The 144,179-nt window shown below is 40.8% G+C and overlaps 3 protein-coding genes across 5 annotated transcripts; 2 read left to right on the top strand and 1 right to left on the bottom strand.

The window, feature by feature from the left end:
* Positions 1–38,282: 38,282 nt before the first annotated feature.
* On the top strand, positions 38,283–143,571 carry CXADR (CXADR Ig-like cell adhesion molecule). 3 transcript variants are annotated; one of them, XM_050782175.1, is made up of 8 exons: positions 38,283–38,618; positions 71,052–71,218; positions 76,097–76,301; positions 83,309–83,464; positions 85,362–85,484; positions 86,015–86,153; positions 89,803–89,986; positions 143,183–143,571. In XM_050782175.1, exons 1-8 carry the CDS (start codon positions 38,576–38,578, stop codon positions 143,255–143,257), a joined length of 1,092 nt encoding a protein of 363 aa, XP_050638132.1. In that variant the 5' UTR covers positions 38,283–38,575; the 3' UTR covers positions 143,258–143,571. The 3 variants fall into 3 exon arrangements, with proteins under 3 accessions (XP_050638132.1, XP_050638133.1, XP_050638131.1); XM_050782176.1 differs by lacking the exon at positions 143,183–143,571 and adding an exon at positions 116,484–117,255; XM_050782174.1 differs by lacking the exon at positions 143,183–143,571 and having other exon boundaries at positions 89,803–94,187.
* Positions 116,998–136,637, bottom strand: BTG3 (BTG anti-proliferation factor 3). The gene is made up of 5 exons (XM_050782178.1): positions 136,391–136,637; positions 132,643–132,825; positions 128,171–128,308; positions 121,937–122,144; positions 116,998–117,679 (listed from the first exon to the last, which is right to left on the bottom strand). The coding sequence occupies exons 2-5, from the start codon at positions 132,813–132,815 to the stop codon at positions 117,440–117,442; spliced, it is 759 nt and encodes a 252-aa protein (XP_050638135.1). The 5' UTR covers positions 132,816–132,825; positions 136,391–136,637; the 3' UTR covers positions 116,998–117,439.
* LOC126949624 (basic proline-rich protein-like) lies at positions 135,368–137,785 on the top strand. The gene has a single exon (XM_050782180.1). It carries the CDS (start codon positions 135,889–135,891, stop codon positions 136,456–136,458), a length of 570 nt encoding a protein of 189 aa, XP_050638137.1. The 5' UTR covers positions 135,368–135,888; the 3' UTR covers positions 136,459–137,785.
* Positions 143,572–144,179: the final 608 nt, after the last annotated feature.

Raw genomic sequence — 144,179 nt, 5'->3', positions numbered from 1 at the left:
GACTTGGTGCCCTCCAGATGGTAATGAATGAATTCTCATTCTGTTAGTTCATGGAAGCTGGTTGGTTAAAGGAGTCTGGCACTTCCTCCTCTCTTGCTCTCTCTCTCTCTCTCTCTCTCTCTCTCGCCATGTGATACATCAACTCCCTCTTCAGCTTCCACGATGATTGTAAGCTTCCTGAGGCCGTTACCAGAAGCAGATGCCAGCATCATGCTTACTGTACAGCCTGCAGAACCGTGCGCCAAAATAAACCTCTTGCCTTTATAAATTACCCAGTCTCAGGCATTCCTTTATAGTGATGGAAACAGACTAATACACCCACTTTCAAAGGACACAGGTAAAGTCCCTCTTAGAGAATGGTGCCTCACAAATCACACCTAACGTACATTCAGAATTTCATTAATTCCTCCTAAGACTTTGTCCTATAGACCTACTTCCGTGTCTGCACACATAGAAATATGAACAAAGATAAGTGTTGCAGCCATACAGCATATATACATAAATGGAAACAAATGTCTGCAGAGAACAGGGTAACTAAATCCTGATACTTTTTAAAACAACTGAATAAATATGTTCTGATATGAAAATTTTTCAATACCAATAAGTGAAAAAAGCAGGTGTTAGAAAGTATCTCTAATATGCTCCAAGATACGTGTATGTGTGAGTGTTTTAAAATATGTATACATATCTGTTTATATGCCTAAAACAATTATGGAAATATATACTATATATATTTAAAATTGCACATGGACATAAAATGGACAAAGTAAAAATCAACTACATGTCTAATATTTAGGAATTAAAATGATATCCCAAAACCTCCTGTTGGTTTTACTTATTTTAAACAATATTTAGTACGGCAAAATACCAACAAAAAAATTTGACTAATCTATAAAAATGTGTTGTAAGAAGAATGTAAAGGTAAAAAAGGTATTAGACATTAATGACAATTTTCTTTCACTAAACCTGTACCCAGGTTGTCTTTTCCGAATTCCTACTTACATGTCAGAACTGGAGGGGCTACGGAGTTACTTGGTTATTTAAGTATCATCCATTACCCTGTCATGTTCACAAGGGCAGAGGAAAAAAAGCACTTCTTTTCCAAGTGCCTCAGACTTGTGAGAATTGAAAGTTATAAAGTGCTATTTAATATTGTTTATATATATTTTCCCTTTAGTTTAACCAAATACTGGGAGATATCTAGGGCCCTGTATTACAGAATAGAAGAAAGTATTTTAACGATTGTTTTATACTATAAGATAGCTTAACAAAAACATGAGCTGAGAAAATCTCTCAGATAAAATGATCAAATAACATAATGATATTCTGAAAACAAGTAAAATATTGCAGTCCTAAAGAAAATAAAATGAGGACCAAAACAATATTAGTACAAAACTTTTCAATTGATGGTAAATAAGAAGATAGTCATGGCCGAGCACGGTGGCTCAAGCCTGTAATCCCAGCACTTTGGGAGGCCAAGACGGGCAGATCACGAGGTCAGGAGATCGAGACCATCCTGGCTAACACGGTGAAACTCCGTTTCTACTAAAAAATACAAAAAACTAGCCGGGCGTGGTGGCAGCGCCTGTAGTCCCAGCTACTCGGGAGGCTGAGGCAGGAGAATGGCAGGAACCCGGGAGGCGGAGCTTGCAGTGAGCCGAGATCGCGCCACTGCACTCCAGCCTGGGCGACAGAACGAGACTCTGTCTCAAAAAAAAAAAAAAAAAAAGAAGATAGTCATAATGAAAAAGGTAAAGATTAAAGGAATTCAATATGAAAAGAATCTAAGTATAACTGATGTTCTTGAAGGAAACTCAACAAATGTAAAGAAAGTTTTATTCAAAGATACAATTCAAGAAATACCCCTGAAATGAGCCAAAAACTGAATCTGCAGAACAAAATATCACCTCGAAGAAAATTTGATTTCGAACATTCAACTCACAGACAAGCTAATGAGGTTCAAGAATAAAGACTTTTTTTCTCGGCATCTAGATTTTATAGATAAACTGCCACCAAAGGGAGAAAACTTTGGCCTAATGTGACTTCTCCTGGCAATACTCAATGCCAGAAGGAAACAAGGGCAATGGTAGCCAAAGTCTAAAATGACCTTCAATGATTCCTGCCTCCTGGTGTTTATATCCTTGTGTAGTCATCTTCCTCATTTTAACAGGATTGGTCTGTGTGACCAATTGATCCCGTGGAAGTGATGGTATGTCACACCCAGGACTATGTTATAAAAGACACTGTAGGCCAAGTGCAGTGGCTCATGCCTGTAATCCCAGCACTTTGGGAGGCTGAAGCGGGCAGATCACCTAGGGTCAGGAGTTCGAGACCTGATCAACATGGAGAAACCCTGTCTGTACTAAAAAAATACAAAAAATTAGCAGGGCATGGTGGCACATGCCTATAATCCCAGCTACTCGGGAGGCTGAGACAGGAGAATCGCTTGAACCTGGGAGGCAGAGGTTGCGGTGAGCCGAGATGGCGCCATTGCCTTCCAGCGTGGGCAACAAGAGTGAAACTCCATCTCAAAAAAAAAAAAAAAAAAAAAAAAAGACACTGTAGCCTCTGTCCTGGTTCACTTCATTCTCCCCAGGACCAGTCACCCTGGCGTAACCCAGCTGCTCTGCAAAGGTCAACATGATAAGGAACTGAAATATTTCACAAACAGCCAACGAGAAACCAACTTGCAACAACTACCACATGAGTGAGCCATCTTGGAAGTGGAAGTTCTAGTTCTGGTCGGCCCTTGACATGACTACAGCTGTAGCCCACAGCTTGAATGCAGTATCATGAGAGATCCTGAGGCAGACCTTGAAGCTGAGCTGCTGCCAGATTCCTGACCCTCCGCATATCATAATAAAGATTTGTTGTGTTAAGAGGCTAAAATTTCCAGTAATTTGTTTCATAGCAATGGATAACTAAAACAATCCTCTAAAAGGGAAATAGCATGTGGCCCCAAAATATTAAACATATACACTGTGATCCAGGAATAACATATTCAGACGAGTTGTTATTCAAGAGCAGAAGTGTGTATTTTCATAAATACAAAATGTTAGGCGCCAGGCGCGGTGGCTCACGCCTGTAATCCCAGCACCTTGGGAGGCCGAGGTAGGTGGATCACCTGAGGTCAGGAGTTCAACACCAGCCTGGCCAGTGTAGCGAAACCCCATCTCTACTAAAAATATAAAATTAGCTGGGAGTGGTGGCAGGTGCCTGTAATCCTAGCAATTTGGGAGGCCAAGGCAGGAGGATTGCTTGAGCCTGGGAAGTCAAGCCTGCAATGAGACATAATTGTGGTACCGCACTCCAGTGTGCAACAGACTAAGACCCTGTGTCTAAAAGGAAAAAACAAAGAATTACTTGTTGAGGAAGACCAGCTGATTAAGAGATTAATCAAAGTGAAGCATTCAGAAACAGAAATTATAGTAAAAAAACTGGCAGTGAGCATTGACTCTTTTAAATTGGAGAAATGACACTAAGTTCCTATGGAAATTTATTAAAATTTCTAGTTTGTATCGATAGAGTAGAAAATAAAAGTTAAAAATTATACAATATACAAATAATAATAATGTGAATAACAAAGTTAAGAGGAATTACAGGAATGCTAAGGTCTTCGATCTTTTTCTAGAAGATTGTTAATTAACAGGTAAACTGCAAAGATTTTATTAAATAAACACACTGACTCCAATTCTTCTATATGTTCCACAAATTCATTGTTAAGATAAATCTTTTAGGAAATACTATCTCTTTTGGTAAAGAAATATGCTCTGATATTTTTTTCCTACCTCACCTACCATTGACTTGAGAAAATATGCTCTGATTTTGAATTTCAAATTCAAATGAATTTCTTCCATTTCACTTGTTTCTTTTCTATTGTATTTTTTTTTTTTTTTTTTTGGATACGGAGTTTCATTCTTGTTGCCCAGGCTGGAGTGCAATGGCGTGATCTCAGCTCACCACAACCTCTGCCTCCCAGGTTCAAGTGATTCTCCTGCCTCAGCCTCCTGAGTAGCTGGGACTATAGGCGCATGCTGACATGCCTGGCTAATTTTGTATTTTTAGTAGAGACAGGGTTTCTCCATGTTGGCCAGGCTGGTCTCGAACTCCCGACCTCAGGTGATCCGCCCACTTCAGCCTCCCAAAGTGCTGGGATTACAGGTGTGAACCACCATACCTGGCCATATTGTAAATTTAAATTATAATTGTATGTAGAAATAGAATGTATATTATGAATCCATTTATAGAGAAGTTATTTATTTATTTATTTATTTTTTGAGAGAGGGTCTCATTCTGCGGCCAAGGCTGGAGTATAGTGGCACAATCATGGCTCACTACAGCCTTGAACTCCTGGGCTCAAGGGATCCTCCTGCCTCAGCCTCCCTAGTAGCTAGGACTACAGATGAGCACCACTACACCAGGCTAATTTTTAAATTTTCTGTAGCGATAGGGTCACGCTATATCACCCAGGCTGGTCTCAAACTCCTAGGCTCAAGTGATCCTCCCATCTCGGCCTCCCAAAGTGCTGGAATTACAGGCATGGACCACCTTGCATGGACTCATGTCAGCTAACAGTCCATCATATGGAGTCATTTATTTAATTATTTCCCCCTTGCTACATAGTTAATTTTTTTCTAAAATTCATTTTTATAGAAATTCAGAGAACATCCTTGTACATACATTTGTCTGCATATCCATGTTTGATTATTTCCTCAGAATAGATTCCAAAATGTTGATTTACTAGATCAATGAGCATGAATATGTTTAAAATAGTATAAAAAGCAGTTTAAAATAATAATATAGTTATAAGTAACATTTATTGAGCACTTACTCTAGTACCAGATATTTCACAAAGAACTTTACCTACATTATCTCTTTTAATGATCACGTAAACCTAAGATGCTACTGTCATTTTACAAATGAGAAAATCTAGGCTGAGAAAGTATCATTTCCTGAAGTCACACAATTAATAAATGTCAGAGGCAGCATCGGAAGCAAGGCCAGACCCTAGGGCCTAATTTAATCCTCAAAAGTGAAAGTTTCACAATAAGATTGTTTGGGTTTGCACCTCACCTCCATTTACTAGCTGTGAAACTCGATACAAAATACTTAGTATCTTTGGCTTTGGTTTTCTCTAAACTGAAGAAAATAATAGTATCTTTCCCTAGAGTAAGAATTAAATGAAATAATGCCAGGCTCGGTGGTTCATGCCTGTAATCCCAGCACTTCGGGACGCCGAGGTAGGTGGATCACAAGGTCAGGAGTTCAAGACTGGCCTGGCCAACATGGTGAAACTCCGTCTCTACTAAAAATACAAAAATTAGTTGGGTATGGCGGCGCACACCTGTAATCCCTGCTACTCGGGAGACTGAGGCAGGAGAATGGCATGAACCCAGGAGGTGGAGTTTGCAGTGAGCCGAGATTGTGCCACTGCACTCCAGCCTGGGCAACAGAGCGAGACTCCGTCTCAAAAAAAAGAAAAAAAAAAAGGATTAAATGAAATAATTTAAATAAAACAGTAGTGACAACACGAAAGAAGAACTCATTATAAATTAGCTACCCAATTGCTACCCTTATTTTTTTTTTTTTTTTTTTTTTTGAGACGGAGTCTTGCTTTGTCGCCCAGGCTGGAGTGCAGTGGCCGGATCTCAGCTCACTGCAAGCTCCGCCTCCCGGGTTCACGCCATTCTCCGGCCTCAGCCTCCCGAGTAGCTGGGACTACAGGCGCCCGCCACCTCGCCCGGCTAGTTTTTTGTATTTCTTAATAGAGACGGGGTTTCACCGTGTTAGCCAGGATGGTTTCGATCTCCTGACCTTGTGATCCGCCCGTCTCGGCCTCCCAAAGTGCTGGGATTACAGGCTTGAGCCACCGCGCCCGGCCGCTACCCTTATTACTTACAATGCTCTGAATATACCTTGCATATTTTCCATAAACCCTTCCCAAATTACATTCCTACCAGGAGTATTGTTGACAGATTTATGTAGGTGTGGCTTACAGTGGGTTCCAAGAATGCTAAGAAAAATAATGCACCAAAATGTGACCTATGTATAATCCACTTCCTGTTGTTTGTATATCATACATGCCTCCTTACAGGTGTTATTTGAATTGGCCCCCACTAAGCTTCCTTTTCATTCTTTTCTATAGTATTCATTTTAGAAAGAGGAATGTAAATAAGTGAAGTGGGGGATTAAAAGAGTATTTTTGGTAAATCAAGCTCTTAAAATTAATTCAATTTAAAAGTTCTGGTTGATGAGGGCAAAGCTGATATTGTTTGAAATTAAAGAGATTATTTCCTCATTATCCTATTTTTTCACTATGCATACAACAAACTAGAGGAAGAGAAAGGGAGAAAAACAGGGTACCATCCTCTGTTTGCTGTTTCAAAAACATAGATGTTTAATTTATAAATGTTATTATTTATAGCAATTAATTTTTATCATCCTCATTGATCCTCATTGCAATTAAACACAAATTTCATTGTTGCCTTTACGATTTTCTGATAATTTGTGATCTATAGACAGTAAAGAAATTGGAATTAAAAAATAAAATGTGGCTGGGTGTGGTGGTTAATGCCTGTGATTCTAGCACTTTGGGAGGGCGAGGCAGGAGGATTGCTTGAGCCCAGGAATTTGAGAGCAGCCTGGGAGATATAGTGAGACCTTGTCTCAAAAAAACAAAATAAATACATAAATAATAAAATGTAATTATATTCAAAGTGTACAAAATTTGATGATGAATGTGTACAAAGTATACAAAATTTGATTATTACTTTCATCAAAAAATGGAAATTAATGGAACATGAAAAATCAAAACATGAACAATTTTTATATTTTTAAAAAATGTTATTTTTTGAAAACTACAAACGAGAATTAAGGAATATCACAATTTCAAATCAAAATTATTATTATTATTATTGTTATTATTATTAGAGACGGAGTTTCCTTCTTGTTGCCCAAGCTGGAGTGCAATGGCATGATCTCAGCTCACTGTAACCCCTGCCACCCGGGTTCAAGTGATTCTCCTGCCTCAGCCTCCCGACTAGCTGGAATTACAGGAATGAGCCACCACGCCCGGCTAATTTTGTATTTTTAGTAGAGACGGGGTTTCTCCATGTTGGTCAGGCTGGTTTCGAACTCCCAACCTCAGGTGATCCACCCACCTCGGCCTCCCAAAGTGCTAGGATTACAGGCGTGAGCCACCATGCCCAGCCCAAAATTATTTTTAAGTGCTGAAATTTTATTTCAATTTTTGAACTTAAGTATATTTTATATTAATATTTGAAACTAAAATCAGCATAATTCTAGCATTCAGTGTCCATCTAGTTGCCAGAATAAAGACTCCTTCTCCCATTTCAGTATGCTCAGACTATATGAACATTTATGAGTAAGAGGAATTATTCAGCTTTATGTAGTGCTGTTCCAAACACTCTGTCATTCTTGAGTTCCTTCAGAGGTACTCCTAACTGGGAACATGAAAACAAGCCAGAAAATGGAAGGTCCTCATTACCTGGAAAATGATGATTCCATTAAGCAAGATCTACTGCATTCATGCTATCTATCTGAGTGCAAAGATTTGACCCTTTGTGCTTTCTTTTTACCTAGGCACTCCTGGACTGAAGAGCCTCTCTGTGCTTCAAGGCAGTGAATTTGTCTGACATTGGCAGCAGCATATCCTTAAACCTCCATATTTGGTCATGATGGCTTTTGGTTTCAAGAACATCTGCAGGACATGTGGACAATCCATCATTTCCCTGGGGTATCAATGATGTTAGCCTCGGGAGTGATCATTTAGGGTGACAGGTCATTCTGCAACTGCTTGGTCATTAGAATGACAAAGTTGTCCGTGTGTTTTGGTCTTGTTTTTTTTTTTTTTTTTTTTTTTTTTTTTTTTTTTTTTTTGAGATGAGTCTCACTCTGTTGCCCAGGCTAGAGTGCAGTGGTGTGGTCTCAGCTCACTGCAACCTCCGCCTCTCAGGTTAAAGTAATTCTCCCACCTCAGCCTCCTGAGTAGCTGGGATTACAGACATGGGCCACCATGCCTGGCTAATTTTTGTATTTTTAGTAGAGATGGGGTTTCACCATGTTGACCAGGCTGGTCTTGAACTCCTGACCTCAAGTGATCTGCCTGCCTCAGCCTTCTAAAGTGCTGGGATTACAGGCGTGAGCCAACGTGGCTGGCCTATGTGTTCTTTAATACACTTATTTGGTGGCTGTTTCAGTAATATGTGTGGCGCTTTCCAGTGTGGGATTCACAGCAGTGGTCTCACTGGCCTGGGTCTAAGAGCGGAAGTGAGTATTGCTCCGTAAGCATTGTGGAGAAGTAAGTATTGCTTCTGTCTTCAAAGTCTTTATCCGGAGAATCAAAGTAGAGATTGCCATCATTAGGGTTGCTGGTGCAGAGCCCTTTAAAATCACAGTAGATCCTCAAGCACATGCATCCCCTGAGAGGCAAGAATCCTAAGTGAGAGTTGTAAGGGTCCAGCCCTTCCAGTCACAATAATAGTAACTCAAGAAGCAGGGGCTGGGCATGGTGGCTCACACCTGTAATCCCAGCACTTTGGGAGGCCAAGGCAGGTGGACCATGAGGTCAGGAGTTCGATACCAGCCTGTCCAACATGGTGAAAACCCGTCTCTACTAAAAATACAAAAATTAGCTGGGTGTGGTGGCACACACCTGTAATCCCAGCTACTTGGGAGGCTGAGGCAGAAGAATCGTTTGAACCCGGGAGGCGGAGGTTGCAGTGAGCCGAGATTGTGCCACTGCACTCCAGCCTGGGCGGCAGAGCCAGACTCCGTCTCTAAATAAATAAATAAATAAATAAATAAATAAATAAATAAAAGCAGGGGGCCCAGGGTGGCTGGTGTAGTAGAGACTGCAGGGCCAACTCCTCCAGCTCTGCAGAGCTCCTCAGGGCTCTGATTTAGAGGTCAGAGCCAGCCCTTGGCTCCCACATCTTATTTTGGGTACTGTGCTGCATTATTCGCATCTGGGCCTTTGTTGGGATCACCTGGTCCAGATCTACGAATCTACCAGAAAGCAAACCTTGGGGAACAAGCTTGGGGAGCAAGAAAGAAGTATTCATCTCTCCCTTCCCAGAAGACCATGGACTCCTAATGTAAATGCTCTCAACATCTCAGCTCAGGAGCTGACTTTAAACAAAACGCCTCTTCTCACCTTTCTCCTAGTCATCACTCAAGCTTTCTCAGTGCAAAAAAGGCACAATGATCTGGTCGGGGTGATTTTCCATCTCCACTCATACAGGCAGGCACTGGCAACATCTTTTGCAGAAAAAGAGAGAAAAAAAAAATCGTGTGATCCCTGGTGACAGATAATCCCATTAGGCAGGTGAATAAAAGCTTAATATTTATATAATTGGAATTCAGTGGACCCTTTCAAACAGTGCTGAGATATTATCACAGTAATTTGAGTCACTAGGAATTTAATACCTTTATCTAGTTGGTGTTCTGGGGGAATACGTGTCTCTATTGTTTGTCAAGGGTATTTCATTGTTAGTTCAGTGGTTATGCGGTTATTCTTTCCTTCCTTCCTTCCTTCTCTCTCTCTCTCTTTCTTTTTTTGAGATGGAGTCTTACTCTGTTACCCAGAATGGAGTGCAGTAGTGTGATCTTAGCTCACTGCAGTCTCTGTGTCCTGGGTTCAAGCAATTCTCCTGTCTCAGCCTCCTAGGTAGCTGGGACTAAAGGCATGTGCCACCACACCTGGCTAATTTTTGTATTTTTGGTAGAGATGGCGTTTCATCATGTTGGCCAGGCTGGTCTCGAACTCCTGATCTCAGTTGATCTGCCTGCCTCGGCCTCCGAAAGTGCTGGGATTATAGGCGTGAGCCACTGTGCCTAGCCTATTAGCAGTTATTCTTAATTAATCCTTAAATTATGTGTTGAATGCTTCTCAAGAGCCTGGATTTCACCGCAGAGAGGCAAATATAACATGTACATCTGTAAAGATTAGTATAACATTTCTTAATCTTTTTAGACAGAGAAGATAAAAAGAGTCACCACTATAATCCCTGCTCTTTGGGAGGCCGAGGCAGGAGAATCACTTGAGGCCAGGAATTCAAGACCAGCCTGGGCAACATAGTGAGACACCATCTCAACCAAAAGAACAAAAAGAAAAAACAATGAGGCCGGGTGCCGTGGCTCAAGCCTGTAATCTCAGCACTTTGGGAGGCGGAGGCGGGCGGATCACGAGGTCAGGAGATCCAGACCATTCTGGCTAACCCGGTAAAACCCCGTCTCTACTAAAAAATACAAAAAACTAGCCAGGCAAGGTGGCGGCGCCTGTAGTCCCAGCTACTGGGGAGGCTGGAGGCAGGAGAATGGTGGGAACCCGGGAGGCGGAGCTTGCAGTGAGCTGAGATCCGGCCACTGCACTCCAGCCTGGGCGTCAGAGCGAGACTCCGCCTCAAAAAGAAAGAAAGAAAGAAAGAAAAAACAATTAGCCAGGGAAGGTGATGCATGCCTGTAGTCTCAGCTACTCAAAGGGCGAGGTGAGAGAATTGCTTCAGCTGAGATAGTTGAGGCTGCAGTGAGCTATGATTGCACCACTGCACTCCAGCCTGGGTGACAGAGTGCAACCCTGTCTCTAAAAAAAAAAGTATATATATATATATGTATAGACACACACACACACACACGCACGTATGTGTATATATACACGTACGTATATATGTATATATGTGTGTGTATATATGGGAAATGTTTACTGCCTAGGATATGAACTTTATGCAATCACACAATAGAAAATTTTTAAATTATTTTTATTACCTATACTGTTTATTTTTGCTGATTACAAAATTAGTTAGTACTCATTACAGAAAACTTGGAAAATATAAAAAAGAACAAGGAGAAACTAAAAAGCACTTATATTTCTTCATCCAGACCTATTCGTATTCTGATGTAGGACCTACCAGTCTTTTTGCAGTATGTCTCTCTGTATAGATAATTCATTTCAAAAACTGGAATTTTAGCATATGTTTAGTTTTACAGTTTGATGTCTTCACTTAACATAATACAATTTTTGTCACTTATTCAATAGTCTTCTGTGGTATCTTTTTGTTTTTTTTAGATGCAGAGTCTGATTATGTTGCCCAGGCTGGAGTGCAATGACTAGTCCCAGGTGCAATCATAGTGCATACAGCTTCAGACTCCTGTGTTCAAGTGACCCTCCTGCCTTAGCCTCCTGAGTAGCTGGGAGTACAGTTGTGCACCACTGCAGTGGGCCATGGTGTCTTTTAACGGCTGAAGAAGATCATACCATTACAGCTATACACTCTGTTTGTCTTTAGAAAAAAATTTTCCCCAATGTTTTTTTTTTTAACCAACCAATCAAGCAGCAGTGAATCTGTTTAAACAAAATCTATTTAAGTTATTCCTTGTGTTTTACTATTATTTACTTGAAGCACATTTCTAGAAGTAGAATGTTTGGGTAAAAGTGCCTATACGGGTTGCAAGCCCCTGGTAACCACTGCAAACTACACACAGCCACCTCCTTCCCACTCTTCACTGTCACCCCACATTCACGCTAAGCAACTAGTTTATACTCCCACCAGAAATGCATATAAAATGCTGTCCCTGCACCATCCATTATAGGGAAGCATATGTTTTTTTCAGTATGGACAGTTTATTTAATTACTAGAGAAGGGTTTTTATTTTCATACATTTAATTTCCTCTTGTATACCTTACCCATTTTTGTTTGTTTGTTTGTTTTGTTTTTTGAGACGGCATCTCTCTCTGTCACTCAGGCTGGAGTGCAGTGGCATAATCTCAGCTCACTGCAACCTCTGCCTCCCAGATTCAAGTGATTCTCCTGTCTCAGCCTCCTGAGTAGCTGGGATTACAGGTGCGCACCACCACGCCTAGCTAATTTTTGTATTTTAGTAGAGATGGGGTTTCAGCCTGAACACGGTGGCTCATGCCTATAATCCCACCACTTTGGGAGGCCAAGGCAGGTAGATCACTTGAGGTCAGGAGTTCAAGACCAGTCTGATCCACATGAAACCCCATCTCTACAAACAATACAAAATTAGCCGGGCATGGTAGTGCATGCTTATAATCCCAGCTACTTAAGTGGGAGGCAGAAGAATCACTTGAACCCGGGAAGTGGAGGTTGCAGTGATCTGAGATCGGGCCACTGCACTCCAGGCTGGACAACAAGAGCGAAACTCCATCTCAAAAAATAAATAAATAAATAAAAATAAAAATAAAAGAGATGGGGTTTCACCATGTTGGCCAGGATGGTCTGGAACTCCTGACCTCAGGTGATCCGCCCGCCTCAGCCTCTCAAAGTGCTGGGATTACAGGCATGAGCCACCGTGCCAGGTCCCCATTCTTGAGCTGTAATATTCAAGTTTCTTAATGAGTTTTTACTTTGAAAAATAAAGATTAAGGTAATTATCCTATGTCATTTATTTGCAAATATTTTTCTACTTTGTCATTTTTTCCTTTGTAATTGTGTTTGGCGCGTTTTGACATACAGATGTTTTAAATTGTTTGTGCTGTTAAACTTGTCAATCATTTCCTTTATGTTTTCTTCCTTCTGTTTTGTGTAATTACGCAGGAAAGTTCACTTGCGGAAAATTTATCCACGCTTATGATTTGTGTACATTTCCACAAGTATGTTATGTTTCGATGAAGTTTACCAAAAATAGTAAAGGTTTTTTCTGGCTGTGTGTGTGTGTGTGTGTGTAACCATTTGTCCTTTCTTTTTGACCTATAGGCATTCCTGCCCTACAGAGTCCTCCCCTGCACTTGGAAGCAACATATTTTTCTGACATTGGCAGCAGCATACACTCAAACCTTCACATTTGGTCATATAAATATGATCAAATGTCAAATACACACACACATACAGATTCTTCTAGTTATTCTATTACTTCATTTTTTAAGTTCTTTTTAAGTTCTTTAATCCATTTGGTTATGCTGTTGTAACATGAACCAAATAAATTTATTTTTCCCAACTGTCAACTAATTTTAGCAAAATCATTTGTCTTTCAATAAGGATAGATTACTAGCTCTTTTTACCCCCCTAATTTTAGTGTTATTTGCAAAACAAATGAGAAAGATTGGTCTTTTGGCTCTTCTCTCTTCTTAACTTCTACGACTTAGAATCATAGATATTAGAAAATCACCGATGGTGATTTAAAACCATAAAGAGGAGAAAACACTGATGTAAATATACTAATCAAGCATTTTACCTAACTAGTCCAGAAAGACTTGAATAACCAACCTACCAACGGTAATTGTTTTCATACTAGTAAAGCCCAAGATATTGAAAAAGATAAAAATGGAGGTAGAGAAGCTATTTCTTCCAGACTTCTAAGATACATAGTCTAGGGAAGAAATTATCAGAACCAAATTTAGCCACATTAGCGGCAGAACAGTTCCTTATCTTATGGATGGGTTCCTTCTCCTACCTCTGGTAGTGGGATAACTATTTGGCCCCATGGTTCCTGTGCATCCATAAATCCTTCCACTGGCTACTAATATTGACACGGAAGCTCTTCAGACTCTGGGGTTTAGCACAGGAACAAACAGGAGGTAATGCTACTCACTGTCACGGAGCCACTGTTCTTTCTGCTGCTTCTCCGTGTCTCCTAATTGGAGGAGCATACATTGCTGTCATCTAGCCTAGCATTCTGTGACCTGTTACCATCCTCCTGACCACCTACTGCCTCCTGGAGTAGCAGCTAAGGATCCTGCAAATGTATGGAGGCACTTAGGCTTCCTCAGAACTATGAGAGTCACTCCTAAATGATAACCAGAGGCACTTGGTTAACTCTTTGGTCCCCAGAAAATAGGTGTTCATAAAAATCTGTGTACTCCCAGGAATTTTGGATACCAATGTATGAACAGTCCTTAACATTGTTGATTAAACAACCCGCATTTATTGTTAGGGGCAGAGGTCAGTAATGAATTCTACTTTGCATTTACTACTGGGGAGAGACTGCCATTATCAACCAACACTACTTGCTGTCTCTTTAATCTCAGCACATTTGTCAAAACTCCAGCATGCCTGACTCTGTACCTCTGCTGGGTCTCATTTTGAATAAAGGAAGTCAGAAGTGAAAAAATGAAAACCACCTTCCATGTCAATACTGATCATTCAAATGTAGCCATGCTATTTGACTATATTACACACTAGGGATCTTGGAATGAATTTCATTTTCTACTAAATCGATTAAATTAAGGCCTGGTGATTTACTCCAGGAGCACAAAAAACTTGCTTGTTCCCTCATATCTATAATAGTGTCCATCACATATTTGTTGTGAAAAACAGAGTAACTACATAAATATTTATTTTTTAAACAGGCAATGCATGCATATACAAATTCAAAAGATAGAAAAGGATATACAGTGAAAATTTAGTTCTCGTCTCCTCATCTTCCAGCCACACAACTCTCTTCCTCAGAAGCAATCACTGTTATGTTTCTTTCTATATCTTTCCAGAAAAAAACATACACATTTTAATATACATACACACAAACACATACTTCACACACATTGTGTTATATGATAAACAGTTTTGTATCTTGCTTTTTTCCCATTTAACAAGATGTTCTTGATGTATCATTTCACAAAGAGAAAAATGTTAACATTTCATAAAAAGCTGCCTCAATGAAGGACATTTTGTATTTTTTGCCTAGTCAATATGAAAACCTAGTTATTGATAAAACTATTTCTACCTTCTAATGAGAATTTTAAAAACTATAAACACGATTTAAAAAAAATTTTTTTTTTTAAGACAGAGGCTCGCTTAAAAAAATTTTTGAGTTTCCAAAAATAAAGGAATGAGGATTAATCCAGAAACTCCACATCTTCCTGGATGAGAGGGTACCCTATCATTCAAAAATTCCTCTAGAGTATCGTAGGTTTCAGATGGATTCAAGCAGAATATTTTTTCAAAGATCAATAAGCGGCACGCTTAGAAGAGAAACAGCCTCTCTCCATCTAAGACTGCGAATATTAAAAGCCACATGTAGAAAGCACCTGCCTAACATACAGCCAAACCAAATAAAAGCAGAGCCAAAGGAGCTGAGTCATGATGTGATCCTTTGAACCTCTGGATTCAGCTAGGCCTGAAGCAGGGCCGGGACTAGGGTGAAGTAAGTGAGGCATTAATTTAAGGGGCAAATTTTAAAGGGATGCAGAGAAACCTCAGTAATAAAAGAAAATGTAATATTTTCTTTTTTATAATAAAAATATTTTAATTCTTTAATTCAATAAAATATATTATTCCCTCTTATTTGTCAGAACATGAACATAGAAGATATTTCCAATAATACTTTTAAGAATCAAAATTAATGCCCAAAAAAATCCACGAGGAAAAAAATACTATTATTTATTTATTTTATTTTAATTTTTTTTAGACAGAGTCCTGCGTCTCTGTCACCCAGGCTGGAGTGCAGTGGTGCGATTTTGGCACACTGTAACCTCCGCTGCCTGGGTTCAAGTGATTCTCATGCCTCAGACTCCAGAGTAGCTGGGATTACAGGCATGCGCCACCATGCCCGGCTAATTTTTCTGTATTTTTAGTAGAGACAGGGTTTTGCCATGTTGACCAGGCTGGTCTTGAACTCCTGACCTCAGGTGATCTGCCTGCCTCAGCCTCCCAAAGTGCTAGGATTACAGGCGTGAACCACCATGCCTGGCCCAAAAGTACTAATTTAAAAAATACATGTTATTATTATTTTTTTAAGTTCCGGGGCACATGCACAGGTTTGTTACATAGGTAAATGTGTGCCATGGTGGTTTTCTGCACCTAATAACTCATCACCTAGGTATTAAGCCCAGGATGCATTACCTCTTTTCCCTAATGTTCTCTCCCAAAACTCACCCTCCCTTGACAAGCCCCAGTGTGTGTGGTTCTCCTCCCTGTATCCATGTGTTCTCATTGTTCAGCTCCCACTTATAAGTGAGAACATGCAGTGTTTGGTTTTCTCTTTCTGTGTTACTTTGCTGAGGAGGAGGCTTCCAGCTTTGCCCACATTCCTGCGAAGGACATGATCTCGTTCCTTTTTATGGCTGCATAGTATTCCATGATGCGTATGTACCACATTTTCCTTATCCAGTCTATCATTGATGGGCATTTGGGTTGGTTCCAAGTCTTTGCTATTGTGAATAGTGCTGCAATGAATATATGCACGCATGTATCTTTATAATTGAATGATTTATATTCCTTTGGGTATATACTCAGTAATGGGATTGCTGGGTCAAATGGTAAAATACTAATTTTTTTTTTTTTTTGGAGATGGAGTCTCGCCCAGGCTGTGCAATGCGCAATATCAGCTCACTGCAACCTCTGCCTCCTGGGTTCAAGCAGTTCTGCTGCCTCGGCCTCCCAAGTAGCTGGGAGGCTGCCACCACGCCCGGCTAAGTTTTTCTATTTTTAGTAGAGATGGGATTTCACTGTGTTGGCCAGGCTGGTCTTGAACTCCTGACCTCGTGATCCGCCCACCTTGGCCTCCCAAAGTGCTGGGATTACAGGCATGAGCCACCATGCCCGGCTAATTTTTAAATGAAAACAGGATCTTAGTCTGCACTTGCATGAGTTTACCTTACTTGGCTTCCCTCTAATCCCAGCTCTGAGACATTTTGGTTATTCCATGAGCAGATAATTTCTATACCTTTTTTTTTTTTTTACTCAGGTTAATTTTAGCTGAGTTTCTGTCATTTGAAATTGAGAAAGCCCTGCGTAAAGTATCATTTCCCAATGCTACTGTAAGCATGACATCATTTCATACATGTGTAGTTCTTAGGAAAGGCTTGGTGCATGTATACATGCAGAGTATTGTGGCTGTTGTTACTGCAATTTCATTTCACCTCCTCTACCTCCTAAAATACTCCAAACTCCTACCAAAATTGATTGCAGATATGCAAAATTGTAAAAGCACCTTGTCTGCGCAGACCCCGTGGGACGACCCCAGGCGTCGTGTTCTGTATCCCCTATGCGTGGGTACTGAGATTAAGCTTCTCATGGGCTGCTCATGGCCGGTGGCCAAGTGTGGCAGAGAAACAAAGGCAGACCCATTTTTTACCTGGTGACTTTGGCTTGAGGACTCCCCGTCAACCTGCATGGCAGTCTAAGACTCTTCCTACTCACTCTTCCTTCCTCCCCTCTCTCCTTCCCAGGGATGAGATCAGTGTTGCGTCTGAAGCTCTCTCAACCCTCCTTTTTTCCGCTCAATTTTCCTTCACAAGTGTTTTCTCCAAGAAATTTCTCACACTTCAAATCCTATCTTGACATCAGTTTCTAGAAAGTCCTGAACTAAAATGTGTTCATAGTCTCTCTTTCTATTCCGGTGTGTACACTTCTTCCTAAATAATTCAGAACTATCCAACTTGTTACACACACACAAGCACACACACACGCTCATGTTCCTAACCAAAGGCTAAAACTCCTTGGCCACCAGGTCGGCCTTAGGGACTTGGTGCTGGTACTCAGGGGAAGTCAGGCTGTGGTTAAAACAGACTTACCAGGAACCACAAGCACTGGCAGATTATCAAGAAGTTGAATCACGGACAGTTACAAGGAGCTGAATCATGGACAGTTATTCCTCCTGATTCCTGTGTGGGCGTGGTTTGTGTGTGTGTGTGTGTGTGTGTTTTACTGTAATTTATTTAATCAGTCAAGAAATATAAACAATTTCAAGTATTTTCTAGCTTAATTTTCTGAAACACCTAGATTCCTCGAACCCTCAAATTAGGACTTCTGGTGCATAAGCCATAGCTCCTATTTCCCACTGCTCACCTCTGGTGACTCAGGCACCACATGGGAACAACTAGGCCAAACACTTTGCCACCACTGATATTCCTTTAAGAGAGTGAGGAATTCTCCTTCAAGAGAGTTAGGAATTCTCCTTCAAGAGAGTGAGGAATTCTCCTTCACTTATTCACCACTAATTGATCTCCAAGAGGATTAGCAGGTCCTCTTGAGAAACAAAAACAGAATTCTTTTTTTTTGAGACGGAGTCTCGCTGTGTGGCCCAGGCTGGAGTGCAGTGGCAAGATCTCAGCTCACTGCAAGCTCCGCCTCCCGGGTTCCCGCCATTCTCCTGCCTCAGCCTCCCGAGTAGCTGGGACTACAGGCGCCCGCAACCACGCCCGGCTAGTTTTTTATATTTTTAGTAGAGACGGGGTTTCACCATGTTAGCCAGGATGGTCTCGATCTCCTGACCTTGTGATCCACCCGCCTCGGCCTCCCAAAGTGCTGGGATTACAGGCTTGAGCCACCGCACCGGTGGTTTTATGATATCTCCCTTAGCCAGCTCCTGATTTAAAAAAGGTTTTACGTAAGCAGTTGAACCAGACTCCTGCCTGTCTAGCCCATGAGGTTATACCAGGACCCAGGGACCTGGTACCCTAATCCTCACCAGTGGGTCATTAGGTGTTAAGATACAGACAAGCCACAAACAATGTCCAGGAATTCCTGAGCCACCAGATAGAGAACATTTGCATGCTGCAACAGGCAAGGCATATGCCAGCCCAGAAATCTTACCAATAAACCAAAAAGACTCCTGCTTTACCTGGGCAGGTACAGTGGACTGTATTTACCGGTTTTATGATGCTGCCTTTGTCCCAAGGTCGTGATGACATCATAGCACTTGCAGGTATTGTTTCAATAATGGTTCATTTTACTAGGTACTGAGAATCTTCCTCCCATGGCCATCCACACTTCTATGCTACAAGCTGATAACTGTTATTGCTTCTAGAGAAAGTCTAGGTGACTGGCAGTCAGGCATAAGAAAAAATTTTTTCCTTTTTTTTTTTCTTTAAGTAGAGACAGGGTTTTGCCAAGTTGCCTTGACTGGTCTGGAATTCCTGGCCTCAAGTGATTCACCTGCCTTGGCCTCCCAAAGTGCTGGGATTACAGGCATCAGCCACTGTGCTCAGCTACAATTTTTTACTTTTAAATCCTTTTACATCTACTGAAGTTGGAGCTACATAATTGCATCACCTACTCAAAAAAGAAATAAACTAAAATAACACAGAAGTTGTGCTATTCCTACAGAAATTTTAGATGGCCTTACCAGTATCAAAGCAGGGTTCACAATTTACACAATTTGGAAAGATACTATTCTTCAGTCTCTAGGTCTTTCTCTGGCACAAAACTTTTCCAGTGATATTTTAGTTTTCTACCACCTGCCACACGAACGAACACCTGGGTCTCTCTCCTTCACACCTCTGGGTCCTGCTAAAAACATCATCCATTCTTCCATCAAAAACAGTGTTTCAATATAACCATGGAGTCTATCATCTGAATCTCATAATACCTTCTGTCCAAGGTTGATAATTTCCTGGCTGGCCCCAAACACCCTGTACTCACCTTCTATATTAGCTGGTTTTTGCATTGCTATAAAGACAGACCTGAGGCTGGGTAATTTATAAAGAAAAGTGGTTTACTTTGGCTTATGGCTCTGCAGGCTATTCAGGAAGCATGGTGCCAGCAGGTATGTCAGGTGAGGGCCCCAGGAAGCTTACAATTATGGCCAGAGGTGAAGGCACACCACATGGTGAGAGAGGGAGAAAGAGAGAGAGGAGGAACCAGGCTCCTTTAAACAACCAGCTCTCACTTGAACTGAGTGAGAACTCACTTATCACCAAGGGAAGGGTGTTAAGCCATTCATGAGGGATCTTCCCCGAGGATCAAATCACCTCCCACCAGGCCCCACCTTCAACACAGACGATTACATCTCAACATGAACATGAGATTTGGAGGAGACAGACATCCAAACCATATCACCTTCTAATATGCTAAGACAAAGTAAAATTTTTCCATAGATCAGCATAAATCCTCAAAGACACAGACTCTTCGTCACTTCAGGTGGAAATCCCAGTAAATTGAACACAAAATCATGTACACATAAGCATTTATAGCCTGGGTGCGGTGGCTCATGGCTGTAATCCCAGCACTTTGGGGGGCTGAGGTGGGCAGATCACTTGGGCCCAGGAGTTTGAGACCAGCCTGGGAAACAGGGCGAAACCTCATTTCTACAAAAAATACAAAAATTAGTTGGGTATGGTGGCGTGTGCCTATAGTCCTGGCTACTCAGGAGGCTGAAGTGGGAGGATCACCTGAGACCAGGAGGTCAAGGCTGTAGTGAGCCAAAATCATGCCACTGCACTCCAGCCCAGGTAACAGAGTGAGACTCTGTCTCAAAAAAAACAAAACAAGACAACAACAATAGCAACAACAACGTATGTGCACTTACTTTTCCTAGTGAGAAGATTCTCAGCTTTATCATTTTTTTCCAATCAATGGCTGCCTAAGGATCTTTAACTTTAATCAAATTCTCCAAGTGATTGATAGCCACCAAAAAAAACTTAACCATATAGCAGATTCCATGCAGCAGTGCCTGGTCCATATCCATTCTGCTTTTACTGTGTCCATATTTCCTGTGGGCAAGCACCAATGACTGACTGCCTGAGGACTTTCTTTAGCTGCAGGAGTGCACTAGACCCCTAAGAGACAGATGGAGAAAATTTGGGACTTAATACCTCCAGGAAAAGCCTTCAACCATTGACAGACGGAAGTTGGTGAATAAACACCCCAGCTCCTCACCCCTCAGATGGGACAACGCCAAGACCTACTCTATATAATCTTTCAGGATCTCCCATTGGGATTGACCCCAATATCCACAGGATCAACCTGCCATCAGCATACCCTCTATTGGCTTTTTTCCTGGTTGTTTTACTTCCCTATCCTCCTACTTGTGCTTGAGATCACCTTCTACTCTGCACCCAAATCTGTACCTTAGGGTCACCTTCTGGGGAAAGTTCTCAGCCCAAGTTAAATGACTATCCTATTGGTTCTCTTATAGATTATCCATTCTGGCTATCAATTGGTTCATCTGTATTCAATCAATACTAAATTCACAATATCTGCTAAGTGAGACCAGTTTTATATCCATCTTTGGAAATCTACCTGTATTTCACTGATCCCTTCTTTAATGGTAAATCAGACCCTACTTTGTATTTAAACTCACTATACTCTGCACCAAACTAGAGGTAGCTTATAAAGAAAATACATTACTCTTCCTACCATTTTAGGTTTTTGTGCCCAGCGTAGTTTCTTTAAAAAAATTTCAGGAGCTCTTCGAGGCCTTGGGGGAAAATAAAATGAATGAAAAAGGAGCTGACCTGGGTCTCATGGAGGCTAAACGTTTCACTAACTCTGTTTTGTTGAAGATTACAAACTGATTTGGTTTATTTGTTTTTTGTTTGTTTGTTTTGGTTTGAGAGCTTTCCTTCTTTCTCCCTTTATTTGGCACTCATCCTTCTTAAAAGACTATTTGGGTTTTCGGAGCTGGACTCTGGGGACCGCAGGCATGTTGTTTAGCAGATGGATTTCTGCAGTTCTACAGACCAAACCTAATTATCCATTTTGAGTTGTCATCTGAGTTTCTGTTTGAGTTGCCAATGTTTGTCCATTGGATTTTTCTCCTGTCCATTAAGCAATTTTCTCGCATGATAGAGCAACTACACCAAAAGAATTTCAGGAAACCAGAAGCCATGTGTTGAGACCCATAGGGGAGACTCTGAGATTATTCACACAAAGTCCATTTCTCTCCTTAGGCAAGGAAGCAGGAAATATATAATACTAGAATAAGGAACTCAAAAAAGATGTGGCCTAACACATCTACAAGACACAGTCTGGAAAATTCCTATCATGTTAACAGTCCAACATATGCGCTGAATACATTTCTACTCGGTCAAGCCAGAGAATATTTAATCTCCATCTGAATAACATAAAAACGAAAATGCTATAAATTGCAACTACCTAAATATTTTTTGAATCAATACAAATCAAATATGTTTAAGTGTTCTTTTCTCATTTTTCTTAAGTTTCTACAAAGGGTCAACTGCCACCCGCACCCAGCATCTCCTGCCATGTCTGAAGTTTGGGTGACTCACTGACCCCACAGAAATCAGTCTCTCTTTAGCGATACCTCCTATATTCCTTCCTTTTCTTCATTGCTTAGCAATAGCACTGCCAGGGAAATGGAAACAAACAAAAAAGGACAAAATCAACCACCGTTTATGTTTATAAAGTTTTCATGAAAGCGAAATCATAATGCCTAATGGTAACAAGAATGCTTTTTAATAATGAGAGACTTCATAAGCCTTTCAAGTCCTTTAAAAAATGATATATAATAGTTGTACCTATTTTGGGGGTACATGTGATATTTTGATACATGTATACTATGTGAAATGATCAAATTAGGGTAATTAGGGTATCCATCACCTCAAATATATATCTTCTCTTTGTGTTGGGAACATAACAATTCTTCTAGCTATTTTGAAATATATAATAAATTATGGTTAACTATAATTTCCCTATTCTATTATTGGATACTACAACTTATTCCATCTAACTGTATCTGTCAAGTGTTTTTGAATAAGAAACATTTAACTGACTTTTTTTTTTTTTTTTTTTTTGAGACGGAGTCTCGCTCTGCCGCCCAGGCTGGAGTGCAATGGCCGGATCTCAGCTCACTGCAAGCTCCGCCTCCCAGGTTCACGCCATTCTCCTGCCTCAGCCTCCCAAGTAGCTGGGACTACAGGCACCCGCTACCACGCCCGGCTAGTTTTTTGTATTTTTTAGTAGAGACGGGGTTTCACCGTGTTAGCCAGGATGGTCTCGATCTCCTGACCTCGTGATCCGCCCGTCTCGGCCTCCCAAAGTGCTGGGATTACAGGCTTGAGCCACCGCGCCCGGCTGACTTTTTTTTTTTTTTTTAAAGAGATGAGGTCTTGCTGTGTTGCACAGGATGAACTTGAACTGCACTCCTAGGCTCAAGGAATCCTTCTGTCTCAGACTCCCTAGTAGCTGGGACATAAGGCACATATCTTTGAGCTTGGCTTAACTGACTTTTAAAGCTATAAAAGTAGGGATAGGTAAGATCACCTGAACAACATGTCCATTTGCATAATAGTAGAGTTTCTCCTTTATCAGAAATGTGCAATTTTCCTTGTCCTTTAGCGTTTGAGTTGTGAGTTGAGATAATGTTTTTGCTACCAGCAATCCTACATTAAATCAACATACCTACCAACGGCTGTCCTAACAGGGAGTCATCTAGTATCCAAAGAACCACTTTTCCCTGCCCACTGCTATTGCTCCTGGATACCCACTCCACTTCACCTTCCTTCTCTTCTTCATTCCTGATTAGTAGAATGTGTGGCTGGTATCTTCCCAAACTCATTAATAAGGTCACCAAGGCTGCTGGGGATCTGTGGTTCCCAGGCATCCTATTCTTGCTGAATTACCACTCCTGCTGTTCATTCACTCCAACTTTCCACTACATTACTCTCAGCCTCTACCTAAGCTAGATACTTATCCTTTCCTGAAACATCTGCCAATTCTCTCTCTCACTTTGCAACACGAAAATGTAGCTCTGTCTCCCTAAAACTGCAAACAGTATTAGTTTAACACCAAAGAATCTGCACTTTGCCCTTAAACCATCTATGCTCCTTTGTTAGGAAGGAGAATAAGGTTTCACTCCTAATTCTTGTCTGAGCAAGGAAAGATGCTTTACTGGAGTACTGACTTGGCCCGGTGAGTCCAAGTCCCCCTGGAAACATTCTTATAAATATTTCACCACGCTCTATCAAGAACACTGGAGGCTAAATGGGTGTTTGGAGGCTTCCTTGGTAAATTAACTACATTCATTTACAGCATAGCTGCTATGAGAAGATGCACTTAGTTTTATGTCCAAATAAAAAAAACAAACAAATTCCTCAAAGGAGTACAATCTAGGTTCCAAAATCTAGATCTCCAGCCAGGTCGGCTCTTTCTGGCATCTTCACATGGATGTCCCTCAGGCACTGAAAACCCAACATTTGTACTCCACTAAACCTGCTTGTCCACTATCCCTATTAAATTAGTAGCACCTTTTTACATTGATTGCCAAACCTAGAAACCTGAAACAGCTTTGTTTCTTGTTCCGCACTGCCCATATCCAGCTGGGCTCAAATTTTGCTAGTCATCCCTCCAAAATATTTCCTAAGCCTCTCAGATCACTGTAACAACCTGAGTTCAGACCCCACCAGTTTTTACTGTGACTATGAAAACAACTTCAATAATTTCCCTTTTGTTTTTTCTGCTCTCTTCAGATCCATCCTTGGCACTGCCTCTAGAGTTTTCTTTCCAAAACACAGATAGGATTATGATAGGCCCCTGTTTAAAAGGAAAGAAAAACAAACAGAAAAAGCAAACTTTAGATTGTTCTCTGCTAAATCAAAAAGCCTGACTTCAGAAGAGGGATTCTTGCTCATTCTGTCACATTTGAGCACCTGGGCAGTACAAGGATTTGCGGGCAGCCTGGCAGCAATTCTCCAGGAGTCTCAGATGTGAGCCCTTCAATAAGGCCAGGAAATAGACAGTAGAGCTGTCAGTCTTCATTCAAATGAAGCCTATGCATTCAGTCTTCTCTCTCTTCAGGTGCCCTAGAAAAATCTTTAGTGAGTACCCCCTCACCCGGAGCCAAAAAGATGCATGGAGAGGAGTCTGCCTCTTGGATTCAAGTGGGGACTGTTGCTACAGAAATAATCCCTTGGCTTTCCTGTCCAATCTCAGATTTCCAATAACCAGAGTCAAATTTTGTATTAATTGTGGTAGATCCCCTTAATCACAGTTTTTCTGAGCTCTCCTCTCTCACTGCCTTCCTAATTTGTCTCTTATCTTACTCAAGTTTTAATTACTATATTTTAAGTTGCTAAGGCATTCTATGCTGTTCAAGCAGTTTTTAGAATAATAATTTAGAATGCCAATCATTTTCTCCCTAATTATAATTCTGAGTTGAAGTTGCAGAATTTGGGTGCAAATTTTTAAAGAACACTCAGCTGGGCGCGGTGGCTCACGCCTGTAATCCCAACACTTTGAGAGGCCGAGGCTGGCAGATCACAGGTCAGGAGTTCAAGACCAGCCTGGCCAATGTGGTGAAACCCCTTCTCTACTAAAAATACAAAAATTAGCCACGCATGGTGGCAGGTGCCTGTAATCCCAGCTACTCAGGAGGCTGAGGCAGGAGAATGGTGTGAACCCAGGAAGCAGAGGTTGCAGTCAGCTGGGATTGTGCCACTGCACTCCAGCCTGGGCAACAGAGCGAGACTCCATCTTGAAAAAAAAAAAAAAAAGAAGCCCAGCATGGTGGCTCATGCCTGTAATCCCAGCACTTTGGGAGGCCGAGGCAGGCGGATCACGAGGTCAAGAGATCGAGACCATCCTGGCTAACACGGTGAAACCCCATCTCTACTAAAAATACAAGAAATTAGCCGGGCGTGGTGGTGGGCGCCTGTAGCTCCAGCTACTCGGGAGGCTGAGGCAGGAGAATGGTGTGAACCCGGGTGGCAGAGAAGGAAGGAAGGAAGGAAGGAAGGAAGGAAGGAAGGAAGGAAGGAAGGAAGGAAGGAAGGAAGGGAGGGAGGGAGGGAGGGAGGGAGGGAGGGAAGGGAGGGAGGGAGGGAGGGAGAAAGGAAGGAAGGAAGGAAGGAAGGAAGGAAGGAAGGAAGGAAGGAAGGAAGGAAGGAGGGAGGGAAGGAAGGAAAGAAATAAAGAACACTTTTGGCCGGGCATGGTGGCTCATGCTTGTAATCTCAACACTGTGGGAGGCCGAGGTGGGAGAGGATCACTTGAGGCCAGCAGTTCAAGACCAGCCTGGGCAACAAAGCAAGTCCCTTTCTCTCTCTTTCTGTTCTTTTAAAGAAAGAACACTTTTTCTAAAATCTAAATGTATTCAGTCAACAAATATGTTTGAGCCTATATTTAGCACCAAACACTAAACTAGATGCTGGAGCTACAACAGTAAGGAAAAACCCACATGCTCCCTGCCCTCCCAGAGCCTACAGTTGGGTGAGTGGGATAGGCACGAATCAAACAATCAAACAAATAACACATTCAAGTTTGAACCTGCAACTGTAGAAAGTGCTCTCAAGGGGAGGTGCCCGGTGCTTTGAGAAATATAATGCAAATTATTATTATTTTTATATTTTGAAATGAAAGGTCTCACATATTTATTACTGGACCCAGTCAACCAGCACGTTCATAATAGATTCAGAGAGAAAAAAAAATATTCCCAATAAAACATGACCAACTCTCCAGATAGTGGTGACATTTTCAGCTTGACATGGCAACATGGTCATGACCTTGAGACAGCATAAATACGTGTGCCGTCTCAGTGCAATTCCTTACAGACCCAGCTTGGTTCTTCTCCAATGTCTCCTTTTGGAGTTGTCCCTGATTTTATTTCCAATTTTCATCCGAATCTACTGGGGAATGGGATAATTTTGCTTTTGTTTCTTTGCCAGGAATCGCTTAATCCTGAAAGTTGTGAGAAACCGTGGCGAGAAGTGGAGTCAAGCACACACCACGATGGCGAAGAAAGGAAGAGAGAGTTATAATACAAATTAAATCAAATGTAATCAGAGGGGTCACGTAGGAAAGGATGCTTGATCTGAAATAATAAGGATGACTAGGAGATACCCGCTTGAGAAGGTCAAGTATTCCAGGCAAAGGGAACAGCATCTGCAAAGGAAACAGTCACAGTGAGGACGGGGACATTGAGATGAACTTAGAGAGGCAGGTAAATGTAAACCCTTCAAAGTTAAGTATTATCTTTATCATAAATGCAACTGAAGTCCTTGAATCAATACCTTCATGAGGAGGAAATGAGGGTGCACTCGTTTCGTTCTAATCAAAGGAAGGGGGACTTATTCTGAATTCCATCTCTGATTCCCAAAATATCTGGTTAGTCCTTTAATGTTTCCATGACTCTAGTTTCCCTACTTATAACAAGTTTACCTCAATGCTTGTCACCTCTGGTTTTATAAAAGTATTTTAAGGAACAATGAGTCATAATTGCTGAGTTCTTTGAACTCCGTGGATGAAAAGATGTTATACTGCCTATAAACATAAAGCATTGTTATTACGTATCAGACAAAAAGCTGTCCCCAGCCAACAAGAAACCAGGAAAATATAAAGTATATGAGGTGCCATACACTTCCGTAATATTTAAATTTATGACCTGGGTATAAATTAAATGGGTTTAACATTGGGTGAAGCCCAGCATCTTTGATCTATAATGCCCACAGCACTATGCAAACATTGAGCCATCTAATCTCAAAATGCCCTGTGGGTGTGTATGTCACAAACACCAGCCATTATAATTCTTTCTTTGAATTTTTTTCCTAAAGCACACCACCAGAGTTAGTGTAAAATCTCAGAAAAAGAATACAAATTAGTCGTTATTCTGTTAGTCTTCTTTTCATTCAAACACGCAACCAGAAGCATCTCTACACCAAAATACAAACATGATCACAAAGATAAGGAAAAGCTTAAATAACACAAGCAATAGATTTTTATTCCTAGGTAAACGTCTTATCTTTTTCTTATTTTTAGTACAGGGCAGGTTTGGTACTTTGTGAAATGTTTTGGCCTAAGAAGAAAGGTAGAGAAAAAGGACTAGAGATGAGGATACTATAAGAATGGGAACTTTGGCAAAATAAGTGAAATGGAAACAGGGATGAGATGAAAATTTATATAGGTTCATTCCTCTTTTTTTTTAGTTTTGAGATGGAATCTTGCTCTGTTGCCCAGGCTGGAGCGCAGTGGTACGATTTTGGCTCACTGCAACTTCTACCTCCCGGGTTCAAGCAATTCTCCTGCCTCAGCCTACTGAGAAACTGGGATTACAGATGCACGCCACCATCCCGGCTAATTTTTGTATTTTTAGTACAGACGGGGTTTCACCATGTCGGCCAGGCTGGTCTCAAACTCCTGACCTCAGGTGATTCACCCACCTCAACCTCCCAAAGTGCTGGAATTACAGGAGTGAGCCACCGTGCCCAGTAGTTCACTCTTTTCTTTCCTTTCACCAATACAGCTTAAGTAGAGATGAAGGGAGGGTGAGACACTCAAAACCCAGGGCCAACTTATCCAGGGCCCATGAAAATGTTTTAATTTCTTTTAAAATGAGAAGAAATAATGATATGATCCAGCTTGAATTAAATTTGTCTTTATACCAACACTGTTGTAAAAACAATTATTATTAATTGTAATGGTGGGAGGGGTTCACAAAGATAAGAGTACTTAAGGCCCTTGAAAGTCAGAATGTGGCCTTGGAAATGCCCTATCTCAGATATTTTGAGGAAAACTTGCTGAGGACATCCTTGACAATTTATTTATTCTACCCTGACACTACAGAATTCCACAAAAGCAACTGAATACAATATTAATGAAGTAATTCAACAAACTGAATGGAGCAAGCTTAGTAAAATCAGAACCTGGGCCAGGCGCGGTGGCTCACACCTGTAATCCCAGCACTTCGGGAGGCTTAGGTGGGCGGATTGCCTGAGCTCAGGAGTTCCAGACCAGCCTGGCCAACATGGTGAAACCCCGTCTCTACTAAAATACAAAATATCAGCTGGACATGGCAGCAGGTGCCTGTAAGCCCAGCTACTTGGGAGGCTGAGGCATGAGAATTGCTTGAACCTGGGAGGCGGAGGTTGTAGTGAGATAAGATCATGCCACTGCAATCCAGCTTGGGTGACAAAGTGAAACTCTGTCTCAAATAAATAAATAAACAAGCAAACAAACCAACCAACCAACCCTGGGGGATTATCAGTAAAGGAAACTGTGGTTTGACTTCTCCATACAGCTGATGTACACTGCATGGGGTGTATTCCCCTACTTACAAGGCTATTGAAGAGAGTCATGAACCTCATCTAAGAATTGGTAACTACAGGCCGGGTGTGGTGGCTCATGCATGTAATCCCAGCACTTTGGAAGGCTGAGGTGGGCGGATCATCTGAGGTCAGGAGTTCAAGACCAGCCTGGCCAACATGGTAAGACCCCATCTCTACTAAAAATACAAAAATTTAGCCGGGTGTAGTGGTGTAGCTACTCAGGAGGCTGAGGTGGGAGAATTGCTTGAACCTGGGAGACAGACGTTGCAATGAGCCAAGATAGCACCACTGCACTCCAGCCTGGGCAACAAAGCGAGACTCCATCTAAAAAAAAAAAAAAAAGAAAAAAGAATTGGTAACTACAAGTCCTTCCTCATGAACAACATAATCTATAACGTAGCACTAATAGGGTATTTTAAACATTTTCCTGGAATAAGAGTGTCCCTAGGATCCTGTCTGGAGCTAATACAAATCCCCTCTCAAGAAAAACACTTAAGGCTGGGTGTGGTGGCTCACGCCTGTAATCCCAGCACTTTGGGAGGCCGAGGTGGGTGGATCACCTGAGGTCAGGAGTTGGAGACCAGCCTGGCTAATATGGTGAAATCCCATCTCTACTAAAAACACAAAAATTAGGCAGGTATGGTGGTCACCTGTAATCGCAGCTACTTGGGAGGCTGAGGCTGAAGAATTGCTTGAACCTGGAAAGTGGAGGTTGCAGTGAGCCAAGACTGCAGTGTTGCACTCCAGCCTGGGCTACAAGAGAGAAACTGTGCCTGGGAACAAAAAAAAAAGACCCTCTTGGTGTAATCAAGTTGCCAAAACAATACAAAAAGATCTTCAGTAATTTGTAAAGGGCACACTTCTTGAAGAAGGAACTATCCCATAAGTGGTTTGATATGCAAGTAGAAATGGTGAACAAAGACATGTAGACAAATGTAACTGAACATTGGCTCTATTGAGGAATAAACTCTGGTTTTTTTTTATCTTGCCTAAATTCTCATCTAAGGGGTCTGGGGAGTCATGGCCTAGAAATCATAAATTCTCAGCAGATGGGTTTTATTTAACCCTATATATAGTGACTTACTTTCCAACCTGACTCTGGCATAACATTCAGAGGCGAGGAAGAAAATCAAAATATTTTACCCCAAAACATGTTTCTTTGCCATATCTTGAAAGCTGTCCTTTGTGGGGGAAAATTTGCATCTGTAAAGAATTTCTATTAACATAGCTAGATCTTCTTCTTCTAGACCCTCCCAATCCTGAAGAGATTAACTGGCCCAGGGCGGTGGTCACGCCTTTAATCCCAGCACTTTGGGAGGTCGAGGCCAGCGGATCACAAGGTCAAGAGACTGAGACCATCCTGGACAACACGGTGAAACCCCGTCTCTACTAGAAATAAAAAAAAATTAGCCGGGCGTGGTGGCGGCGCCTGTAGTCCCAGCTACAGGAGAGGCTGAGGCAGGAGAATCACTTGAACCCGGGAGGCACAGCTTGCAGTGAGCCGAGATCGCGCCACTGCACTCCAGTCTGGGCGACAGAGCGAGACTCCGTCTCAAAAAAAAAAAAAAAGGCCGGGTGCAGTGGCTCACGCCTGTAATCCCAGCCCTTTGGGTGGCTGAGGTGGGTGGATCACGAGGTCAGGAGATCGAGACCATCCTGGCTAACACGGTGAAACCCCGTCTCTACTAAAAATACAAAAAATTAGCCAGGCGTGGTGGCGGCGCTTATAGTCCCAGCTACTGGGGAGGCTGAGGCAGGAGAATGAGGTGAACCCGGGAGGCGGAGCTTGCAGTGAGCTGAGATCCGGCCACTGCACTCCAGTCTGGGCGACAGAGCGAGACTCCGTCTCAAAAAAAAAAAAAAAAAAGAAAGAAAGAAAAGAAAATTAACTAAAAGTCTATTTTTTTTTTGAGACGGAGTCTCGCTCTGTCGCCAGGCTGGAGTGCAGTGGGCGGCAACCTTTGCCTCCAGTTCAAGCGATTCTCCTGCCTCAGCCTCCCGAGTAGCTGGGATTATAGGCACCTGCCACCATGCCCCGCTAATTTTTGTAGTTTTAGTACAGATGGGGTTTCACCATGTTGGCCAGGCTGGTCTCAAACTCCTGACCTCAGGTGATCCACCCCCCTCGGCCTCCCAAAGTGCTGGGATTACAGGTGTGAACCACCACACCCGGCCTAAGTCTAGCACCTTTTAAAGATCTGGATAGGAAACATTTGTTATCTATGGTCTCTAAGGGCACCCGCTATAAAACTTCAAAAGAACCTTGGTCTCCACAATCTCTTACCTTAACCTGAACATTTCCTTTCTATGATCTCAGGTCTTTAGATAAACTCAACCAATTGTCAACCAGAAAATGTTTAAATTTTCCTAGCGCCTGGAACCCTGCCTGGCTTTGAGTTGCCCCGCCTTTCTAGACCAAACCAATGTATTTCTTAAATGTATTTGATGTCTCCTAAAATGTATAAAACCAGGCTGTGCTCCGACCACCTTGGGAACATGTTCTCAGGACCTCCTGAGGGCTGTGTTATGGGCCATGGTCACTCATATTTTGCTCAGAATAAATCTCTTCAAATATTTTACAGAGTTTGACTATTATCATCAACTATTAAAAAAAGGGTCAATGTATAATTTAGAAGGTGGAAAGGACAGAAACATTGGATTACACTATAAATTAGGAGAGGGATATGATAGGAGTTAAAACAGTCTAAGATATATGTATTATTCAGGAAAATAATAAAAATGTTCATTTTCTTTAGACTTTTAAATTTAAATGTCCATGGGGCATTTCATCCCAATTGAGAGCAGACTTCTGAAAAATAATGAAGAATTAAACACACGCATTTACCGTGAATCCTCCTGAAACCCTTATTAAAATCACATTAATCGAATTTAAAAGGTTTTTTTAAAAAACCTGAAGGCAGAAAGACAAATATAACAGGGTAGAAGACAATATCAACATTTTGGGAACTGGAAAGCAGATAGATGAGAGATACTGACTGAACACATTCCAGACAGCTGAATTCTAAACCAGCAGTAGTCAAAGTGAGCCTTCCAAGAATTTCAGGATTTGATGGTATCAGGATATCTGAGAGTGAAGCGAAGGTGGGGCTAAAAACAAGGGAGATTGGTTTAAGTTAGTTTAAAAAGAAGTTAAGCGCCCAGGCACGGTGGTTCATGCCGGTAATCCCAGCACTTTGGGAGGCCAAGGCGGGAGGATCACGAGGTCAAGTGATCGAGACCATCCTTGCCAATACGTTGAAACCCCTGTCTCTACTATAAATACAAAAATTAGCTGGGCGAGGTGGCGTGCAGTTGTAGTCCCAGCTATTCGGGAGGCTGAAGCAGGAGAATCGCTTGAACCCGGGAGGTGGAGGTTGCAGTGAGCTGAGATTGCACTATTGTACTCCAGTCTGGCAACAGAGCCAGACTCCATCTCAAAAAAAAAAAAAAAAAGAAGAAGAAGTTAAGCCTAGACAGGAGGATTGCTTGAGGCTTGAGCCCAGGAGTTTGAGACTAGCCTGGGCAACATGGCAAGACCTCATCTCTATAAAAAATTAAAAAGTTAGCCAGGTGTGGTAGGTGCCTGTAGTCCCCAGGTATCAGGAAGGCTGAGGTGGGAGGATCCCTTGAGCCCAGAAGGTTGAAGCTGCAGCGAGCTATGTTTGACCCACTGCACTCCAGCTTGGGCGACAGAGCAAGATCTTGTCTCAAAAAAAAAAAAGAAAAAAGAAAAAAACTTCAAGACTGAGATCCCATCTTTACCTCTTGTTTACTCTGGCATAAGACTATATGCTTTTTCTGTGGAGTGAGGAAAAAGAGGGTCTTTGGAAGAAGGAACATAAAGGAGGTCTAGAGTGTGAATACTGTACTGTACACACAGGGATTAAAAAAAAGTTCATTTACTAAAGTTGATGCCCCCAGTTCTCTTCCAGCCATCCTCCCAGAAAGCTGACCACCCTGTGTTTACACTGAGTGCTAAAGATTACCAGTCCTTTCTAAAAGTAATTTTATTGGCATTCCCAATTTGACTCAACCTGAGACCACAATAAAAAAGCATCAACTACAGGCACAGAACGTTCAGTATACTTCCTTTTATTTCCCTGCCCCATTTTAACCTTTGAGCAGAAAACCAGGAATTATCAGAAATCGGAGGAAAGAAACCAAACCAGTATGAAGAGACCAAAACAAAGAGAAGGAAGCAACTGAAAAAAATATTATTCTTGAATAAGGACATTTTATTGTATATTTTTAGAGACAGAGTCTCTCTGTGGCCCAGTCTGGAGTGCCGTGGTGTCTTGCACTGTAACCAGGGCTCAAGCAATCCTCCTGCCTCTAATTCCCAAAGCACTGGATTACAGGTGTGACCCACTACACCTAGCCTTTGGTTAATATGTTAAAAGCCCATTAATAAAATCCTCAATGTTGGTCTGTATTATATAAATGTTATCGCTTTTATGTATTTATTTGGAATCTGCATTATTAGGAATCTAAAAAAAAAATTTTTTGATGGGATACAGTAACTCACGCCTATTATCCCAGTATTTTGGGTGACTGAGGCAGGAGGGTCCCTTGAGGCCAATAATTGAAGACCATCTTGGGAAACACAGTGAGGCCTCTGTCTTGAAAAAAAAAAAAAAAAAAAAGGATTTGACTGGCTAAGGGTTGATTTATTTATTTTGGGATGGGGTCTCACTTTGTCACCCAGGCTGGGGTGCAGTGGTGCAATCTCAGCTCACTGCAGCCTCGACCTATCAGGCTCAAGGGATCCTCCCACCTCAGCCCTACAAGTAGCTGGGACTACAGGCTCGTGCCACTCTGCCTGGCTAATTTTGTATTTTTTGTAGTGATGGGTTTTCAGCATGTTGCCAAGGCTTGTCTAGAACTCCTGAGTTCAAATGATCCATCCGCCTCGGTCTCCCAAAGTGGGATTACAGGGGAAATCCATCGCACCTGGCCTGACTTATAATGTACATGGCATAAAATTAAAAGTGGCCAGGAGCAGTGGCTCATGCCTGTATTCCCAGCACTTTGGGAGGCCGAGGCGGGCGGATCACGAGGTCAGGAGATCGAGACCACCCTGGCTAACACGGTGAAACTCCGTCTTTATTAAAAATACAAAAACAAAATTAGCCAGGCGTGGTGGCAGGTGACTGTGGTCCCAGCTACTCGGGAGGCTGAGGCGGGAGGATGGCGTGAACCTGGGAGGTGGAGCTTGCAGTGAGCCAAGATCTCTCCACTTCACTCCAGCCTGAGCAACAGAGCAAGACTCCATCTCAAAAAAAAGTGTATGTATTTATGCATTCATTGCTTGGGGGTAAATAGATAACTTCTGGATGGTATTAATCCATAAAGCCCACGTTCCTGGTAATGTAAATAGAACACATTGGAAATAAATTTTCATTTCTTTCTTTCTTTTTTTTTTTTTTGAGACAGAGTTTCACTCTTGTTGCCCAGGCCGGAGTGCAATGGCGAGATCTCCACTCACCGCAACCTCCGCCTCCCAGGTTAAATGATTCTCCTGCCTCAGCCTTCTGAGTAGCTGGGATTACAGGTATGCGCCACCACCCTGGCTAATTTTGTATTTGTAGTAGAGATGGGGGTTTCTCCACGTTGGTCAGGCTGGTCTCAAACTCCCGACCTCAGGTGATCCCCCCGCCTCAGCCTCCCAAAGTGCTGGGATTACAGGCATGAGCCACTGCGACCGGCGAAATCTTCATTTCTTAAGAACGGCATTATCATTTCTCAGAAAACATAAAAATTAGAAGTTTCACATGTAATAGAAAGTTTCTTGGACTGGCGCAGTGGCTCATGCCTTTAATCCTAGCACTTTGGGAGGCCAAGGCGGGCAAATCACTTGAAGTCTGGGGTTTGAGACCAGTCTGGCCAACATGATGAAACCCCCATCTGTACTAAAAATACAAAAAGTAGCCGGGTGTGGTGGTGCATGCCTGTAGCCCCAGCTACTCAGGAGGCTGAGGCAGGAGAATCGCTTTAACCCGGGAGGCAGAAGTTGCAGTGAGCCAAGATCATGCCACTGCACTCCAGCCTGGGTGACAGATTGAGACTCCATCAGAAAGAAAAGAAAGAAAAGAAAAGAAAGAGAGAAAGAAAGAAAAAGTTGGTTTCCTAATTCACATGTCTTCATATTTCAAGCTGAGAAGAGGTGAAAATTCCTTAAGTATAAATTAACCTTTGAATATGATTGTAGGATTTTAATGATCTATGGGTGTGTTAATAGATCCATTAGTGCGGAGACATTTTTGTAAGGATGGATGCTTTATTAACCACAGTTATTTGTGTATCTGTAATTACAGCCTTCTTGATGGAGCAGGGATCATCACCTTTAAGCTGGTTTAGAGGCTATATAATGTGGAGTGCTTGGTGCTTTACTAAGGGCATTTCATTTAATGGCTGTGTACTATTTCTTAGCTTGGTTTGAAGACAAAAAATAATAATTTATATGTTCCAGAATAAATGAGATTATCTTATTATATAGCTTCCAGAAGACATAATTTCCAAGTTGACAATAGCCACAAATGCATTTTAAGGTGTCTTTAATATATTTCATATAACTGCATAATTTTAGCTAGTTTATGAAATGATTTAGTCACAAACCAAAGTTCTAAAAGTGACTTCATGTAACGTTTTAAAAAACAATAGTTCCCCAAATAAGATAGACTGCTTCTTTCAAGATTATTTAAATCTTAGAATGGTACATTTAAAAAAATCTGTGTTCAGTAATTTAAAGAAGCAGGAAAAAATTGAGCTTGTAAAACTCACATTTTAAAAAACACATTCTGGGATGGGCACGGTGGCTCACGCCTGTAATCCCAGCACTTTGGGAGGCCAAGGGCGGATCACATGAGGTCAGAAGATCGAGACCATCCTGGCCAACATGGTGAAACCCTGTCTCTACTAAAAATACATAAATTAGCCAGGCGTGGTGGAGCGCACTTGTAGTCCCTGCTACTCAGGAGGCTGAGGCAGGAGAATCACCTCAGGAGGCGGAGGTTGCAGTGGGCCGAGATCACGCCACTGTACTCCAGCCTGGGCGACAGAGCGAGATTCTGTTGCCCCCTCCCAAAAAAGCACATTCTGAAAAGATATATTTAAGGTGTAATGATTTGTTATTGCACAGATATTTAAATTTTATTAACATATTGCCATAGAAAATAAACATTCAATTCAACTTGAGAAATACTTGAGAACCTACTATGTGCTTTCAGGAGTGATGAAGACAAAAAAATGTGCTTTTTCAGACTTCTAGAAGTATTTAGAACAAGAAAAGTGATTAATAGGTATGCAAATGCCTAACATAGAAGGAGGCAAAAGCTAAGAATTAGAAGAAAAAGTACCAGGAAAGGGATTAAGATAAAAATCATTTTGGGTAGTTGTTGTTCCTCTTCTTCCTCCTCCTTTCTCCTCCCTCCCTCTTCTCCCTTCTCCTCGTCCTCCCCCCTCCTCCCCCTCCCCCTCCTAAATCCTTTTGGGTAATTTCTCCTTCTCTTCCTCCTCCTTTCTTCTTTCTTCTTCCTTCTCCTTCTTGGATCACGGCTCTCTGCAACCTCCGTCTCCTGGGCTCACTTTACTAGCTCCACTTACTGAGATCCTGCTTAGGGGGTTCCTGCACATAGTAAGTGGAAGCTAATAAAACTAATATTGGATAATATTTGTCTGCCTAACTCAGCTTCCGGAGTAGCTGGGACTACCACATCCGGCTCATTTTTTATTTTTAGTAGAGACAGGGGTCTTGCCATGTGGCCCAGGATGGTCTCTAACGCCTGGGCTCAGGCGATCGTCCACCTTTACCTCCCAAAGTGCTGGGAGTTCGAGACCAGCCTGGTCAATATGGTGAACCCCCCCCCCCCCGACACTAAAAATACAAAAATTAGTCGGGCGTGGTGGCGCGCGCCTGTAGTCCCAGGTATTCGGGAAGCTGAAGCAGAAGAACCGCTTGAACCTGGGAGGCGGAAGTTGCAGTGAGCCGAGATGGCGCCACTGCACTCCGACCTGGGCGACGGAGCGAGGACTCTATCTCAAAAAAAAAAAAAAAAAAAAAAAAAAGAAAGAAAGAAAAGTTCTCGTAGAACAGTGTTAAACAGATGAACAACTTCAATACTTGCTCTTCTCTGCTTGATTTCATTTAGTGTGGTGAGTAAAAATTTAAATTCCAAATATTTACACGCAATTATATCCAGTAGAATTCCTGTTTGCTCAAATAGGAAGTCCCTAGCCGTTACTCATGTTGTCTTACGTCTGTATTGAACTCTTACTAGGTTGCAAAAGCTTAGGCAGAACTTTACAATCAGATGGTACAGATTTTGCAAAGCCACTTCCTCTTACTACCACTGGTCATCTGTCATTTATTAGGCTGCCATAAAGCAGGATTCCCCTCAAATCAAGTTAAATTAGAATCACTGATAAGGCTCAGGCACTAGTATTTTTAAAAAGTCCTCCAAGTAATTTTAATGTGCAGCCAGAATTGCAACTCACCAGGCTAAATTGTAGTTGCGCAATTTTGGTCTTCCTGATACCTGATTTCTTTGCTCTTTCTCTTTTCTGGTTCAATGTATAATAAGAATTTTCCAGTATTAGTTTTATTAGCTTCCACTTACTAAATTCTGCTTACGGGGGTTCCTGCTTAGTCTAGACAGTAAGCAGGAACTTACAGACGATGTAAGCTTATAGACCACATAAGCAGGAACCCTGTAAGCAAGAACTCAGTAAGTGTAAGCTAATTAAAACTATGTGCCAGGCAGGGTGCCAAGCATTTTCTGGGCATTATCTCACTTAACTTTCGTAGCAACCCCGAAGTAGGTGCCATTTCTATGAAACCTGCCCAATTACTGCCCCACTCCGCGGTACAAGCTCTTACCCACCGCTTCTTCAATACACTCCTGTTATGGAACTGTCGGGGCACTCCAAAGTCTCTATGTAGTTATAAATAAACGTTATCTGGAAGAGCAGCCTAGAACTTTCAAGATCTCCAATTCACACTCCAACTGAAGCCTTTAACTACCCCTACTGAGCCCCACTTTCAAAGCTCACTCACTAATATTGGATAATATTTGTCTGCCTACCTCAGCCTCCGGAGTAGCTGGGACTACAGCGTCGTTACTAGCCAGCTTCAGGGCTAGAACAGCCTTTATGTGCAAGTGGAAAAAACCTCAGGTATTTCCCAAATCGGTAGCTGCAGAGGGGCTCTATCCTTACTGGAGATGGAGAAAAGCCCTCTCGCGCCTTTTATGTCAGCCCACGCGACTCGTTAAGAGAGCGAAGGCCAGGGACTGCCCAGGTCGCATCCCGAGAGCCTGAGGTCAGAGTCCCTGCCCCTGGGGCAAACCGCGAGGGGTGGGACGGGTGGGTGTAAGCGGGGCGGAGGGTAGGAGCCGCCCTAGAGGCCGTCCCTCCCAGTGCCCTGTGCCTCGCCTTAAAGGAGGGCGCCAACGCAATTTCAGTATCTGGGAGACGGGCTGCCCCACCCCCGCGCGCAAAACCCTGATTTAGCTTAAGGGATGAAGGCGGGGACCCCTGCGCAGGCTTGCGGTGTGGGAGACGGCCGCCCGAGCCCTCCGACGCCGCGCTCCTGGAGGCCGAGAGTTCCGCGCAGGGAGGGTCTCGGGGGCCGAGGAGTGCCGCGCCCGGTTGCCAAGGCAACCCCACGCGGCTGCAGAAGCCGGCGCTCGCAGCAGGGCCAGGGCCGCTGCCGGAAGTGACGCGAGTTCACCTGCCGAGCGGGGGCGGGGAGGAGGGGCGGAGGGTGCAGAGGTGCCGCCGCCGCCGCGAGCCAGTCGGGAGCGCGCGAGGCGCGGGGAGCCTGGGACCCAGAGCGAGAGCCGCCTACCTGCAGCCGCCGCCCACGGCACGGCAGCCACCATGGCGCTCCTGCTGCGCTTCTTGCTCCTCTGCGGAATCGTGGGTGAGTGGGGGCCATGGGGTCCTCAGCACCCGCCCAGCCCGGGGGCGCTCGCTGCCCGCGGCCACCCAGGAACAATGGGGCATGGGGGAGGGGGCGGGCGCGATTTGGGGACGCTACTGCAGGGGCTGCGGGGCGGGCAGAATTGCACAGGGGCGCTTTTGCGGGGCCAGGCGCACCAGCCTGGCCGGGTGGAGCCGTACCGGAGGGAGCCGCGCAGGGCGCGCGGAGTGCCCGGGGACCGAGCCCCCGGCGGGGGGTGGTGGCGGAGGGGCTCGGGCGCGGCGTGTTGGGTGCGCCTCGCAGCTCTCCAGTAGCATTTTCTGCCCCGGTGCGGGCTTGCCTTTCTTTGCTCTCGCCGTCTCCCTTGTCAGCCTTCGTGTCGGTTCCGTCCAGCGTTACCCGATTTCAAAAGCCTTGGGCAACGAGTTTTCAGGTGTCGAATCGCCCAGGCGGGGAGGCTGAATTGCAAACGCCATTATTCAATGGACATGGAGCTGCCCCGTGCCTCGGATCGGCCAGGCTATCTCTAGGAAAGAGGCGCTGAGCGAACTCCAGCCTGGACGTTCTTAGTCTCCTGGAAGCAGCTCGCCCAGGCAGGAGCTGCTAACCAGACGCACATTGTGAAGTAGACCGTGGGAAATCAAAAGTGGGTTCCTGCAAAAATGTAGCATTGGTTTCTGTAGTCCTTGGGCAAAGTGCAAAGAATTCAGTGACCTCGCTTTTGAGTTTGTAATGTGTCGGTTCGTTTTGGAGATAAGACGGGCTGAGTTGTACAGGGTAATTGCTAGAGGCTTAGCCAAGTACGTTGGTCGACTGCTCCTTTCTCTGGGAGGGGGGAAAAAGGCGTGTAAAAAATGCGTGGACCATTAGGAGGCATAATCATTTTGACACTTCAAAAAACGCATGTTTCCATGTCAGTGTTTTAACCAACTGATCTTGCTTGTCAAGCTAAGCGTTTTATAACCAAATAATTCATTTTTAAAAATCCGTAGGTGGGATCCCAGGAGGCGCACTTAGTATAGCCTCTGGAAAGGTAATTTTGTTGTTGTTGTTAGGTGCTCTGAAGCAGGATAGAGTGGCCCTTTCTGTTGGGATGGCTCTCTGCTTCCTGTTGAAATGTTAATTCCATTGTTGGATGCCACAGCTGTGAGCATTACTCATGGGATGAACATTCTATTAACAAGTCTAATCTTCGATCTGAGCCTATAGCACTACCTCCACCTTTTTGATTAATACCATTTAGACTTGGCTGGCTGAAATGTCTAAAGTAACTCTTCCGGAGAAGATGAAGGGTCATAGAACCAGTTTGCAGGTACATTCCCACCATTTTTTTTTTTTTTTTTTTGGTCAAGGCCGAACCTGAAGTTGAAGTTGAGAACACAGTGTGTTCTCTGAGAAAAAAAAACAAAAAACGTTCTAGACCACATCTAAAGCAGAAAAGTGGAAGAACATAAATTATGTGGAGGAACTTTTTTTTTTTTTTAAGATGGAGTTTCGCTCTTGTTGCCCAGGCTAGAGTGCAATGGCACGGTTTTGGCTCACCACAACCTCCGCCTCCCGGGTTTAAGCGATTCTCCTGCTTCAGCCTACTGAGTAGCTGGGATTACAGGCGAGCGCCACCACGCCCCGCTAATTTTTGTATTTTTCGTAAGAGACCGTGTTGGTCAGGCTGGTTTCGAACTCCCGACCTCAGGTGATCCACCTGCCTCAGCCTCCCAAAGTGCTGGCAGGGATTAGTTGTTGTTGTTGTTGTTGTTGTTTTAACGGGAATATTTAGCTATTTGGATTTTTTTTTTTTTTTGAATTCTTTTGTTTTTTGGAATGCCTCACTTTGATAGGCACAATTCTAAGAAATAATATTTTGATGCATAGAGTCTTTGTGCTCATAAGGTATACATGGGGACAGTGAGCATTTACTCGAAGGGCCATTATCTTCAGCTAAACAAGGCAAGTATTTTTATTCCAATTTTTCAGTTTAAGAAACGGCTAAGGCCAGGCACGGTGCTTGTAATCCCAGCAATTTGGGAGGTTGAGAGGGGAGGATCATTTGAGTTTAGGAGTTTGAGACCAGCCTGGGCAACATGGCGAGACCCCCTTTCTACAAAAAATACAACAAAACAAAACTCAAAAAAGAACTAACTAGGTGCAGTGATTCTTGTCATAGTCCCAGCTACTCGGGAGGTTGAGATGGGAGGATTGCCTGAGCCTGGGAGGTTGAAGCTGCAGTGAGCCACGATCATGACACTGCACTCGAGCCTAGGCGACAGAGTGAGACCCTGTCTCAAAAAAAAAAAAAAAAAAAAGAAAGAAAGAAACAGGTCAGACTAATTGATGTATGGCTTTATTTCTTCAAATATTTCTGACCATTTAGAAATGCATTGGTATGGGCTGGGCGCAGTGGCTCACGCCTGTAATCCCAGCACTTTGGGAGGCCGAGGTGGGTGGATCACGAGATCAGGAGATCGAGACCATCCTGGCTAACACGGTGAAACCCCGTCTCTACTAAAAATACAAAAAATTAACCGGCCGTGGTGGCGGGCGCCTGTAGTCCCAGCTACTCGAGAGACTGAGGCAGGAAAATGGCGTGAACCTGGGAGGTGGAGCTTGCAGGGATCCGAGATCGCACCACTGCATTCTATCTTGGGCAGCAGAGCTAGACTCCGTCTCAAAAAAAAAAAAAAAAAAGGAAATGCATTGTTATGAACTCAAGTTTACTGTTAACATGATTGACTCCTACATTAGCAAAACAAGGAAAAGGCTCATATTCAAATTATGCCATCAGTGATAGATATTCCTCCAGCTCTGAAAGAGTTTCGTGGTATACTCTGGCTGCAGATGGGACTCCTTTTGATGTATTTTTATTGGCTGCCTACTAGTGAGTCATATTACTAGTAATTCTGTAGTAGTAGCAGTAGTAAGCAGAGGCAGTAGCAGTAGTAGTAAAATTAAACCCTTGATCAGTTTTGCCTTGAATCTGTGCTCTCATCACACTAGGCTCTTCTGCCTCTACAGCAGCCACTTGCTCTTACTACCACTGGTCATCTGTCATTTACTAAGAACCTACTGTTGGTTTGACTGTGTGCCAAATACTGAAGGCTTTTATTTTTAGCTCTTTAATGTCATAGTCTTAGTTTGAATACTTTGAGGCATCGTGAGGACCCTAGGATTCTTCAGGGCTTGGATTGACATTGTAAACTAATGTGGCCTAGGGACCTGCAGCATCAGCATTACTCAGGGGTCTTGTCAAAGTTTGGGGTTGTGTTCTTCAGCTGCCAACATGAATGGAACTAAAAAAGTCTGGTCTCCCAACCCCTTGTTAGCTATTTGATGGTGGCCAAGCCTCACTGTGTGTCTGTTGCCTTATGTGTCAAGAATGGGGATCCTGGGGCAGGTGATGGGGGTTGGAGGTGGGAGGGTTGGGTAGATGTTGGTCAAGGGATACAAAATTAAATCCATTGTCCAACATGGTGACTATAGTTAATAACAATGTATTATATTTTTGAAAATTGCTGTGAGTGAATTTTAAGTGTTCTCACCACAAAAAGTATGTGAGGTAATGCATATGTTAATTCCCTTGATTTAGCCATTTCACAAGGCACACATCTTTCAAAATAATGTTATATGTAGATATACATATATAATTTTTGTCAATGAAAAATAGGAAAAAAAAAAAAAAACCCAGGCCGGGCGTGATGGCTCAAGCCTGTAATCCCAGCACTTTGGGAGGCTGAGACGGGCGGATCATGAGGTCAGGAGATCGAGACCATCCTGGCTAACACGGTGAAACCCCGTCTCTACTAAAAAATACAAAAAACTAGCCGGGCGAGGTGGCGGGCGCCTGTAGTCCCAGCTACTCAGGAGGCTGAGGCAGGAGAATGGTGGGAACCCGGGAGGCGGAGCTTGCAGTGAGCTGAGATCCAGCCACTGCACTCCAGTCTAGGCCACAGAGCTAGACTCCATCTCAAAAAAAACCAAAAAAACAAAAAAGCAGAAAAATACCAAATAGGGGCTCTTATCTGAGAGTTGTTGAGGAGTAAAGTGAGATGCTTATCGTTTTGTTTTATCTGTAGCCTTTGCTTTACATTAAAAAAGAGAAAAGATAAGATGTGATCTTTATCCTCTCCATATGCCCCTCTTCATCTTTTCATTCCTGCGATTATACCACCATCAGAGGAGAAGATGCCTCTCCTCCAAGGCAAGCCTCCTACATTGGCTCCTCATCCTGTCTGTTGTGGGGTCTCCGTCGATTACCAACTTAACTCACTGCACACGATCAGAGGACAGGACCATTGCCTGTATTCATGGTTGCAGTCCCTGCATGGTCTTGTGGCTCCTGGCAGACAGCTAGTGTTGAGCATGTCCTTTTTGCATGACTAAAAGTTTTCAACTCCTTTGCCACTAAGCCTGTGTGTATGATAGAGCTCTCTTCAGTTCATCACTCTCTCCCTTCTCAACTAATAAAGATGGTCCTTAGAGTGATTATTCCACTAGTCATGTCTGAGTCAGTTTTTAATCTAAAGAAGCTGAGTTTCTGCTTTATCTTTGACCTCATTCTATTTTTCCTCCTGTTTCAGTTGCCAAAGGTTACAGTAATGCATGTGCCAAACTGATTTATCTCTTTGGAGCTCCTTGACACCTATTTTGGTTCTTTCCCATCCTGTTGACCTGCCCTTTACTACCTTCTAAAATAGGTGCCTTAAATGTCAGCCTTCCTTATGGTTTAGCCCATAGACAATCTTGATCTTAAACCTGGGTGACCTCTTGTATCCATCATGGTAATCTCCCAAGTATTGATAGTAAATTAAAAATATTTTCAGCTCCCAGCCTGACCAACATGGTGAAACCCTGTCTGTACTAAAAATACAAAAATTAAAAAATTAGCCAGGCATGGTAATATGCGTCTGTAATCCCAACTACTCAGGAGGCTGAAGCAGGAGAATTGCTTGAACCTGGGAGGCTGGGGTTTCGGTGAGCTGAGATCCTGCCACTACACTCCAGCCTGGGTGACAGAGCAAGACTCCATCTTAAAATAAATAAATAAATGAATATATGTATACGCATGCACATATATAATATATTATATATTTATTGTATATTATATATTACATGTATTATTTTATATATTATATATAACATATAATGTTATATATAATGTATATATTATATGTAATATGCTATATATTACATATATTATGTTTTATATATAATACATAATTATATATAATATAATTGTAAAAATATATATGTGTATTATATCATATCTAGTATGTATAATATAATTATAAAATATGTGTGTATTATATTATATATAGTATATATTGTATCATATATAGTATATATTTAATATAATATTTAGTATATATTTATATATATATAATATATACATATTTGCACCTCAGCCCACCTCTCCTTTGAATCCTGGGCCACTATTTCCAACTGCCTAACTATTCAACTTCCATTTGAATACCTGACACTCTTCACTCTCCAAATACACTCACCTGTTAATTAAGTGATACTTAAGGTACTGATACTACTGTGCAAAGCCGTGTGCTAGGTGCCCCTACAATAGAATATGACATTGCAAGTTGCAAAAGCCTTGATAGAATTTTTCAATCAGATAGTACAGCTTTTGCAAAGACAGAGATCTGAAGGGTGTGATATGTCTTGGGAGTTGAGTAGTTCAGTCCGTGTAAAACATCTAACCAATGCTTCTCAAACTTTGTGCATCTGAATGATTCTTACAGGGAAGTCTAGGTGGGGCTTGTGAGTTTGCATTTTAACAAGTTTTACCTGATGTCACTGCTTACCACATTTTGTGTGGGTAAAGATCTAAAAGCCGCACTGAGAGCTTGGTAGGAGCTGACAGGTCTGTGGGGTTATGCTCCCCAACCCCCACAGTACTAAGACATTTGTGGAAGTGTCGAGAAGTGAGGTTATACACTGAGGTTTTTGCTGTTGAATGGTAGCTATGTAGCGGTTCTCGAGGAAAGCAGAACTGATAGAGCTAACACAGGAATCCTCTGGGGTGATCTGGACATGAGCAGTCCCTGTTGAAACAGCAGGACAGTGTTGGGCTTCCAGTTTGATCTGGAAAGCTTTTCTGAAGAAGATAGTAGTGGAACCTGATGTCTGGTTGCTTGAATCAGTGGCACGAAAAAGTTGGAGAGATTTCTGACTTGAGCGTATGATGATGTCACTAACCTACAGGAAATAAAAAGGAACAGGTTTTAGGGAGATGACAATGAGCTTAAGTTTGGACAGGTAGTATTTGAGGTGCCTGAGAGGGATGGAGGTAAAAAGATATCTGGTAGGCAGTTTGCAACACAGGACTGGATTTCAGGAAAGACAGGCATTGGTGATACAGACTTGAAAATTCACAGCTGATAGGTGGCGTCTGTGTAAGGTGAAGGAGGAAATGCAGGTAGGACTAGAAGAGAGAAGGTGAAATGTGAGGCGGGGGAAACATCAACTTCTAATAAGTACATGAGGAAGCAGCTGGGAGAAAGAAGGCGTGATAGGGGATATAGGAGACCTAGAGGATGAAGGTGTGCTAGAGACTGATGCAAAAGTGAGGCTAGTGGGTTTTAGCACTGGGAGACTGTTGAGAACATTCAGAAAGTTCCCGTGGGGAGGACAGTTCTGCAGAAGTGAGAGTGAAGCCACATTTTAATTTTTATTTTTATTATTTTGAGATGGAGTCTTGTTCTGTTACCCAGGCTGGAGTACAGTGGTGCAATCTCAGCTCACTGCAACCTCCACCTCCTGGGTTCAAGCGATTCTCCTGCCTCAGCCTCCCGAGTAGCTGGGACTACAGGCACCTGCCACCATGCCTGGCTAATTTTTAGTAGAGATGGGGTTTCGCCATGTTGACCAGGCTGGTGTTGAACTCCTGACCTCAGGTGATCCACCCGCCTTGGCTTCCCAAAGTGCTGGGATTATAGGCGTGAACCAATGCGTCCGGCCAGGTGCCAATTTTAATAGAGGATTGGGCATCAGGCAAGTGGAGAGTGAAAAGCAAACTTCGCATTTGCAGGTGGTTTGACAGTGAAGCTTTGCGTATGTGGCCTTAATTCGAGAGGGCAGTAGCATATCCCAGGGGAGAAGGTGGAAGCCAGCAGATAAAGACTGTCAACTTCTCTCCATCTAGATCTACAGTCTTGTCCACATCATCATTCTTGCGCAAAACATGATATTTCTCCTGAAGGCCGATTCCTGAACTTTGAACCTTTTGGCTTCTCAGGGATGTCAGTCTGTTATCCCATCTGTTATAGCTGGATTCCATCAACTTTAACCAACCTTATTTATCCCTCTTTATATCCCTTCAGTACTGTTGTCTCTTTTCCTTTATTTTTTATTTTTAAATTATTTATTTTTTTGAGACAGTGTCTCTCTCTGTTGCCCAGGCTGGAGTGCAGTGGGCTCAGGTGGTTCTTCTACCTCAGCCTCCCAAGTAGCTGGGACTACAGGCACCCAGCCTTATTTTTCTTTTTCTTTTTTTTTCGTTTGTTTGTTTTTGTTTTGAGACGGAGTTTTGCTTTTGTTGCCCAGGCTGGAGTGCAATGGCGCGATCTCGGCTCACCTCAACCTCTGCCTCCCAATTCTCCTGCCTTAGCCTCCTGAGTTACTGGGATTACAGGCATGCACCACCATGCCCAGCTAATTTTTTAGTAGAGACAGGGTTTCTTCATGTTGGTCAGGCTGGTCTCAAACTTCCGACCTTAGGTGATCCACCCACCTTGGCCTCCCAAAGTGCTAGGATTACAGGTGTGAGGCATCGCACCTGGCCTTTATTTTTCTTTATTAACCGGATTTCTGGAAAAAATGGTCTGCATGTACTGACTGCATTATTTTCTTTCATGCTCACTAATTCTTCCATCCTTTTCAATCTAATTTTCATCCCCTTCTACTTCTTTGAAACTGTATTTGCTGGAGATTGCAGTTAACACTATGGCCACAGCCGCTGGTCCCATCACACCTTCAGCCTCTTAAACCTCAGAACAAATGGCTCTATTGAACAGTTTTTGCTCTTGAGCTGTTCCTCATTTCCCTTTGTGTGGTCCATTTCCTTCTGGTACCATAAATGCCAAGGTTTCTCAGTGAATGGGTGCAATTACTGTTTATTTGCCTATAGTCTCCAGTACATTTCTAGTCTCCCTTCTCCACCTTTACCCATATCAAACCATCCACTTAACGTCTCTACACAGACTTCCCACAGGCATCTCCAGCTGATTCCATTTCACACTCTTCTCTCTCACATTAATTGGCATTTTCAGCCACCAAAATGCCCAGGCGAAAATATGAGTATCTTACTTGGCCCTTCATATTTTCCCACCTGCTCACATCCAATTTTGAAGTCATTGTGTCCCTCCAGCCACTACCTGTAATCTAGGTTATACCATTATCTCTTCAGCTTGTTGAGATGCTTTCATAATTGGCCTCCTGTTGAGTGAACTTTACCCTGTCCTCCAGGCACATCCTGTTACTTACCGCAGCATGTTCTAACCCTTATCAAGCATGCCGATATTGTCATTGTTTTCTCTTGCCAGAATGTACATTTCATAGGTCAGGGACTGTTTACGTTGTATTCCCAGTATATGGCACAGGGCATGTTCATTGCATAAGTGGGGAAACTTACGCTAGACGGGAATTCATGTTTGTAGGCTTGGGAAGTACCTAGAGGAGAAAGCGTTTGAAGATCAAGAATAGGTACCTCATGGAAGAGGTAAGCAGGGCTGGCCCTGTGTCCTACACAGGTCAGCTTCGTGTCAGCTTTGCCAGGTGTTCAGCAGTGGAGTTTATGTCACCACTCACATTTAGTTTCCCTACTTGCAGCCAGTTCTCCCCGCTTCCCTTGTTTCCACCTTTCCTCTGTCAGAGAAGTCATCAGATGAGAGTTGATGCTTTCTGTCATTAAATAAAGGAAATAATTGAGGCTGGGAACTTTGGATTCAGTTTATTTGGTGGCTAGCAAATAGTGGACGTGAAGATAATTATTAAATTATTAAAATAAGATAATTATTAAAATAACCCAGAAAGCAATTAAAAATTATCCAACCAGAATGACCTTATGGGTTTATCTTACTGACTTTCATCTGTGTTTCTTAAGAAAACAAACCTAATAATCTAGAATAATAATTGTTCAGTTGGGTTTGGATTTAGGCTGGTTCTTTTTCTTTCTTTCTTTCTTTCTTTCTTTCTTTTTTTTTTTTTTTTTTTTGAGATAGAGTCTTGCTCCGTTGCTCAGGCTGGAGTGCAGTGGCATGATCTTGGTTCACTGCAACCTCCGCCCTCCGACTTCAAGCAATTCTTCTGCCTCAGCCTCCCAAGTAGTTGGGATTACAGGCGCTCGCCACCATGCCCAGCTGATTTTTTTGTGTGTGCGTGTGTGTGTGTGTGTGTGTGTGTGTGTGTGTGTGTGTGTATTTTTAGTAGAGATGGGGTTTTGCCATGTTGGCCAGCCTAGTCTTGAACTTCTGACCTCAGGTGATCCACCCATCTCAGCCTCCCAAAGTGCCGGGATTACGCATATGAGCCACTGTGCACGGCCTACATTGCTCTCTTCTGTGCCTTCCCACTTGTCTTTCTTCCCTCACCTTATTGCCTCACCCATTCTTTTTTTCAATAGTTACCCAGGGCCAGGTGCGGTGGCTCACGCCTGTGATCCCAGCACTTTGGGAGGCTGAGGCAGGCAGATCACCTGAGGTCCAGCATTCAAGACCAGCCTGGCCAACATGGTGAAACACTGTCTCTACTAAAAATACAAAATTTAGCTGGACGTGGTGGTGTGCGCCTGTAATCCCAGCTACCCAGGAGGCTGAGGCTGGAGAATTGCTAGAACCCGGGAGGCAGAGGCTGCAGTGAGCAGAGATCATGCTGCTGCACTCCAGCCTGGGCGACAGAGCAAGACTCCATCTCAAAAAAAAAAAAAAAAAAAAAGCCAGTTAGAGGCTGGGAGTGGTGGCACACACCTGTAATTCCAGCACTTTGGAAGACTGAGGTGGGAGAATCTCGAGCCCAAGACTAGCCTGGGCAACATAACAAGACCTCGTCTCTACAAATAAATACAAAAATTAGCTGCGTGTGATACAAAAATTAGCCAGGTGTGGTGGCACATTCTTGTAGTCCCAGCAATTTGAGAAGCTGAGGTAGGAGGATTACTTGAGCCCAGGAGGTTCAAGGCTGCAGTCAGCTATGACTGCACCACTGCACTCCAGCCTGGGCGACAGCGTGAAACCCTGTGTCCAAAAAAAGTTAGCCAATTAGACTTAAATTAAGCCTTTGAGTTTTACTTGACTCAGCAGTATTTGTAGTGTATTTCAACTGGCAGGGTGCTTGCAGAAGAAGACTGTTTCTTGATCTATTTATAAAAAAAGGGAAGATAGGAAAAGGGAAGGAGATTAACAATATTTTTAGGGTAGGTGTGAGATCAGTGGTATGGTTCAGTTTGTTCTTTGGTACTTGGTGAGAAAAAGGATTAACAAATTAACCAGCATTGATACATACTAAGAAAATACAAATTTCTCTGAAAACGTTAAAATCATTTTCATTCTTTCAAAGATATTTCTCACTGGAATGGGAATGGTTTTAATTTCATTTACTTCTTTTTTTTTTTTTTTTGAGACGGAGTCTCGCTCTGTGGCCCAGGCTGGAGTGCAGTGGCCGGGTCTCAGCTCACTGCAAGCTCCGCCTCCCGGGTTCACGCCATTCTCCTGCCTCAGCCTCCCGAGTAGCTGGGACTACAGGCGCCCGCCACCGCGCCCGGCTAGTTTTTTGTATTTTTTAGTAGAGACGGGGTTTCACCGTGTTAGCCAGGATGGTCTCGATCTCCTGACCTCGTGATCCGCCCGTCTCGGCCTCCCAAAGTGCTGGGATTACAGGCTTGAGCCATTGCGCCCGGCCTCATTTACTTCTTAAGAAATAAAAGTGTGTTAAGATTTTAGGAAGAAACAACATAACTCATTGCCGTGATTTTTTCACTTTCCCATAGTTAAGAGGTGTGTTCTGTGTGAATTTTAGACATTGTCGGAGGAAGTGTGGTTTGACTGCACATTTGACGTTCTCTCAAGGAATCTCAAGGGACATACAATGAACCAAATTTGTTTAGCCCCACCTTTGTTCAATTGTTGGAGTGACCATCACTTACTCTCTTCAGTGTCTCTCACAAGTATTTTATTTTATTTTATTTTTATTTATTTATTTATTTTTTGAGACGGAGTCTCGCTCTGTCGCCCAGGCTGGAGTGCAGTGGCGCGATCTCGGCTCACTCAAGCTCCGCCTCCCGGGTTCCCGCCATTCTCCTGCCTCAGCCTCCCGAGTAGCTGGGACTACAGGCGCCGCCACCACGCCCAGCTAATTTTTTGTATTTTTAGTAGAAACGGGGTTTCACCGTGTTAACCAGGATGGTCTCGATCTCCTGACCTCGTGATCTGCCCGTCTCGGCCTCCCAAAGTGCTGGGATTATAGGCGTGAGCCACTGCGCCCGGCCGGTCTCACGAGTATTTTAAACTTTTGAATACTGGACAGTTCCCATGGGAGATTTCTCTCAAGGACCAGACACAAACTTTTGACTTTGTTTTGTGCCAGGGTAGTTCTGCAGGAAGAGTTGAGAAGACTCTTAACTTACTCAGTTGTACAGTGGAAATCTGATACTTCTAGAATGAACTTATAAAACTGGACAAGCAAAGTGATCATATCTTATTTTTAAAGACAATTGCACATACATCTCATTTAGAGCCACTCTCTTAACCTTGGGATAGAAAGGACACATCATATTATTCTCATGTATAGGAAGCAAGTTCTAAAGCCGAGGCAGTTGTGGCATTGGTGTAGAACAGTGCTGTCCAACGGAAATATAACACAAGCCACATATGTAATTTAAAATTTGCTAGTAGCCACATTAAAAGGCAAAAAGAAAAATGTGAAGTGAAACTGAATATATGTTGTTTACACAAAACATACAAAATATGCTTCTTTCCATATATGATCAAATGCAAAATATTGAGATATTAAAATGTTTTTTGTACTTTGCCAGAATCTAGTCAGTGTTTGATCTACAGCACATCTCATTTGCACTAGCCATGTTTCAAGTGCCAGCAGCTACTGTATTGGTCAGCACTGGGAGCTTTAGTTCCTGTCACCTTCCACCATTGTCCTAGAACGTTTAACCTGGAAAAGCACGGGGGCAGTGTGCCATCGAAACACCTTTCTCAAATGGAACATGCCTTTGTAATTGTTCTCATGAGATTTTACTTCTCAAATCGTTATTTTTTGTCACATAGTATTTGTTTCCTGTTAGCGATGAGCTAAAACAAAGTTTCTTATTTCTTACTTAATCTCTTGTAATCATCAGAACATTTGTTACAGGCACACAAAATCACATCAGCTCTCCTTATTCCATAGTTAAAGGCAGTCACATCTTGAGTATACTGCAGAAAAGTATATGCATAAGAATTATATTTTTAACTTGCCTATGGGGGAAATAAATGCATTTATGGAGAGGTGCAGAAAAAGCAGGATAGAATGGCCCCAGGTAATGGTTGCTTGGGAAATATAAATTCACTTAGAGATATTAAAGAGGAATTTATACCAAGATTGAGGCAATCAAGTCAGACATGCTCACAACAGGGATAATTTTCTTATTGGAGTTAACTTTTTCTTCATTAACTTCAGGATTTTTCTATAAGGAAATACACTATTTGCTCATTTTGCTAATAACATGTGTCTATTTCTTGGATTTCTTATTTTCTGTGATCACATCTTTATAAGACACTTCATCTGGGTGGGTTTTGGTTTTTTGTTTTTGTTTTGCTAAATAGTCACTTTTCCTGTCTCATGTTAATTGAAGAGGAAGAGAAGCGAGCTGCAAGTTTTCTATGAGCAAGGAGGCAAAGGAAGATTTCCTTATATGGAGTGTGATACATATTATTCTATGAAGGTGATGAAAATATTCACCATGGCAACTGATCTGCCTTACCCATAATGCAAAATACCCTACTTGCATTTATTTTGCCAGAGAATTCTGAAATTAGGATCTATGTAGTAGAGAATATGGGGAAGGTAATAGCTATTTCAGCTGAAAAGGAGAATAATTTTTCTTATGACTAGTGAAGTGCAGTAGTGAGAAGGGGGGAAAGAGAAGAACAAAGAGTTGGATCTGTAACTGTGAACAATTGATTGAAATAATTCACTACTTTTGGACCGGCCAAGAAGAATAATGATTTTGATTAGAATTGGAATTTGAAGGCTCCCCCGAGTTGAGTATGTCTGTGTGTGAGGGGAGTGGGGAAGGGTTGAGTCACAATCCAGTTCAGCAAATCTCTGCCAGGATGTTTACTTTGTAGCTCCCCTTATCTGATTTTCCATTGTAAATTTGTATTAAATATTTCTGATTAGCAGCCTCAATTCCTGTGGAAGTTTGAGGGCAAATAAGTAATATAGTATGTACTTATGGGCAAGGCATTGTAATAGTTGCTTCAGGAGATTTAAATGAGTAACACACCATTCCAGTACTCTTGGCAAGCTTAAATCCAGAGGGAGGAGCCAGACAGTTATTCTTGCAACTATGGTACCAGGCAGAGCAAGGCAGGGATCATAGCAGATATGCTATCTAAAAATGTAAGGTATTCTGATTATTCCTTCCGTGCCTTAACTGGCATCTCTAAACCATTTTTCCTTCCACCCTGGGAACCCCTCATCCTCTGAGACTTCTGCCCTCTGCTGATACCTAACTTGTAGTTGCTTCTCCTTGTTGTGGTTTTTTTTTTTTTGTTTTTTTTTTTTTTTTTTTTTTTTTTTGAGATGGAGTCTCGCTCTGTCGCTCAGGCTGGAATGCAGCCTGCTTCTCCTTGTTGACAAGAAATGCTCAGCTTCATATTCACCCCCTCCCCCAGCGTTATCTGGCATTTTAGTATTTACATTTTATAATGCACTTTTCTAACATCCTTACACCACATTTTCTTGACCTTTCAAATATAATGATTTTTTTAAGCAATTTTATTTAGGCAATGCTCTCCTTATGCTTTGTTGTTGTTGTTGTTGTTTTGAGACGGAATTTTGCCCTGTCGCCCAGGCTGGAGTGCGGTGGTGCAATCTCGGCTCACTCCAAGCTCCGCCTCCCAGGTTCCCGCCATTCTCCTGCCTCAGCCTCCCGAGTAGCTGGGACTACAGGCGCCGCCACCACACCCGGCTAATTTTTGGTATTTTTAGTAGAGACAGGGTTTCTCCATGTTGGTTAGGCTGGTCTTGAACTCCCAATCTCAGGTGATCCGCCTGCCTTGGCCTCCCAAAGTGCAGGTATTCCAAGCGTGAGGCACCATGCCCAACCAACCAGAGACCCTTTAATTCTTAGATCTTCACTTCTAAAATCTTGAACTCTAATCACACATCCCAGCTTTCTCACTCTGCATCACGCCTTCTTCTTAGTATCAGTGAGGCCTCCAGACCCTTCCCCAACCCTCAAACCCCTACTAGTCTTCTGGCTACTTTAAAACCAGAATTTCGTCACTAATCCTGGTCAGACTCCAGCTCCCATTCCTGTTGTGGATCAGTTCTACAGGCAGTTTCTTTGCTCCTGCTCACAGACTGTGATGCACAGCTCTGTGGATTGGGGAGGTACTTTTTATTGTCCAATTTGACTAGACTTTTTGTCTTTTTTTTGAGACAGAGTCTCACTCTTACCTAGGCTGGAGTGCAGTGACGCCATCCAGGCTCACTGCAACCTCCCCCTCCCTGGTTCAGGCGATTCTTCTCCCTCAGTCTCCTGAGTAGCTGAGATTACAGGTGCCCGCACCATTCCCAGATAATTTTTGTAGCAGAGACGGGGTTTCACCATGTTGGTCAGGCTGGTCTTGAACTCCTGACCTCGTGATCTGCCCGCCTTAGCCTACCAAAGTGCTGGGATTACAGACTTGAGCCACTGCACTTGGCTTTTTTTTTGAGACAGTTTCATTCTCTCTCCCAGGCTGGAGTGCAGTGGCATGATCTTAGCTCACTGCAAGCTCTGCCTCCTGGGTTCAAATGATTTTCATGCCTCAGCCTACTGAAGAGCTGGGATTACAGGTGTGCGCCACCATGCCCTGCTAATTTTTGTATTTTTAGTAGAGATAGGGTTTTGCCATGTTGGCCAGGCTGGTCTCGAACTCCTGACCTCAAGTGATCCACTCGCCTTGGTCTCCCAAAGTGCTGGCATTACAGGTGTGAGCCACCGCACCCGGCCGCCTTTTTGTCTTAATTTTAAGTATATTAATAAAACATTAGAATATTATGTATTTAACACAAAGACAATTTAAATTTACTTTTTTGTTGCTTATTCTTTCAGATATTCTAAAATTTATTTTTAAGTAAAGCTTTTAATTGAAATTATGACATGCACAGAAGACCACACAGTTTAGAGCATTAATTTTTATAAACGTACGGGGTAGAGCATTGTCATAAAGTGGCCATACCTATATACCTAGCAACCAGATCCAGAAACAGAACCCAACCCACGTCTCAGAAGCCCTGTCATGCCCGTTCCTGTCTCTTCCTTTACTATTTTTCTTTTTCTTTTTTTTTTTTTTAAATTGAGATGGAGTCTTGTTCTGTTGCCCAGGCTGGAGTGTAGTGGCTCTATCTCAGCTCACTGCAACCTCCGCCTCCTGGTTTCAAGCGATTGTCCTCCCTCAGCTTCCCGAGTAGCTGGGACTACAGGCGCATGCCACCATGCCAGGCCAATTTTTTTTTGTATTTTTTATTAGAGACGGGGTTTCACCATACTGGCCAGACTGGTCTCGAACTCTTGACCTCAAGTGATCACCTGCCTTGACCTCTTGAAGTGCAGGGATTATGGGCGTGAGCCACGGCGCCTGGCCTCCTTCACCCTTTTTTCCATTCTTGTCTGATTTCTAACAGTGTAGATTAGTGTTAACATTTTCTATAAATAGAATTCGACAGTTTGTGTTTTTTGTCTAACTTGTTTTACTTCTCATGTTTGTAAGATGATTTATGTTGTGTAGCTTTATTTGTTTGCATTGCTGTGTGGTATTCTATTATGTGATTGTACCACAATTGATTTATTTATTCTACTGATGGACCCTTTTTCCCAGCTTTTTTGCCATTATGAAATTACTACTGTGAAGACCAGGCTCAGTGACTCACGCCTGTAATCCCAGCACTTTAGGAGGCCGAGGTGGGTGGATCACTTGAGGTGAGGAGTTCGAGACCAACCTGGTCAACATGGTGAAATCCCGTCTCTACTAAAAACACAAAAATTAGCCGGACAAGGTAGCACACCCTGTAATCCCAATTATTAGGGAGGCTGAGGCAGGAGAATCACTTGAGCCCAGGAGGCAGAGGTTGCAGTGAGCCGAGATTGTGCCATTGCACCACAGCCTGAGTGACAGAGCGAGACTCAGTCTCAACAAAAAGAAAAAAGAAAATACTACTGTGACATCCTACATGTGTTTTCATGCATGTGCACATAAATTTCTACCTATCAATGAAATTTCTGAGTCCTGTAGGTTATACATAAGTTTCGCTTTGATTGATACTGCCAGTCAGTTTTCCAAAGCTAATTGTACCAGTTGACACTTTGATCAAAGAGTATGGAAGTTCCAGTTGCGGTCAGGCGTGGTGGGCCCATGCCTGTAATCCCAGCACTTCGGGAGGTTGAGGCGGGTGGATCACCCGAGGTCAGGAGTTGAAGACCAGCCTTGCCAGGGTGGCCAAACCCCATCTCTACTAAAAATACAAAGATTGGTCGGTTGTGGTGGCAGGCACCGTAATCCCAGCTACTCAGGAGGCTGAGGCAGGGAGAATCACTTGAACCAGGGAGGCGGGGGTTGCAGTGAGCTGAGATTGTGCCATTACACTCCAGCCTGGACGAGACAGTGAGACTCTGTCTCCAAAAAAAAAAAGAAAAGAAAAGAAAGTTAAGAAAGTTCCAGTTGCTCTACATCCTCATCATGGCCTTCTTTCATTTTGACTATTCTGGTGGATGTGTTAGTGCCATCTCATTGTGATTTTCTTTTCTTACTCTTTTTATTATGGAAACTTTCAAATATATGTAAAAACTAGAGAAAATTATATGACAAATCCCAGTATATCTTTGCTCAGCTTTATCAACTCTCAACTCATGTCGGACTTTTTATGCTGCTCTGTTGACTTCGATTTGTTTCCCCATTCCTCTTCACAGATGTCTCCGACTTAGACCAGTCTCTAAAATTCTCTACCTACGAAATTTTCAGCCTCTTGTTCTAAGTTAATGTTGTAGTCCCCCTTTGTCATAGAGGCTGTCAGGTACAAATTCTTGCAATTTCTTGTAGTCTGATTTATAAACTTAACGATAAGTGTGCCAGTGCTTACATCTTTCCTCTAATCTCTTTCTGGTTTTTTAGAGGTAGGGTTTCACTGTGTTGTTCAGGCTGGTCGAGCAAGTGATGCTTCCTCCTTGTCTCCCAAAGTATTGAGATTACAGGCTTGAGCTGCGGTGCTTAAGGTCTAATAAAAGGTGTCTTATTCCTGAAAAAGAAATATATATATATATATTTTTTTTTTTTTTTTTTTTTTTTTCGGTGGTGGGGGATAGGGCCTTTCTCTATCCCCAAGCTGGAGTGCAGTGATGCAGTCACAACTCACTGCAGCCTCGACCTCCCAGGCTCCCACCTCAGCCTCTGTAGTAGCCGGGACTACAGGCATGCTGTGCAACTCATTAAATTTTTTTTTTTTTGGTAGAGATGGTGCCTTCCTATGTTGCCCAGGTTGGTCTCAAACTCCTGGGCCTGAGCAGTCTTCCCGCCTCAACCTCCCAAAGTGTTGGGATTTCAGGTGTGGCAAACAAGTCCTTTTCCCCAGTTTTCTAGGTCTCATTCTTTTCTGAGGGCTTGATCTTTCAGTCTGTGGTGTTTTGCTGTAAGATTGTTATGTCTCCCATTCTATTTGCTTTTTCCTTTTGACAATAAATGTACTCCGTATTTCTCATTTCAAGAAGAGCCTTTCCTTGACCACATATCATACATTGTCTACTTTCTCCCCTCATTGAGAACAAATTTCTCAAACTAGTAGTTACTTCTGTCTTTGCTCACATCTCTCAAGCACTGTGGTCAGATAATCCCCAAAACCTTCACTAAATCAGATTTGGCTTAGCTCACTGATGATGTTCCAATTGCCAGATCTAGTGGATACATTTCAGTGTCATTGTTTTTACATAACAAATTGTGAGTTCTTCCTAGTGGAAGGCACTGATAAGTGTTAAAAATAAAAGATGACAAGACATAGGGTTGTGTATCATAGTGAAGTAGCAGACTTATCAGATGACAGAGAATTGCCTACTAGCTACTATATTTATTGAAGAGTGAACACCAGGATGTGCTGCCGCTGTTCTAAGAGGTTTACATGTGTTATTTGATTTAATTTCTCCAATGAATTAGGCATTGTTATTATTTTTAATCTTCATTTTAAAGAGAGGAACACATCTAGTCATGGAGAAGCTAGAAATTGCCTGAGGCCAAGCATTTAGTCAGATAAATTTGAATCTGAATGCAGATCTAACTTTAGAACTCCTACTGTTGAAGAAATGTCTGCATTTGTTGGGAGCTGGACTCAGCTCCTGCTAATGCCTTTGAGATGTGGATACAGGGGAGGGGAAGAAATGATTGTCAGGGAAGGCTGCTTGTTGGTTGATTGATCGATGGGCTAGAATTAGAACATAGTTAGGTCTGAAATAGATAATTTAGTTCAACACCCTTAATTTACATTTGAGCCCTAGGGAAGCAACTTGTCCAAAATGATACAGAACTTTTTTGTGTAATAAATTTGACAACAGTCAAGTAACCTAGTCTGACATTTATTTGTTTTTCCAAAAAAGAAAAAGTTTCACCCAAACTCCTGAACCATGTGCTGCCTAAAATACTACTAGAAATGTAGTGTATAAATTCCAAACATTTCTCTACCGTGGTGATTGGATTAGGATTTCTAATAATGCACCCACTGTATTTTTTTTTTTTTTTTTGAGACGGAGTCTGCTCTGTCGCCCAGGCTGGAGTGCAGTGGCGCGATCTTGGCTCACTGCAAGCTCCGCCTCCCGGGTTCACGCCATTCTCCTGCCTCAGCCTCCCGAGCAGCTGGGACTACAGGCGTCCGCCATCTCGCCCGGCTAATTTTTTTTGTATTTTTAGTAGAGACGGGGTTTCACCGTGTTAGCCAGGATGGTCTTGATCTCCTGACCTCGTGATCCGCCCGCCTCGGCCTCCCAAAGTGCTGGGATTACAGGCGTGAGCCACCACGCCCGGCACACCCACTGTATTTTATAGTGACTCCAGAAATGAAATCTTTATTACTGTTGTATGATGTTCATGGATTGACTACGTATACATACAGAGTGAGTGTGGCTGCAGAATCGGTCAGCCTAGATTTGAATCTTGCTCCTACAGTAGCTTAGATGTGTCTCAATGTGTTTGTTTCTTCATTACAAAACACAGATGGATAATATCAGTACCTTTCTCGTGGAGTTGTTATGAGAATGGAAAGAGTTAATATGTGTAGGACATTTTGAAAAGTGCTTGGTCTATAATAAGTCCTCAGTCACTGTTTAGTTGGTATTTATTGTTAAGGTGATGGTTTCCTCATTTCTATTCCAGTTTATTTCCTGGGGGCCTGCTTTTTGATTTCTCACTGGGGATAGGGAGCTGGGAATTGATATTTGAAAAGTACAAAGAAAAGCAAGTGTATATACTTATGCCATTTCTCATTGTTATTAATTTATCTTGCTGTAAGTTTTAATTTCCTTAGCTCTGAGTACATATTGACAGTCTATACTAACACTCATGGGAATTAAAGAACCAAAACTCTTAGACAGTGAAGAGCATAATTTCTACCTCTCTGTATTTTCTTCTTTTTCTCAGCTATATATATATATATGTATATATATTTTATTTTTTAATTAATTTTTTATTTTTATTTTTATTTTTGAGATGGAGTCTCGCTCCATTGCCCTCTCCATCGCCCAGGCTGGAGTGCAGAGACGCAGTCATGGCTCATTGCAGCCTCAGCTTCCCGGGCTCAAGTGAGCCTCCTATTCAGCCTTCCTAGTAGCTGGGACCACAGGCATGCACTACCACCCCTGGCTAATGTTTTGATCTTTTGTAAATATGAGCTCTCACTGTGATCTGCCCTGCTTAGATCTACCACGCCTGGCTAATTGTTTTATTTTTTGTAGATATGAATTCTCACTATGTTGCCCAGGTTGGTCTTGAACTCCTGGACTCAAGTGATCTTTCCTCCTCAGTGCCTCCCAAAGTGCTGGGATTGTTACAGGGGTGAGCCATATTATTGTGTTTTTATAGTAAGTCTTCTAATTTCCGTGATTCGAATTCAGCATTCACATTCAGAATGTGTTCTCTCTTTAAAATAGTAACCCTTATGACATGCTTTGACATTTTTCACAAAGCTCAATATTAAAAAATTCTTCATAGCATTGGGTATTAAGGTCATATCCCCTTTCCGAGCAACCAGACAAGCATGTAAGACTTCGGAATATAAATTTAAATTCCTCTTACTGTCTGGGCACGTTGGCTTACACCTGTAATCCCAGCACTTTGATAGCCCCAGGCGGGTGGATTGCCTGAGCTTGGGAGTTCAAGACCAGCCTGAATAACACAGTGAGACCCCATGTCTACAATAAAATACAAAAAGTAGTGGGGCATGGTGGCGTGCATCTGTAGTCCCAGCTACTCGAGAGGCTAAGGTAGGAGGATGGCTTGAGCCCAGGAGGTGGAGGCTGCAGTGAGCCAAGATTGTGCGACTGCACTCCAGCCTGGGCGACAGAGCCAGACTCTGTCTCCAAAAAAAAAAAAAAAAAAAATCTCCTGTTTTTGTTTGTAAAACTTCATTTTTTTGTTAGTTTCTTTGGAATAGTACTAGATATTTTGAAAAGAATCATGTATCGGTGTGTAATTTTTTCTCCTTTATTTTGTCCTAGAGAGAGCTGAAAGATAACACAACTCTTTCGTCTGTAGAATGAAGAATCTGTAGTAGTGATTTTAGCATATCCATAATAAAAGTTTTTCTTAACATACTTCTTTTATGTTAACAACTATATATAAAGTAGTGTCAATGTTAGTTTCTTATCAGATTTGCGAACATTTCTCATTAAAAAATAAGTATCCTGTCTTTCCTTCCAGCAGTTTGTGACCAGGCTTGCTCGATTCCCTCTGAGCTGTTTCTCCCATCTAGGCTTCATTGTTCAGTTACTTTGCTTCCCTGGATGCACAGTCACCCCAGGGCTCCCTTCTCATGCCTTATGGCCCTCTCTCCCATCGCTGTTCTGCTTTCAGATAGCTTCTTCATTTCACTTTCCACCTACTCTGAGCTCCCTCCTTCTATTTGTCCAACGCTGGACGGGAGAAGGCTGAATGAGTCCTGGGACACACCCTCCCGAGAGGAAGCACTGACACTTGGTTAAGTTAGTATGTGCTTCAGAATAGGGACATGTAAATACCTAGAGGAAAGGTATAAAACAGGGGAGGAAGCAATTAACACTGCCTATGGGGATCAGGGGAACTTCCGAGATGAGCTGACAAGTAAAATGTTTTTTTTTTTTTTCTTTTTGAGACAGAGTCTTACTCTGTCTCCTAGGTCGAAGTGCAATGGTGTGATCTCAGCTCACTGCAATCTCAGCCTCCCTGGTTCAAGCAATTCTCCTGCCTCAGCCTCCCAAGTAGCGGGGACTACAGGCGCTCACCACCACACCCAGCTAATTTTTGTATTTTTGGTAGAGACGGGATTTTCACCGTGTTAGCCAGGCTGGTCTCAAACTCTTTTTTTTTTTTTCTTTTTTTTTGAGACGGAGTCTCACTCTGTCGCCCAGGCTGGAGTGCAGTGGCGCCATCTCTGCTCACTGCAAGCTCCGCCTCCCAGGTTCCCGCCATTCTCCTGCCTCAGCATCCCCAGTAGCTGGGACTACAGGCGTCCGCCACCACGCCTGGCTAATTTTTTGTATTTTCGGTAGAGACGGGGTTTCACCATGTTAGCCAGGATGGTCTCGATCTCCTGACCTCGTGATCCGCCCACCTCAGCCTCCCAAAGTGCTGGGATTACAAGCATGAGCCACTGTGCCCAGCCTCAAACTCTTGACCTCAAATGATCCTCCCGCCTCAGCCTCCCAGAGTGCTGGGATTACAGGTGTGAGCCACCGTGCCCAGCCTAAAATGTATTTTGATAAATGGGTAGAGGTGCTCTCTGGGGAGAAGGTGGAGCAAGAGAGAAAAGGGACTTTTACACAGAGAAGGAAGAAGCATACACCGACAGTGTCCCACACATGTAGACTTATCTGTCTTTTTCCCCTTAGTGCCTCCTCTGATTTGTTGGTTTTATTATTGGTCCCAGACCAAAACAGTTTCACTGTTGTGGTTAATTTTGTTGTCAGTTTTTTTCACTATTTTGAAATGTACCATCATTCATTCCTAATGTAATTTCCCTTCTCCTGTATAAAGGTTCTTGTGCCTGTGAACATTGTTTTGCCTGCCGCTTCCCTCAGAGATCCCAAAATTGTCACCTGCTTACCTCCAGGCATCCAGACCTGCCTGATCGCTGTTTTATTGTTGCAACAGGTGCTTTGTTGACTGCTTAGGTGTCAAGACAGATTATGCAGTTATGCAGTTGCCTAACTCAAAATGCATAGCTTCTCTCTGTCACTGCTTGAATTCTACAGTGAGTCATGATCTTTAAAATCCCTGTGCATATGCCATCACTGATCAGGCTTTACATCTAGTCTCTTTCTGGGATAGGTTAAAAACACAGAAAATATGTTTCAAAGTGTTCCTTTTGTTTCCTCAGTGATAGAAAAAAAAAAACAAACCTTCATTCAACACGTTTGTTGAATGCCACGTGCCCGAAATTTTGCTCTGCTAAAGAAAACCAGTGATAATCAAGAACAGTATGAGCTTTGCCACCAAAGTCAAATGTGACATAGTCCCTGGAGGCAGAGGGTGAGAGAAGTACACAGAGTAAAGCGCAATTTCAGTAAAGCGGGAGAAGTGCCTGTGATGAAAGCACTGTTAGTGCTAGGCCAAGGAGTAATTAATTGGAGGACATACTTTCTGGATGAAGGGGCTGAACTGAGACCATAGTAAACCTAAAAGGTGGGATGGAGCAGAAGAGGAGGTATCTTTTTTTTTTTTTTTTTTTTTTTAAGATGGAGTCTCACTCTGTCGCTCAGGCTGGAGTGCAGTGGCGCGATCTCGGCTCACTGCAACCTCCGCCTCCCGAGTTCAAGCGATTCTCCTGCCTCAGTCTCCTGAGTGGCTGGGACTACAGGCATGTGCCACCACACCTGGCTGATTTTTGTATTTTAGTAGAGATGGGATTTCATCGTGTTAGCCAGGATGGTCTTGATCTCCTGACCTTGTGATGTGCCTGCCTCGGCCTCCCACAGTGCTGGGATTACAGGTGTGAGCCACTGCGCCCGGCAAGAGGAGGTATCTTACGCTGTGCCCGTGCTGAGTGAGGCGAGATGATGATGGAGATGATGGTGGCTGTATTATACTGAGGGAGTGGGAAGCGGTAAGAAGCTAGAGGGCCTCTAGTCATAAAGGGCCTTGATTCAATGAGGAGCAACCAGAGACTGTCAGACATGTCGGTGACATCTTTTTTACAAAAGCAGTTATAGGCTGGATGCAGTGACTCATGCCTGTAATTCCAGCATTTTGGGAGGCCGAGGTGGGAGGCTTGCTTGGGCCCTGGAGTTCAAGACCAACTTGGGCAACATAACGAGACTGCATCTCCACTGGGAAAATAAAAATAAAATTAGTGGGCATGGTGGCACACACCTGTAGTCCCAGCTCCTTGGGAGGCTGAGGCAGGAGAGGATCCCTTGAGCCCAGGAGTTTGAGGCCACAGTGAGCCTTGATTGTGCCACAACACTTCAGCCTGGGCAACAGAGTGAGACCCTGTTTCAAAAAAATAGATAAATAGAAGCAATTATATAGAGAACACTCTGGGTGAAGGATGGAGAATGAGTTAGATTGAGAAAGTGTGGATGCAGGGAAGCCAGTTAGCAGGTTACATCCAGGCCACATGAAAGATAATAGTGGCCTGGATATAGGTAAAAATGGTTGATTTGGAATATATTAAAGAGGCAGAATTAACAGGACATAGTATGCTTTGAATGAGTGAACGTTGATACCCTGCTGCCTTTCATTTTATCTCCAGGTTTGTGCAAATGATTGGTGATGCAGCTGTTTCTTGCATCTGTGATCTTATGCAGGGATTGATTGCCAGAAGGGATAGTGGTCGGTCTCCCACTGAGATAAGGAATTCGAAGGAGAAATTTAGCGTTGTGCTGGGGAAACAAACAGTTTGATCAAACATCATCTCAGCTTGCTGTCACTGGGACCCCTGCCCCCAAATCAAGTATGTGGGTTGGATTATAAAATTACCCCCATATTTTCTTGTGTTTTAAGAAGTCTTCCAGCTCAGCTTTAAAACTATTGCTGGTTTGTGCTTTCCGTATTTTAGGTTCTCAGGGGATCTACAAGGATATCCCTATTACCTAAACAGACTTCTTGCTGCTTTTGAATTTTCTTGTCTCATATCCTCATTTTTCTTATTTCAGTGCCTTTATGATCTTTCACTTCCCTCTTCTCCTTCCACATTAGTCTGGATTAAGTAACTGGTGTTATTCAACATTTACTTGGATTTTGCATAAGAAGCAGTTCTTTGATGTCATTGTCTGTAATGCCTGTTCCACAGGTTTTGTAAGGATCAAATGAAATAATTAAAGCCCTTTGCATAATGCTTGACTTACAGATAAGCAATAAATTTAAATTCCTGTGCACTTCTAAATATTAATGTACATAATTTTTTTTTTCTCCTAAGAAGGACCATCCAAGCAGTTCCCTCGTGTCTTTGTTGGCTGTGGATTGAAAAATACATTTTTCCATCATTTTGTGAATTCCCAGTATGTTTAAATCTTCTTGAGAATTTCTGCTGAATTCATTAACTTCATGTTCAGTTGAACAGTATACCCTGTCCATGAGGAGAAACTTCACTGCTCTGTATGCAGTCTGTATTAGTCTGCTCAGGCTGCTATAACAAAATACCATAGACAAAACACCAATACAAAATACCATAGATGCCTTAAACAATAGAAACTTGGTTTTTCACAGTTCTGGAGTCTGGACAGTCCAAGATTAAGGTGCCAGCAAGTCTGATTTCTGGTGAGAGCCCTCTTCCTGGCTGGTAGACAGCTGCCCTCTCCCTCTGTCCTCACGTGCCAGAGAGAGTGCTCCTGTGTTTCCTTCTCTTACACGGGTGTCAGTTCCATCTGTTCTGGGCTCCACGCTATGGCCTCATTTAATCTTAATCACTTCCTTAAAAGCCCTACCTCTAATACAGTCACATAGGAGGTTAGGGAATCAACATATGAATTTTGGGGGGGGACATGATTTACTCTACCACTGTCCCCCAAAACTATTTTTATTCTATTAATATATTTATTAGTATACTTTATTATATGTTTAATGTTATGTTCCTTTTGAAAGACCTAATTTTGATTCAATGATTGTATTTGCTGTTGGGTGAATGGAACCAAACCTGAAGGTGACAATATTTAGTCATACTTCTGTTTATACGAGTGGAAGTCAGCGTTACTCCCCAGAAGCCAAATTTTAGTAGCATCTTTGTGCTGGAGGGGACTGGTTCTACCTGATCTACTTGTCCTGGCTCTTTGTCTGAGGTAGATGAGCTTGAATCTCTTACTCTGATTTTCCTGCCTGTTGGCCATTTAGGTTGTTTTCAGGTGTTTTTCTGTTTCAGAGTGCATCAGTGAATAATATCCTTGTACATATGAGCTGTTCAGTTATGAGAGTTCAGCTGCAGTTCCTAAAAGTGGGTTAGCACACTGACATTTCACACGTCTTCTGTGTTGACAGTAGGTTGTACTGATTTGCTTTCCGTGTTGCCAGTTTCTAACACTTTTGCCAACATTGGCTTTATTGATTTTTTTTATCACCATCAATTTTATATTTGAAATGTTACATTATTCTAATTTATATTTATCTAATTGTAAATATGGTTGTGTGCTCTCTTATTAGTCTTTGTTAAAAATAGACTTTATTTTGTACAGCAGTTTTAGATTTATAGCAAAATCGTGCAGAAAGTACAGAGCTCCCTTATACTCCCTTCCCCCACATACCACAGTCTCCCTCGCTTGTCAACACGTCTCCCACCGGAGTGGACCTTTGTTAGAATTGATGAACTGTATTGACATAACATTATCACGTAGAGTCCATAGTTTACCTCAGGGTTCACTCTTGGTTCTGTACATTCCATGGTTTTGGACAAATGTAAGACATGTAGCCCCCATTACAGTATTACACAGAAGCATTTCCCTGCCCTAAAAATCCTGTGTTCCACCTATTCTCCTCTTCCCTCTTTCCCCTGCATCTATTAATTTTTTTTTTTAACTGTCTCTGTAGTTTTGCCTTTTCCAGAATGTCATATAGTTGTAATCATACAGTGTGTAGCCTTTTGAGAGTGGCTTTTTTCACTTCGTAATACGTATTTGTGTTTAAGTCTACTCCATGTCTTTTCATGGCTAGAGTATGCATTTTTGACTTGGTATGCGATACTACAGAAGTAATACTATGTTCTTTTCTAATCAGGAGGTACATAATGTCCATTTGTTCTCGTGAAGGTAACTTTGATCATTTGATTAAGGTGGTGTCTACCAAATTTCTTCACTGTAAAGTTACTACTTTTCCCTCTGTAATTAAGGTGTTTTGTGGGAAGATACTTTGACATTATGTAACAAATGCTGTTTCTCATCATACCTTTCAGTACCAATTTTCAGTATTTTGCCTGAAACAATTATGACTCTGTTTTTCCCAAATGGTGATTTTCTAACAAGATTTTTATTCTAGTTAAATTGTTGTCTTGTTCCATAGCTGTTGTGCTTTTCTCTTCTACTTTTCTGTAAGGCTTTCCTCACTCAAAACATTATTAAAAATTCTCATGTTTACTTCTCTTTTTAAAAAACGAATGATAACATTTCAGGAGCATTTTCTAATGTTTATTATTTTGAGATTGCCAGAAGGAAAAGATCACTGAAGACCATCTAGGTTAACAAACAGCTTAAATTTGAAAAAGCAAATGAAAAAAACCAACGCATGTTATCAGTTCATAACATTACCTCCGTTCTAGAAGAATAGCTTCGTACATTATTTCCAGTTTGCTTCCAATCTTATGGTGGAAACAGGTCTTCTAAGGCCTTAGTAGGAGGTGACATCAAGGGCTAAAAAAATACTCTTTGATAAACTCATATCCCTTTGATGCTCAGATATAAATCAGATTGTGCAGAAGAGAAGCTCTAAAGATCCGAGTGATTTAGAAACTGGAGATAAGAAAAGCAAGCAGAAAACTGGGAAATGTTATTTCAGTCACTACCAATATGGGATGTGGTTCAGTCTGTTTATTTATGTACTATGATCTGGTGCTGTGCACTTATTAACTAGACTGCAAATACTTGCAGCTGAATAATGTGCTCCATATTTTATCACATCCTGATTATAAATTTGAATACAATTGTAAGAAGATTTGATATTTGATTTACCTTTTAAACCGTGTTTGAACCTGCAAGTAGTTTGCAAGTTAAATTATTAATCTACTTGCTGCATAAATAAAATTGGGCAGTACTAGGAAAGATGCCCAGGCCCGCTGCGTGAGACCAAGTGTCTGTCTTTTGTCTTCTATCATTTGTGTCTGTTGCATACTTCAGCACTTGAAAAACTATGCCTCTGTAAAAAGAGGCCCTTCAGTGTTGCTAGGAGACCCAGGAACTGTTTTATATGATCTCAAGATTTTAATTCGTTTCTAGTGCAACACAATGAACAGGAATTGAAGGCTTTAACCATTTTTTGGAAAAAAACACTAACAGTCATTAAAAAATCATTTAAAAATATCGTAAACAGCATACGCATTTTTAAAAATCTCAGAATAAAGCAGAAACGGACAGTCGTCTTCCTTAAAATCTGAATTCTCAAAAGCAATTGCTGTTAACAATTTGGCATATATCTTTTCAGATTATTTTGTTACACATATATGACTATTTTAAGGCAGTTTTGTTTGTTTGTTTGTTTGTTTTTTGTTTTTTGTTTTGAGACGGAGTCTCGCTCTGTGGCCCAGGCTGGAGTGTAGTGGCGCAATCTCAGCTCACTGCCAGCTCCGCCTCCCGGGTTCATGCCACTCTCCTGCCTCAGCCTCCGGAGTAGCTGGGAGTACAGCCGCCCACCACCACGCCCGGCTAATTTTTTTGTATTTTCAGTAGAGACGGGGGGCGTTTCACCGTGTTAGCCAGGATGGTCTTGGTCTCCTGACCTCATAATCCACCCGCCTCGGCCTCCCAAAGTGTTGGAATTATAGGGGTGAGCCACCGCGCCCAGCCAGCAATTTTTTAAAATTAATTTTTATGTAGCACACAAGAAACAAAGATAATATGAAAACGAAGTTGTATTTTATTTTGATCACTTTGTGTAGTGTAAGTACTGAGAGCATGAATTTGGGGGATTTCAGCTTTTACAAATTTAGGTGTCTAATTGAAGTTATTTAACATTTTTATTTGATTTCTACAAAATGAAAACTAAAAACACAATAACCAGGAAGTTTTTATTGTTATTGATAGGAATTTTTCATTCTCACTTATATATTCTTAGCTCCGTATTTGAACTATTTCTTGATTCATTTTGGAATGACATTTTTATTTTTAATTGTACTTAGATTATTCTTATATTGTTTGATGCATGAAGTGTTAGTAACCAAACTAAATTTCTAAAATTGATCAAATTTATAATGCACTCATTAATTCTTTTTTTTTTTTTTTGAGACGGAGTCTCGCTCTGTCGCCCAGGCTGGAGTGCAGTGGCCAGATCTCGGCTCACTGCAAGCTCCGCCTCCCGGGTTCACGCCTTTCTCCTGCCTCAGCCTCCCAAGTAGCTGGGACTATAGGCACCGCCACCTCGCCCGGCTAATTTTTTTGTATTTTTAGTAGAGATGAGGTTTCACCGTGTTAGCCAGGATGGTCTCGATCTGCCGACCTTGTGATCCGCCCGTCTCGGCCTCCCAAAGTGCTGGGATTACAGGCGTGAGCCACCACGTCCGGCCTAATTCTTTTCTACTGTGTGCAAAGAACTACAGCACGAGATAGAGGTAGCTGCAATTCCTTTCAGCCCTAATAGAGCTAGTAATTTAGTAGTAAATCAGGGCATGCATCTTAAAAGGTTGTAAAAATACAAGGTAGTATGGGAAGAAGATAAGTTTATCAACATCTAGAAAGATGTGACAGGCCAGTTACAGTGGCTCAAGCCTGTAATCCCAGCACTTTGGAAGGCCAAGGCAGGAGGATTACTTGAGCCTCAGGAGTTAGAGACCAGCCTGGGTAACATAGTGAGACTCCATCTCTTAAAAAAATAGAAAAGAGAAGATGTGACACAACTCTGGATGCCATCTACATCAGTTTCACCGTAAAATTTATAGAGAAAAAAAATTCCACGGCAACATATGCTAAGTGCCGAGTAAGTGATACAGATGGTAGAAAGTAAAGTACAATCAGCATTCATAGAGAAAGAAAGAAAAATAATTGTAGGGTGGAGAGGTAGAAATGCCTTAGTGAATGAGATAGGAATGGAATGGAGTTTATTAGAAATAATAGAGTGTTTTTAGGTTAAATATTTAGGAGAAACACTTGAGATTAGATACATAAATACCAAATCATATCATTTTCAATAGAAACATGGGCATGAAATGGAGGCCAGAGTAGTTGGACTTCTGGGCTGCATCAGTGGGTTTGGATGATGTCTGATCAATATTTGCTGTATAACAAAACAACTCAAACTCTAGAGCCTTAAAACAAAGATCATCTATTCATTTCCTGTGGGTTGCTAGTTAGACTAGGCTAAGATGGAAAATTACGGGCTCAACTGTGGGGCTGCAGAGAGCTGGTCTGGACTAGGGCTGAGTGTTCTAGGGTTGGCCAGACACCTCCGTTGCCCCCTCTGTGGATTGTTCACACAGTGGCTGGTGACCAAGGAGGCAAGAGTGGGTGCAGCAAGGGTTTTTGAGGCCTAACCTTGGAACTACACAGGTCATTCCTGGCACATGCTGTTGGTCAAAGCTGGGCCGGCCTCAGGTTTAAGGGAGCAGGTGCAGATAATTTGTATCCCAATTTAAATTTATTTCAGGAGTACGTTTACATGTGATTGAAAGCTTACAATGGTGCCTAAATGTAAATGGTGTTGAATGTAACCAGGATTTTCTTTAGTTCTCAATCTATTGGATTTGACTTTATTAAAATTTTATTAGAACTGATAGTTTGTGTATATTAAGCTTATTTTAGGACTAATGGAAAGAATCATGCATTGACTAATAACATAACTTCATTTTGGTTTGTTCTATCAAAATTTATTTGAAAAACATCACTGTGGAAATTGGGACTTTGGATTGATTTACTCCGAATTTTGCTCTAATGTGTTAATTTTTTTTGGTGGGAGCAGGGGAAAAGGGAGAGGAAAAGAGAGGCAGGCCCCGTGCACCATACTGTATCTTAGTGCTTAGGGCCTCTTCCAGGTCATCGTCCCGCTCTGAAGGTTGTCAGAGTCAGGTGACATAGGTCCAAATATAGTTGCTCTTCAGTGGAAAGTAGTGAAACTTACGGTTATGCATACTTTAGATGTTTGAATTTATACTTAAGAAGATGTTGGGTAATCGCAAGGAAACCATAGATGTGACAAGCTAGTGCTGTGCATACTTTTACAGTGTGAATAGGAAGAAAAGTTTTATGTGATTGTTCACTTACAGACTAAATTTGCATTTAATTTTTTAATTTTTTGAGATGGAATCTTGCTTTGTCACCCAGGCTGGAGGACAGTGGCATGATCTGGGCTCACTGCATCCTCCGCCTCCCCAGTTCGAGCGATCCTCCTGCCTCAGCCTCCTCCATAGCTGGGATTACAGGTGCACACCACCACACCCAGCTAGGCTAATTTTTGTATTTTTGGTAGAGATGGGGTTTCACCATGCTGGTGAAATTAAGTTATGTAATTTTAAGATGTCTTTTATAAAATACAATAAATGTGATTATTGGCTTTTTCAGAAGGGAAGTAAAGAGGGATGAACAGTAAGAAGTGTCTCAAAAATAATATGAGTCAACTATTTGGTAAATTTTTTTTTTTGAGACAGAGTTTTGCTCTTATTGCCCAGGCTGGAATGCAATGTCGCGATCTCGGCTCACTGCAACCTCCAAATCCCAGGTTCAAGCAGTTCTCCTGCCTCAGCCTCCCAAGTAGTTGGGATTACAGGCATATGCCACCATGCCCAGCCAATTTTGTATTTTTAGTAGAGATGGGGTTTCCCCTATGTTGGTCAGGCTGGTCTCGAACTCCTGACTTCAGATGATCCGCCTACCTTGGCCTCCCAAAGTGCTGGAATTACAGGTGTGAGCCAGCGTGACTAACCGTAGGTTTTTAAAAGATATGTAAATTGACAGTGTTCCCTTTCTTTTTGAATTATTCTCATCAAAACTTATTGCTTAGAAATATTTTTAAGCATTCAATAGAAGGTTATAGAATGAAATCTAATAAAAATTTAAAGAAGCCTTGGCAGAAACTGTGTCATGGTTGATTAGCGCATATACCCTGCTGAGAGTGACTTAGTTCCCAGTGTGTTTGTGGTGAGCATGAATTAATGTAGCCTTGAATTTGTATGACATGACTGACCATATTAGTCCATTCTCACATCGCTAAAAAGAAATACCCAAAACTGGGTGATTTATAAAGAAAAGAGGTTTAATTGGCTCTGCAGGCTGTACAGAAAGCATGGCTGGGGAGGCCTCAGGCAACTTACAATCATGGCAGAAGGCGAAGGGGAGGCGGGCACGTCTTACGTGGCCAGAGCAGAGAAGGGGGAGGTGCTACACACTTTTAAACCACCAGGTCTCCTGAGAACTCACTATCAGGAGAACAGCAAGGGGGAATTCCGTCCTCATGATCCAGTCACCTCCCACCAGGCCTCTCTTCCAACGTCGGGGATTACAATTCAACATGAGATTTGGGCGGGGTCACAAATCCAAACTATATCACTCACCTTTCAGAGAGTCTAGAGAAATTAGTTTTAAACATCTGCTTCCATATGGAAGCCCTCTACCAGTAGAAACTTATATAATGTCAGGAAGTTCACAGTGTTCTTTAAGGGAACTGTATCAAATAAGATGATACTACTTACGTCATTCTACTTTTACAAAGGCACAAATTAAAAACTGCCGGTCTCTTGAGTTTGGACTCCATTCCTTGGGACCCAAACCCTGTCCTGTATCCCTCGCATCAATGTGTTGCTTCTGAATGGCTGCAGGGCACTGTATGGGCTGTCAGCATAATAGCAAATGCTTAGTCCCGTGTACATTTCTTTCTCTAGGTTTCACTAGAAGTTTGAGTATCACTACTCCTGAACAGATGATTGAAAAAGCCAAAGGGGAAACTGCCTATCTGCCATGCAAATTTACGCTTAGTCCCGAAGACCAGGGACCGCTGGACATCGAGTGGCTGATATCACCAGCTGATAATCAGAAGGTGGATCAAGTGGTAAGTTTGATATGTCCTTGCTCACTTAGCAGCTGTCTGTGCAACTATCTGATGTATCCATCATCTTGCCAGTCACATGGATGGGCTGCAGGGAGCTAGGAAGGAAGCCCCCTACTTCTCAGGCTTTGTGGTCTGGGTGAGGAAGGTAGTTGCTCTGGTGGAAATTGAGGACACATACGTAGTGGAGGGAAATGGATGATGAGTGACATAAGGTTACAGAGGAGGAAAAGGTTGCTGGAGTTCTTAGAGATTCTTCAGGGAAAAAGGAACTTTTGAAAGTTCTGACAATCTGGATTTGAGGCAGGGAATAGCAGAGGTCTAGATGGAGCAGGCGTGATGTTGAGACAGGAGTGTGTGTCGTGTTAGGAGATGGCACATAACTGTGCTTTGTTGTTAAACGTTAGAATTGAAACTTTTAAGTTTCACCCAAGGATTCTGTCAGCAGTAGAAGGGTCATTAGCTATGGTGTAGCAACTACATAGTGTGACAATCTATTTTCCTTATTTTTTCAAGTTAAATATCCTGTCCAATGAATTTCTTAAAAAACAAAAGTCTTTTTAAATTACTTTTTTTTACTTTGACTTTAACACTTCCCAGTGTAAAAATGAAGTCTCAGAGCAAAAAACAATCTATAAAATATTTAGTCTTAAATTTAAAAAATATCAAAGCATTGTTTTAGTATTTTTTTTCAAATCAAAGTAATAGTCTAATGTAGAAAGCTTGGAAAGCCAAAAATCGCACAGAGGAGGAACGAGGAACATGTTGCCTGATAATCTCATCTCCAAATATATGTCATGTTTTACCTTTTCTCTCTCTTTTTTTTTTTTTTTTTTTTTTTTTTGCGATGGAGTCTCACTGTCTCCCAGGCCGGAGGGCAGTGGCACGATCTCGGCTCACTGCAAGCACCACCTCCCAGGTTCATGCCATTCTGCTGCCTCAGCCTCCCGAGTAGCTGGGGCTACAGGCGCCCGCCACCTCGCCCGGCTAATTTTTTGTATTTTTAGTAGAGACGGGGTTCACCGTGTTAGCCAGGATGGTCTCGATCTCCTGACCTCGTGATCTGCCTCCCAAAGTGCTGGGATTACAGGCATGAGCCACCGCGCCTGGCCTATGTTTTACCTTTTCAGTGGTTCCAGAATACTTTACTTAGAATGTTGCATATTGGCTTTGACACATTTAATTTTTTAAAAAGTTAATAAATTATATTAGATCAGGGAGAGGAAAATAAGTCCAAATATTTAGGTAAACATAGTAATATATATATTTGGAAGAGAAATTTTGTTTTACTCATTTGTTGATGTGAAAGAAGGGGATATTTAAAAGTTACAAGTAACATTCTTCCATTTAATGGCTGAATCAGTGCAGTTAGGTAATTAATATTTTTGGCAAATCCAGTCAGTTTGCCCTTGATGTTTATGTTCAGGAAATAATTAAGGTGCTTTCCCAAGTTGTGAGTGACTAGAGCCACCCCCTCCAAGGATGTAACCTCTGCCCTGATTCTGTTACCAGAACTTCTTTCTGTTTCCCTGAGCAAAATAAATTGGGCCTGACTCATTGTATCTACTCAGCCTCCTTACCCTGTTCCCTGTCACTCTTACCTCCCCGTTCTCTCCCTTCTCTCTCTCTGTGGGGTTGCTGGCACCTAGAGTACAGGCTCCATCTGAGGTCCTGCAGTTCCCCGTTCCTGTGACAGTGCAGTGCCTGTCCCCCTTTAGAGCCCAGGACTCTGATCCTGTGCTTAAGATAGGGGAAGCCTAGGATGCGTATGGAGAGCATGGGTCTTCAGTGCTGCTGCTGAGTGAAGCTTGTGACAAGGTGCATGTAGAGACCGAGAAGTGCTGTGCCCTGAGCCATTAGTGTGTCTGTTAATGGGATGAAGACTCCAAGTGTTCCATGCTGAGTGAGAGGCACGGCTTTGCCGTCTACAGGAGTTGTAAGAGAAATGTGAAACTGGGACTTGACTCTGAGTGACCATTTCTGGGTTAAAAACCTAGCTTCTAACCTAAAACACTGTCACATCAGACCAAAAGAAAGGTAGAAGGGTTAGGAAGAGATGGATGCGGAAGAGGATGCATACATAGAATTTAGGCTACATATGCTAACTGAGCCCCTATTTTAATATATTTCAGCTAGTAGACAGAATGGTTAAAAACTGGGAATTGGAGGACTGAGCTGGAGAAATTTGCATTCTTATTCCCTGTGTGATCTCTATAGTCAGCGGTTACTGTAAACTGCGTGCCTGGGCAGTGTTTTATATACTTTAATTGTATATACTTAAGCCGTAAAACAACATAGTAAGGTGAGAATTATTATATGTATGGCAAGGAGGAAACAGAGGCCCAGAGATTCTCATGCCCAGAGTCACATAGCTAGCAACAAATGCAGTTGGGATTTGAACCCAGGTCCCTCTGACTCTCACAGCTGCTCTGTTGCTCTGTTATCCTTTGTGCTGTCCCGTGCTGCCTCCCGTGTTTCATAAACCTGTTTCCTCGTGTGTAAAGTAGGAACAGATATACCTAGCATCTCAGGGTCATTATAAAAATTCAGCAAAATACTATATGCACAAGCATTCTGTAAGCTTGTAAATGATATTGAAATGATAATCATGTCCTGTGCCAAGTTAAATGGATCTGGTTTGCATCTTTGTTGTGCAAACGCTGATCAGTGAGAGCCACTGCTTTCCTCAGCCTAAATGTCAATGTGGACATTGCCATCATCCTTGCAGGGTTGTGAAGGGGAATCAGTGAAGACATGTAAAATTGCGTGGTAAATTTCCCATTCCTTAACTGATGTTTATAACATCATTTTCCGGGAAGACACTAAGCTAGCTTATAAAATAACCAACAGTGGGAATGCATCTTATTTCTCAAGCCCCCCTTAAAAGGCTACTAAGGTGTGTGTGGAGCTTAACGAGCTACTGGAAGTACAATAGATCGAACTCTACGACCTTTAGAGTTAGATTCCACAGGCAAATTATGATAAGCCTTTTAATCAAAGGAAATTAATCAAAGGAAGATAGAGTAGCCACATTTGTGGAGTCGTCAGTGTTGCTGTTGACAAGTGGATGTGTCAAGAAGATTGAGCAAATAAAGTAATGGCTTGTGTTTACAGAGTAAGTCAGCTGTGGACCCTTCAACTCTTTCTTTTATTTACTTAGCAGACTGGTATTGAGCACAACCTAGATGCAGACAGTTTGTATATAAATAAAAGATCTAGCCGGGCATGGTGGCTCATGCCTGTAGTCCCAGCACTTTGGGCGGCCAAGGCAGGCGTATCACAATGTCAGGAGTTCGAGACCAACCAGGCCAATGTGGTAAAACCCCGTCTCTACTGAAAATACAAAAGTTAGCAGGCGTGATGGTGGGCATTTGTAGTCCCAGCTCCTCGGGAGGCTGAGGCAGGAGAATCGCTTTAATCCAGGAAGTGGAGGTTGCAGTGAGCTGAGATCGTACCACTGCACTCCTGCCTGGGTGACAGAGCAAGACTCTGTCTCAAAAAAAAAAAAAGATCTTTGGTGGATTGGAGTGGGGTCAGTGTGGTTGGGAAGGAGATAATTCAGAAGAGAACCCAAGTTCCTCCACTCAAGAAGTTTCTGCAGAATAAACCTGGAAAACAGTATTCTTAGATGACATTTATTCTGATTATACTACCTATAATTAGCACTCAGGTAAAAGAGATTATTTGCAGGATACAGGTCATAGTTGTGTTTCCTGATTATTATTTGAGTTTTGGCATCACTGCTCTTTGGCCCATGGGTCTCATGACCAGAGTGAAGAGATTTCATTAGCAAAAAAGAAAAATTATAAAATGTGTTAAATTAATGTTAGAGATTGTTAGAGAATACTACTACAGTTCTCTTCCAAGAAAATATTACAAACACAGATTTTATTTTCCCTCTAAAGCATCCAGCCTTTAGTAGTTGCCTTCAAAGGCTGTAAGTGTGGTTCAGAAAACTCAGTGGATTCGGCAAGGGTCTTTGCTTTAGTTACAGAAGATTCATTCAAAGGACTTGTTAACCTGGGTACACATATCTTAAGAGGTTTATTTTATGATTTTATCTGTTAGAGTCTAGAACCCTCAAGTAACTCCAGCTTAGTATTAAGACCCAACTAAGTTATCTTTTTGTTAGATTCCACAGGCAAATTATGATAAGCCTTTTGTGGGGGCAGGGGGCAGTAGGTACTTGATTTTGTTACACTTGGTTGGCAAACTACTGCCTCAGAGGCAGTTGAAAAATAGAGTATGTAAGAATGAGCAGGCCAGGCACGGTGACTCACACCTATAATCATAGCACTTTGGGAAGCCGAGGTGGGTGGATCACTTGAGTCAATCACTTGACCAGCCTGGTCAACATGGTGAAATCCCATCTCTACTAAAAATACAAAAATTAGTTGGCTGTGGTGGCACGTGCCTGTATAGTCTCAGCTACTGGGGAGGCAGAGGTGAGAGAATTGCTTGAACCCAGGAGGTGGAGGGAGCCGAGATCGCACCATTGCACTCCAGCCTGGGCCACAGACTCAGACTCCATCTCAAAAGGGGAAAAAAAAAACAAACCAATGAGCACATCTGTGTTCTTGCCCGATCGTACTAAACTGCTGTCTAGGACAGTGGAGGGCTTTGCTATTTTATCATGTTGGGTCTTGGTTTCCAGGTTAAAAACGGAAGTCTGGGACTATACCCAAGGATCACGTTGATTCCATATTCTCGTTCTGTGGTTTGGATAGTTTTAGGTTTCCCCATAATATTGTGTTCTTTTTCTCTTTTTCTGCTGGGGGGGAGGGGTTCTGTAGCAGCAGGTGTATCCAGGGCTTCTTTAAGAGACAGTTTTTTTTGTTGTGTGTTTGATTTTCTGCCTGTCTAATTTTGGCTTTCTTTTAGATTATTTTATATTCTGGAGACAAAATTTATGATGACTACTATCCAGATCTGAAAGGACGAGTACATTTTACGAGTAATGATCTCAAATCTGGTGATGCATCCATAAATGTAACGAATTTACAGCTGTCAGATATTGGCACGTACCAGTGCAAAGTGAAAAAAGCTCCTGGTGTTGCAAATAAGAAGATTCAGCTGGTAGTTCTTGGTAAGTTATTTTTATTTGCGTTAATGGGTTACTGAGTAAGAGGATGATTAGTCATAGTACCGTAGTAGCAGCATTTGTAGAAGACAAAGCTTAATTTTTTAGAATAACAATTTTAAACACTTGACGTTCTTCTGTGTTGGATAGCGTCAAGTATAAAACTAGCTTTTGGATTTGGATAGGAAAAGAAAGAAGTGATCAACTTTGTGAAATTCATAAGAGTTTGAAAATAAGTGAGGAGTACTGTGGTATGGAGGAGGAACCCTAAGCCAGGAGTTAGGAGATCTCGGGTTTCTGCCTTGTCCTCAGAATTTGCCCTGAGAATTACGTAGAACCATGTTTCTATGATGAATAATTTAAGCATTTAGAATGGAGGTGAAGAAATATGGAAGAAGGAATACTGAATTCAAGTAAGGCCATTAGACCACATAGTTATTTAAGCTTCTTGGGATCTCTGTTTTTCATCATTAAAGTGAAGAGCTGAGACATTCACTGTGATACCTTATAGCCCTCTCTGTAATAGTTAAGAGGGAGATAGTGTAAACTGCTTTGTAAGCTGTCAAAGACTACAGAGTTTATTATCCTTCTCTAGATTCTGTGATAATGTCTACAAGCACTCTTAATCCCTTCAAATTGAGAAACTGAAAGATGATAGTTCATAAATATACTTCTAAAACCATATCGTGATAAGCTTTACACAAAATGTACAGTGGCTACCATGTAGAAAAACATAGCTGTCTAGCTTTCTATTTTATGACAGTAAATTCCCCTGTTCTCATGTTTTAGGGGACACTTGGGGGTTGACTTTCATAGGAAAAGCTGATTGCTAGAATTGTCTAGCATGACTGGAAATAACTGATCAGGGCAGGCCACCCACATCAACATTTACCTCATTCCTTCTGTTTAGAGAACTGATTAGGGCTAGGGTAGAATATTCTGAAGAATACTCTTTATTTTTATTTTATTTTATTTGAGATGGAGTCTTGCTCTGTTGCCCAGGCTAGAGTGCAGTGGCACAATCTCTGCTCACTACAGCCTCTGCTTCCCGGGTTCAAGTGATTCTCCTGCCTCAGCCACCTAGGTATCTGGGATTACAGGCATGCACCACCATGCCTGGCTAATTCTTATATTTTTAGTAGAGACAGGGTTTCACCATGTTGGCCAGGCTGGTCTCAAACTCCTGACCTCAGGTGAACCACCGGCCTCGGCCACCTAGAGTGCTGAGATTACAAGAATACTCTTTAGAAGAGCAATGTTCGAGATGACTTGGGCACCCAACACTTAACCACTCCTCCTACAAGTAGACCCAGCGCTTAACTCTTACTGCTAGAGACTAGGAACACGAGTGGGGCTTTTTGTGTACCTTCATGGCAAATTCATGGGTTATCTTGGTAGATAGGGTTTGCTGGCAGCATCATTGAATGGGGACCTGAAGGGGTCCTGGTGAAATGCATCATTCTGAATCGCACTAGCTAAAAATGTTTCTTGTGGTGTAAAAGTAAGTCAATCTGAAAAAGGAACCAGGATAAAGGAATATGGTAATGTTGGAAATTTGAATGTTCTGTGTCTTCATTGAGTTAACATGGAGTAACTTTTCTTTTTCGTAAATGTGTAAGCAAGTGAAAGATGAACACCTGGTCTGAATTCTTATCACAGACCCAGGAATTCCTGAGATCATAGCCCCGACTATACTTTCTTCCAACACTGCTCTCTAGGAAGTATTGAGTTGGAAAATGTATACGGAATATTAAGGGGTTCATGATATATGAAGCAGAAGATGTTTGATTATCAGAATGATTTATTGTGAAACCCCTATATGCTGGGACAGGTACACTGGGATAATGGGGTTGGCACATATTCCCAGAAGAGTTGTGGACAAGCGTGTGTGTGTGTTTGTGTATTGTCTGGATCCTGTGGGACCAGATTCAGGGTCACATTTGCAGTTCTCAGCTGAAGAGACCATTACAGCATGCAGCAGAACATTTCCCAAAAGGAACCTGAGTTGGGTGGCAGGGATGGCCCATAATGTGGTCTCAGTTCACTCATGGCAGGATCTGTGACTGCCCAGCCGTAGGAGTGGCCTTTTTATATTGAACTTTGAACCCCAGCGTGTCCTAAGAATGGGAAAGTGGGAAGCACTGACATAGTTCACCCTGAGTTACTCCTCAGGAGAATTTCTTAGCCCAGTGAGCCTTGGATTCAAACCAGGGAGGGAAGGAGGGGATAAACTGGGGATGAGAGGAGAAAGCAGGGAAGTGATTGTCGAAGAGAAGTAGGGATGGCTGGTACTCTGATCTGGACAAGATTGTGTCGGAGCCAGATAATTTCTTGTAGCTCTTTCTTCCGTGTTTTTAGATGAGTCATGACTGCTGCTGGGAGAAACCACCAGAATTATATTCTCTTGAAGGTAAAAATTGGATTGAAGCTTATCTGTTAGTTTTGCCTGGAAATTCTGCCTGGATTATCTGGGGCGAAAGATAAGATGAAGTGCCCTCTAGTGACCCAACTAAGTGGTGGTCCCTGGAGCTGGTTTGATTCACTGATGGTGGCTCTGCCTAGTGCTTTGGTTCTTTTGTGGGAAATCTGAAGTAGTTGCCATCATGGCATTCACAGGGTAATGACAGTTCATTCATTGAGCTTCTGTGTTATGTAGCCATTAGCCCAGAGAGATGACTGTTAGTCGTCTGGATGTGAGGGGCAGCATGTTGCTGTAGCTGTAGCTTGCTCCGTTGCCATGCCTGCCTTGCTCTTTCAGACACAGCAGAAGCTCATGTGGATGCGGCTCAGTAAAGAAGTGGAAGTGGGAAATAACAAAGATAATTGATAGAAGGTTACTGTTGTGGCCACCTATCATGGGCACCTTCCCCTGGAGCTCTGAAAGGGCCTGTTTATTGAAACCTTTTGGTATAAAGAGACAGTTGTTTTGAAGAGCAGAACATGCACAGTAAACAATTCCTGGACATATATGGTATACTCCCACTGCACCATGCCACCAGATCACAGTGGCAACAGCAAGTGTAGTGGCTCCATCATCACTGGCCTTAAAGGTCCTAAGGGATTTGCAAACCATTGATACAGGGCACGGCCCCTCACTACTTTTTATTTCGAAATAATTTTTAGTTTTGTAGAAAAGTTGCAAAAATATGAGGAAGTTTCTGAGAGTGGACCCATCATCTAATTTCCCCTAATGTTAACATCTTACAAAATCATATTATAATCATCAAAACCAAGAAATTATCATTGATACAATACTGTTAACTAAATTACAGACCCAGTTTGAATTTAGCTGTTTTCCAGTAATGTCCTTTTTGTACTAGGATTGCATCTGGAATCCACATTGCATTTATATCTCCTTAATCTCCTCCAGTCACGTCCGGGGGCACATGATGTCATGTCTTATTGTTAATCATGATCACTTGGTTTAGGTTTTATCTGATGGGCTTCTTCACTCTAGAGTTATTATTTTTCCCTCTGTAATTAAAAAATGTCTTGGGGGAGCTACTTCGAGACCATGCATATATGTTGTTTCTCATTTAACTTTTGCCTGTCGATTTTAGCATCTATTGATAGATTTTGCCTGGAGTCAGGGCATTTTGAACTCATCAGAAATTGTATTTCTTGGAAAGATGACATCATGATAAAAGCATCCCCTGTCTCATGTAGGGATTTAGAGAGTATTTCCAGTAGACTGGTGTAGCCACTAGCCTGGAAAGATGATGAAGTAATACATGTATGGAGCAGAGCATTACTAAATTGGTGGGATACTGTGTCCAGCTACAACTCGATGGTCACATACCCTTATCTGAGAAGGACTGTTGGTTGTGTTAGTGATCATGGAGGCAGATGTTCTGTGGACAATGACCAGTATGTGGGAAGCGCAGACCAAAGAAACATTTAGGGGACAAGACTTTATTGGTGCTCTCTTTGTGGTTTTCTTCTGTTCCAGCAGAGTACCATGGGTTAAGAATTAATCTTCCTCATAGTATGATGGTTGGATGTTGTCATGTAAAAGACTTGTACTTTCTCTTCCCAGTGGAAAGTAGGTAGGTCGTTCCAAAGTGTCATTCAGAAACCTGTGTGTTAGAATCTTGTTTTATTGTGGATGGGTTGTAGTGAGGCCCTGAATTTCCCAGCAGCAGTTTTAAATAAACTATCTGTTATTAGATATGTTTAGCTTGCTGGTTATATGGGAGAAAATGGGTATAGAAAGGGTGAGGGTTAGAGTTAGAATACCATATTACCCATAGATGTTTGATGCACAAAGCATTGCATCAGTTACTTATTTGCTGGTAATTTATTCTAATAAAGGATTTATTGGTAGTTTGAAGAAATGGAAGAGAACAAGGCTCATTTCATTGAAGACTCCCAGGATGAATTAATTTGCAAAACTTATTTAAAAGTCCAATTGATGTAGTCTCCAGAGCACCTGGTCAGATTGCTTGGAAAAATCAACAGTGCAGTTAAATATGTGTTGACCCTTATTTTAAAAATGTAACTAGTAGCGGCCGGGCGCGGTGGCTCAAGCCTGTAATCCCAGCACTTTGGGAGGCCGAGACGGACGGATCACAAGGTCAGGAGATCGAGACCATCCTGGCTGACACGGTGAAACCCCGTCTCTACTAAAAAAAAAATACAAAAAACTAGCCGGGCGAGGTGGCGGGCGCCTGTAGTCCCAGCTACTCAGGAGGCTGAGGCAGGAGAATGGCGTGAACCCGGGAGGCAGAGCTTGCAGTGAGCCGAGATCTGGCCATTGCACTCCAGCCTGGGCGGCAGAGCGAGACTCCGTCTCAAAAAAAAAAAAAAAAAAAAAAATGTAACTAGTAGCAGATGAAGGGGAATACAATTAAATTTGTTAAGGAGCTACTAAGAAGGAGTAAGGTCATGGTTGACAACCTTAGTTGAAGATACCCCACTGAATATGACAAATCGTGTTGAGCCAGTTTTGGGAAACAATTTGACAATTTCTTACAGTGTTAAAATATGTACAGTCACCATATGATCCAGCAGTTACTAAGACAAAGGAAAGCATACGCCAGTGTTCACATGAGTGTTCAAGCGGCGTTGTTCATACTGCAAAACTGTAAAATGCATTTGCCTTTATTCATAGTAGTAAAAGAATAAAAACCCATTCATGACTGAAAAGATGAAAATCAGCTTAAACTAAAAAAGAAAAAAACAGTCTTGACATTTATCAGCCAGAAAGACAGATACAGATTAAAGTCAGCCACAGAGTTTATAGAAAACATTGTGTCTCGCAAAGATGTAGAGCAGTGGTAAAGCATAGACTATTGCTGTCTTCCGAATGTTGCCCCCAGACCCACACTGCACTACCCATCCTTTACTGGAATACTCAGTTACTAAATGGCCCCGCCTCCTCACAGCTCTCACTTCCTGTTTAATCCGCATTTTTCCTAATCTCAAAAACAACTGATTGAGAGCTGATGGCTACTTCCTTAGAACCTCCTCAGAATCCTTCAGCATCCCTGCTCTTGTCCAGTGGCATTCCCTGGTTCCTCATAATGCGTTCCTCTCTGGCCAATCTGATTTTGATAGACTCCATACTCCTTGTCGGTTTGGCTAACTAGGCTTTAACAGTAGCCCCAAACTGGAAACACAATCTTCATTAACAGGTGACTGGATAAGCAAACTTGTGTTATAGTCATTCATTGAAATACTAAAATAGCTATATATACAATAACGTGGCTCAGTCTCAGAAATGTTATGCTGAATAAAAGAAGACAAAAAAGTACCTACTGTAGTATTCTATTCATGGGATTCCAGAAGAAGAACTAATCTACGGTGGTAGAAATCTGATCAGTGGCTGCCTGGGTCTGGCGTTTTGGAGTCACATCTATTGTAACCAGCACGAGGGAACTTTCTTGGGAGAGGGTTGGAGTGATGCTTAATGGATATAGAAACATTTATTAGAAGTAATCAACCCACATGATTAACATGTTAACTTTATTGTGTGAATATGATATCTTATTAAAGTTCAGCAGAGGAGTATGCAGTGCCAGGGTGTTAATCCACCAGGACTGGGGTGAGCTGTTGCAGGTAATGGAGTTAGTAGCTGTTCTAAACAGTTACCCAGGAATACCTGGAATATAACCTCAGATTTCCTTTTTTAAAAAATTATTAAATATTCTTTTTTACACATGAATTTCCAGGCTGTGAATATCTTTGATTCAAGGTCTGGTTCTGTCACCTAGGCTGGAGTGCAGTGATGTGATCAGAGCTTCACTGCAGCCTCTAAATCCTGGTCTCAAGCCATCCTCCTACTCCAGCCTCCTGAGTAGCTAGGACCACAGGCACACATCACCACACCCAGCTAATTATTTGAAGTTTTTATAATGACAGAGTCTCGCTGTGTTATCCAGGCTGGTCTCAAACTCCTGACCTCAAGTGATCCCCCCACTGCCTTGGCCTCCCAAAGTGCTGGGATTGCACTATGCCCAGCCCAGGTTTTCTTTTTTGTAGCCTGCTCTTTGGATGGATTTGAGTTGATGTAAATGCAGAATGCTAGTTGTTCCTTGCTACAGTAAGTGTCAGTATTGTTGATTATAAACTGCCTGATGTCGGGGCTATGGCACCTAGAGGGTTGTGACTTGGTACGGACTGTCAGAGGGCTACATGTCAAGCATGGGGAAGAATAGCTGAGGAATGGAAGGGGGAGCTTCCTTGAGTCTCAAGTGGTCTTGCCGAAAAAAGCAAGTGCATCATTCTTGCTTTTTTTCAGGTGTGCCCCATGAAATGGACAGGCACCGAGCTATGCCTGAGATATTGCCGTATCTACTAATGCAGTGGCTGCTTGTGTGAGCTTATTCTTTGCTGTTTTGTGTCAGATAAAGCTGAATAAACTGATGTTGATCACTTACTGTGGTCTTTCATTCTTTTGTGAATTCTGAACCCAGAACCAACTGATAATGAGTCAGTGGTTGTGTACAATGCTGTATTCGTAAAACTTAAGTTCCATTCTTTTATGTAAATTTGTAATTCATTTTCTTTTTCAGTGAAGCCTTCAGGTACAAGATGTTACGTTGATGGATCAGAAGAAATTGGAAGTGACTTTAAGCTAAAATGTGAACCAAAAGAAGGTTCACTTCCATTACAGTATGAGTGGCAAAAATTGTCTGACTCACAGAAATTGCCCACTTCGTGGTTAGCAGGTACTGCTGATAATAGTATTTGTAGCAGGTGCCATTGATTGGACTAAAATCTAGTAGGGGGTGTGTGTGTGATTTGAGATAGGGCCTTGCTGTGTCGCCCAGGCTCACTGCAATCACTGCTCACTGCAGCTTCGACCTCCTAGGCTCAAGTCGTCCTCCCACCTCAGCCTCCCAAGTAGCTGGAACTAGAGGTGCATGCCATCACACCCCGCTAAGTTTAAAAAAAATTGTAGAGGCAGGATCTCCCTGTGTTGCCTGTGCTGGTCTCAAACTCCTGGGCTCAAGGAATCCTCTTTCCTTGGCCTCCCAAAGTGCTGGGATTACAGGCATGAGCCTAGGCATATATATCTCAGATTATATATTTCCGATTCCCACCTGCTTATATATTTCAGATTCCCAAATGCTTGCTTTCCCCTTTCTACATAGAGTAAACAGGATTTCCATGGGAATTATTCAGGGTTTTATAATATCAATTTAGTGTCATATATTATAAAGGAAGAGCTATTCTATGATTTCATTTTTTAGGGTATTTTTTTTTTTTTTTTTTTTTTTTTTTGAGACGGAGTCTCGCTCTGTCGCCCAGGTTGGAGTGCAGTGGCCGGATCTCAGCCCACTGCAAGCTCCACCTCCCAGGTTTACGCCATTCTCCTGCCTCAGCCTCCTGAGTAGCTGGGACTACAGGCGCCCGCCACCTCGCCCGGCTAGTTTTTTGTATTTTTAGTAGAGACGGGGTTTCACCGTGTTAGCCAGGATGGTCTCGATCTCCTGACCTCGTGATCCGCCCGTCTCGGCCTCCCAAAGTGCTGGGATTACAGGCTTGAGCCACTGCGCCCGGCCTTTTTAGGGTATTATAATTAGTTACTTTGGTGTTTTTTTTTTTTTTTTTTGAGACAAGGGGTCTCGCTCTGTCACCTAGGCTGGAGTGCAGTGGCAGGATCTTGGCTCCCTGCAGTCTTCACCTCCCAGGCTCCAATGATCCTCCCACTTCAGCCTCCTGAGTAGCTGAGACTACAGGCCTGCGTCACCATACCCTGCTAATTTTTGTATTTTTTGTAGAGATGGAGTTTCTCCATGTTGCCCACACTGGTCTCAACCTCCTGGGCTCAAGCTCTCTTCCCCCCACAGCCTCCCAGAGTATAAGCATGAGCCATTGTGCCTGGCCAATTTCTTTTTTTAATTGATGAGAAATGTTCATGATTATAACTTAGATAGTGTCTAAAGTAGAGTAAGAGTTGGATCTTTAGTGCTTCGACTAGATTTAAAATATAGTAATTTACCCATGGCTTGTCTATAAATTAAAAGCAAACCCATGTGACACTAACTAGAAAGTTACAAATTGGCCAAATCTGTTCACCCATTTGTTACAATTGACTTCCTAGTTCAAACTGATTACGAGGCTCCACCCCACCATCCACTGCATCCTGGTCTTTAGTAGGTTTTCTCTCTGCCTCTATTGTTTTCAAACTAAGAGACCAATCTGGGAGTCGTCTTCTGACTTCCTTTTGTATGTTTCTTCCATCTAGGGGGGAATAAAATAGGTTTTATATGTTTTCCTGCTGCATGAGAGATCCTCTGTGGGATGCCATAGTGTTTGTAGTCTGATGTACCCCAAGATGGGTTTGCAGCAGCTACACAGTGGACCAACACGCCTGCTCCAGCCGAGGCTCTGTGGTGCAGGGGGTCATGGCTACTTTCACCTTGATACACATGAACTGGAAGCATGATTGTTTGAATTCTGGAAACATCTGTGTGGCTCAATGCCAGTTTGTTTGCATCCAGTCTTGGTCTGTCTTGCTTTTAACTGGATTGCCAAATTTGATAAGGGCTACATTTACTGACACCTGATAACAGTACGTACTATAAAAATGAGTTTGTTTTATTTTTCCTCCTTCCATAGAAATGACGTTATCTGTTATATCTGTTAAAAATGCCTCTTCGGAGTACTCTGGGACATACAGCTGTACAGTCAGAAACAGAGTGGGCTCCGATCAGTGCCTGTTGCGCCTAAACGTTGTCCCTCGTAAGTATCTTCTTTCTGTTATGGTTTTGTTTCTGTTATCTTTATACCACCTCCTTTAGTTCCATCAGCAAATGTATATTAAGGGCAAGGGGACGCTGACTTTGATCAGAACACTGTGGTTTGATTATTAGCTTTTCTAGAAAAATATATTTTATTAAAAAAACTTCATAATTGCAATGATATATTAAGAAGGTAAGAGTTGTCAAATCAACCCTTGTACCATGTTTAGCTATTATGATGAGTAGCTTAGAACACTCTTATGTGTTAACCAAGATAGCTTTGAATATTAAAATCTTTCAGACAGGTTTTATCATTTTAATGCTTGAAACAGATTATACAGTTCAGAAGACAGTTCTTTTCATGAATTTTTTCCCCGGATCAAAAAGACGAAATAATTTGTCTCTTAAAGTTAATACATGTGATGAAATCAATCAAAAAATGTGTAGCCTAGCTTCAATATCTATATGTGTGTGTGTGTGTGTGTGTGTATATATATATTTTTTTTTTACTATTAATTCTTCTTATTTTAGCTTCAAATAAAGCTGGACTAATTGCAGGAGCCATTATAGGAACTTTGCTTGCTCTAGTGCTCATTGGTCTTATCATCTTTTGCTGTCATAAAAAGCGCAGAGAAGAAAAATATGAAAAGGAAGTTCATCACGATATCAGGTAATTAAGTGAGACAGGAGTTGACTGATGTATACCAAACATATGTCATGTCTCTAAAGCATTAGTTCTCTTATTAACCACCTGAAGCATCTTTCTTAGGAGAAGGGATAAAGCTTTGGCCCCGTTTTTCTCAATACATTTGAAAGCATTTACTTTTAACTCCAAGTGCAGAACTCCAACCACCATTCATCGTGCCCCGCTCCCCAACCTTCTTGTACCCCATTTTAAGAGCCACTGCGAAATGATTAGCTCAAGACTGCCTGCCTTTTTGAAAAGAATTCCCACCTGCAGTGGGAGGGATGAAGGCTTCAAAAAATAAAGCGGATATTGAGGTTTGGAAAAAAAAAAAATCTGACCTGATTGTATCAGGTAATTTGGTAGTTTGTAGAAAGATTGGTAGTATAATTTTTATTTTCCTTAAATATTATAAATCAGAAGGTCTTAACGAGAAGTGTGCATATTCGATAATAGAACTTTAGAAAGTAGTAACACATGACTTCACACCCTAGAAATTGACATTTGGTAGATCTGGGGTGGGGTCTGGACACTTGTGCAGGGACACTTCAGAGCTATTGTGGGTTTAGTTCCAGACCACCGCAGTAAATCACATGAATATGTTTTTCCGGTGCACAAAAGGTTATGTTTATACTATATTATAGTCTAAAGTGTGCCGTAGCATTATGTCTAAAAAAGCAGTGTAGATACCCCAATTAAAAAAGACTTTATTGCTAAAAAATGCTAATGATTGAGCCTTCAGTGAGTCCTAATCTCTCCGCTGGTGGAAGGTCTTGCCTCGGTGTTGATGGCTGGTGGCTGATCAGGATGCTAGTTACTTAAGGTTGGAGTGGCTATGGCAATTTCTTTCTTTCTGTGGTGGTTGGGTTTTTCTCTTGTTTGTCTGTTTTCCGAGACAAGGTCTCGTTCTCTGTTGCCCAGGCTGGAGTGGAGTGGTGCAGTTATGGCCCACTGCAACCTCTGCCCCCTGGGTTCAGGTGAGCCTCCCACCTCAGCTTACCGAGTAGCTGGGACTGCAGGCATGAGCCACCACACCTGACTAATTCTTGTAGTTTTTGTAGAGATGGGGTTTCACCATGTTGCCAAGGCTGGTCTCCAACTCCTGGGCTGCATTAGCTCCTACCAAGAATGTCAACCTGTCCTTTAAAGCTTTGAAGCCAGACACTGACATCTTCAGCCATTAAAGGCCTAGATGGTGTCTTCTTCCAGTAGAAGTCTGTTTTGTCTCTATTGAAAATCTGTTACTTAGTGTAGTTACCTTCATCAACGCTCTTTTAACTAGATCCTCTGAATAACCTTTCTGTTGCTTCAGTTTGTATTCTTATGTTATGGAAATGACCTTTTCCCCTAATCTCATTAACCCGCCTCTGCTAGCTTCCAGCTTTCTTTCTGCGACTGCCTTAGCTCTCTCAGCCTTGATAGAATTGAAGAGAGTTAGGGCCTTGCTCTGGATTGGGCTTTGGTGTAAGGGAATGTTGTGACTATTTTGATCCTCTATCCAGACCACTAAACTTTCTCCATATCAGCAATAAGACTGTTTCGCTTTCTTACCATTCACGTGTTCACTGGAGTAACACTTTGACTTGACTTTAAGAACTTTTTCTTTGCATTTACAATTTGGCTTGGCTGTTTGGTGCAAGAGACTAGCTTTCAGCCAGTATCACTAAGGTTGATTATTTCTGGGTTTGATTTAAAGAGAGCCCTGCTGGTGATTGCTTGGGTCCAGAAGTTTGAGCTTGCAGTGAGCTGTGATCGCACCACTGCACCCTAGCCTGGTTGACAGATCGAGACTGTCTCAAAATAAATAAAAGTTTTCTAAAAAGTAGAACTATGATAACTATTCCTTTTACTTGAACACTTAGAGGTCATTGTAGGGTTATTAAGTGGCCTAATTTCAGTATTATTGTGTCTCAGGGAATAGGGAGGCCTGAGGGAGGAGTGAGAGAATCGGGGGTTGGTTGGAGGAGATGGCCAGAACACACACAACATTTATTAAGTTTGCTGTCTTATATGGGCATAGTTCATGCTGCCCCAAAACAAATTAAAATAGTAACATCAAAGATCACTGATCACAGATCACCCTAACAGGTATGATTATGAGAAAGTTTTAACTGTTGTGAAAGTTTCCAAAACGCAACACAGACATGAAGTGAGCAGATGCTGTTGGAAAAATGGTACAGGTACATTTGCTTGACACAAGGGTACCACACACCTGCAATTTGTTTAAAAGAAAAAACATGCCATAAGTATCTATGAAGTGTGATAAAAGCAAGGCACAATGAAACGAGTACGCCTGTATTTTTTAAATGCACCAAAGATAACTCAGATACACAGTTATTCTTCGGTATCCATGGAGGACCTCCTGCAGATACCAAAATCCAATGATGCTCAAGTCCCTGATATAAAATGGCGGCCAGGTGCAGTGACTCACGCCTGTAATCCCAGGACTTCGGGAGGCCAAGATGGGAGGATCATTTGAGCCCAGGAGTTCAAGACACCAACCTGAGCAAGATGGCAAGAACCTCTCTCTATTTAAAAAAAAAAAAAGAAAAAGAAAAAGATACAAAATGGCGTACTGTTTGTATATAACCTGCACACATTCTTCTGTATACTTCGAGTCATCTCTAGATCACTTATAATACCTAATGTAAATACTATGTAAATGATTGTTATAGTGTGGTGTTCAGGGAATAATGACAACAAAAAATCTGTACAGGTTAGGTACAGACAATATTTTTTAAAAAATAATTTTCTATACATGGTTTGTTGGCTTCACAGATGTGGAACCCATGATTATGGAGGGCCAGTTGAGCTCTCTGTCAGTGTTTGGTATGAAAATTCTTAGGCTTAAATTCCCAGCAAACTTAAATCTGTAGTGTTTTCAGCTAAGGTTTCAGATAACTTTAATACAAAAATGATTTTTTCTTTTCTTTTAAAAATTTTTAAAATTTATCATTTATTTATTTTTTTGAGACAGAGTCTCACTCTGGCACCCAGGCTGGAGTGCCATGGCGCAATCTCGGCTCACTTAAACCTCCGCCTCCTGGGTTCAAGTGATTCTCCTGCCTCAGCCTCCCGAGTAGCTGGGATTACAGGCACCTGCCACCAAGCCCAGCTGATTTTTGTACTTTTAGCAGAGATGGGGTTTTGCCATATTGGCCTGACTGGTCTTGAACTCCTGACCTCAAGTGACCTCCACCTGCCTTGGCCTCCCAAAGTGCTGGGATTACAGGCGTGATTAAGATAGAAATATATTTGTAGGTGTTAGTGTTTTCTCAACTATAAAGTGTTATATGGCTGTAACTAGATTATCTTGACCAGTGATACTAGAATATGAATGATTTGAGATTTGTGTTTTGTAAGACAACATTCTAGAATCATCTACATTTGTGTAAATACCATATTTTATTAAGTGTGAAGTCATAACTCTAATCACAATGACAGATTGGGGACAGATGCAGAATTTATGACGTTATGGCTTGCACTTTTTGCTTTTTTGTGACACGCATACACACACACACTTTTATATGTTTGCTACCTAAATACAGGCTCTTATCCATGCTTCATAGCTTACATAATTGTAGGTTTTTAGAAATTTATTCTCTTGACATGTATTGGGGATTTTGCTTTCCAGGGAAGATGTGCCGCCTCCAAAGAGCCGTACGTCCACTGCCAGAAGCTACATAGGCAGTAATCATTCATCCCTGGGATCCATGTCTCCTTCCAACATGGAAGGATATTCCAAGACTCAGTATAACCAAGTACCAAGTGAAGACTTTGAACGCACGCCTCAGAGTCCGACTCTCCCACCTGCTAAGGTAGCTGCCCCTAATCTAAGTCGAATGGGCGCGATTCCTGTGATGATCCCAGCACAGAGCAAGGATGGGTCTATAGTTTAGAGCCTCCATGTGTCTCGTCTGTGCTCTCCATGTTCCTTTCCTTGTTTTGATATGTGAAAACCTATTCTGGTCTAAACTTTGTTCCTAGCCTCAAAATATAGCAAAAAATAATCAGGAACTGTAAGGAATATATTTTTGAAAATTTTTGTTTGGTTATATTGAAATAGTTACAGGTATTAAAGTTAGTAAAGACAAGTTTACCATCTGAAAAAGCTGGATTTTCTTTAAGAGGTTGATTATAAAGGTTTGTAAATTTATCAGTACCTAAGTAAGATGTAGCACTTTGAATATGAAATCATAGGTGAAGAAATTGGTGAACTTACTTGCATACCAAGTTGATACTTGAATAACCATCTGAAAGTGGTACTTGATAATTTTTACCATGATTTTTAGGATGTGTATCTCATTTATTTATGGCCCACCAGTTTCCCCCAAATTAGTGCAGAAACATCCATGACAAAATTACTTACGTATGTTTGTACTTGTTTTTATAGCTCCTTTGAAAACAAGATCTTGTGTTTGGAGTATCTCTAAAAACATAGAAAACACTACAGTGGTTTAGAAATTACTAATTTTACTTCTAAGTCATTCATAAACCTTGTCTGTGAAATGACTTCTTAAATATTTAGTTGATAGACTGCTACAGGTAATAGGGACTTAGCAAACTCTTTTATATGCTAAAGGAGCATCTATCAGATTAAGTTAGAACATTTGCTGTCAGCCACATATTGAGATGACACTAGGTGCAATGGCAGGGATAGATTTTGTTGGTGAATAGTCTCATGCCTTGAGATCTGTGGTGGTCTTCAAAATGGCGGCCAGCCAGATCAAGGATGTAGTATTTCATAGTTCCCAACTAAATACTGGCTTTCCACTTTAGGTGATATTTTTCTTATTAGAAAATTATTATAACTCATTTATTGTTTGACAATTATAGATTGAAATTTCCTAATTTATTCTAAATTTTAAGTGGTTCTTCGGTTTCAGTGCTTTATGTTGTTTGTTGTTTTGGGATGGTGTTACACATTATATGTTCTAGAAACACGTAATCCTAAATTTACCCTCTTGAATATAATCCCTGGATGATATTTTTATCATAAATGCAGAATAATCAAATACATTTTAAGCAAGTAAGCGTCCTCCATCAATTCTGTGTTCCAGACTTGGGAGGATGTACAGTTGCTGTTGTGTGACCAAACATGTCTCTGTGTAGTTCTGGCAAATCAAGCTGAGCTTCAAAAATGTTTGAGTCTTAGTTTTGTGAAAGTGATTTATTCTTAAAAAAAAAAAGAAAAAAGAAAAAGAAAAAAAGATAAGAAAAAGGAGTTAAGGGACTACTCCTCCTTGCCAAATGTGCTAAATATCATTTTAGGAGAAGAAAGTGGATTTATTGTATTTCCCTTAAGATTGTGAGGGAGTGTGGATATAGTAGAATGAGCCAACAGTCTCTTTATAATAAATACGGTCTGCAATAAATTCTTTCACTAGCTCTAAAACCTTTCCCTAGATTTTAGTAGGGAGTTGGTTTCTGTTAATATCTTTGGGTGCTGTGGTGGTAAATGCTACATTATAAATGGTGGCATGTATTTACGGTTAGAGTATTGTGTGTACACTTTTTAGTGGTAAACTTAAGCTGAATGTGTAATGGATTTGTGTATAGTTTTACATATTTGGAAGCATTTTAAAAATAGGTTTTAACCTTACATAAAATTACTTTTATACTTGTGTTAACATTTTCATCTGTGCCTTTTGGGTAATTTAATTTCTATTATGAATTTCTGGTGCCTATGAGCTAGCTATCACCTACCTGAAAGGTGCTTAGAGGTGAAGGTACTGTTTCTAAAAACACATCACTGTGACACCTTTCTATCCTCACATTTCCAAGCTTGCCTCTTTTCTGTTCTTTGTGCATATCACTTAAGCGATTGTGTTATTCATAAAGATTTAGAAATTTCAATATTCCCAACACTCTGACTATGTTTCTGGTTTTATAACAGTAGCCATTTTTGAATGTCAGATGTTCGGCCTGTTTTATATGAATAAAGTTTATTTATAAAGTATTATAAAAAGTAAATAAACAGAACATTAATAATAAAATTTTGGTTCTTCCTATTCCTGACTTTCATATAATGAACATTATCCTATTGATCTAAGTAGAAGTTATAGAAAGTGGACACGTATAAGACTTTCCTTCCTTTTTTTTTTAATAACACATGAGGAACAAGACTTTTCTTCCCATATATTTCATATTTTAGAGGACATTATTTTATAGGCTTATGTCTCACTGTAAAATTCTGTCAGCCAAAGAGTACTGATAAATTTTCAAGTAGTTCTCGCTGATAATTTCAGTTGAACCAGAGATCAAATATTTGCTCCCAAATTGCTATTGGTAATCAAGTAGTTGAACAAAAAATTACTAAAGCATTTCAGTTAGATCAGTCAAGGACAGTACTGCATCTTAATAGCAAAGCCATTTGATTCTACTTTATAACTGAGAGACTCGATACTATCCATCTCTGTAGGTTACAAAGGATAATTTGAAGAGAAATGGTACTTTTGAATATATAGTTCTGTACATTTTTTGTTTTTTTTAAAGAGATGGGGTTTCACTGTGTTGCCCAGGCTGGTCTCAAACTGCTGGGCTCAAGAGATCCTCCTGCCTCGGCTTCCCAAATTGCTGGGATTACAGGGGTGAGCCACAACATCCAGCCAGTTCTGTACTTTGAATATGGAGTCGTTTACAGCTATTTTTTTTCTTACTGGCAATCTTAACTAATATTATTCCCTTATTAGAGAGCCTCTCACTCCCCCACCCCCTAAAATGTCTGTGATTCATGACAGTAACCAATTATTCTGGACAAATTCCTTCCTTTTAATTTGAGCTATCTGCCATGGACTTTCTAAAATAGAAACACAGCCTGAGTGTATCTTAAGGAGAGTGAGATTGAAAAAATCCAAATCACTATCCATATAGATCATGGATATAAAGAGATACCTGATTTTTATTAAAAAGATACTTTTTAAAATTTGAGAGTTAATCTTGGAAATTTGGAACAAGTAAAGGGGCAAGTAAACATTTTGATTAAATATCAAAGGAACTCATTGCATGAAGGTGACTATCAAATTCTGTGATGTGTGGCTTCTTAAAAATATTCTCAGTGTCTTTTGTATGCGTGCAGCATGTACATTCGATGTTATGTGAATGTTAAGAGTTTTTTCTTCTAATTTTCACTTCAGCAGTGTTTAGGGCTTTCAGATGCCTTATTCCAGTGTGAACAGAAAAAGTTCGTATTTTATGTGGTTAATGCTTTGATGTGTCACATAAAGAGTAGTTTGTAGAAAATGTTGGCACAATTTTAACTTCTTAGTGGCTTGTGACATTATATTATATATATATATATGTACATATATCTTTATAACATTCCTGTGTTTAGTAGTGTAAATGTTCTGGGCAAGTTTTAATATTTTGAATGCCTTTGGATATTCCAGCAACAAAGGCATTATGTTCTGCAATAGGATTTCTTACTCATTTACCTATTTTAACACTGAGATAGGCCATAACTGAGCACAAATTCCTTTTATAAATGTCATAGAAGCAGGGAAGAATAATAAACAAATGTGTGAATTGTGGTTCAGTTTATTTATCTTTCGGGAAGGCTGATCATTTATCTTATAGCAGATAACACCAGCCTCCTATTCATTAAGGTTAACTTTTGTAAAGTATCTTATTTTATAATTTAAGAATATAGTACATATCAGTTGGGTTTGGTTTTAGTCATCGAGACTAAAAGTTCCATCAAAACAGAACTTCGTGTTTTCTGCTAACTTATTTAATGACACGAGTTTTAAGAGAACCACAATTCATTGATTCACTTATTCTTTTCCCTAATTGTGAATTTTAGTGAGAAATACACTTGTACTACTGAGAAAAATATTTTGACACTCCACGTGTGCAAAGTATAGAATTGATAGTGTCAGTTTCAGATTTTGTATGTACGATTTCTGGCTTATATATCCAATGGTGCAGATTTTGAAATTTGTAAGAACAAAATTTGTTAAGAAAAACAACTTGCTCTAGTTTTGTGACCTTGTGTACTTTTGAAATAAAATCGAGAAAGCATTTCTCTGCCTCATGGTGTGGCTTTATTGTGCCTTTTATACAAATGTCCGCTAAAGCTTCAATATTTTATTCCTCCCTGCTTGCTGTGTCATGGTTTCCTTTCCCCCCGTGCATCCTCTAAACAGAAAGAATAAAGATTGCAACAGTCATATTCATACATCGTTGAAAACATGTCAAGCATACAGACCAAAATCTCCCCATTCCTGTGTGCTTATATAATAGTATATAATATTTGGGGTTCTGTGATCATTTCAGAATTTACAGTATAAACTTTATTTTTCAGATACGTTGCCGAATGTGTGTGTATATACACAGATATGAGGCTGGGAAGTCAAAGATCAAGGCACTGGCAGATTTGGTGGCTGGTGAGAGCTTACCGTCTGTATCAAAGATGGCGCCTCTTGCTGTATTCTCACATGACAGAAAGGAGGAAAGGGAGCTTCCTCTAGCCTCTTTCATAAGGGCCATTAATGCTATTCATGAGAGTAGAGTCCTAATGACTTGATCACTTCCCAAAGGGGCCCCACATCTGAGTGCTATCACGTTGGGTATTAAGATTTCAACATATTGGTGAGATTTGGGCTTCTGGCTAATAAAATATATATCAACATAAGAGTTTTAGGGAGGCACAGATATTCGAACCAAAGTAACATCTCATTTTGGCTTGAAGTATTTTCATTGACTATAAATGTTGATTTCAGGAAAAACCAGAATGGGCTATTGATGCTACTGTAAGAAGCATGTTGAGGAATATTTTGTTTATACCAGAGTTTCTCAACCTCGGCACTATTAACATTTTGGGCTGGATAATTCTTTGTTGTAGGGGACTGTCCTGTGCATTACAAGATGTTTGGCAGCGGCCCTGGCTTCCACCCACTGGATGTCAGTAGCACCCTGGCCCCCCCACCAGCATGCCCATCACAGTTGTGATGATAAAAAGTATTTCCAAACATTACCAAATATCTCCCCTGGGGTCAAAGGCAAATCACCTCCTTTTGAGAACCACTGATTTATACTGATGTGAAATTTTCTACTCAGGGATTAAAAGGTGAAGAGCACAGGACATAGTGCTAGAAGGCACAGGACATGCTCAAATACCACTTATTACTAGTTGCTTCACTTTGCTTCAGTTTCCTAGTGCTTCAAATGGTACAAAATACCTACTTTACAGGGGATGTTGGAAGATTTCAAAGAGATAGAATTGATACAATAATGAAAGTTGTTGGTATTTACCCCTGATAACTGGGATACTGATAATGGTACACAGACTTTCAAGGAATCGAGATTTACAGTGCAATAGGCTAAGTGAAACCGAGAATAATTAAATGCCTTTAATTTAGACCATATCTTAATCTTATAGCCCTAATGGCCAAATCATATTTCTGGTTAACAAATAGCAAAGCTGATTAAACTGAGACAGCATTGGGTATGAAGTAGTTTATTATTCAATAAAAATAGTGTAAGTCTAAGGCATAATCAAAGATAATTTCAAGATGCAATAATACCAACAGTGAAAAAATCAAGAAGCTAGTCCAAGAAATTAAGCTTGGGTTTTTTTGCTGGTGTTTCCAAAGTATAAATCAAACATACCTTGTTACTTAGATGATTTTTAAATTGTGTTAAATATTTATAGGGGAAAAAGTTGCTACTCTAAGGTAACTATACAAAAAGAAGCTATTAGGTTCTCCTAGATTAGGGGTACTTCTGTGCCCTCCTCAATGTCAGCACAGGTCTTTTGTGGCACAAAACCTTTGCATTCTAATTGTTTCACCTGCTTGATAGACCTCCTTCAGTACTCTGTAGGTGATTTACCTACCTCAGTCCCCACTGCCTACCTCGGTGACTTCCAAATTACTCAGTAAATGCTGAGTGGATATTTAGTAAGAAAACTATGGACACTAGGGACAAATACGTGTTCGTTAAATATGCATCATATGTTCTGCAAGGCCCCTGGCCTGGTCTCTTCAAAAAGGCAGTATTGGTCAGGTTTGGTGGCTCACACCTGTAATCCCAGCACTTTGGGAGGACAAGGCGAGTGGATCACTTGAGGTCAGGAGTTCGAGAGACCAGCCTGGCCAACATGGTGAAACCCTGTCTCTACTAAAAATACCAAAAAAAAAAAAAAAAAAAAAAAGCCAGATGTGGTGGTGCATGCCTGTAATCCTAACTACTTGGGAGGCTGAAGTGGGAGGATGGCTTGAACCTGGGAGGCAGAGGTTGCAGTGAGCCAAGATTGCGCCACTGCACACTCCAGCCTGGGTGACAGGGTGAGACTCCGTCTCAAAAAAAAAAAAAAAAAAAAAAAAAAAAAGGGCAGTATCATGAGAAAAGGATGAGTATGTGCAGTGAGGGGAAAGGCTGCACTTGGCTTAAGGAGTTAACTTGCCCAAATACAGCATGAGGTTACCTGACTCAATAGTAGCGAACACGGAAACAAAACTCATTATCAGAAGCAGTTTATAAATATATTTCTAAAGCCCTTCTTACGAATTCCTGCTGAGTAGGTCTAGGGTGAAATCAGTGACTCTTCTCTCCCAGATTATTTCAATAATTAACCAACTTTGGGAGCCTCTGGCTTAGGAAACCCTTTGCAGATGACTGATTTCCATGCTAAGGCACTAACGTTAAGTTTTTTTCCCCTTGGGCTTCACAAAATTGCAGACTTTTAGTGTGGTTGAAAAAAAAATACCTACTTAAAAATTGTTGTTTAATTTGGTATACTAATAATATTTCTTAGTATCAGAATTTGAGGTGATCTGCTAAAATACCTAAAACAATTTCATAAGAGATTTTAGCTTTCCACAAAACCTGAAGAGTATTATGTCAAAGTCTTTTTAAATGGCTAGTCTTCTGAAATACCTAGGCATTTACAAGTAATTTTTATGTGTGATTGTATTAGCCGTAAAAAAATGCTACAAACTGCTTGAAGAACAGAAATGTGTTATAGTTCTGGAGCTGGAAGTCCAAGATCAAGGTGTTGGCAAGATTGGTTCCTTCTGAGGGCTGTGAGGGAGGGATCTGCTCCAGACCCTGTCTTTGGCTTGTAGGTGACCATTTTGTCCATCTCTCTTCCCTCTATGCATGTCTGTCACCGTGTGTGCATTTCCATTTTTTAAGGACACCAGTCACCGAATTAGGACCTACCCATATAACCACATCTCAACTAATTGCATGTGTAGCAAATCTGTTTCCAAACAAGGTCACATTCTGAGATTCTAGAGAATCTGAGACTTCAACATAGGAATTTAGAGGATGGGGACACTTCACCCCGTAACAGTAATGATGACTGCACATTTTGAGAGGGACTAATAAGATAGTGTGCATTGGTATAAAACATGTACCCAGAGGGTTCTCTGTTTAACTTTCAATGGCATAATAACAGTATCAACACCTAAATAACTATGCCAACATAGGTATTTCATGATCCTCAACTGCCTCCGCCTGCCCCAGAAATATACTATTTTTATTTCAAATATGGGTGACTTTGTTAACTTCACATCTGCCTGTCAAGTGAAAAAGTAGTTGATGAAACAGTTATGAGGCTGGGCACGGTGACTCACACCTGTAATCTCTGCCCTTTGGGAGGCCGAAGGGGGTGGATCACTTGAGCCAGCAGTTCGAGACCAGCCTGACCAACATGGTGAAACCTCATCTCTACTAAAAATACAAAAATTAGCTGAGTGGTGGCGCATGCCTGTAATCCCAGTTACTCAGGAGGCTGAGGCAAGAGAATTGCTTGAACCCAGGAGGCAGAGGCTGCAGTGAGCCGAGATCGTGCCTTTGCACTCCAGCTTGGGCAACAGAGCAGACCCTGTTTAAAAAAAAAAAAAGGAAATGATTATGAATTTGTCTTTTTAAGTGAATCTTGCTGACAAGATAAAACTACTTTTTGAGGGAAGTAAAGCTTAAAGGAACTTCTACATTTCACACTTGATCTTAGCCAAAAGGCCAAGAAGTGATAAGAACTTCTACATTTTAAGTTATTCACAAGATAACTATGAACCTGAAATAGTTTGTAAAGTATTTCAGAAAGGTAATGCACAAAGTATAGAGTGAAATCTAACTCACCCTCTCACCTCCCAGTTTCTGTCCCCACTTCCCCTTCAAAAGGCATTAACTGATTGCTGCTTCAATGTTGGTAATTTTTGAATAGGTCATCTATTTCACAGAATAAAATTCAAAAGGTCTGAGTATATAGTGAAAAATATGGTCAGTTTTTTATTTACCCTTCTAGGAATGTTCTGTACATATTCAAGTACTAATATGGTCAGTTTTTTATTTACCCTTCTAGGAATGTTCTGTACATATTCAAGTACTCGTGTATGTGTGTTTGTGAGTTTATCCTGAATATTTATTTTAAAAAGTTAACAAAGAATGGATTGGTCATGATGGATGAGTGGATATTAGGTTTTTGGTTGGAGCAACTGTGTGGGAAATTATGATATGAAACTAGGAAAGATAGAAAGATTAGCAAATTTGAAAGTAGAATCCAGGCCGGGCGCGGTGGCTCAAGCCTGTAATCCCAGCACTTTGGGAGGCCGAGACGGGCAGATCACGAGGTCAGGAGATCGAGACCATCCTGGCTAACACAGTGAAACCCCGTCTCTACTAAAAAATACAAAAAAAAAAAAAAAAAAACTAGCCGGGCGAGGTGGCGGGCGCCTGTAGTCCCAGCTACTAGGGAGGCCGAGGCAGGAGAATGGCGTAAACCCGGGAGGCGGAGCTTGCAGTGAGCTGAGATCCGGCCACTGTACTCCAGCCTGGGCGACAGAGCGAGACTCCGTCTCAAAAAAAAAAAAAAAAAAGAAAGTAGAATCCTGTTTTAGCTATGCAACATATAAAATATCTATTACAATCTAGGCATGATGATAGGAGGCAGGTGAATTACCAGCTTGGACCTAAGTAGAAAATTCAGAAATGGAGAGAAAATTTGGCAGTTTTAAGCCTTAAGGCAGATTTTTGACAGGAATAGATGAAGTCATCATGGTAGAGAATGCAGAGAGAAGTAAAGGCAGTGGTCGGAGCCCTAATTCTTTGAATGTTCTGAAGTGAAGCTAAGGAAATCAGTTTTGAACATGTTGAGTTTGAGAAGTTTATTAGATATACAAATGGAGATGATGAATAGATATCTAGATGTATCTGGAGTAGGAGAGAGGACTGGAGATAGAAAAATGTTGATTAACAAGAACGTGTGTGATATACACAAGTACCCAAACTATGGCACTTCACTCAAACAGGAAGTAGGAAATGGAAAAATGTGGAATATATATATTATACATACACACACACACACATACATACAGACATAAGGGTTGATATTTAGGGGTGCAATGCTGTCAGCCAGTGAGAAAGATAATATTCCTGGCAACCTTGAATAAAGTGTCTCATTCTATCTGCTGCTGTTCCTGTTGGGAAGGCTTTTCTGTTTTCTGTTTTGTTTTTGTTTTTGTTTTTGTTTTTGAGGCAGGGTCTTGCTCTGTTGCCCAGGTTGGAGTGCAGTGGTACAATTATAGCTCAGTGCAGCCTCGATCTTCCTTGCTCAGCAATATTCCTGCCTCAGCCTCCCAAGTAGCTGGGATAGCAGGCATGACAACATGCCTGGCTAATTTTTTTGATTTTTAGTAGTGAGAGGTCTTGCTGTGTTGCCCAGGCTGGTTTTGAACTCCTGAACTCAAGTGATATCCCTGCCTCATCCTCCTAAGTCCTGGGATTACAGGTGTGAGCCACCATGCCTGTCCTCAAATGTAAAATTTCTAAAGTTAAAAAGAAAAAAATGATTTTATGCTGGGCGCAGTGGCTCATGCCTGTAATCCCAGCACTTTGGGAGGCCAAGGCTGGTGGATCACCTGAGGCCAGGAGTTCAAGACCAGACTGACCAACATGGTGAAACCCTGTCTCTACTAAAAATACAAAAATTAGCCAGGCGTGGTGGTGGATGCCTATAGTCCCAGCTACCTGGGAGGCCAAGGCAGGAGAGTTGCTTGAACCCGGGAGGCAGAGGTTGCAGTGAGTTGAGATCGTGCCACTGCACTGTAGCTTGGGCAACAGAGCAAGACTCCATCTCAAAAAAAAAAAAGTTTTTAAGGGCTTTGGAAAGGAGGAAAAAGAAATATGCCCAACAGGGTTCCATTGACTGAACAAATTTAATTTGGTATAAATGCAGTAAGTGCTTACCAGGCTGTTGGCAAGGAGATGGAGAATCCTCCAAAAATACTTTGGACAGGATAACGCCATAAAAGGAGCTTGGGAGATAGCCAGCTTTGTTTCCATCTCTGGCTTCACTGCTTACTAGCTGGATGACCTTAGACAAACCACTTAACCTCTCTCTACTCCTTTACCTCACAAATAAAATAGGATAATAGTATCTACCTTGTAGTATTTATCCCAATTTTTATGGGATTGCTGTTTACATATGTCAAGTATACAGGCTGGCACCTGGTCAGTGCTCAGTTAAGTGTTAGCTTTTAGCATCATTATTATTCTTGAATTATACTAGTAATATTTGCCTCATTACCTCATATAAGGTAACTATATCCCACCCTTCCTGGGGTAGGTTTATGTCTGTTACCGTGGTGTAATTGATAACAGCAATAAATCATTTGCTCTCAAAAGTGTGTTGGATTGGGCAGTAAGATGTATGGTTACCCTGCCTTTGGGATTTTTACAGTAACTCGGAAGTAGTAGTCCCTTGGTGTTACGTACTAACCGTGAGAAAAATAAATGTCTCTACTCACACCTTCTCTGTCACTGTTCAATCAAAAGCAGAACCAGCAGGTCCAAAGATAGCGAGTTATCTCTGTTCACAATTACAGGCCAAGCGCTTTGTTCCACTCTTTCGCCCCTTCTCACTTCTGCACTTGACTAGTCTTTATTTATTTAAAGACTATTTATTAAATAGTCTTTAAATTTATTTTTTTTAAAAGCACCATATTTATAGTTAAATATGTTACATTTCCATGCTCTTTAGACTATCTGCAAAACTCTAGGATATACACCAGTACTGCCATAATGTGTGACATCATTTACTGTGTTATATCAAAATACCTGCCAGTAATGAGAACTATTGAAATAATTTCTCTATAAGCCAGCACGTGTCTAATTCATTGATTATCCAAATTCAAATTTGATTTTCATCTGACTTGATTGTGAAATATTTAAAACATTGTTTTCCAGCCTGGCGCAGTAGCTCACACCTGTAATCCCAGCATTTTGGGAGGCCAAGGAGGGTGGATTGCTTGAGCCTAGGCGTTCAAAACCAGCCTAGGCAACATTAGCGAAACCCCATGTCTACAGAAAATACGAAAATTAGCTGGATGTGGTGGCACATGCCTGTAGTCCCAGCTATTCGCCAGGCTGAGGTGAGAGGATCACTTGAGCTCAGGAGGTCAAGGTTGCAGTGAGCTGTGAGTGCGCCTCTGCGCTCCAGCCTGGGCTACAGAGTGAGACCCTATCTCAAAAAAAAAAAAAAAGAAAAAATTTTTTTTTCCTTGTTAAGATAACACTGTGACCAAATAGTAAATGAATTTTAAAGTGATTTACCTGACATCATCACCAAAACCTGTCTGTCCTATTTCACCTTCTGGCATATTTAAATATATGTATTTTATTTTTAAAGTGCATGTTCTCTAATTTTTTTCTACTTAACCTTATTGTATCATAAACATCTTATCTGCTGTTGGAAGCATTTCCTATATATCCATTTCAATGAAGCATGATGTTTGATTAAGTTGATGTTCCATAACTCATCATTTTCTTACTGTTGGACCTAGAGATTGCTTTTAATTTTATGTCATATGGAAATATTGCATTCCTAGAGTCTTTTCCATTCTTTTGAGCATTCGGAGCACAGGTATTAAGACAATGGGTTGTTGGGAAAAATGAAATGAAATTTAAGTGAAATCACGTTTTTTCACATGTCAGACCATTCTGCAAGCTTTTTTTTTTTTTTTTTTTTAAATTGATGCATTGATCTCTAGAACACAATTTAAGAAACCTTGGTAAAGAAAAAAAGTGAACCTCTGGCCCTTTTTTTTTTTTTTTTTTTTATTGTGGTAAAAACATTTAACATAAGAACTTACTCATCTTGCATAATTGAAACTTTTTACCTGTTGAGTAGCAATTCCCCATCTCTCCCTCCCCGTTTCTCCTGGCACATCCTACCCTCTGCTTCTATTTTGTGTGACTATTTTATATACCTCATAAAATTGGTTTTATGCAATATTTGTCCTCCTGAGACTGCTTTATTTTACTTAGCAAAATGTCCTCCACGTGCATTCATGTTGGATATAGCAGGACTTTTCTTGTTTTTTTTTAAGGCTAATATTCATTGTATTTAGATATCGTTTTCTTAATCTCTTCATCCATCTATCAACATTTAGGTTCTTTGCACATCTTAACTATTGTGAATAATGCTGCAGTGAACATAGGAGTGCAAACATCTCTTCAATAACTTGATTTCAGTTCTTCTGAAAATACCAAAAGATTGGTAGGATTGCTGGATCATAGGGTAGTTCTCTTTTTAATTTTTTGAGGAACCTCCATGCTGTTTTCTATCATGGCTGTAGCAATTTACATTACCACCAGCCGTGTACAAGAGTTCCAATTTCTCCACATTTCAACCAACACTTACCTTTGGGTTTGCTTTTGTTTGTCTGTTTGTTTCATATCTAAACTAACAGGTGTGAGGTGAAAAGTTCTGGCCTTTCCAAGAGAAAGGCATATAGTGAAATCACCAGGTAAGAGTGTGTAGAGTGAGAAGAAGCCCAAGTCGGTGCCCTGGGGCAGGCAGGAACTAAGGAAAACCTACTATGAAAATGGAATCATACATGATGATGGACCAGTTCTGCTAGGATGGCTGGGTCAACCCAGTACAGTGGATTAAAGCAAGAATGAAATCTAAGGAAGCAGGGCTGGGCTCAGTGGCTCACACCTGTCATCCTAGCACTTTGCAAGGCCAAGGCAGGCAGAGCCCAGGAGTTCAAGACCAGTCTGGCCAACATGGCGAAACCCCGTCTCTACAAAAAATACAAAAATTAGCCAGGCATCGTGGTGCGCACCTGTTGTCCCAGCTACTCAGGATACTGAGGTGGGAGGGTTGCTTGAGCCCCAAGGGTTGAGGCTGCAGTGAGCCATGATGGTGCCACTGCACTCCAGCCTGGGTGACAGAGCAAAAGACCTTGTCTTCAAAAAAAGTTAAGAAATCTAAGGAAGCAGTACATTTTGGATGTACCTGTCTCAAATGAAATCCTATGTAAGGTTCATATCATATCAGATGAAATGGTTATTGTTTATCTTCTCTTTGCCTCCCCACATCCCCCCTTCACCAAATCCCCCACTAGTTCCTGAGACATCTGATTCATAAGACCCAATGTAAAAACTAGTAGACTATTCTTTCAAGGTCCTTGGTGGTGAAGGGAAGGAAAAAGCAGGAGGGCACAGTAGCTAGAGCAGGGCAAAGGTTAGTTTAAGATAGGAGAGATGCAAGCATAATTAATGTAGGCTGTGGAAAGAGAGCCTGGAAAGAAGAAGGGGCTAAGATGAAATGAAGAACTTCAGTGGAGGGATTAACTTAAAGAGGGAAGGAAAACATTTTCTTCAGAGATGGATGCCAGACAGTGAGAGAGTTGGATGCAGATTTAATACATTTGTGACTGTTTTGATAGGATGTTATTAGATGGTCTCACTTTTCACTTTTCTTTTTTTTTCTTTTTTTGAGACAGAGTCTCACTGTGTCACCCAGGCTGGAGTGCAGTGGTGCAATCTCGGCTCACTGTAACCTCCGCCTCCCAAGTTCAAGCGATTCTTCTGCCTAAGCCTCCCAAGTAGCTGGGACTACAGGCACCCGCCACCACACCCGGCTAATTTTTTGTATTTTTAGTAGAGACGTGGTTTCACTGTGTTAGCCAGGATGGTCTCGATCTCCCGACCTCGTGATCCACCCATCTTGGCCTCCCAAAGTGTTGGGATTACAGGCGTGAGCCACTGCGCCCGGCCAGTCTCACTTTTCTTTATGACATATAGGTGAGGCCATTCCCTGGGCAGGTTGGCAGTGGTGGGGTAGGGTAAGACGACAGAAAAGAGATGAAATTTAGGAAATTTGGGATGGATAATGGAAGAGAGAAGAGGCTTAGAATACAGAAATCAGTCCTTGATTGGTGACGGTGCTGGTGAGGTTCGAATCACAAACTTGTTACGCTGGCCATTTAGGGCCTGGAAGTATTAGCTGGTGGAGTAAGTGCTCAGTTAAAGTGTGTTTGTATGAAGGCATGATTTGTTCCCTTCCTGTTGCATTCTATAAAAAGACACAACCTTTCCTATTCATTTACTGCCGCATATAGAGGATTTGGATACATCTAGCCTCAGGAAGACATGAAGAGGTGATGGACCATTTTATTTATTTATTTATTTTTTTAATAGAGATGGAATCTTGCTATGTTACCTAGGCTGGTCTCAAACTCCTGGCCTCAAGCAATCTTCAGCCTTTGCCTCCCAAAGGCATGAGCCACCAGACCTGGCCCTGGACCACGTTAGAAAGAAATACGGATGCACCCGATTATGAAAGCAGCCATTTATTAAGTTTATTAATTTATTAAACAGCATCTGCAGTTAAGTATGTTCTCCTAGACAAGAGTTGATGAAAACGCTCACTTCTAGGTTAACTTTCCTAAAACACTTATGTTCACTGTCTTGCTCGAAAGTTTTCCTCGACAACTTGAATTTAAAGATTAAAGTCCGGCCAGGAGTGTTGGCTCACACCTGTAATCCCAGCACTTTGGGAGGCCAAGGCAGGCAGACCACTTAAGCCCAGGAGTTTGAGACCAGCCTGGCCAACAAGGCGACACCTGTCTCTAGTAAAAATACAAAAATTAGCTAGGCGTGGTGGCGGGTGCCAGATACTTGGGAGGCTGAGGTAGGAGGATCATCTGAGCCTGAGGAGGTCAAGGTGGCAGTGAGTTGTACTCGCACCACTGAACTCTGGCCTGGGTGACAGAGTGAGACCTTGTCTCAAAACCAAAAATACATAAATAAAGATTAAAGTCTAAACCACAGGTTTAGTAGCTTTAGACTTTTACATCTGACCCTCCACTATTATATTTACTCTATCCTTATACTGGCATGTACACGTATTTTGTTTTAAATAAAGTTTAAACATTTAAATATTTAAATAAAGTTTAAAACATTGTATACAATGTTTGTTTTTCGAGACAGAGTCTTGCTCTCTCACGCCGGCTGGAGTGCAGAGGTGTGATCATGGCTCACCGCAGCCTCAACCTCCAGGGCTCAAGCAATCCTCCCACCTCATCCTCCCACGTAACTGTAACTATGGGCAGGCACCAGTACAGCTGGCCAATTCTTTTGTAGTGAGGAGGTCTCACTATGTTATCCAGGCTGGTCTCAAACTCTTGGGCTCAAGTGATCCTCCTGCCTTAGCCTCCCAAAGAGCTGGGATTACAGGCATGAACCACCTTGCTAGGCCACAAACTTGTTTTTAATTTAACAGTTGCTCTCAGGTCATTCTATATTTCCCTTTGTATCTACTATCTTCGGTACAAAGCAAGCTTTTTTCCTCCCAAAACTGTATAATATTACATCAAAGTGATACACTATAATGTATGTAATCAGTTGCCAATTGATGGTCATTTAAATTAATCCCATCCTTTTGGTATAATGAGTGAAATTACAATCAGTATATATGTATATATATTATTTTGTGTATGTATAAAGATATCTTGAAAATAAATTTCTAAAAGAGGAGCAACTGAGTAAAGAGTATTTTGATAGCTAGTATTAAAACAGCACCCTAAGTGTTGTGGCAGCTTATGCTTTCTTTTTTTTTTTTTTTTTTTTTGAGGCGGAGTCTTCACTCTGTCGCCCAGGCTGGAGTGCAGTGGCACCATCTCGGCTCACTGCAAGCTCCGCCTCCCGGGTTCCCGCCATTCTCCTGCCTCAGCCTCCGGAGTAGCTGGGACTACAGGCGCCCGCCACCACGCCCGGCTAATTTTTTGTATTTTAGTAGAGACGGGGTTTCACCGTGTTAGCCAGGATGGTCTCCATCTACTGACCTCGTGATCCGCCCCCCTCGGCCTCCCAAAGTGCAGGGATTACAGGCGTGAGCCACCGCGCCCGGCCGCAGCTTATGCTTTCAATACATGAGAGTGTTTATCCCCTGAAAATCTTCACCATACTCTTATCCAACTTGTTGATCTCTCCTGACCTCAGGAGAAAAATATCACATAGTTTAAAAGTCTACCCCTCTTTCAATTTGCTCAATTGAGCATCTTTTTCTTTGTTTAAAAACCATTTGTAGGACCAGACACAGTGGCTCACACTGGTAATCTCAGCACTTCGGGAGGCTGAGGTGGGAGGATCACTTGAGGCCAGGAGTTCAAGACAAGCCAGGGCAACATAGTTGAGACCAACATCTCTACAAAACATAAAAAATTAGCTGGATGTGGTGGCATGTGCCTGTAGTCCCAGCTACTCAGGAGGCTGAGGTGGGAGGATCACTTGAGCCCAGAAGATTGAGGCTGCAGTGAGCTCTGACACCACTGCACTCCAGCCTGGGTGACAAGGCTAGCTAGACTCTGTCTCAAAAATAAGTAAATAAATGAACAAATATATATATATATATATATATTTGAGAATTCCATTGATATCCTTTGCCATTTTTCCTTTGGTACTAGTATTCTGCTAATTTGGAGGAGTTTTTTTTTTTTTTTTTTTTTTTTTTGGACGGCACTTCACTCTTTGTTGCCCAGGCTGGAATGCAGTGGCACAATCTTGGCTCACTGCAACCTCTGCCCTGCCGGGTTCAAGCGATTCTCCTGTCTCAGCCTCCCAAGTGGCTGAGATTACAGGCCCCTGCCACCATTTCCTAAGGCCACATAGCTAGGAATGGAATCTAGGTCTCCTGATTCCTGGTCTAGCCGAACACGCCCAGCCAATTTTTGTATTTTTAGTAGAGACAAGGGTTCACCATGTAGGCCAGGCTGGTCTCGAACTCCTGACCTCAGGTGATCCACCCGTCTCGGCCTCCCGAAATGCTGGGATTACAGGCATGAGCCACCACACCCCGCTGGAGGAGCTTTTACATATTAATAAAATAGTTCTTTGTGATTTGACCCACAGCTTTTCCCCTCAAGTTATCTTTGACTGTTTATATTTGCCCTTTTATGACTATGTAATCTTAATCCTTTCTAAGTCCCACAGGGAAGCCATTTCCAAACCATTCTGGTTCAACCTGACTTATTTCTCCCTCCTTGAAATTGTACCCTCATTGGGAGCGCAGGGTTACCTGTCTTCATGTGTTTATCTCCTATCTCTAAGCAGATGTCAGACTTCTGAAAGGCAGAAACATCTTTACATCTAACTGTTCAACACATAAACTCTCAGTAATCTTTGTTGATGACAATAATTGTAGCAGCTCTGGCTATGTTCGTATCAAGCCATTGCCACATGTATCCTCATAACAGTGTGTCTCCTTGATTTGTCTTTGGTTTCTTCATGTTGCCGGAATTTTTGCCAAGAGCAGTTTCATGGATTCAGCACAAACTAATGAAGAAAATGAGTTATCTTGCATTTGCAAAGATGTGTCTAGGTTATATCTTACGTCAGCTGTCACACACTATCCCAAGTTCAGTGTTGGCTGCTGGCACTGTGCTCTTTTAATGTTGCTAAGTAAGACATTTTTCTTCTCACACAGTCCCAGAACTGTCAACAATGAGAGAATTTTGGGGGAACAGGAGAATGACCTTGCTATTCTGGGAGAAGAGAACATGATAGAAAAAATATCAGTGACTGCAATTTACAACCTGTTGGAAAATCACAGTCCTCTATTGTTCACCAGTCTTTTAATCTGACAAGGAGGGGACATTTTATGTGTTCACAGAAACAAGAGAACACAAAGTAAAATTAAACAATTACATGACAGGAAACGTATCTCTGCCTTGTCAACTAAAAGATACTATCTGCTATGTTTGGGACGCAGTAAAGATGCGCTGTGTAAGGCCGGGCGTGGTGGCTCAAGCCTGTAATCCCAGCACTTTGGGAGGCCGAGACGGGCGGATCACAAGGTCAGGAGATCGAGACCAGCCTGGCTAACACGGTGAAACCCCGTCTCTACCAAAAAAATACAAAAAACTAGCTGGGCGAGGTGGCGGGCACCTGTAGTCCCAGCTACTTGGGAGGCTGAGGCAGGAGAATGGCGGGAACCCGGGAGGTGGAGCTTGCAGTGAGCTGAGATCCGACCACTGCACTCCAGCCTGGGCGACAGAGCGAGACTCCGTCTCAAAAAAAAAAAAAAAAAAAAAAAAAAAAGATGCGCTGTGTAGTAGACCAGGAGAGCTTTATGAGCGTATGTATATGTAGATTCAATTTAAACTTCTTGTAATGTTACGGGCAAAAGATTTGTGGTACTGTTAAGTGAAGAAATTTACATAGCAGTTAAAGTTCTGCAAAAAAAGAGAAGTATCCGTAGGCTACTTTACATGTTAAAATAAAAACTTTTAAATGTCTATGGTAGTCATAGGAAAGATACACCAAATTTTAAGAGATTAACTTGGGGTAGTTGTTTTTCAAATTTTCTCCAACATACATGTATAACTTTTGTACATCATCCGTTTTAGTACCAGAGCAATACTTGAAATACACTACCATCTCATCCAAAATAGCCATCAGATGATTTGGCCATGATGACACACACACTCAAAAATCCACTCTGCTCCCCCTGGTATCAGTGAACAGACATATTTTAATGATTACATACCCAAGTGTTAAAACTAAGAAATACATGTATAATCCTCTCTTTGAGTTCGCTCAAAGGCTGAGGAAGAAGAGAGAAATATCTTAAAGAGATTTTTAAAATTCAGCACTATCCTAATGATCACATGGGATTCCTTTTTGGACCCTTTCTTTGAGGACAGTTTACCAGAAAGACCTCATGATTTGGTCCCATCTCCCTTAAAATTATCTTATGGATCTACAGGGCTGCTCGCGGGTGTAGTACCTCACGCAGAATGGATCTTACCCTCCTTCCTTCCTTTGTTGCTGTGTTAGAAAGGGATCCATTATAGCCATAAGTTAGTGCTTTTGAGGCTTGCTTACGTAGGATATGCTTATTCCTGGGTTTGTTTTTTTGTTTGTTTGTTTGTTTTTGTGAGTGTATGCAATCAACTCAGGTGGGAAAGATTTGTGCTTACTCATGATTAAAGATAAATGGAAGGATTCTGTTAGAAGAAGTAAATGTAATGGTTAAGAGTTTGGACTCTGGAGTTAGAGGTTATCCTGGCTCAGCCACTGAACAAATGAGGAACAAACTGTATAGACCTCAAGAACATACATGAGGTAGTCCATGTAAAGCACCTAGCCCAGCATTTGGCTGGTATGAAGCCATCAATAAGTGATGATTTTTAATTAATGATGTAGCTTTGGCTTTTTATTTTATTTATTTTGGTCTGTAACAGTGATGTGAAGATCATCTTCCAAGGAAATAGAGTATTGTAGCCCAGGGTGGTTAATGTACACATCATTGTGTCATCCTGCATTCACAACTTTGGTTATTCTGTCTTGCAAACTTTCAAATGGTTCCTAATGTATTTATACATCTTACTATTATTAAGGTCTTGCGAATCCGGAAGTTTTTAAAAGTCCTGCCCCTAGGCTGGGCATGATGGCTCACACCTGTAATCCCAGCACTTTGGGAGGCCAAGGCGGGTGGGTCACCAGGTCAGGAGTTTAAGACCAGCCTGGCCAACATAGTGAAACCCCATGTCTACTAAAAATACAAAAAATTAGCTGGGCGTGATGGCGGGCGCCTGTAGTCCCAGCTACTCTGGAGGCTGAGTCAGGAGAATCGCTTAAACCCAGGAGGCGGAGGTTGCAGTGAGCCGAGATTGCACCACTGCACTCCAGCCTGGGAGACACAGAGAGACTCCATCTCAAAAAACAAACAAACAAACAAACACAAACTCAAATAGCAAAACTGACTTTATATTTTCATGTTACAGTCACCTTAGACAAAGTTCAAAAATTTTAAGTACATTTTCATTTTCAATCAGTATATTTCATCACTTCTTTAGAAGTGGTTGATGGATGATCTATAAGATGCAAAAACAATGTTTGTTTTTTCCATAGAGTTTAGTAAAACAAAATCACACTGTTTTTCCATTTAATTGTATGGCTTTACTTACTAAATTGACTCTGACAAATGTATTGTCTGTATTTTTTATGTGTGAATTCATAAAGTTGGCAGTTCTGAGATTAACTTGTCTGTTTATTTCTGAACTTTAAATGGATACTCCTGACCAACATCTGACATTGGTATGCATTGAGATATGTGATTGAAAAGATATTTCTGAAAGAGATTTGTAGCTTAAAATCTAGTAACAAAGAGTTGTTAAATCAATTACGGCACATACCTATGAGTACCGTGAAACTATAAAAAATCATGTTTTAGGGGAAAAAATGGTGTAAGAAGACATTTCATGTTTTCGAATTGTGTGACCATAAAATGAATATATTTCATATCATAATACAACAGGAGTATATAAAGTAAAAGCTCCCCCATCCATTAAAATATTAATAGTGGTTATCGAGTCTGATGATCTGCCTTCGTGCTTCTGGGTGTTTAATTATTATTATTTTTTAGACGGAGTCTCGCTCTGTCACCAAGCTGGAGTGCAGTGGCGCGATCTCGGCTCACTGCAACTTCCGCCTCCCAGGTTCAAGCGATTCTCCTGACTCAGCCTCCAGAGTAGCTGGGACTACAGGCGCGTGCCAATACGCCCAGCTAATTTTTTTGTGTTTTTAATACAGACGGGGTTTCACCGTGTTGGCCAGGATAGTCTCAATCTTTTGAGCTCGTGATCCACCCACCTTGGCCTCCCAAAGTGCTGGGATTACAGGCGTGAGCCACCGCGCCCGGCTTTAATTGAACAATTTCTTAAATGAACAATACTACTTTTATTAACAGAAAAATAATTAAAGAAATGTTTGTTTTGTATAATAACTATGACATAATTCATTAATATTCTCCATTACCAGTGACAATTTCTACATGTAGACCCACAGGAAAAGAAGTGATTTAAGCTATAACCACTAACACTTTTCATGTAGAAGCTAGATTATTATTTGCAAATAGAATCTTTAGCTTTGAAGTTGGAAAAGGAAATCTGATGCCCTCTTGTGGCCAATAATTTTTATAGGCAATTTATTCCTTTCCATCTGGTCTAAATATGGTCTCAATATATAGTTCCCTCGTCATTAGTGTGCCATTATCACATCTTTTAATGTCTTTAGCCATTTGTATTTCTTTATTGATTTGACCCCACTAAATGATTTACTTTAATTATATACAGACCCTTTTTGTATATAGTGACATTTTCTTGTACACGTTTTATGAAAATTTAAAACTTTTTCCCCATTCCAAATGGCCTGTCTTCCAATTGTGGGAACATTTCCCAAAGCTAAAGTTTGTATATCTGTATATATCCTTCCATATTTTCTCAGTTCTTTTATTTATTTTTATTTTTGGTAGAGATGGGGTCTCGCTTTGTTGCCTAAGTTGGTCTCAAACTTCGGGCCTCAAGCAATTCTCCTACCTCGGCCTCTCAAAGTGCTCAGATTACAGGTGTGAGTCAGCCTCCTCTCAGTACTTCTATAGTTTCATAACTTACATGATTTCTTTAATATATTTAGAATCTATTTTTATGGTTTGAAGTAGGGATTTAATTTTTAAAAGTGGATAGCCAAATATCTATTAATTTTTGATTAGTGAATTCTTCATCTTTAATTTGAAAAGCCCCATTCACCAAACTTCTGCATATGAATGTTTCTGGTTCTGGATCTGTCATTCTGTTTCACTGGTTGAATTAGTTTATTCCTATGTTATACTTCAGAGTATATATTAATAACGTAAAAGGAAAAATACTCTGTGCTCATTGTTTTATTTAAAACAACTCTTGGTAATTCTTGACATTTATTCTTCCATGTAAACTTAAAATCAGGCTTTCTAGTTACATAAAATTTTGCTGGGATTTTAAAATTATGATTTATATTGACTTTATATATTAATTTGTAGAAAAGTAAAGCTTTTATAAGATCAAGTCCATTTAAAAATCATATATTCTTCTATTTATTTTTGTCTTTCACCAAATTTTAATAATTTTCTTCTCTATAGGACTCACTCCTTTTTGTTGTTGTTAAAGTTTATTTCCAGGTATTTAATAAATTTTCTTTCTTTTTTCTTTTTTGCACCCTTCTCCTCCCTAATACTTTTTCTTAATAATGGAGTTTTCTCCCACAAAGTACTATATTTAACATTTTTTCATGAATATTATCACATTACATATAATGGGAACACTGGAGCAAACTATGTACTATCACTACCCCATTATAAGTATTTACTATTTCAGAATATTTCCTTGTAGACACAGTATGCTTACAAACATAAAACTGTAGCCACACTGCAATTGTTTAATTCAGAAATATAACAGATTGTTCACGAAACATACAATTTGATTATCACTGATGTCAGCATTTGCATCTGCTAAAAGTAAATCCAATGAAGTTGTCTTAAACTCCCTTGAGAAAGTGTTTGTCTTTTTACCCTCCAGTTACAAAGTAATAATGCTTAATATAAAAATTTAAAGATCAAAATGTTCAAAGTACAAAAATAATATTCTCTGTATTTGTCCCTTTCCCCGCCTCTGAGAACACTAACTACCACTAACAATTTGTTTTTTGCCCCCAGACAATACTAGCACCATTCTAGGCATACCATTTTTTTTCATTCTACTCTTTTTTATGGCTACATGGTGTTTTCCACAGCATTTCCTTGAACAGATGTTCAGATTTTATTAAACTGTTCATCTATTGGTGGCTACTTGGGCTTTTGTTATTTTTGCCACCCAAAACAATTTTGCAGTGAACACTATTACGTAGGTAATGGTCCCCTTGTTTGAGTACTTCTGTAGATAAATTTCTAGAAGTACAATTGCTTGATCAAAGGATGTATACTTCAAGGTGTAACTGCCCTCCTCTTTAAACCTCTACTAACACTGTAAGGGACTGCTCCCCCACACCCTCACCAATATTGGGCGTTACTAATTTTGATTGCCGAAATAAATGTCTTAATTTGTATTTAATTAGTTTTCATATATTTATTGCTCATAACATTAATATTATACACAGAAATGATCCATTAAACCTCTAGTCTAGATAGAAATGTTTCACCCATATTCCCTATAGATTTATATTTTATAAATTTTGTATATTTATATGTATATACCTAAATAAAAGTTTTTTAGCCATGGCATTGCTGTCTAATGCATAATTAGTATTTTTAAGTCCTATGAAATTTAAGCACAAAGACTCCCATATTATGTTTCTTAACTTTTATACAAGTCATATTTGTAGTTAGGTATTTCTTTTTTGATAGGAGAAACCAATTCAGTACCTTTATTTGTGCTGATTGTTTTACAGAGTAAACATCAAACTGCCCTAATTGCAGTGATGTATCTGCTACAAGTCTTAATGGTCAATTTGTTTTTGATAAGGATTAAACATGCTTCCACTTTTGTCCTTACGTTATCCTTAAAAGTATGTGAAAGAACAAAGGAACATAGAAGATGGCATAATGCTATTAAATTTGGAAGTGGGCGATGGTTTCTGCAGTGAATAAAGTGTACATATTTTAAAGAGGAATTGCATGAGCCTTCCCTGTGCTCATGAGTGCTTGTATGACAGCTTCGCAGTATGATGAGTCAATGCCATAAAGTGCCATATGCAATGCAGGGATATTGTTGTGTTTTCGTAGGAGCTTCACAATGTTATTGCTTCACCCACTGGAATACAGATTCCAGAGTATATGAAGAAATTTGGCACAAAGTTTACTAACGTTGTACACTCTGTTAAACTGCCAAATAATTAATAAGAAAAAAAGTTAAAGACTGTGACAGACTTGGGAATTACTACTCATTATGTGTATCTTTCCATTTAACAAGTCATTGGTACAGTTTGCTTTGTCATCTCAGTCTTCAGTTTACTGGGTTGTACTGTTTATTGCAATTTAATTTCTATTTCCAGCAACAAAAATTACTGTCAGATGATCAGCCAGCTCCCTCTTCAGATATATCTGAGTAGTTTGTAACAAGAAACTTGGCCAAAGATTTATTAGTGGTTAATCAATAGATACTTCAATGTCTTATATTCGCTTTCATTTACCTTTGCATTGGTTCCCTTTTAAAAAATATCTTGGTCTGATAATGAACCTTCTTACAAGTTTCAAGATTTGGTAGATTTTATAGGTAACAAAATGAATATGGTGGCAAGGCACCATGGCATGGGCCTTTAAAAAAGCCCAGCTGGGTTTTAAGTCAGAGCTTCATTACTTAGTTTTCTGTGATCTTGGGCATTTTTAACTTCTCTGGAATCCTTATCTAAACTGGGATGATAATGGTACCTACCCCCTGAGGCTGTGATGATTAAATAAGTTGTTGCCATGTAGTAAGAAAAATTTTAAAAAATTATTTACTATTATCTGTAAAATGGACAGAATGGCTACTTACACAGTAAACTGCACATGGTGTTTGTATTTTTCCCTCTTCCTAATCATAAAATAAGAAATTAACACATACCTCTATTAGCTGAGAAGTCAACATAAATGTCTTAGCTTGGAACCATAGAAGTTTACTATAAAGTTAAATACTTTGAGATAAATATTATACTAATAAACCAGAAATAAGCACTTCTTTTAGTATTAATGTGATAGAACTTACCAAAAAAATTCTTTTCAAATATCCAAGTTTAACGTATAAAAATTAGAGCTTTGCAGTTATGCCTACAAATATAAAATGAAATGGAGAATTTAAACAAATTAGTGTTCAGTGACAAACCACTCCTGCTTGAAATAGCCCGATAAGGCTTTCAAGCTGAAATTATGTAGCCATGTTTTAAGAGCCACCCTTGGAGTTGTCTAAGGGAGACAAACTTGAGAGACAAAGCGCCTACTCATAATTACTAAAAAAGGGTTTGGCAAACCTTTGTACCCCATGTTTGCTAGAATTTAAGACCCAGTTGCTGAGTGACAGTTTTATTTCATTAGGAATAGATTGGAAAAGCCTATTTATGAGAGCTTTCTTTTGCTCTAAGTAAGTTTCAGAACAAGGTGGAGGATAGGTAGTCGAAACACTGGCACAATCTTCTACAAGTAATACATCTACCTGTATGCAGTCAAATTCAAAACTAGTAATTTCCCCAAGAGGCCCTGTCATTTTAATTGTCAGAACTAATGAGGATTTTGTAGTAACGTGGAATGTTCTGGTTACTAGGTATGTGCCAAAAATAACACTTCCTTCTTGACACTATTATGCTTGTGCTTTTCCCAAGAAGCCTATATAGTCATCCCTCAGTATCCTTGGAGGATTGGTTCCAGGACCCTCCTGGATACCAAAATCCTCAGATGCTCAAGTGCGTTATATAAAATGGCTTTGGATTTGCATATAACCTATGCATATCCTTTAATTATAATACCTAATGTATATTTTTAAATTTGTATTTTTAAATTTTTATTTTGAATATTTTCCATACATGGTTAAATACACAGATGAAAAACCTACAGATGAGGACCAATTTGCTTATAAGCAAAGCAACAAATAAATGCTATCTGCTAACTTCATGATAAAAATACTTGAAACTTTCCAACTTTACACCAATTGCCTACATATCTGTCATTATCACCACAAAACTCAAGGACCCATAAGGAAGCAGTGTGATGACTTTGAAAGTAATTTTTTTTCCTTTCAATTTTAGTTAAAAAAATTAACTTGATAAAACACATCTCCCTTGTGACAGTAATAAACGTGCTCACATTTGAATAGGCAGTCACTAGATTTCAGGAAAAAAGTAGATATGGTTTAGATGTTAAAATTGTGTATGGCTTAACAAAGAGTACAGTATTAAAACTAGAAAAGTCTCTAAGGTTTAAAAATGAGTTTTCTGAAGTTGCAAATACTTTAAAAACTGACTTTACATGTTCATACTATTGAGCTGTACCTTTATGATTTGTGCCGTTTTGTATTTCAGAATTTATCTTCCTAAAATATAACAATAATTTGTGGAATAGCCACGGCCATCCAATGATTTATTAGCAAGTTGTGATTTTTCTGGTAAGAAATAATTTAAGACTGCAAATTTAAAGATGAAGGTGATGGAAAAAGTACTGCTGATCTTAGTTTTTAAAAATTTACCTTTGGAGAAAAATCAAAACTCTTATAGAAGTACCTCTTTTTCTTTTTGTAGTTCGAGTACCCTTACAAGACTGATGGAATTACAGTTGTATAAATATGAAGGACTACTGAAGAATCTGAAGTATTGTATTATTTGACTTTATTTTAGGCCTCTAGTAAAGACTTAAATGTTTTTCCAAAAAAGCACAAGGCAGAGATCAGAACAGCTGTGAGAACACATCCACTTTATGCAATGGCATCAGACGTGTAAGTCAGATGTCATGTTAAAATTAGTACAAGCCAAATTCTTGGTTTAAAAAAACCCTATGTATAGTGACACTGATAGTTAAAAGATGTTTTATTGTATTTTCAATAGCTACCACTAACAAATTTTTAACTTTTGATATGCATATTTTGATATGTGGTCTTTTAGAAAAAGTATGGTTAATAAACAGTTGATTTTTCAAAGGAAATTTAAAAATTCTTATGTTCTGTTTAATGTTTTTGCTCTTTAGTTAAATACACTGAAGGGAAATACCCCTCTGTTCTTTTTCCCTTTTTTATGGACACAACAGAAACACGCGTTGTCATGCCTCAAACTATTTTTTATTTGCAACTACATGATTTCACACAATTCTTTTAAACAACGACATAAAATAGATTTCCTTGTGTATAAATAACTTACATACGCTCCATAAAGTAAATGCTCAAAGGTGCTAGAACAGATCGTCCACTTCTACAGTGTTCTCGTATCCAACAGAGTTGATGCACAATATATAAATACTCAAGTCCAATATTAAAAACTTAGGCACTTGACTAACTTTAATAAAGTTTCTCAAACTATATCAATATATCTAAAGTGCATATATTTTTTAAGAAAGATTATTCTCAATAACTTCTATAAAAATAAGTTTGATGGTTTGGCCCATCTAACTTCACTACTATTAGTAAGAACTTTTAACTTTTAATGTGTAGTAAGGTTTATTCTACCTTTTTCTCAACATGACACCAACACAATCAAAAAAGAAGTTAGTGAGGTGCTAACATGTGAGGATTAATCCAGTGATTCCGGTCACAATGCATTCCAGGAGGAGGTACCCATGTCACTGGAATTGGGCGATATGGTTTATTTTTCCTTCCCTGATTTGGATAACCAAATGGAACAGGAGGAGGATAGTGATTCTGATGGCCATTCCCTCGATACATTCCTGGCTTTTTTCTGGGCAAAGGATGCCACATTGGAAGAGGTGGAAATATAAGTTCTGAAATCTGTAAGGAAGAGAACACATTAAGTTAATACAAAGGAAAAATTCATCATCTATGTTCCAGATTTCTTATTAAAGACAAAGTTACCCACAACCCTAAGAGCACATCTAAGTGACATTCCTATTGTCAGGTCTAAATACGTTAAAAAGCCTCACGTGTAATAGGCGTATAATGTATAACAGGTGACCAATGTTTTCTGAATGCATAAAGTAATGAATAAACTCAAACATAGTACTTCCTAAACAACTTCAACCAGAAAAGACCAAAACATGGAACAAATGGAAGTTTGGAAGGACATACTTGTTTTAGTCCAGTGGTTTCCACAGCTGGCTAAGCCAGGAGTCACTTGGAAGCTTTTAAACACAAAACATTGGAGCTGGAGGCCATTATCCTTAGCAAACTAATGCAGAAACAGAAAATCAACTACCGCATGTTCTCACTTATAAGTGGGAGGTAATGATAAGAACTTATGAACACAAAGACGGAAACAATAGACACTGGGGTCTATTTGAGAGGGGAGGGTAGGAGAAGGAAAAGGAGCAGAAAAGGTAACTTGAGTACTGGGCTGCATACCTGGGGATGAAATAATATGTACAATAAATCCCTGTGACACATGTTTACCTATGTAACAAACCTTCATGTGTACCCCTAAACCTAAAATAAAAGTTAAAAAAAAAAAAAAGATAAACACAAAATGTTCATGCCCCAGCAGCGGTCTAATGAACAATAAATAAATCTCAGAACTAGAGGCCAGGTATTTTGACAAAGCTCCCCAGGTGATTCTGATGTAGCCAGTTTAGTATTTGGGAATAATAGTTTTAGATTATCCCATAAATCAGGTGGGCACATTAGGTTCACATTTATTCAAAGTGTTCATACCAGCAGTTTTAGACCTCTCTGCTCAGAATGCTGCATCTTCTTAAAATTCTGATTTCGCTGATCTCTAATCTGCTTTTCTAAGTATAGGATTTTTTTGAAAAATTATATTCTGTATAGCATTGCATTCATGATAGAAAATTCAAAAGGTACAAAAGGGTAAACTGTAGAAAGTCCCTCTTTTTTTATCTCACCCTTTATCTTCTTTATCTTAATCCTTCTCAGGGGCAACTGACAACATTATTTTAAATATACCTTTAGAGATATTCTATCCACATCTATACACATTTTAAAAATATATATGTATACTGGATTGCATCCTGCTTTTACATTTGATAATAATACATTTCAGAAAGATCAATACATAAAGACCTGTCTCATTATTCTACAGCTAGATAGTACAGCAATGACTATAAATTAAATGATCTCCTATTAATGGGACATTGAGGCTGCTTTCAGTCTCTTACTATTAAAAAAACAATGATACGCAATAAACAAAACAATGCTGCAATGAATAACAGCACAGTAAATTCTAATATAAGGCTTTATAGGCATATTTTTGTTTCTTTTGGTAAATATTTAATGCCTACGAGTGGAACTGCTGAGTAATAGAAGAGATACACATTTAATGTTAAAAATTGCCAGTTGTTTGAACTGGTGGTACCATTTTACACTGCCACCAAGTTTATGAATCTAGCTGCTTCACATCCTTGCTAACATTTCACGCTGTCAGACTTTTAAATTGAGCAGTTCTGGAAGAACTAGTGTTTCATATGGATTTAATTTACGTTCCTCTGATGATAAATGAGGCCATTCACATAACTCCTTTTGTAAAGTGTTTATTCACATCTTTTGCTCCCCCTGCCCTTTTTTTGAGATTACAGCAGGATATGCCCATTATTTTTTATTGAGTCTTTTACCTTTTACTAGTGATTTGTGAGCGATTTTTTTTTAAAGTATATTCTGGAAATAAGTCCTTTGCAGATATATATAATGAGAATATTTTGTCCTAGTCTATGGTTTGCCCATTTTCTTAATGGTTTCTTTGATAAGCAAAAAGATTAATTTTGAAGTCCAGTTTATCCATTTTTTTCCCTTATTACTTTCTTTTTGTGACCCTCTAGAAGAAATCTTTGCCTATCACAAAATAAAGATTATATTTCCCTATGTTTTCTTCTAAAAGTGTCAGAGATTTATCTTTTATGTCTAGGTACACGATCTATCTCAAATCAGTATTTTTGTGTATGGTGTCAGCTAAGTTAGGTTCTTTTTTTCCCCCATGCAGATCATCCAGTTGTTTCTTGAAGACTTTCCCCATTGAATTGCTTTGGCACTTTTGTTAAAAGGGGAAAAAAAAAAACCAACTGTATGTATGTGGGTCTACTTCTGGACTCTATCCTGTGCCATCAATATATTTGTATATTTTTAAACCATTACCACACTGTCTTGATGAATATATAATACCTCTGAATTAGTGTGAGCCCTCCAACTGATCCTTGTTTTTAAAAATTTTGAATCAATTTGTCACTTTCTAGAAAAAACCTTTTAAGGTGTTCGTTGATACTCAATTGGATCTACAGATCTATTTCAGGAGAACTGACACAATCTTCATTTCTTAATTTGTGGAGACCCCTCTCTTGGGATGCCTTTTAGAAAACACTAGAGAACAAAAATTCCAAGCTAGAAATTTTTTTGTCCTTACTTGATAAAACTTTTTTAAAGCTTGTGGCAATGCCAGATTCAAGATAAAAATACTAGAAAGAAAAAAAAATGAAAGTGGGCCATTTGCACTAGCTTTCATGCAAGGACTCACAGTAGTAGTGTTTCTCCATTATAAAATGTTTTGCTAATGAGTATTATGCCAAGTAGAAATGTTTTCCTTAAAAAGCACGGAAGAGACACCTCAATTTCCATACCTTTCTGTTATCCTAATAGTCTTTCAACATGAGGAAAATAAATGCAATTTAATTTTAAAAGAAATCCTAAAAATTAAAGGTAAATTTCCTTGTAAAAAGTTAGCAGCAATCAATTTAATTTAAGACTTACATTCTCGCTTGAGTAACAACAAATAAAATTCTAAGGTAAAATTGCCACACTTTGGATGAATTCCAGAAAATTCAATATAGGTAATTTGCAATATATAATCCATCACACAGAGAAAAAAAATGTCTCAAATATTTATGGCAAGGATTTTAAAAATGATCCTGAAGTACAAATACTATGTTTATTTATTTATATAGGGAATCTCTCTGGAAGGATACTGGGGGGAAAAAAAAACCTGGTAACGAATGCCTCTGTGGAAGTGCATAGGAATGGTGGCTGAGGAGAAAGAGGACTTCTCACTATTATACTGTCTTGTACTGTTTGAAGTTTCATAAAACCAGGTGCATGTTATAATATATACATATACATACACATATACATATATCCCTAAATTATGATAATCTTCAGAACTAATCTTCCCCTCAAGTCTAGGAAGAAGAATTCAACTGAGAAAAAAATGAGAAACCAAAAATTAAGTTACACTGAAATAATGTTCATTATGTAAATGTATGCTGAATTTAAAAGTTTAGTTTATCATACTAAAAACTCCAATATTCTGCTTCTTACTTATTAGGTCTAAATTTTCATTTTCAGCTCAACCTTACCATAAACCTGTATGTTTCACTACATTTAATGAAAGCAAATAAGTAAAAATAGGTACCTTTAAAAACTAATAATAAGTACATGTACAGAATAAGGCTCAACTCAAAAAATCTCTTTTAATTGTTCTTACTTTAAAATATCTTTCCTGTTGAAGAATGCTGTTGGGTCAACGATTTTTTAAAGTCCATTAAATGTTCTTTGGTATGCAGATAAAAGTAGTAAATAAGTGAATGGATCTGCAAGTGCAGGCACACTAGCTGTATGACTTTTCAACTAGGAAAGCAAAATGGGAGACAATGTTTTGGGCTTGAGTAAAATATTAATTATAACATAATAAAATTAGAGAGGTTTCTCTTTAATCGTGGAAAGGGAGAGGATAGTAAGTTAAACCCAGAGGTATAAAACAAAGTGTTACATACTACAAAAAATAAGTGGTAACTTTTGAATAAGAAATTTTAAAATATCAGGAATGTTTTACCATCATGAATTTTCTACTTTTTGCCAATTTTTCTGAAATAAATTTATCTTAATTATTGTATAGTGAAGCTGACCTTTGATAAAATGACTGAGGATGCCTATTTACGTGCCAGAGAAACAGCTTTCCCTCAGCATCAGGGAAGGCAAGAACCATTATCCAGAATCTCAAATCAGAAACCTTGGGCAATGCCAAGCAGGACTACCTGAAAGGTCCTGGCAATCCCTGCACATGCCTTTAAAACTGAGCTGTTTCATGGTTACCTGGTACACAGGACTTGCAGCTGCAGTCACCGAATTGGGTTTCACTTCCATTTCCTTACTTGTTTCTTCATCTGAAGAAGAGGATCCTGAATGATAATCAGAGGTAACCTTATCAAGGGCCCTAGTAACTTTCCTGGAGATCTCATCCTTGTTCTCATCTTCGTTTTCAAAGCTGGCAACAATGAATGCATTGTTTTTCTCTCCATACCTAAGAATAAAATTAAAAACTTATAAATCTTGAAGTCACATCAGCAAAGCAAAAAATGTCCATAAAAACAATTAAAGAGACTGGACATGCCATCAATCCAAGGCAAAGAAGGAATCATCAGAGAACTTAAGCCTACACATTTAATATCCTAATACAGCTCAATGCCAGCAAGCAAACCAGTTTTCTACTTCTGTTCTATCTAAGTATTCATAAAAGTAACCCCATTTTCTTTCCTTTTCTTTCTTTTCTACTAATTCCTAAAAAAACATTGTTTAAAACATTAAAAAAGTCCACTGTTTTGATTGCATTTTTGTATGTACCAATGAAATTGGTTACACAATAAAACATTCTGATGTATTTTTATTTTTTTGAGATGGGTTTCACTCTGTTGCCCAGGCGGGAGTGCAGTGGCACAATCACAGTTCACTGCAGCCTCTACCTCCTGGGCTCAGGTGATTGATCCTCTCACCTCAAACCTCCCAAGAGGCTGGGACTATAGGAGTGTACCACCATGCCCAGCTAATTTATATACATTTTTAGAGATAGGGTTTCACCATGTTGCTGAGGCTGGTCCTGAACTCCTAGGCTCAAGAAATACACCCACCTCAGCCAACCAAAGTGCTAGAATTACAGGCATGCGCCACTGACTTTTTTTTTTTTTTTTTTTTTTTTTTGCGGGGGGAACAGGTCTTGCTCTGTTGCCCAGGCTGGAGTGCAACGGGCGTGATCTCAGCCCACTGCAACCTCCACCTCCTGGGTTCAAGTGATTCTCCTGCCTCAGCCTCCTGAGTAGCTGGGATTACAGGTGCCCACCACCACGCCCTGCTAATTTTTGTATTTTTAGTAGAGATGAGGTTTCGTCATGTTGGCCAGGCTGGTCTTGAACTCCTGACTCAGGTGATCCACCTACCTCAGCCTCCCAAAGTGCTGGGATTACAGGCATGAGCTACCAAGCCCAGCCCCAGTTGTACTTATAAATGTAACATACATCCTAGCAATTTAAGTCATAGATCAACTAGAAATTTCCTATAAAACTGACTTTAACCCTAATTAAATAAAAAAGGGGGCCTGTGTTTCGTATCTTATACTCACAAAAATGAGAACTGAGGCAGTTATTGAGATGAAAGAAAAAAGATTGTTGCTGAAGAATATAGAGGTTTAACTTAAATTATATTGCTTACTTCAGAGTCTTCTAGGATAACTATTCACCTCTCATCTTAATTTTTTTTTAAGGTAAGACGAAAAAGTCTTGTTATTCTTCCAAAACATTTTTCAAGATTTTTGATTTTTTTTTTTAAGTTGTCAAAATATGTAACCTACACTGCTGGTTACTTAAAAAAAAAAAATTCTGATATGTAGGAAAACAGTGTAATAAACTCAAGTAAAACCAAGAGTTTTTACTCAGTGGACATAGGAGAAACCCACAAATCTATTTAAATAGATTGCACAATGTCAACATTATGAAACAATTTCTAGCATCAGGACAAAGGACATTGTTAAGTAGTTCTTACAAAACACATAATTAAAGTTAGAAATGCAATTAAAGTGATTCTAAATTCGAAAAAAGATAAAAATAAGTAACTCTAAGAAATAATGTCAAGCTTTTGATTCAATAAAAATAGTTCGCTGATGTTAATTCATTTCAAGACAGCACTTGTCTCAAATTATTTCTGAATCAGAATGGTTATCTATGATAAACTGCTATAAAGCCTTTGAAAACGTACATGAGGCTGGGTGCAGTGGCTTACGCCTGTAATCCCAGTACTTCAGGAAGCCTAAGTGGACAGACTACTTGAGCCCAGGAATTTGAGACCAGTCTGGGCAACATGGCGAGACCCTGTCTCTCAATTTAAAAAGAAAAGGAAATTTATGTGGAAATCAAGTAGTCTCATAGATCACACAGATAGATGAGTTCTATTTCTGCAGATAGGTATGCTGTCTTCCATTCCTATAGGCCAAATGAAACTATAAATACTGCTTAAATATAGTACATAACTTCGCTTTTCTATTCTTTTTCAGTTTACCTCATAACAGTTGCTACAGGGGCCGGGTGCAGTGGCTCAGGCCTGTAATCCCAGCACTCTGGGAGGCCAAGGTGGGCAGATCATGAGGTCAGGAGTTCGAGGCCAGCCTGGCCAACATGGTGAAACCCCATCTCTACTAAAAATACAAAAAATTAGCCGGGCCTGGTGGTATGCACCTGTAATCCCAGCTACTCGGGAGGCTGAGGCAGGAGAATTGCTTGAATGTCGGAGGCGGAGATTGCAGTGAGCTGAGATTGCACCACTGCACTCCAGCCTGGGCAACAGAGCAAGACTCCGTCTCAAAAAAAAAAAAAAAAAGTTGCTACGGGATGGTGGAAAGGGCATTAGACTAATTTCTCATTGTGGCTCTGCCACTAACTAGCTCTGGTCACCAGAAGCAAGTCACTTAATTTCCCTAGGCCTTAGTTTCCTATATGCCGGATGAGGAAGCTGGAGCTGGCTAGATAGTGGCTGATCTATGGCTGGTGACTCTTCATAGTATAAAACGCCTAAACAGAAGCTGGACATGGTAGCTTACACGTGTAATCCCAACACTTTGTGGGGTCAAGACAGGAGGATTGCTTGAGCCCAGGAGTTCACAATTACAGTGAGCTATGATCATGCCACCACATTCTAGCCTGGAAAACAGAGCAAGACCCTCTCTCTAAAACAAAACAAAACAAACAAACAAAATTCCTAAACAACTGAGTTCCTCACAACATAAAATCTGTGTTCTCTAATTTCAAGTTTACTTAGCATAAGGTTTTAGCAATACACATTTACTCCATGTCCTCTCCACGGTTGAAAGATTCAACAAATTTCAAGACAATCAAGGGTTAATTCATGTGTTAATGACAGTAATATAACAATGGCTTAGGCCTATCTTCAGTTTTGCCCATTAATGGAATCAAAAATCAAAAACGGAAAGGCAAGAAATTTGAGAAAAATTCCTGCCTTTGTAGAAATAGAAACCTCAACCAAGGGCAAATATCTAATGATTGAAGGATCAGCATTATTAGCTCAGATTTCTTTGACACCCAATTTGGTTCTGCATTTTTCCCTTTGAACTATTTTGGTATGAGGGCTCTCTCTTCATGGTAAGAGAAGCTGCTGACTATACTACTATAACATTACAATGTGCAGTCAAGCCCTTAGGATAATTAGTAACACCTGGACAACTTTTAAACTTTCCATTTTTCAATGATCACTGGTAAAATATCAAGGCTAATTTAGTTATTTTGAAACAATCAATAGTATCTAACACTCTGTATTGCAGGGGGAAAAAAAGGATGGCAGAAATCACCCCAAAAAAAAAAAAGAGTTGTAAAATATGTTGAGTAGATAATGAAGTTGGCATCTACTCTCAGAACTTCTCATCATAGGCAAGATTTATTTCTATTCTGTATCACTAAGTGATAATCTTTCTAACTATATGGCATTCTTTGTACTCTTGCAACATTGTATTCTGTCAGATAGAGTAAGTGAAGACTATGAAGAATGTTGAGTGCATCTCAATTTTTTTAAACAATCTTAGTCTCTAGTATGCCAATGAGTTACTATTTTTAAAGATTCTCAGATATTTGATCAACTGTATACTTGCTAGATCAAGCTTTAATTTTCGAAATATCCGTCTTTCCAGTTTTGGTGAAAAAACACTTCTCAAAGTCTCTTTTTCCTCTGTTAACTTATATCAACCACCTCTACTCAACTGCTAATACGTCTTTCTTTTTGGGGTTCTGTTATTGAATGAACACCTGACATTCACAGGTGATTTCTATTAGCTGTGAAAAAAATCACATCAGAGCCAATGTTTGGCAAAATAGAAGTCTACTGAATGCAAAGGTTTTCTTCGATTAATAAGATGAAAGCAAAGTAGTAGTTTTTTCCTGCCAGGCATCATCAAGTAATGAAATGGCTACTGAAGTAGAATGTCTGTATAACTAAAGTGTTTATGTTCAGGTACTGAGACTTATTTTAAGCATTTTAAATACATAGGTCCAAAATGTTTGTATAATTATGCAACTTGTTAAACATCCTTGGACATAAACTTTTCCCTGATGGTTTAGGATCATTATATTGAACATAAACTTTTGATTGTGTGATAACATAATTGTGCTGATTTTTTAGCTTTTTCATTTTTGTCTCTATGTAAGATCATATGACATCTTTTGGTAGCATCTGACTGATCAACCCTCTTTCAAATGCTGCTTCTCATATTTCATGGGTTAAGAAACCACACAACTAACTTAAAAAACTGTGTGTTAAATAAGAGTCAACTAGGATCTAAGTGCAGGTCAAATTAAAAAGTAAACAATTCAATATAGTAGCTTTTTGACAGCTATTTCTTATAAATGGATGTCTTTTGCACAGGTTCAATGGCCAAAGTTTTCCAACTCTAGCCTAAAGCAAGTCCTTAATTAGTCCCAGAATCTAAAAATGTTTATTTTCTCAGACCTAAATCTGAGATGGCTTGCTCCCCTATTCTACCCGAGAAAGAAGTATTGGAGAATGTTTATCACAAACCTCTACCACCTACACCTGGTTTCCCAAAGCAGTAAACTTACACCAACCACTGGCAAATCAGGTAGTAACCTCAAGCAGTGGTCCTGACAAAAGTTAATGGAAGAATAACCATGTAATTCAGTTCTCATGTCTTCACCTCCACCTTCGTTGTTGGAATCAGGTCAGTCTGTGACCACCTTGGGAGTACATAGTTAGGGTTCCTTCAAAAAGCAGCTTTACTACAATCAGTTAAGAGGGCAGGTGGTCAGGTGAATTGTGCCTCAAAACCAAATAGAAACAACCTAAAGGTAGAGCCACAGGAAAATTCTTGCAGGAGTTCTATGCCTCTGTTCATCTTCTTCCTGCTACTTAGAACATCCTTCCCACCTTGTCACCTGGTCAACCATGGCTCATCCTTCACCTCCCAGCTCAAGTATCACCTACTCAGTAGTCTCCTCACCAGATGCAGTAACCTTCTACTTGGTGCAACCTACCACTGCATTTTGTACACATTTCTGTTATAGCACAAATCAGATCAATGTAATTTGCTTACTTTTCTTCTCCTTAATTTCAAACTGAACTACCTAAAAGCAGAATGTTGCTTTCATTTTTGAAAACCCCACAACTGAGTGCCCGGTCCACAAAGAATGGCTTTTGAGTGAGTGGAATTCAAAAATATTTCATACCTAGCACTGATCTTTCACAACTCTATTCATTAGGAGATGAGAAAAATAACTTCCATTATGAAAATAAAACCATGAAAGTTATCACTCAGTCACTTACATAACCAAAAAGGGGAGGCCAGGAGCAGTGGCTCACACCTGTAATCCCAACACTTTGGGAGGCCGAGGCGGGTGGATCACGAGGTCAGGAGTTTGAGACCAGCCTGGCCAACATAGTGAAACACCATCTCTACTAAAAATATTTTAAAAATTAGCCAGACACAGTGGTGGGCACCTGTAATTCCAGCTACTCGGGGGGCTGAGGCAGGAGAATCGCTTGAACCCAGCAGGCAGAGGTTGCAGACAGCCGAAAATGCACCATTGAGCTCCAGCCTGAGCCATAAGAGTGAAACTCCACTCCAAAGAAAAGAGGAGAGAGGGAGAATAAACAGAAACAGAAACAAACCAAAAGTGGTTACCCAGTATTATCTGGAATTAGCTTCTTAATTTGAAGATAAACAGACAAGTGCACCACCAATTAAAGATAATAGACACCTCGCAGAATCAAGGTGTCTACTTCTTGGTCCATAATAAGCTTCTTGGCAAAGCACTACTAGAAAACCCCTGCCTAATCAGTTTCTTTTTTCAGCTGTAAAGCAGGAATGTAACCAGTCCTTCAACATCACCTCCAGAAAAGTATTTCATAAAATTTACATCTGAGAGAGTTAAACCACCAGCTCCTGGCCATAAAGATACACAGGCAGGTTGTACATGACAGCATGTCATAAAATTAGTTCCAGCATGGTCATCAGTTCAGCGTCCAAACTTGAGAACTCACCGACAGCACACCTCACATGGGTCCACCCAGAGAGTGAGCTCCTTTGGCAAGCCCAGGTCACTATACAAGATGCAGCTGTTTTCACAGGCTTTCAGGACATCAGGATCAACTCTCTGAAATTTATTGACACGAATACATCTACAACAAAGTGGAGTTATATTAATGGATTTAAATGAATTTAATCATAAACGCCGTTAACATCTATTCATATTTGCCAAGGTGACTAATAAAATAGTAATAAAAAATACCCTGGTAGAGAACCTAGGAGCATATCTATCCTAAACAGATAATAAATGTGAACTACAGACACAGAGGCAGCCTGAAAAAAAGATGGCACCTATGTGAGCCCAAGAAAATCACTAGTACTGCGTCTACCTCAGTCTACCCAGAGACTTGACCACCCATGTACATTAAATGAGCAAGGAGTATGAAAGTTGCATGAAATTTAAGAACTCTGAAGACAACAGTTTCTATAGGCCAAGTTCCTATACAAAAAAATCTCTAACAAAAGGCCTCATCTAATGTTTCAGATGATATTTGGAAATGCTTATGACAAGTTCTGATCTGTCATTAACTTGCTTTTATATCTCAGATAATAAAGTGGTAAGATGACACCCTTGCTTTACCTATAACTGTTCTATATACGGGATAAGTGAAGGACACAGATTCATTCATATCACATACTAATGATTAAAATACCTAACATGTTATTGGCTTATTTCATTTAACTTCTATTTACCCAAGGACTTTTATTTAAATAGCTGTCAAAATTAAGTGAGGAAAATTTCTAAACCAATAAAGCCTCTGTCTCATCTTTTTTTAACCTATTATACCACACCTACCTAATGGAATATTTCAAGGTGGCTTAGAGTAAATACAAAAAATATGCATTCTGTTGAATGTTAAATAAGCATTCTGATTAAGTAGGGAAATAGGGCCTATGAAGGAAAAGTATTTACTGCCTACAATCAAGAATCAATCAAGAGAATTTGGATTTCAGCACTAATCCTAGTATTTCTCAGGTGAGCTTAGTTAAGTCACTGTATCTCTTCCTCAGACCTGAAACTATAAAACACGGAAATACAAGTTAATTGATAAATAGTAATTATACTGTAAAACATAATGATATAAAGACTACATGCGCTATTTAAAGTTTTTGTAAAAGTTAAATTATTAGTTGGTTTTAATTTCTATTTAAAAAATGAAATTTCTCAATAGAATAACTAGGAATACGTGTTTCTACATAATATTAATAAAAACGCTTTTTTAAAATTCATTATGCAATGGACAATTTCCTAAATGCTTTGCATGTATTAACTCTTAATTCTCATGATCATCCTGTGAGTTACTTTTTTTCCTCAGCATAAAGAAAAAGGGAGGCAGAGAGAGTTTGAGTAACTTCCCCAAAATTTACAGCTAGTAAGTGATGAATCTAGGGTTCAAATGAAGGCCACTAGACTCCAAAGAGCAAGTTATTTCCCTAATACTCAACTCTGTTTATACGTACCTATCTTAGCATCACCATTAACTATATAACAAAGGAGAAGTGAGAAAAATTATTTTCTAGTATGTAAAATACTGCTTAGTCCTTTTAAAAACATGGTCTTATGGTATAGATTCTAATATTATATAGGGTAATTCGAAAGATCCCACGTGCTCTGGGACCAAAAGCGGTTAAGGATAAAAAGATGTATCTTAGATGTGTTTTTCTTATCTACAATGAAGGTGATAACAGGCTCTAAGCTTACAAATTATATATAAATATAGATGCTTAAACAGAAACTATGCTTCAACAAAATCTGCATACCTTACATATTTTGTACTGTTTTTTTCACTCTACATACTACTTACCCATTAACTACTCTTCGAAAACAAAATTTTAAAAGTTGCGTAAAAATATTCTCATTTACTTAATGTTGACAGTTTAGTTCTTTCCAATTTTTGCAATTACAAAGTGTAAGAAACATCCATATTCATACGTTTGTCTGCATTTCTAATTATACTTCTAGAATAGATTCTTAGGAGACTTATTGTTCAAAAGGTATGACTATTTTTACAGATCTTGATAATATTGCCAAAATGCTCTCCATAAGTATCTTATTTATATCGCAGCAAAACAATTTCAACTTACATTTTGTAAGAGAAAGAACACTCCAGCTACTCTATGGACTGAAGAGTCCCCACCTAGTCTATGGACTGAAGTTTCCACTAACTTGGTTAATCTTATATTCCATTCATTTTTATAATAGTAACAACCCACTATTAAGTCTTTAGAGTTTTCTACTTCAAATACAGCTTTAAAATGACTCAGTAATGATAATTCTGATCACATGCCAATTTAATCTTGTTTCAGTTTTTTTCCTCAAGTTTTTAGAATTAATGGAAATGAAATTGTACAGCTTGACCTTTAAGTATTTACTTGACAGTGCCTCCTTTTTCAGTAATAGTATGGTGGCTTGGCACTTCCAAAAAGCCTTCATCCAATGTCAATTAAATCGAAGTAAAAAGCCTCAGCAGTTCTAACTTACAAAAGCTGTTCACTCTATCAGAAATGAAAATACACAGAAAAAAATTAAGAGAATCAAGTGATAAGATAAAAAATGACTTGAGCCTGTGTCAGCATGCACATTTCTATTTTAATTCACATTTTCCAATTTACTGGAAACCTCTTTGGATTTAAAATGAAAAGGAAAATTTTTTTTTTTTTTTTTTTTTGAGATGGAGTCTCGCTCTGTCGCCCAGGCTGGAGTGCAGTGGCCGGATCTCAGCTCACTGCAAGCTCCGCCTCCCGGGTTTGCGCCATTCTCCTGCCTCAGCCTCCCGAGTAGCTGGGACTACAGGCGCCCGCCACCTCGCCCGGCTAGTTTTTTGTATTTTTTTAGTAGAGACGGGGTTTCACCGTGTTAGCCAGGATGGTCTCGATCTCCTGACCTCGTGATCCGCCCGTCTCGGCTTCCCAAAGTGCTGGGATTACAGGCTTGAGCCACCGCGCCCGGCCGAAAAGGAAAATATTCTATTTTGATTCTCTTATTGGCAATAGAACACAAGCTCACTTGATTTTCAGTACATGAGAAATTAGCAAATATGTTTGCCTCCTTTCTAGACTCCTTGAATAGTCCTGTACTTGCAAGAGCTCAGTGGCAGAAAGGAAGTCCTTCTGACATCAAAGCACAAAGTGTTGATTTGTGTAGGAAACTTTGGGGACATCAATATAAACAAATAAAAGAGAATTTCTGTAGTTATCACTATAGTCACTGCTCCACTTTTATTTCTTGTGGCCACATCCACAAATGGGACAGTGTTTGACAGCTGAGTTTAGCAGAACATTCTCAGCTGAGGTTCCTGAGCAGTCACATAAATACTAGAGTGAGCATGCCAGGGCATGTTTTATAGGAGTCTGCTCTTCTTTACTTTAAGCTATAAATGTACCTTATAAAGCAGAGTACAAAAGACAGCTGCAAGTGAGAATTATCTTCCTTCTCAGTGCCAAAACAGTGGTAGCACTGCGGTGTGCAGAAAGCCCATGAAAATATGGGGTCATGTAGACCTGAGTTCAAATCCCAGAACTCTGGCCAGGCATGGTGACTCACGCCTGTAATCCTAACATTCTGGGAGGCAAAGGCAGACGATCGCGTGAGGCCAGGAGTTTGAGACTCACCTGGGTAACATAGCGAGATCCCATCTCTACAAAAAAAATTTTTTTTTTTTTTTTTTCAATTAGCCTGGTGTGTTGGCGAATGTCTATAATCCTAGCTACTTGGGAGTCTGAGGCAGTAGGACTGCTTAAGCCCAGGAGTTTGAGGCTGCAGTGAGCTATGGTTAATACCAATGCACTCTAGACTGGGTGACAGAGCAAAAACAATACCACACACACAAAAAAAGCCCTCAAAAAAGCAAATCCCAGAGCCAGCATTTACTAGTCGTGGATCACAGGTGAGTTACATTCATCTAGAAAATAGTTACACTGGCTTCTACCACAAATATATAAATGAGATTATTCTTGTATTAACAACGTATCAGGTGTCTTAATAATCTTAAGTTTCCTTTTTCCATAAAACTTTTTTTTCAAAGAGCATAGATCATGTAATTTACTTTTAGATACAAGATTCACTTCTTTCAACTCCTACCATGCCCATTAATGTGTTATTAGGGGTCCTCTAGAATTGTGAAAATCCCTAAGTACATGTGATAAACAGAAATGCACTGTTGCGAGCCAGGCTATAACCACAAAAGACTAACTCCTATGACCCCATAGCATTGGCCCCCTGTGTCCAGGCAATGGGACTCCACCACTCCACTAACAAATACTTGTTTTAAAATGAGTAAGGAGAAAATATACAAACACCCCAGAGTTCTATATCTTGCAGATGAAACACCTGTAGACATGGTCTGCACACCGAAGGGTGTGCATCTGGCCTTGAACCCACCTCAGGGGTTGATCAGCCTCTGCTTAATCCAATCTAATCCTTTACCTGTAGGCCTGTCCTTTCGATGGTTTTTCTGGATACCAGTGATTTTTATATTTTTCTTGAAGTATTAGGGTCAATTTCTCAGCAAACCTCTCAACTGCCTCTTTTTTCAACTTATCATGTTTTCGAACTAGCCTTGTGAAAAAGAAGACAACGGCAGCAATTTCGTTCTTCATTTTTTTTTCCCTGCAAAGATAAAACATGTTTTCTCAAAAAACCAAAATAAAAAAACTGGGAAGATGAAGCTCTGTAAGATATACCTCCTTTACAGCTCTCCCCTTCTCCTCCTTCCAATTTTATCTTGTATTTCTTTGGCTTATATCTGGAGTAGAGAACAATCTACTTATCTTTATGCCATAAAGGCCTTATTATAAAATACTACTTAAAAATCTTATAACTTAGCTTCATGGAGAAGTTCCATAAACAGAGCACATTACTCCTGTTGGCTAGAATAAAACCAGATCTATCAGTAAAAGAAAAGCACTATAATAAATGATACAACAACACAGATTTTACTGTGTGTCAATATTTAGCTGCGATAATCTAAGTTTAACATTCTGTGAAATGATTTGAACTTTAAAACATAAAAAAAGTCTACTTTAAAATCTAGAACTGTAGAGTCGTTTTATAACAGAAAAGTTCGGCAGTTCCTAAAAAGGTTAAACATAGAGTTATCATATGACGCGGTCAATTCTACTTCTAACTATTTGCCCAAGAGAAATGAAAACACATGTCCACACCAAAATCTTGTACAGAAATGCCCATAGCAGTATTCATAATAACTAAAAAGTGAAAACAAGCAATATGCCTACCAACTAAGGAATGGATAAATACTGTGGTACACACATGTATGGAATATTACTCAGCAATGAAAAGGAATGAGTACTAATACAAGCTACAATATGGGTGAACCTTGAATACAGAAATGCCCACAGCAGTATTCATAATAGCTAAAAAGTAAAAACAATCTACTATGTTTACAAACTAAAGAATGGACAAACACTGCGGTATACACATGTAATGGAATATTATTCAGCAATTAAAAGGAATGAGTACTAATATAAGCTGCAACATGGATGCACCTTGAATACATCAAACTAAGGGAAAGCAGTCAGTCACAAATGACCACATATTGTACGATTCCATTGATCTGAAATATCCAGAATAATCAAATCTATATAGACAGAAAACAGATTAGTGGCCTAGGGGTAAGTGGGATGACGAGAAAAGGAGCATTGCTAATAAGTACAGAGTTACTTTGTGGGGTGATAAAAATATATACTAAATTTCACTATAGTAATGGTTGTACAACTTTGTGAATACACTAAAACCACTGAACTATACATTTTAAATGGGTGAATTGCCTGGTATATAAATTAAACCTCAAAAGTGTTATACATAAAAAATTTCAGCATTGACTTTCCGTAAGTACTCTTTCAGGGAGAGACACATTTATCCAGAAGTTAAGAGACACAGAAAATAGTGGCTCTATCAGGACATATTTAAGAAATGGAAATTCAAGTCACCCACAGAAAAACAAACTAAAAAAATAATCAGAGATTTAGCTACATTTTGGATTGCCTCAAAGGACTTTAAAAATGGTATATCTGATTTACCATTGATTTATCCTTAAAGGCAAACCCTTGTCCTAAGATTGTTTTGATGTATGTTCTGTCTCTACTCAGTGAGCTCATTCATCTGGCTGCTGTAACCTGGAGTTATTAAGATGCTGCATTCAGTAAGCAACATCACCTTTTTAGGGAGCCAATTACGTATTAAAGACATACAGCCTCTGCTATGTTTAGCATAAAAACGACTAACCTAGCAGTAGTCTGTGTTCCCACATTTCAAAAAAAAATAAAGCTGATTGTTAGCTTTCTTTTCTCAAACTGCTCAAGTCTCTCTTCAGAATGTGACTCCTTTACTCCAAGTGCAAATTCAAACAAGGAACCTCACTGTGAAATAAATTCTACAGTTATCTGAGAGGTGTGCTGGCAGCCACAGATAGCCTGATCCTGGAGGGGAAGGCACAGATCTTCCTTCCAGAACCCTAGAATGACAAATTCACCTTCTACAGCCAGCTACCAGGCACTGGGCATGGGTCCACACACGAGTGTGCAAGTACACATAACCCCATAACCCCAGCTCACCACGACTGCTGTGCAGCCTCCTCCTGAAAAATGTGAGCCATTTCCACTTTATAAAGCTACATTTATATTCCACCACCATACGATGGAAAAGAAACCCCAAGGCAATTTAACATACGGGTTGGGAAGAAAGTTTTGCTGATGGAACTACATTAGCCTCCACTCCAGCAAAGCAAACAAGGAACCACACTAAAGAAATTTACTGAATCTTTAACTAGATCATTCTCCTCATTCATTACATTTGCCAACTATGTGCCATATATCTGAGTTCTGCATTTTTGTTTGCTCTGCTTCATATAAAAAAAAATACGAAGGAAAGAACCACTTAGTGGTTGCTTTTGGTTGTAACACAAGATGACTCATTTGGACTTTGTTTTCCCCGTTTGAAGAAATGATGGCTGGAACAGCTGAAAAAGAAGCCCACTCCCACCAATATTCTAGGAGCACCAAAAGGTGAAAGCGGGAGAGTTACAGTCAGGGAGAGAACCACCAGAGGCAAGCAGGGCCAAGAAGACCTGAGGCGTCTTGAGTGAGTAGGCGTCCTCCACCCACACTCAGAGCAAAAGGCTCCCATTTTAAATATCGCACGGTGACGTCATCCTGGGACCTCGTCACCGCGGCGGCTGCTCCTCAAGTTCTACTTTGTTCCACAAGGCTCCTCTGCTCACGGCTGCGTGGATAAAACCCAAAAGGAATGAAGCTCGGCCTCGCAGGAGTTTATAACTTTGTACTTTTCCCTCCCTTGTAACGAAAAGCTAATCGCAAACGTTTCTAGGAACACATTTTTCTCCTGATACACGTTCCCAAGGTGGAGGGCGCGAGAAGACTGGCCCGTGGGGAGAGGAGCCCCTGCCCGGCCTCGGCGGCGCCACAAAGCCGGCTCCAAACCACGAAGAGGGGAGATAATTTTCCAAGGGGCCAGGAGTTGGACTTTTGGAAGCCATCGAAAGCTGCTGCTAGGCTCTCCCGCCGGGGTTTTAAGAGAGGTAGGTGAGGAGGCATCACACATCTCCACCCACTCTTGAAAGAACCGCCTTGAGCTGCGCCCAACTTCTGCAATCCCGGTTTTCCCCAAGTTCAAGGGGAAGGGCCCTGGCGCCCAATGCCCAGCCTCCCCGACAACATCCTCGCCAGGGTGCGCCCGCCCCGCCGGCCCGCGGCTCCGCTGTCCCCGGCGGCGGGCCCAGGGTTCGAGGACCCGGCTTCCCGGAGGCGCGACGCTCCAGCAAACAAGCGGGGCTCCAGCAAACCCACCGACGCGAAGGGGGTGGGCAGAAGGTGGGAAGCGGCGGGGCTGTCGCCCACCCGGAGGCGGAAGATAACGCGCTGTGGAAACGTGGCAGGAGCCTTGAGGCGGCGTCTTTTTCCTCAGGCGCCCGCCGAGGGTCCCGCGGAAAGCCTCGCGGGCCGCCCTCGCGGCCCGCAACCCTGCTCTGGCGCCGAGCGGGAGCCCATGCAACCTGGTTCCATCCCCTGCCCCTCCCCTGTCCCCGGTGCGCCGCCCGCCAGCGAGCCTTCGACGTGGCCGCAGGGGCGCCGGGACCACCCTCCCCCGATACCCACAGCCCCGCCATGTCTGCCTTTCCCCGGCCCGGTCTCCTCACCGCCGCTGCCGCCGCCGCTCTCCGGCCGGAGATTCGGCGGCCCAGACCGTGTCCTGGCCGGGAACTGAGGGCTCCGCCTCAACGGGCCCGCGCTCGGCAACAGGGAGCGCAGCGAGCCTCGTCCGGCGCGTGCGGCTCCCGCGTCGTCGGGCGGCCAAGCGCGCGTTGAGAGGACTGGCGGGCGGGCGAGCGCGCACACGAGCGAGCTCAGCCCCAAAGCGGCGCGCAGGGGGCTCGCGGCCCGGAAGAGGGGAGGGGCGATGACCCGGGAAAGGGTTGGCGCCGCGCGGGATCGGCTCGCGCGCCTGAGGGGCGGTGCCGGGGGCGGGGCTTCGCCGCGAGGCCGCCCCTGAGCCCCGGGCCTAGCCGCACCGGAGGCGACACACCCTCGCCCTGTCATGAGCCAGGCGCAGATCCTCGACCGCGACGGCGCGGTCCGTAGCACCGCGGGCTTCCCTCCCCGGCAAAGAGCGGCGCTGAGGGCCTGTGGAACCCCCGCCCGGCCGCCCTACGTGCGTCAGCGCCTTCGGGGGGTCGCGCGGGCTGGGTCCTTTCGGCTGTCTCGGCCTTTTGTTTCCCCCTCAGGTCTCTCCACGCTGCACTTGACACCCTCAGGGCCGGATGGAGAGTGCTAGACCCAGCTCTCTAGACCCGGGGGCACGGACTCGACGGGAAGGGGGACTTTGCATTTATGGACAGATCCTCATCCTTCTTGCTGTAGTTAATTACACGCGCGTTCACCGTGCAGCCGCCCTGCCGTATTTTAGGCGGTTGTTGGCACTCCTAGTTGGGCCCTTCCCTGGCCGGTCACAGCAGGGACTGCCTCCTGTGGACGCTTGTGTGCTGCCCTGGCACCGGCCACTGTGTTTTGCACAAAGGAGAGGTTCCAAGGATGTTGGCTAAAGGAATGAAGCCTTGAGAGTCCAGGCTTTCTATTTCTGAGCCACTCTACTCAAGGACTTCCCAGATGGAAACCTTCATCTTTGAGCAAATACAAATATGGAGAGGGAACATTAACTTTCTGAAGAAAAGAAGGAACATTTTTGTCAACCTTTTATATTGAGTTAGCACCATGGTCTTAGTTTTTGGGAAAGCACTTTCATACGTCCAACTGGCGGGAGGAATACAAGATATTCCTACCTTTTTATTGTGATTTTTAAAAGAGGGCTAAAACACGTTGTAAATTACTTGAGAACTGAATGTTCAAGTTATACATATATTGGCCAGATTCCTTACTGCCCACTAGGCCTGGGAGCGTGTTTTCAGCTCAGTTGTATGAATGTTTTGAATTTTTATTACTGATGTTTGTTATTGTAGCCTATTAGCAATTCAAAATAATTTTTTAGCAGCAATAAATATACCATCCCCCAAACAGTACAATAAACTTTATTTGTAGAAAAAAAAAATTACACTGTTCTAGGACTAAGTCTACTTACTGGTACATTTAAAGAGGATATTTACACCTTGGAGTCTTCTAGGAGGTGTGAAGGTGTTTTTATTTTAAAATCATAAGCTGATAAGGTTATTTTTACACATAAAGACCTTTAATTCTGCAGTTTCATAAAATAGCTAGGTAACCACCCACATTACTCAAAATTTGTCCAGAAATTTCTATAGTTTAGGATTAGTATTTTGTGTAGTATTTATAAATCTATGGTCCACATTTTCCAGTCTTAGAGCAGTACCATATTCAAAAAACACTGGCAAGAACCTGAAACCCGATTTCAAAATGACTTTTAAAAAATTCTCAAGCTGGGCACTGTAGCTTATGCCTGTAATCCCAGCACTTTGGGGGATCAAGGAGAGAGGATCACTTGAGCCCAGGAGTTCAAGACCAACCTGGCCAACACCGTGAAACCCAATCTCTACAAAAAATACACAAATTAGCCAGATGTGGTGACACGCTGCTGTAGTCTCAGATACTCTTGAGACTGGGGTGAGAGGATCACCTGAGCCCAGGAAATTGAGGCTGCAGTGAGCTATGATGACATCATGGCACTCCAGCCTGGGTGACAGAGCAAGACTCTGTGTAAAAAAAGAAAAAAATTTCTCACAGCTGAACACTGTGAAATAGACACATAGCAAACAATATATCTTAAACAGTTTTTCTCTCATCCACTTCTCTTGCACACACAGTATTTGTTTTTATGTCTCTTTCAAAACTTGATCTACCCTTGTGTGCTTCAGATTCTTTGCCCCAGCTCTCTTTCCTTCTGAGATGGAATCACAAAATCACAAATGAATTGGTCTGGCAGGGCAAAGCCCTCCTCTTTATGGGACTGGAAGAGGAGAGCTGCTATGAACTAAATGTTTGTGTCCCTCACAATGTTCATATGTTGGAGAATAAATCCCCAATGTGATGGTATTTGGAGGTGGGGCCCTTGGGAGATACTTAGGTCCTGAGGGTGGAACCTTCATGAATGGGATTAGTGCCCTTATAAGTGGAAGCATGAGAGAGATGATCACTCTCTCTGCTCTCTTGCCAAGTGAGGATACAAGCAGAAGTCAGCAAACCAGGAAGCATACCTTCACCAGACACCGGATCTGCTGGCACCTTGATCTTTAACTTCCCCACCTCCAAACTGTGAGAAATTTCTCTTGTTTAAAAGAAAAGAAAAGAAAAAAAACAGTCTTGGGTACCATCTTCTCAATTCACTTGTCAAGTTTGAATCTGAATACAAAACACCTTTTTTTTTTTTTTTTTTTTTTTTGAGACACAGTCTCGCTCTGTCATCCAGGCTGGAGTGCAGTGGTGCGATCTTGGCTCACTGCAAGCTCCACCTCCGAGGTTCACGCCATTTTCCTGCCTCAGGCTCCAGAGCAGCTGGGACTACAGGCACCAACCACCATGCCCAGCTAATTTTTTGTATTTTTAGTAGAGATGGGGTTTCACTGTGTTAGCTAGGATGGTCTCTATCTCCTGACCTCGTGATCCACCAAAACAGTCACTTTTATAATGGACATGGAGGATTTTGTGTTATGTTAGTTGCGTTAGCTATGTACAGAAACTGATATGTAACATAGAGGATGTTACATTACATAGCATATGTTACATTACGCTATGTAACATCAAGGAAAAGTGTGTGCAGCCTTCTGGGGCCTTTGGAGGTCCAACAAGTAGGATCCAAGACTATAATTTGAAGAACACTTCAACACATTTCTTCAAAAATGTCCCGGATTTAGCCATGTAACTAAATTAAAATAAACTAAATCTACTTCTCTTGCGTTAGCTTCTTAAATATCCATAAAGCAGCAGTGGTTAAAATATAAGCATAAAGAAAATTTGCTATCTTCATTATTTTCTCCATTACATCATGCAATAAAACTGACTTCCAAAAGTCAAAACACAAACTCTCTTGATGAATGAGGCAATGGAAACTGGGCACACCAACCTCCTATTTTGAGTTGTGTTTTAACTGTAGAAACTCTCCTCCCTACCTCAAAGAGGCCTCAAACTTGGCTCATCTTTTTCAGAAGAAAATGTTTTGATCAAACTTTTCATATTATTGTTTGATAATTGGTTAGGATTTATGTGAACTAGGTTAGGGTGATGTATAACTTATGACACTTGAGTGGTCTAAACACTCTATGCTTAGGTAGAGCTTCATATTGGAAATCCCTGGTGTAAAATTTCCCTGCTTGGCAGGTGAGGTGCCATTGTTGTTGTTGTTGTTGTTGTTGTTGTTGGCAGGTGAGGTGCCATTGTTGTTGTTGTTGTTGTTGTTGTTGTTGGCAGGTGAGGTGCCATTGTTGTTGTTGTTGTTGTTGTTGTTGTCGTCGTCGTCGTCGTTGTTTGGCAATACTCTGTTATTGTCCATGCCAGCAGAGAAACTGACTTTTATTAGTGAGTAATGCATAAACTCCTATCTTTATTTTAGTATATGTGCTGCCAAAGCAAGCACAACTCCTATCTTTATTTTAGTACAACAAAATTAAGAATGTAATAAGAATATAGGTATTCAGGCATACCTCAGAGATATTGCGAGTTCAGTTCCAAACCACCATAATTAAGTGAATATTGCAATAATGCAAGTCACACACTTTTTTATTTCAACTGCATATTAAAGTTATGTTTACACTATTTGTAGTCTATTAAGTGTGCAGTAGCATTGTGTCTAAAAAGTGCTTAATTAAAAAATATTTTATTGCTAAAAATGCTAATGATCATCTGAGCCTGCAGGGAGTCCTAACCTCTCCGCTGGTGGAGGTCTTGCCTCGATGTTGGTGACTGCTAACTAATCAGTGTGGCGGCTGATGAAGGTTGGGGTGGCTGCAGCAATTTAAAAAAAAGACAGTAATGAAGTTTGCTCCATTGATTGACTCTTCTTTTCATGAAAGATTTCTCTGGTAACTTGCGACGTTGTTTGGTAGCATTTTACTCACAGTAGAACTTCTTTCAAAATGGGAGTCCATCTTCTCAAACCCTGCTGCTGCTTTATCCTAAGTTTATGTAATATTCTAAATTCTATGTTGTCATTTCAACAATGTTCACAGCATCTTCACTAAGAGTAGATTCTATCTCAAAACACCATTTTGTAGCCAGGCACCGTGGCTCACATCTGTAATCCCAGAAACTTGGGAGGGATCGCTTGAGTCCAAAGAGTCAAAGGCTGCAGTAAGCCATGATCACACGACTGCACTTCAGGCTGGGCAACAGGAGACACTCCCCATTCATTCACATTTTATCATTAAATTACACCAATTCAGCCACATCTTCAGGGTCCACTTCTAATTCTAATTCTCTTGCTATTTCTACCCCATCTGCAGTTACTTCCTCCACTGAATTCTTGAATCTCTCAAAGTCATTCATGATGGTTGGAATCAGCTTCTTCCAAACTTCTGTTAATGTTGACATTTTAACTTTCTCCTATGAATTGCGAATGTTTCTAATGGCATCTACAATAGTAAATCCTTTCCATAGGTTTTCAATTTACTTCGCTCAGAGCCATCAGAGAAATGACTGCCTATGGCAGCTATAGCCTTATAAATATAGTTATTTTTCTTTTCTTTTTCTCTTCTTTTTATTTCTTTTTGTTTGTTTGTTTTGAGATGGAATCTTGCTCTGTCGCCCAGACTGGAGTGCAGTGATGCAGTCTTGGCTCACTGCAACCTCCGCCTCCTGATTAAAGCAATTCTCTGGCCTCAACCTCCCGAGTAACTGGGATTACAGGCACACACCACCACACGCTGCTAATTTTTGTAGTTTAGTAGAGACAGGGTTTCACCATGTTAGTCAGGCTGGTCTCGAACTCCTGACCTCGTGCTGTGCCCGCCTCGGCCTCACAAAGTGCTAGGATTACAAGCATGAGCCACCGCTCCCGGCCATGATTGTATTTCTTAAATAATAAGACTTGAAATTCTAAATTATCCCTTGATCCATGGGCTGCACAATGGATGTTGTGTTAGAGGGCATGGAACAACATTAATCTCCTTGTAGATATCCATCAGAGCCCTTGGGTGACTAGGTAAATTGTCAATGAGCAGTAATATTTTAAGAGGAATATTTTTTTCTGAGCAATAAGTCACTTAAGTAGGCTTATTTTAAGTAGGCTTAAAATATTCAGTAAACCATGCTGTAAACAGATGTGCTGTCATCTAGGCTTTGTTGTTTTATTTCTAGAACATAAGCAGAGAAGATTTGGCATAATTCTTAAGGGCCCTAGGGTTTTCAGAATGGTAAATGACCACTGACTTCAACTTAAAGTCACCAGCTGCATTATCCCCTATTAAGAGAGTCAGCCAGGCTGGGCGCAATGGCTCAAGCCTGTAATCCCAACACTTTGGAAAGTCGAGGTAGGTGGAGCACTTAAAACCAGGAGTTCAAGACCCACATGGCGTTCTAGGAGTCCAAGACCAGAAGTTCAAGACCAATAGGAGTTCATGGCCAATATGGCGAAACCCCATCTCTACTAAAAATACAAAATACAAAATACAGAATTAAAATACAAAAAGTAGCTGGGTGTGGTGGTGCACGCCTGTAATCCCAGCTACACAGGAGACTGAGGCAGGAGAATCGCTTGAGCCTGGGAGGCAGAGGTTTCAGTGAGCCAAGGTGGCACCATTGTACTCTAGTCTGGCAACCTGGGTGACAGAGCAAGGCTCTGTTTAAAAAAAAAAAAAGAGAGAGAGCGCCAGGCTATACTTTGAAGATCTGAAGCTAGGCATTGACTTCTCTCTAGTTATGAAGGCCTAGATGGCTTCCATTATAAGATTGCTTTGTCTCCATTGAAAATGTGCTGTTTAGTGTAGTCACCTTCAACCATGTTCTTAGCTAGATCTTCTGGATAAATTGCTTCAGTTTCTCTATCAGCATTTGCTGCTTCGCCTTGCACTTTTATGTTATGGAGATGGCTTTTTTCCATAAACCTCACGGACCAACCTCTGATAGCTTCCAACTTTTCATCTGCAGCTGCCTCACCTCTCTCAGCCTTGGTAGAATTGAAGAGAGTTAGGGGCTTGCTCCAGATTAGGCTTTGGCTTAAGGGAATGTTGTGGCTGGTTTGATCTTCTATCCAGAAACTAAAACTTTCTCCATATCAGCAATATCATGCTATCTTATCATTCGTGTATTCCCTGGAGCAGCACTTTTAATTTCCTTCAAGAATTTTTTTTTGTATTCACAACTTGGCTGACTGGTTGGTACAAGAGCCCTACCTTTCAGCCTGTCATCTGCACTAAACTTAATCATCTCTATCTCTTGATTTAAAATGAGAGATGTGTGACTCTTTTTTTTCATTTGGAGACCATTGTAGGGTTATTAATTGGCCTAATTTCAATGTTGTTGTGTTTCAGAAATGGAGAAGCCCAAGGAGAGGGAGAGAGACAGTGGAATGGCCAAGGTCGGTGGAGCAGTCAGAACATATGTGACATTTATCTATGAAGTTAACTGCCTTATATGGGTGCGTTTCATGGCACCTCATAACAATCAAAATAGTAACATCAAAGATCACTGATCACAAATTACCGTAACAGAGATACTAATTTTGAAAAAGTTTGAAATATTGTGAGAATTACCAAAATGTGACACAGCGACACAAAGTGATCACAAGCTGTTGGAAAAATGATGCTCATACACTTGCTTCACACAAGGTTGTCAAAATCTTCAATTTGTGAAAAAACATGCAGTATCTGCAAGTTCCAATTAGGTGAAGGGCCATAAAACTAGATATGCCTGTATTCAATTAAGAAGAGGTTCAGAAATATTGTAAAAAATAAAATAAAATAACTGCTTGAAATACAACTGCATGAATCAGGGTCCTCTGGAGTCAGAACCAATAGGAGGCACAGAGAGAAAATAAACAAATAATTTTTTAAAAAAGACAGAGAGGAGAGATTTACTTTAAACAATTGGCTCATGCAGTTGTGGGAGTTAGCAAGTTCGAAATCTATAGGGCAAGCTGGCAGGCTGGAAACTCAGGCAAGAGTTGAAGTTATAGTCTTAAACCCAAAATCCACTGGCAAGATTTTTATGTTATGGTTTTGAGGCAGAATTTCTTCTCCAAGAAACCTCAGTTTTTGCTCTTAAAGTGTTCAACTGATTGATATCCACCCACATTATTCAGGGTAATCTCCTTTACTTAAAGTCAACTGAGTATAAATATTAAGCACATTCACATCTAGCAATCTGGATGTGGGCACCGTAGCTTAGCGAAGTTGACACGTAAAATCAACCATCACAACAACCTTCATTCAATAGCATTTTCTTACAGGCATGATGATAAATAGGTTTTAAAACATAAATCCCCTAGTGAACAACATAAAGCATGCTTTTATTAAGAAAACAAATTAC

Source organism: Macaca thibetana, chromosome 3, assembly GCF_024542745.1.
Source record: "Macaca thibetana thibetana isolate TM-01 chromosome 3, ASM2454274v1, whole genome shotgun sequence".
Classification (NCBI taxonomy): Eukaryota; Metazoa; Chordata; class Mammalia; order Primates; family Cercopithecidae; genus Macaca; species Macaca thibetana.
This window is presented reverse-complemented; position numbering and strand designations above follow the sequence as displayed.

Coding starts and splice junctions, on each gene's coding strand:
- BTG3 (XM_050782178.1), bottom strand. CDS start 132,815: ATGAAGAACGAAATTGCTGCCGTTGTCTTCTTTTTCACAAGGCTAGTT. Junction 122,145..128,170: donor CCATGTGAGGTGTGCTGTCG/GTGAGTTCTCAA, acceptor TTTTATTCTTAG/GTATGGAGAGAAAAACAATG. Junction 117,680..121,936: donor CTGCAAGTCCTGTGTACCAG/GTAACCATGAAA, acceptor TCTTCCTTACAG/ATTTCAGAACTTATATTTCC.
- CXADR (XM_050782174.1), top strand. CDS start 38,576: ATGGCGCTCCTGCTGCGCTTCTTGCTCCTCTGCGGAATCGTGG. Junction 38,619..71,051: donor GCTCCTCTGCGGAATCGTGG/GTGAGTGGGGGC, acceptor TTCTTTCTCTAG/GTTTCACTAGAAGTTTGAGT. Junction 86,154..89,802: donor GAAGTTCATCACGATATCAG/GTAATTAAGTGA, acceptor TTTGCTTTCCAG/GGAAGATGTGCCGCCTCCAA.
- LOC126949624 (XM_050782180.1), top strand. CDS start 135,889: ATGCCCAGCCTCCCCGACAACATCCTCGCCAGGGTGCGCCCGCCCCGC.